The sequence below is a fragment of the Gordionus sp. m RMFG-2023 genome, chromosome 2 (genome assembly GCF_954871325.1).
Source record: "Gordionus sp. m RMFG-2023 chromosome 2, tfGorSpeb1-WG-v2, whole genome shotgun sequence".
Lineage (NCBI taxonomy): Eukaryota > Metazoa > Nematomorpha > Gordioida > Chordodea > Parachordodidae > Gordionus > Gordionus sp. m RMFG-2023.
The window spans coordinates 46997091-47141269 of NC_088776.1; the positions used below are offsets into that span (position 1 = coordinate 46997091).

The 144179-nt window shown below is 25.8% G+C and overlaps 6 protein-coding genes across 7 annotated transcripts; 5 read left to right on the forward strand and 1 right to left on the reverse strand.

Moving 5' to 3' along the window:
* Positions 1-7718: 7718 nt before the first annotated feature.
* On the forward strand, positions 7719-12577 carry LOC135923522 (protein angel homolog 1-like). The gene is made up of 4 exons (XM_065458321.1): positions 7719-7850; positions 7894-8138; positions 8183-8252; positions 11069-12577. The coding sequence occupies exons 1-4, from the start codon at positions 7751-7753 to the stop codon at positions 11977-11979; spliced, it is 1326 nt and encodes a 441-aa protein (XP_065314393.1). The 5' UTR covers positions 7719-7750; the 3' UTR covers positions 11980-12577.
* Positions 12578-15639: 3062 nt separating this feature from the next.
* LOC135924391 (cyclic nucleotide-gated cation channel beta-3-like) lies at positions 15640-37595 on the forward strand. Its single transcript, XM_065459448.1, is given in 16 exon segments — positions 15640-15677; positions 15728-15870; positions 16049-16351; positions 17465-17676; positions 17740-17790; positions 18120-18439; positions 19595-19736; positions 20533-20692; positions 21361-21458; positions 22721-22804; positions 23068-23189; positions 23486-23632; positions 31029-31164; positions 36544-36630; positions 36783-37103; positions 37346-37595. Coding segments are annotated over 16 exon segments (2589 nt in total). The 3' UTR covers positions 37571-37595.
* A 2823-nt stretch (positions 37596-40418) lies between these two features.
* Positions 40419-41120, forward strand: LOC135924392 (uncharacterized). Its single transcript, XM_065459449.1, has one exon. It carries the CDS (start codon positions 40419-40421, stop codon positions 41118-41120), a length of 702 nt encoding a protein of 233 aa, XP_065315521.1.
* Positions 41121-43442: 2322 nt separating this feature from the next.
* LOC135924472 (ITG-like peptide) lies at positions 43443-52253 on the reverse strand. The gene is made up of 4 exons (XM_065459528.1): positions 51995-52253; positions 48963-49083; positions 44175-44369; positions 43443-43895 (listed from the first exon to the last, which is right to left on the reverse strand). The coding sequence occupies exons 1-4, from the start codon at positions 52130-52132 to the stop codon at positions 43648-43650; spliced, it is 702 nt and encodes a 233-aa protein (XP_065315600.1). The 5' UTR covers positions 52133-52253; the 3' UTR covers positions 43443-43647.
* A 26819-nt stretch (positions 52254-79072) lies between these two features.
* Positions 79073-103785, forward strand: LOC135924393 (CDP-diacylglycerol--glycerol-3-phosphate 3-phosphatidyltransferase, mitochondrial-like). The gene is made up of 15 exons (XM_065459450.1): positions 79073-79177; positions 79220-79297; positions 89564-89951; positions 91291-91387; positions 91967-92137; positions 92312-92494; positions 92991-93104; positions 94568-94698; positions 95813-96014; positions 96318-96398; positions 98318-98384; positions 98959-99190; positions 99478-99648; positions 102118-102200; positions 103515-103785. The coding sequence occupies exons 1-15, from the start codon at positions 79073-79075 to the stop codon at positions 103632-103634; spliced, it is 2223 nt and encodes a 740-aa protein (XP_065315522.1). The 3' UTR covers positions 103635-103785.
* A 35873-nt stretch (positions 103786-139658) lies between these two features.
* Positions 139659-143774, forward strand: LOC135924641 (macrophage receptor MARCO-like). 2 transcript variants are annotated; one of them, XM_065459731.1, is made up of 8 exons: positions 139659-139735; positions 140582-140668; positions 141745-141786; positions 142232-142255; positions 142763-142825; positions 142931-142975; positions 143487-143549; positions 143721-143765. In XM_065459731.1, exons 1-8 carry the CDS (start codon positions 139703-139705, stop codon positions 143721-143723), a joined length of 360 nt encoding a protein of 119 aa, XP_065315803.1. In that variant the 5' UTR covers positions 139659-139702; the 3' UTR covers positions 143724-143765. The 2 variants fall into 2 exon arrangements, with proteins under 2 accessions (XP_065315803.1, XP_065315804.1); XM_065459732.1 differs by lacking the exon at positions 141745-141786 and having other exon boundaries at positions 143721-143774.
* The last annotated feature ends 405 nt before the right edge of the window (positions 143775-144179 follow it).

The window sequence follows — 144179 nt, forward strand, 5'->3', positions numbered from 1 at the left end:
TCACCTGCATTGACCAAAATGCACCATCTAACCATAATGTCGATGCCCTCGCCCTCGCAGAATCTTGAAAAACCATAAAGTACAATTCCTTAGACCCTTCTTTCTTATATATACCCATCGCCTGTTCCATTCTCACCACCTTCGGTAGCAAAGCTCAACGATTTTTCAAAGAATTAGGCAAACGGATTCGCGAAAAAACCGATCAGCATAAGGAATCCCTCTTCTTACGCCAAAGACTTGCTACCATTAAAATTAATAAATTAAATCAAGAAGAAAACTGAGAAGTATATATATAATCTTTTAAAAAATTTAACTACTTAGGTTCGAAGTTTTATGTTCATTTTTACCAAATTAAATTTTTTTACTACAACAAAACTCTGGATTGCATTTAATTATTGCTCTCTTCGCCAAGAGGAATCCACAGTATCTATATAAGTGGAAGAGAAGGGGTAGGCACAGTTTGCATTTAATTTTCTTTGAGGGAGGAAGGGGGTAGGAGCGTTTTTTAGGGCAAATTTATTGTGGGGTTATCTATTATAATTTTAAATGAAATAGAGCAAATTTTATTATTTTGGCTAAAATCGTTATAAGGTCGTTTTTAAAAATCGATCGAATCTGGTTTGGGTGCATGACTTTGTCTTGCTGCTTGTATTTTATAAAATCTATTTTTTTACATATAAGAAATAATCAAGGATCAATCTAAAATAAAATCTGTTTATGATGTACTATCTCATGAGGTTTATTATCCAAGGTAAGGTTAATTCAATTCTCAACATCATTTAAAATTTAATTAAAAATATTATATAAGATTGATTCATACACAGGGTTGCCAGGTCAAAATTTTCAAATTGCGGGAGAAATATAAAAATTGCGGGAGAAATATGAAAATTGTGGTAGAAATAAAAAATTTGCTAAAAAGCCCGCAAAATCCAGGCCGGGCTGGGATTTTGAATTGACTCAACTATCCGCCTATTATTTTTTATAATTAGTTTATATTTATACAAATATGGTAACTATTTTTCAAAATAAAATAACATCTTGATTTATTAAAATATTATAATTTATAAAAAATAACCAACGATCCTTTTTAAATATAAAAATGTAAACAAGATAAAATTTTATAAAAAAACAAACGATTTTAATTTTACAATGTAAAAAATATATTTTATGAGAATGTCCCGCAAAACATCCTCAATTAGAAATCTACCTTGTGTGTGTATAAGTTTATAGGGATAAGCGCTTAATTATCACGTAGCACGTTTAAATACATAAGGTAATATTGTACTCATTTCAATGATAATTATTTTATTTATTATTGTTCAATCACATCATAATAATCAGTGCAGGAGAGTGTATCTACATCCATTGCAAAACAAAAATATTCTCCAAAAATAAGAAATAATACATGATATATTCTGGGAAAGGCAGGTAACGAAAAAGTAAAAAATTTATTTTATTTTATTTAATTTATCATTTTAATTTTATAAAAATTACTACTCTGATATTTACAATATTTACATCTATAGATATATATATTATTATTTTAATACCATTTACATATTAACGTTTACGAAAATTAATATAATTTAAAAGGTCATTAAAAAAAGAAAAGATTTTTACAAAAGGTCAAAGTAAAAAATATTCAAATTATATATTAACATTTCCCCCCTTTTTTTTATATCTTCTTTCCTCAGTTTCTTATCTTCACTTCCAGTCATTTGTTTCTCAATTGCTCCATTAGTCATTTGTTCGTATATCTTTAAATTGTTTGTTTGCCCATCTAATTATCGTTTGTTGAATGAAACATTGTTGGTTGAACATCATTGTTGAAACGTCGTTAGTTGAACATTGCTGTTTGTATTGATTATCACATTTCTCTTTCAAAATTTTATATATATATTTTTTTACAAAAATTTTATTTATTTATAACAATCATTTCTATTTATTTATAACAATCATTTTATATGTCGTAGGTCATATTCTCGCTTTTGAACTTGACTTTGAATTTTCGAATTTTGAACTTGAACTTGTTCACTTCTTCCACCTCTAAAAAAATTTTCTCCACTGTAGAATTTGCATTTGATATTTTGTTGTTGTTTAGCCTCAGTCATATCTTTTCATTAATTTTAGCTTGTTATCCTTATCATCTAATCATTCGCTTGAACATCATCTTCACACTAGCTTGTTCATCGCGTTATTTATAATCATTATTATCAATGTTTGTAAATATATATTATGATCAATAAATCTCAAATAAAATAATTTTGGAATAATGATAATGGAATAAATAATTTATCAGAATCATTCATAAAAATCATGGAATATAGAATAATAGAATATTTGGAATTGTTTCATTTTATATTATAATTTTTTATTTATTATTTATTTATTTTTATTTTTTAATTTTACTCCTTTATTTTTCAATTTAAACACTTTTTTATAATTTCTCTTTAACTTGTTCTCTATAACAAAATTTCTCTTTCTTCTTCCATTTTCAACATACGATCTCCATATCGTACTACTAATCTCTCTTTCAACATCACGATATTTAATCACCTTTGTTTTAATTTTCTTTTCCAAAGTTATTTTAAATTTTTTAATAATTATAAAATTTTTTATTTTATTATTTTCTTCAATTTTTATTTCATTATTGTTTTTAATAACTATTATTTCTTCAATTGTTATCATATGATTTATTTCTTCTAATTTATAAGAATTTATTTCTTTTTTAACATTTGGTATTAATGTACATAATTCATTTTTATTCAAGTTTTTATTATTATGATATTTATAATTATAATTTTCATGCTTTTTATTGTAATATGTACCTTCATAATTTTTACTATCTACTTTTCTATTTTCCTCGATTATATTTACAATTTTATTAAGTATGTTCCCAAAAACTTTTATCCAATTCCTTCCCAGAATTGCAATTTTGTCATTTTGGACTACTAAAGCATCTAAGTTTTGAGTTTTGTCTTCATATCTCACTTTTATTTTAATGATTCCTAGCACCTCTATTCTTCTCCCATCATAGCCAGTCAGTTTCGTATCCGATTTATTTAAGACTTTGATTCCTATCTTTCTAGCAATATTAATCGGCAATATCGAAAATCGTGACCCGGTGTTGATCTGCATGTCTGTTGGTAAATCATTAAGATATATCGTAACTGGGATAGGTTCTAAATCGCTAAAACAAAAATCGTTAAAAATTGGGAACATGGCTTATATCTCCTAGAAAATTTTTAAAGTAAATTTGATATTAATATTAATAGATACTAGGGGACTAAACACTTATATTTAAATTGAAAATTTAAAAAAAATCGCTAAAATGGAAGAAATATCATCCAAAATCCCAGTTTTGGGAATCCCAAAATTGGGAATTTGGATGATATTTCTTCCATTTTATAATTTTTTTTTAAATTTTCAATTTAAATACAAGTGTTTAGTTTCCTAGTATCTATTAATATTAATATCAAATTTACTTTAAAAATTTTCTAGGAGATATAAGCGATGTTTCCAATTTTTAGCGATTTTTGTTTTAGCGATATAGAACGGGAACCTCGTAACTTTGTAATCATCATTTGCCTTGTCATCATCATCCATTCTATTTACGTCAAATCTGTTGTTGTATGACTGATTATTGTTCTGATTATTATTGTATCTAGGTATGTATCTCGATTCGTTCTGATGTCTATAATATTTATAATTATTTTCATTATATTTGTAATTATCATTATTATTATATCTATAGTTATCGTAGTTATAATTATTTTTATTGTTAAATCTTGTAAAATTATTATACGGTCCTGCCTATTATACCCCCTATCATTATCATAAACTCTAGGATTATAATTGTTTCTATATCTTGGTTCATAATTATTTGTATGTCTCGAATCCTTATAATTATCGTATCTCGGTTTCCACTGATATCTATGTACGTGCGACTTCATCCCTTTATCGTGCTCATCGTATTTCATCATCCTTAAATTTTTTTTACTAAATAATCTTCTAATTAATCTATGAATTTTGTTTTATCATTATTGTCTTATTTTAAATATGTCATCATTAAAATTTTATTATATTTTTATTCAATTTTATATTTTAATCATCTCTTACGTGTTTTTAGAATAATATTAAAATCATTTTCCATATTCCTCTTTTATCTAGCTTCACCATGTTTCAGTATAATTAGCGTCTTAATTCTCTACCACCATGATAATTTCACGGAAGGCAGGTAAAGAGAAACCAAAAAAATATACTTTTTAATCTTTATTTAATTTATTTTTAATTTTATAAAAATTACTACTCTGATATTTTCAATTTTTACACCTACATATATATATTATTATTTTAATACCATTTACATATTAACGTTTACGAAAATTAATATAATTTAAAAGGTCATTAAAAAAAGAAAAGGTCAAAGTAAAAAATATTCAAATTGATGAAACTACTGTTGCAGCAATTGTAATCACTTATCTTGTAGTACAACATTCACAGAGCTACTTATAATTACAATGTAGGTAGAATCTTTCCCCATAATATTTAACGACTCCAAGATAAATAACTTTACTTGTAGAACAAAAATATGTTTAATTTTTTCTTATTTTAATGTTATTATGCAAATGTTTTCAATTACTTTAAAACTTTATATACTTGTCTTTTTTTTATATAGATATACACATTTTTATTTTGATTGTAATTTTGTGATTTCAACATTCGAAATAAAGTTTTAATATAAATCGCCACAAATATAGTTTTAACATAAATTGTCACAAATACATAATAAAATTTTAAAATTCTATCGATTGCAGGTATTAATGATAACCACCTGATAGGTACATATCGCAACAACTCACACCATTCCAAGTCAAACCACTCCACCAACTCTTTTAATTCATTAACTCTTTTAGTTGATGAATTAAATTCATTAAAACATTTCATCATAATTATTTCGATATCCACAGATAGTACATTCATTGCCTTCTTGCAAGAATTATGTAGTATATGGCATATACAGTCAATTGGTATTAATTAATTATTGTGCTGCCTCAATTCGGTAAATACACTTTGGTTTTTGAGGTTTTTGCCAAAATTTACAAAGGCATTATCAGGGCAGAAAGCTGACATGCAATTCATTGATAACCCTGAATCAGCTATATTACATTATGTGGTTAGCTACATCGTTGGATTTTTCACTATCCGAGGGAAAAAATTTAACATTTATTGAAATGTTCTTATTCTTGTTGAAATAGCTAAAGATCAAGGGAGATGTTTTAATATTTCACTTATTAAATGCATTTGTCAGATTGCATATGGATGCACATCTTTCAAATCGTCTAGAATTGACCTCTAGGATTCAGGTACTGAAACACTTATGATAGCTTTTCTCATTTTTGTTCTACCACAAGTAAGGTATGCACTTATATTGGAGTCGTTTTAAATCATGGGAAAAGATTCGACCCGCATTGTGATGATATAGCTCTGTGAATGTTGAACTACATGATATATACGATTTCCGCAACTGTAGTTGCATCTGTATTATTTATTATTTTTGGAGAATATTTTTGTATTGCAACCGATGTTGATATACTCCCCTGTACTGACTTATATGAATGAAATGATGTTTTTATTGGATAAAAATAAAACAGGATAGAAATAAATTTACAAACTAGACATGTTTTTCGAATAAATATTTAAAATTTATTTTAAAAATATAAAAATAATCAATTACTGTCTCTCAAAATTATTATTTATATATTAAAAACGTTAAAATACTTCTAAAAAAAGAAATTAAAAAATTGCGATAGATTTTTGCGGAAGATTTCCAATTGCGGTAGTTTTGTGGGAGAGAGATGTCTGCGTGTAAACTAAAAAATTGTGGGAGTCTCCCGCTGATGGGGTTAGACATGGCAACCCTGTTCATACATATTAATTTATTGAATTTAAAATGATTGATTTTATTAGTAGAAAAAAAAACTTTAAATTAACCAATATGAAATGCGACCAGCATATGATGAATTTTATTTAATATAAATTTATAAAAACATAACACAATAAGATGATTATGCTAAATTATAAATAAAATTAATATAAAAATCTAAAAACTCTGAATGAAATAAATATTTTGAATCCAATTTTTTTTTTACAGGATTCTCAAACTTATTTTACTTTTCAAATCATATGTTTTAAATGATACAGGGTTCAAAATTTAAATTTTTAAAATATTTCATCCAATTAAAGGCTTGAGAAGGGTTTGGGCTAAAATACATTAAAATGATTTTAAGCAGATTTAAACATTTTATTTGTTAAAGAATCAAATTCTTATTTTATATTTCATTAAGAATATATTTTCGTTTTTTTTTATCTATCATTTATTCAGAAAAATATTTTAGTCTTTCTTTTTTTCTTTTTTCCTTTCAGTATATGCATACTTAATATAAGTTTTCATAAGAAGATATTCAAAACTATTTTTTCTGTAGGAAGTTCCCTATATTCTTAGGAATCCATTCTTTTTAGTTTAAAATAGTTTAAATAAAATGTCAATATAAGTTTTTTTAAATTTTACATTAAGAAGATTTTCATTTTTATTTTACTAGGTAAGAGAGCCTTTATAAAATAAAATATATTAATTTCATATTAACATACTATATCTATGATCAATATAAAAATATATAATTAAAGGAAGGGAAATTTAAAAAAAAAAATTGATTTAAAGAAAAAAGAAAATTTATATTTAGGTATGGTCGGCGGGGCTTAATGTCCCATGTATGAATATGCAGTTGGAACGACAGGTTTCAATTGATATTCTTCGTCGAAGGGAGAAGCCTTCTTTTGGATCACCTGTGATTAAACGTAACCTTTGCCCTATTGTTTTGAATAATTTTAGGGCTTGGGGTCCAAATGATGTGTCTGATACTACCGGAAGGAACAAAACATTATTAAGGTGACAATATTTATTGGTTTTTGTATTCTCCGCTTTCGTGATGGAGTTGGCAAAAAACATTTTGCAAAACGATCCAAGCATGTATAATTTCAAGCTGGGTAAACCTTGGTTCCAAGGAACTAGCGCCATTTCCGGTCTGATCGGAGTTAAGGCTAGTGGGTTCCAGCTTAGAGGGAATATTTGTAAATTTCAGGGTTATATTGATGATTGAATTGATAGCAGAGTGTCTAGAAAGTCTGCCTTTTGAGAAACGATAGTGTAGGGGGTAGTGTCCAAGACTATCAATGTAAGTTTTACATAGGACACATGATGTAGGCGTTACGATTTTGCAGCCTAAGCGAAGACCAATAGCTATTCTGAGTTCTTCGTTGGTAAGTAGCAAACATAGATTAGAGCTAAGTATAGTTTCTAACCAAATTCAAAATTAAAGTTTTTAATATATTTTTTACCTTCAAAAACAGTTCTGTTATACTTGATATTCTAATTATATTTTTTATTATATCAGAAAACGATTTTATATTGAGATTATTTGTGTGTCTATTGTGAATTTCAAAATACTTCAAGAATAAACATTATTAATAATAACCTATCACATCTCACGGTCATGTGTGTGTAAATAGACGAATGGAAATTTAAATCAGGTGTGTAACGGCAATTTCTATGAATTGACTATAATCGACAATATGAATGTTTAAAATTATTTGTAATTGGAAAAGAACATATTGCTCAAATAAATTTCCTAACAATATTAAAAAGACTATTGTTTCCTTATTTTTTTGCTCATTAGAAAAGGATATAAATATGAGTTTATATCCAACTTTCGTGCATTTTAATCGTTATTATAAAAGCATATTAATTCAGCAAGAAAGATTGAAAAGTCAATATGATGATTCAAGCGATGGTATATTAGATATTTATGATATAACTATTGATTAATTTATTAGAATCTCCTTATGTAAAATTTAATAATCCTAGAAAATGGCTCCTTACAGATTATGGGAACTATTTTGAGAACATTAAACCATTTATGTCACATTGTTCAGAAATAACAATGGCATCATATAATGTATTAGCCCAATACCTTATTGATACGAATATGTATTTATACACTGAATGTCAAGATGAATATTTGAAGTGGGAATATAGGCAAAAAAATTTGTTAGCTGAAATTAAAGAACTGAATTGTGACGTAATTAATTTCAAATATCATTCTTTTTTATAAGCATATTATAGATATTTTGTTTTCAAGAAATACAAGCTGACCATTATATTAACTTTTACTATCCAGAGATGACCAAACTTGGTATGACTTCTAAATAAATATATATTTTTTATTTTATATTTCAATATAATTTTTTAATCCTTAATAATAAATTTGCACACTATATTAATAAATAAAAACTTTATTAATATTTATTTTAAATCATAAAAAATATCTAATAATAAATTTGGGCATTAGAATAAGATATATGAACTAGAACATCCTATTTTAATTTGTTTAAGTTGTTTTTCTGGCTGTTTAATAACAAGTCGACCTAGGAAACTAAATATTTAAATAAATCGACTTATTTACATCAAAATGTAATATTACTGATTGACAACTATAAAGTGGAACCACTGAGCAAATCTTGAACATCATATAAAAAGAAGTCACTCCCTAGAACTCATTAAATTTAACAAAATATCACAACAAATAAAATATATAAATCAAGTGTAGGTTTCTATATAAAAGTGTTCAAACCAGATTTTAGAGGTTCAAACAGAACCTATATTTTTATTTTTTAACCGAACCTGAAACTTGGATAGTTATTTATATACGAAACTGAACCAACATTTGTTTTAGTTCGAATTACTGTCGATATATGTTTTTCTTGTTTAAAGTCTCTGGTATAAATGACCCATTTTATCATAAAAATCTGTGTTATTATTAAGATTTTTTATCATAAGGTAAGTACTATTCCACCTAGTTTTGAGCAAATATCTTTGAAGATCAAAAAAATTATTCATAAAAAATAAATTTTGAGCAGAATAAAAATGTTTTTTATAAAAAAAATTTTTGAGCAAATCATTTGGGATTTTAATATTTTCTTTGTGGATTTAAATTACGTTGTTATTGTTTAAAATAAAAATTTTTTAGGTAAAATCTTTTATATTTTTGAAGTAAAATTTTTTAATTTTTGTTCTTAAAATAATATTTTGTATATAATTTTAAGCTATAAATGTAACAATTGTCATAATACCCATTGTATATTTTTTAATATTTGGAATAAATAATAGTAATTATTTATATGTTTTGTCATAATTTTATAAACAATAAAACAATTGTCATAATATACTTTCAGAACCTTTAAGAATAATTTTTGTTAAAAAATAGGCTAGAATAAAGCATATTTCGAGATGGTTTCAATCATTGTAAACATATAAAAGTGACATTTGTCATAACACTCATCTCAGAACTTTTAAAAATAATAGTAAAATAGGCTAGAATAAATATTTTGAGCATGTTTCATACAATTTCAATGAGTGACAATTGTCATAAAATCAAACACGTCTAAATACATCAAAGTTTTAATTTTTACCATTCAAAATATTTTTTAATCTTATGATTATACAATCTTTATAAATATTAGTTGTTTTTTTCGGTTTAATTAATAGAAATGTAAACATCACCACACTTTCAATTCGATTGATTAATAATAATTCCCTTATTTTCTGTTCCTATTGTAATTTAATATAGTCTTTTAAAGAATCAGTCATTCTCCCTTGAAAATTGGCTCAATTTGGGATAAAGAAAAGAAGAGATAATATGATATACTTTTCTAAAATAAATTTTAGCCATAAAAAGATTATATTTTAAATATTAGTATATTTTTGTTACTTTGAATTTGATTAAATATCACCTAAAATAACGATTATTTGAATAATTAACTTGAATTTTAGAAATATTTACTAAGGATCGATAAAATGGAAATAGGAAATTGATAAGCGAATGAATGTGATTTATTGTTCTATGATAGACAATTTTTAAATATATTCCTTTTATTTTTAAAATTATAGATAATAATAGCGATTTAAAATAGTCTTTATAATATTTGGCCTGGCTGCTTTAAAAAATTTTTTTAAGTCCACCCCGGCCTGGGTATATTTAAAAAAAATATGGGCCGGGCCTGTAGGCCTCTGATATCAGTATTAAAATTAGCAAAGCAATGATAATATCGGATCGACTTTTTTGGAAATATTGGTTCGATTCGATTTTTTTAAACGGGAAGTATTGGTGCACTAAAAAAATTAAGGAAAAACAAGATTTAAATAAAATCAGAGAAAGCCAAAGTGACGTAGATCATCAGCTTGGTATCTATATATTTATGTTAAAATATTGATTAAAATGCCAATTTTATTGGAATTCTAAATAAATAATAAACTAAAATATAAATTATATAACAATTATGATAATAACTTTATTTTTGTTTTACCAATTATATATTTTATTTTGTCATTCTTATGGAAACAACGATGTAGGCCATATTTAAAAAAAAATAGCGTAAGTGGAACAGCCATAAATAATATAAATGAATTTACAATTTATTTTAATATATTTATCAGCAACCTCTATGCCCGGAACTCCACCTGTATTTTAAAAATACAAGCTAGGCTTAAAATATTTTTTTAAAATAAATTTAAATTGTATAAAATAGTTGTAAACAACTTATATAATGGATCATTTAACATTTATTTGCTTCTTATATTCTAAAATATATATTAAATCAAGCAAAGATCGAATTCAAAAATAAAAATGACTTTAAAGCTGAGCTGCGGCTCAAAAATTTAGCTCTCCGGGTTTTTTATATTTTTCATCAATTAATATTATACTTAAGATATGAGAAAGTCAAAAAAATTTTTTTATCTCATACCCAGGTATCCAATAGTCAGTAATGTAATGAGAAAAAATTAAATTAATTTATCGTATTAGTATATAAAAATAATTAGTTCCGATAATTATATTACTGATTGAACTCTCGAGATTAGATATATTTTAAATGGGGAACAAATGGGCCCATTTTTTTATGTATCTTGATTCAATTTAAAATTTGATAATTATTTTTCTCCCTAAAAATCAAGGTTACGAAGGCGTTTTTAAAAAACGCACCCGCTCAAAACGCGATGGTTGTGCCACATTTTACAAATCTGATGTACTAGCTCTCGAATCCGCTCGTGGTGTGGAATTTTACCGACCTCGTCAAGGTTGCTCTTTGTTAGATCGTGACAATGTAGCTTTGATTCTAAATCTACGCCTCAAACATAAAAGTCTCAATACTGTTAGCAATACCAATAACGTAGGTGGAAGACGGATCTGTGTGGCCAACGTGCACCTTCTGTTCAATCCTAAACGAGAGGACGTCAGACTCGCTCAGAGCATAGCCTTGACTGCCGAAATCGAAGCGGCCCGCATTAATCATGAAGTTATTGGGAAACCTAAAGTTGACGATAAAGATGAGAATAGTGACATAAAATTATTATCACCCGTTATAGTATGCGGAGATTTCAACTCGGCACCGTTTAGCAGAGTCTACAGACATCTTATTAGTAAAACTTCTGACTTGGATAAAAAACTTAAAAATAATTATATGGGTCCGTGCTTTGAATCAGAAATATACTCTGTGCTGGAAACAAATTCTCTGGCAAAGGCTCTGAATCTTCGTGACCTGACCCACTCCCTAGATCTATCATCTGTTTATAACTATAACTCTAAGGATTCAGATTTAAAGGAACAAGCAGTGGTAACCACCAAAAATTCTAATACGGGACTTAACGTGGATTACGTATTCTACACAGGTGGTGAAGGGGACGATTTATCACTAGACGATAAGAAGGATGGTAAATTTAAGTTGGAATCGCGGCTCAAGTTACTGGCCAGTTATAATTTGCTAACTGAAATGGAGGTTATGACTAAAATGGGAGGCTATTTGCCCAGCCGATATATTTCATCGGATCACATGTGCCTAGCTGCTAAATTTTTAATTCATGACTGATTAGAATCTTTTAAGTTTAACATTTGTGGATTTTATGCATTGTTTCATATTTGTACTTATCTTTTTAATTTTTTTAAAATTCCGTTTTTAAGGATTGAGTTAATAAATTATAATATATTCGTTAAATCTATATATAAATCAAATATTTATCTGTATTATGTTTTATAGATGATTACTCACATTTTTTTATACAGATAATTTATAATGCTGATATTCAATTTTGTTTATATTATCACACAGTCACCACAATACTTTTAGTGTTGTTAAATGGCTCGATTTGACCCTATTTTAAAAAAAGGCGACCTCGATACTTTATTTATTAAAATATTACGCAAGCTTGAAGAATTTGCTTATAGATGACACTAAGGTTTGGACATATATTAGCGGAAACTCAAGGCTTAGTCAATATTTTTCTGGCTAAAATATTGAGTTAGCCGTTTTTAAAATTGGCTCAAATCGAGCCATTTAATAACACTACGCCCATTCATTTATTAAAAAAAAATCAATTCAATCATTGCCATTTTATAAATTTACCTCCTAAATATTATTTTAAATCTCAAGGTAAAATATTTTTGTTGCACTTTATTTTATCCTGGCTCTATAAAGAATAGAGTCGATATAATATGCCAATTGTTATATACATTTTTAAACTTTATTAGCCCCTCAATAAAATATATGTTTGTTTGGTATAGTCCGTTTTTACAGGATAAGCGAATTTATTTTTTTTTTTAAGAATTATACTTTAAAAAAAATTATATTGACATATTTTATTATTACAAATTAGGCTAGAAAGGAAGAGGATGCTTCTTAATTAAGTTATTATCTAACGCGATAGTTGGTAAAGTTATTCGTACTTCTGTAAAGGGAAATTAGATAATAAGGCTAAAAGATAAAATGTCTATATAGAAATAGATAGCACAAAATAGAGTTTACGATCAAGCTACCATTTGTGTATAACACTTTCTTTATAATTATAGATATGCTTTTTATAGCAACATAAATATTTATTATTATGGGATAGGGATATTTGATTTATTTCGTTTTTTTTGAAAAAGGACTGGAATTTAAGAAATATATAATTCGAGAATTATTCAAAGGAAATGGGCAAGCATCTGGTATAGAGTAGGGGGACCGGGTTAAACAGTGTATTTCGCAATTTTTACTATGAAAATATTTTAAAAAAGTAAATAAAAATAAATTATAGATTAATGCATACCTAATCCTTCATCTACAAAATACAATAAAAAGTATAGCTTTCTATAATATTTTAGGAGCTATAATTATGTAAAATGTGACATTTTCGCAAATTTACCCCTTGCCCAGGGTAAATCAGCTAAGCTACAGGGAAAATTGGTTTATAAAATTGAACGCAATAAAAATAAGAATTGACATTTGTTACTTTTAAATTTATAAGAATTAAAATACGGGGAAACATAAATAATTATTAATAGCATATTTAGAGCGTGCCCATTTTAGGCATATCGGACATTTTAATTATTTTTCATCTTTGCCCCTATTTTCCATATTTTTATTCCATATTACATAAACTAATTGTTTATTTTTGCTAAAAATTTCTTTTTGTATGGAGTAGACTTTCAAAAATTCTTTTTTACAACTTTTTAATCAGACTAAACAACCATTTTACCCATAGCAGCTTAATACCAAAATGATATTTATTATATAAATCGATTTTGCTTGATTTCTAATTAAGCTATTAATGTCCAATAACTTATATTTTATAGCCAAGACTAAGAAAATGAGTTTATGATTTTTAGATTAGTAGATTTTGTTAAAAGCAAAAAAACAGGGTAATTTCTAATGGACAAAAAAAAATGGTTTTTGACAAAACTATGAACATTTTTCAGAAGATGAATCATATTCACATTAAATTTATGGTCTTTATATTCAAGGCTTAAACGTTATTCACGTTAACATTGTGGTCTCGTTAATCTCTTTACCTAGGTTTCCAGGTGTACCGACGTATCACCTAAAAGTGTCAATGAATGTTTAAAATTTGTAAATGAGCAAAAAATACTTGTAAATTAGCAAAATGCCCTTTCGCCTAAAAGGACCAAATGTAGTAGCAAATACTTAAATATATAATAAATGAGCAAATGTAATATTAAATTTGAAAATGATCAAAAGTGTTTTCATAAAACTTCGAAAGGATAAAGTTTGGTAGTAAATACTCAAATTTTATAATAAATGAGGAAATGTAATAGTACATTAGTAAATAACCAAAAATACTAGCAAAATGCCTTTTCTCCTAAAAGTGCCCAAAATAAAATTTATAACTTACATATATAGTAAATAAACAAATATTTTATATTGTAAAAAATGCCATATTTTGGCACATTTTTAAGAGAAAAGGCAATGCATACCCCAACCCGGTCCACCTACAAGTTCAGATCGGATGAGAGGTTTTCGGTAGTATTTATATTTGATGATATAATCAGGGAACAGTTATATTTTTATTCGAATTTTCCACATCGATAAGTAAGATATTTTTTATGGTAGGAACCGAATAAACAATCGTATTTGAACAACAATGCTTTTTGCTCAGAATCAAGTTATTCATTTCAGTGGGGAAATTTCGCATCTCATATAATCGTCTCAGCACACTAAAAAAGAAAGTTTTACCTGGAATCTAGGAAAATTTATCTTTTTTTGATAATTTGTGTAACAACCTTTTCATAGCCGATTCGTATGATAACCCCTAAACTAAGAATTACTTTAATTTATTCAATAGACATGTTTTTACAAATCATAAAAGGATATATATCGAATTTCTAATAATAACTCTGGCAAAAAGTAATCTCAAAATTTTTATAAAAAAACGAAATTGACAACAAATAATTTAATCTAAAAGTACCATTTAGGGTCCTTTGAACTAGTTTTTTTTTGTCTGAGCTTGATGATCAGTGTCTACATGCCAGGGCTGGATGGGAGGAGCAATTTGTGTTCATATATCTTTTATAGGGGTAAATTTTATGTTGCCTTCACAAAACGGAAAAAGCAACCACCAAATTAGAACAGATAAATTCAGTTAAAATTAAAAAAAATATAAAATACTCTAGGTAAAATACTCACAAAATTAAAAAATAAGTAATTTCCACTTGTAAAGCACATTTTAATGTATTTTATTTGCAATAAATTGGTAAAAACAATTATCATTTCAAATATTTGCTATGATTTTTGCTGATTTTATTGTGTGTTTTTCTACCTATTTTTCAGAGTTATGAAATACGCCCTTCAACTTTATCTGTAAATTACTTATATACATTTAATCCAATAAACAGCCAAAATAAATAACATTTATGATTCCATAAGATTGGAATTGAAAATTAATATATGATAAGATAATAATAACTAAAATCATGAATATTTCTATGAGCAATGTTTTAGATATTAATTCACACGGATAAAAAATCGATAAATATACCTTTAAAATTTTATAAAAAAAATTCAATACACTATTATTGTTATCGTTTTTTTAGTATTATTATTATTAATAATAATATGACAAATAAATATTTTTCTTCTCAATTTATATCATCATATTCATATCGATGATTCGTTAATTAATTATGTAAGGTAAAATTCGTAATCTTAATGATGTTTAAATTCAGATGAGAAAAGTAAAGCGATACTATCATACAAATGACATCTAGAAGTACATTGGGAATTTCTTCTTTAGGGTAATATAAAATAATGTCGTAAAAAATATAATTTCTAAAACCATTAATAGATTGACCGAGGATACAGAAAAATTTGTTTGGAATAGGATAAAAAGTATTAGAAGTTCATTAACATTGCGCGGAGAAAAAGTCAAAGAAAAATTAGTCGAAGATATTTCAGTTTCCAATAGCAGCACTACCGATAAATCCAGCTGTAATATTATATAAATATTAATTATTTAAAATTTTTAACGATCAATGACTAGGAAGTATGAGATAATTATAATCAATATACTAATAAAATGAAACAAGTTTATAAGATAATCAATAATATAATGAATCATGATCTATTCGTATATATTGAAATAAAAATTGTTTGTGTATTTCATTAGTTTCTGTATCCGAATTAACTGAGACTGAGGCGGAAGGGGCTTCTCACAAGAGGTTACTTTCTCTTTCACCAGAAAATATATCTCGTCATTCCAGTCAAATATCATACGATTCTGGACAAGGATTTTTTGGAAAAACCAATTATCGCACTAAAGATGTCAAATATTTTGATAAACAAGAATTGAGAGATTATTTTCCAGACCTAAAAAAGTCTAGATATGGCTTTTATAATAGAATTATTCGTTCCATACCTTGCCTACATTTTTGTATCCGGCTTATATTTCCTCCTTTTTACAAAGTCGACGGTTAGACAATAATTGTTTTTTAAAAAATTATTTTCATTTTAAAATTATCATGTATAAAAATTAAATTAATCTAAATTATTTTTTTGATTTACAAAATTTATAATTTATCTTGTAATTTTTTAAAAATGTTTTTTTGTAATAAGAATTTTAATTTTTTTTAAAAAATGTGCAATTATCGATAAAGCTAATATAATGATATATTTAATATTTAAGTAGTTGACATTATGTTTTAATCGCTTTTATTCTGATATTTTGTTAGAGTGTCTTAAATACTAATATTTCATAAAGGATAGCTACACAGAAATTTCCTATAGTAAGTTTGTCAAATTAGTGATATCTTCATACTATATCCATTCTGAATTGAATTTCATAGTTAGAATCGATTCGAGGCAGCCAATGCATTGCTTTATTTTTTATTTTATGATTTGTTTATTTTTGGATCTATACATCTTAACACATATGAAGTAATGTTAAAAATCACGCAATTAATTCCTAAGAACTAAAATTGAAATAAAATAATTCACACAAAAATATATTGACAGAATTCTTTTAGTGCACGTTTAATTTTAAACTGATAATTAATAATCTGACTATAAATTTATAATGCCAAGCAATTTTTAAAGTTGAGTTTTTCTTATTATTTTTTCTTTATAAGACATGCTATTTTTTGTCAGGAAATTAGTTACAACTAAAAAAAGCCTTTCACGTCCAGTTGATGTACTATATTAATCCCATCTTAGTTACTATTCGATTCGTTTTTTGAAAAGGCTTAATTTAAAAATGATTGCTATTCATAAAGCAGATTTTTTGATATGGTTATAAGAATAAAGAAAATTTTGAACATGTTTTATTATTAAAAGCGAATAGAAATATTTTATAACCATTTAATTATACATTTTAACTAAATAAAAATGTTTGATTCACTTCAAAATCTGAGTTTTTACAAAAGATCTTCAATTTTAGTAACTTTGATATGTAAGCTCAGCGTAAATGTTTAAGTTTTTTTCCTACAAATACATACATATATATATTTAGTAAAGGTTACTGTGATTTAAATGAGAATTTTTTAATTCTATTAATAGTTTTGTCATCAAAAATAAAAAAACGTAACAGAGCCCAGATTCGTATTATGGATGGTTTTGGTCAATTTATGTTTTCTTTACAATATGTTCACTATTTTCATCAGGACCTCATTCAGAGAGGTTCAAAGTACACAAAAAAGTCTGTATTATTGGTTTGCCGTGGATTATTTTACCGATTTTATATTTTTTACGGATATTTTAGTACACATGAAACTTCGCTATCTATACAATGGACTATTCATAGTAAAATTATTTAATAATTTTATATTTCATTGTTCGAATTATATAAACTGTATTCTTACAAAGATTGATCGAGTAAAAATGCGACAAAATTATATGAAAACTGGCAAATTCAAAGTTGATTATACTTTATGTTGTATCATATACAATAATATTAATAATTCAAATTGTTTAAATACTACCCCGACTAACTCCTAATTAGGGAGAGATCGTCATTTTTGGATCTTATCTGATCTATTATTGAATTTCTGAGTTTTTTTCTTAATTATATATGTTTTTTTTTTAAATTTGAGCTATATATGTTTCATCAGATAAATTCCGAGCTTGGAATTCACGTTTTCATTAATCATAAAAGTTTTAAATTATTAATTATTTAATTTATTTATATATAATATAACTATAGAAATAATTTTTAAAACATGTAACGTTATCTATATTATTTTTAGGCGGATATTATTGCATTATTACCTACTGATTTATTGTATCTTAAATTAGGAATATGGCCTATATTTCGGATTAATAGAATATTTAAGGTAAATAAAATATGTAAAATAATGTTTATAAAAATAAAATTTTAGTATCCTGTGTTGCCTCAATTATTTGATTTGCTAGAAATTATACTTAGATCCTCATATATCTTGAGGATGTTTAGAATAGTGCTCTATTTACTGTTGCTAATAAATGTAAAAGCAAGCTGCTTTTACTTGATGTCCAAGTACGAAGGATTTGGCATAAATGACTGGGTTTACGATAACAAAGGACACGCGTAAAATTTTATCGTATCTTAAAAATTTTATGAAAGATCTTAATAATATAATGCCCTCTCTTAATGTTTATGGATCGAACCGATTGGTTTAACGATTCAGTTATTAGTTTAAAATGTAACATTTTACAAAAATAGGTGTCCATTCCGGTTGTTTTAAGCAAATTTGTATCGGTTCTTTCCGGTTTATAAATCCTTAACAGTTCTTTTCAAATCTTTCCGATTTTTATAAATATTGGATTTTTAAATTAATTGTCATATAATATAAACTATTAAAAATATTTTAAAAACTATAAAAAAAAAGACCAAAACAAAAATTAAAGGAAATAACTTGAATTTTTTTATTTTATTTATAAACATGCATTAGTACGAGTACGCACAAATTGAGCATTGCGTTTATCCCTAATTTTTTAAAAGTAAAAAAACCTAACGCACCCCTCGTTTAAATTGAAACAGGATTTTCAATTTTATAAAAAAATATGGAGTATATATTTTTTTAGAACAAAAATAATGCTAACCTTAATTTATGAAAAAGGTATTGAAAAAGGCAAATAAGTTTGCGTTTTTTAAGTGGTTTCTAACACCAAGCGGTAATGCCGCTGGTTAGGTTCTATCCTTTCAAAATTTTCTTATAAAATTTTGGTATTTACAAAATTATAACTGTTTATTTCGGTTTTGAGGTTTTGTACCTATATAATATCATATTTGGGCGTTGTCATATGCAGAGTTTGGAATTACTAAAAAAAGGTTCTGCTTTCGGTTTCTAATAGAAATGGGTTCTGCTTCCGATTATCAGATTTGAATGGTTATGAGGGAACCAGGCTATTGTTCCAAACTTTGCTAATAAGCAATTTTTAAAATAAATTGAACAATAAACAACTCTAAAAGAACACACTAAATTTTGAACAATTATATAAAAATCGATTGCATTTTTGTTATAACCAGTTTTAACCGTGGTTTCTCAAAATTTAAATATTTGTTAGGGTTCCTATCCCTTTCCTAGAATTTTAAGAGAGGGAATCCTCTGGCTACCCTTCCGTAATTGCAACAGTTCTAGTCTTTAAATTTAAGTGTACCTTCTGCAATTATGAAAATTGGACAATTGGCAAACAATCCATTATTTATATAATTACATTTATATATTTAAAAAAATTTAAGATATTTGAGATGCTTTTATTTTGGATTAAAAACCTCAACGGGTATCGGCAATAACGAAGGGGCTAATAATAATCTAGAGAGGATATATATGACTATCATTTGGTTAATAGGGACCTTTTCCGTAGCTTTATTTATAGCTCAGGTTTTAATTAATTTACATTTGAGAAATTCTAATGTTAAAAATTGAATGACTTGTCTGTATGTAATGTGAATATTCTGCATAAATGATATATATTGTCCTGTGCATCAGCGACCCTACTTGGGGTGCCTTTTTTATAATAAAGCCATCGGCTGTAGGAGGAGATGATTTTACACCACCATGAAAGATGACGATGCGTTGGCGTTACCAAATATTTTTCTAAGTTTAATCTTAATATGATTTACGAATATATGTCTAAAAAAAGTGCTTTTTTTGCAAGCATAAATTAAAAAAAAAACTATCTGTAAGAACACTGCTTTATTAGTAGTCTCAGTTTCTAATATTGAACCTCTAAAATGCTAGAAAACTTTGTTGCCAAGCTAATGCTATAATGTATTCTGTTACGTATTTTGCATAGCAGAATCCATTATAAATGTTTTAATCCTGCTATTTTTCAATCTATGCTAAAATAACAATAAAAAAGGTAGTTATAATATATTTATAAATATATAATACCTATTTTTTGTAAATTATAATACATAATTTTTTAAAATAAATTAGTTATCTTTTTATAGCAATTAATATTTAATTTAAAAAAAATAATAATCCGGAATAATAATGTTTCATGCCGTTCCGGATTCTTAATTTTTGATGTCAATCAAAAATGACATTACAGCGTTGGGCGCGGTGCACAGGTCAAATGAAAAAATAAATATTATCTTATATAAAATGCACGTAAACATATAAAATATTTTCCTAAAAAAGGGTAATAATAAATTTTACCTAAATTATTATACAGGTGAGAGCTATTTTTGAGGATAGTCGAAGAAACATTACAGAATTTAGGAATGCTCTTGATAAAACTATGAATTTTTTGAAAAATTCTAACATACCCCCTTACCTCACTAATAAAGTTAGATTATGGATAATATACACATGGAAATCACAAAAATGCTTGGGTATAAAAGATTTTCATAAATTGGGCATAATATAGCCGAGATAAGATTCGTTTTGTTTTCATGGGTAAATTAAGGAATAGGTCATTTTTATATTGATTTTAATTTGGCAAAATGGGAAATATTTGCAATCTAATAGTTGATCAGTTAAGAATATGATAAAGTTATTTATCAACCTAGATTGGTAGCGGTAAATGGTCATAAGGATATGAAAACAAGAGGAAATAAATATAACCCACCAGATTTGGCTGATAATTAGGAAAGAATCCAATTAAAGTTAGATAAAATGATATTTAAAATGAACTCTAAAAATAGTTTAAATCAATACTGACATTTTTCGATAAACATAGTTTTGGACTTGTTAAGTGAAGAATCCCATCATCTGGAGTTATCCTCGAAATATTTTAGGGTATTTAAAATATTAGAGAAGCCCAATTTTTTAATTTGTTTTTAACAGTTTGATTGAAGAAATGGCTATGAATTAGTCTAATAAGCTCTACTGCTTAATAAGCTTCCAAAAAGATCACAAAATATCATCCTGGATACCTCACCGGACTTAAGATATACTAATGGGCTTTCATTTATTAATTAATTATTATATTTAGGCAAAATCTTTTAAACTTTTTTTTATTGAAATTTGAAAATAACTAATTTATTGAACATATGAACAGATGAAAACGAGTTCTTAGACTTTCTCTCTCTAAAAATGCAAACGGATATAGCTATCAGTGTGCATTACGAAACCTTGTCAAAAGTCCAATTATTTCAAGTTCATTAACTTTTGCACTTACAAAATTATTATATATATTTGCTTTATGTTCATCATTAGTAAGAAAACAAAATTGACTATAATGAAATCCTCATATATAATAACCAAGAATGCTATGGTAATTTTGTGGAAGTGATAAAAATTGATCAAAATAGTACATAGACATACTACAATAATGGTCAGTTTGTGATCATTAAATGTAAAAAACTATATGATTAGGTGCTACTTTCTAATCCTGACACCAATCATTAATAAATAGAGCAAGCATATTGAATGAGGAGATAAATTCGTATAGTGTTGGTCTGAATAGAGTCCGTGGAAAAAATTCGGGCGGGCGAGCAGGGGAGGGGGAATAACATATTATATAATATATAGGCTAGGCTTATGGTTTAAAACTATATTAATATTATATATCCTTCCTATTCTTCCTTTTTTTGCCTAACTGACTCTCATTATTAAAAAAAAAATTAAAAGAGAAGAAAAGTTTTTTAAAAGAGTAAGATTTGGGGAATGTTCGATATTCATATAAAGTTTGCTACCTATTCTGCAATAAATAGAATAAAATAGAGAAACGTCAATAAATTATCTTTAGATCCCGCCCCGGTGCATTTCTTTATGCTGCTTTTAAAACGCTTGCAACATTAAAAGTTACAAGAGAATTTCCAATTTTAAATAAATATTTTGAGTTTGAAATATATTTCCTAATTTTATCTATAAAAGAGTGATCTACAATTGATTCCATGCAAATCTGGGCTGAGACTAGACTTATATATTTTTTTACCACCGAGCTTAAGGACTCAAGAAATTAATTTAAACATCTCTAGTTTGAACTAATTCTAAATTCTACTAATTGAGGTATAATAATAATATTATTTACTTGGGTTTTGCATTAGGTAGGTCTTCCATCTTAGATTCCCTACCAATCCCTAAGAAGACCATTATTTTTTCTCCCTCCTGATTTCTATTCCGGACTCCAACATATAGTTTACTTAACACATTTCTTAATAATCAAATTAGCCTAAAAATTATTAAAAAAAATACAGTAGGGCAGAGCCCTACTGGCCCGATACGTGGTCCGAAAAAATTGTTTTTGCAGGATTGCTTGTTTAAATCCCACAAAAACTACCCTTTTTCGGAGGATATAAGATACTAATTTTAATAAGAAAAGGTATCTTAGGAGAAAGAAAATAAAGCATATGTTATACAAATAAGGACATTGATTAATTATAATATTTATAAATATATTTTTTTTTTAAAAAAAGGATTGCGAGAGAAATCTGCTAAGGGATTTGGTATTGAAACTTAAACCTGTCGTGTATTTACCAGGAGATTATATCTGTAAAAAGGTAAATACCCGTGTTGACATTCAATATGTTAAGCGCATTAGCTCTTACTGTTTGGAAGTGCTTATAAGGTCATTTTCTTGGTAGATGTTGGTACCTATTAAATTTAAATCCTTTCAGTCAAGTTTTGCTTCTCCTAGCGACAGCACTGAATTTGTTTTAATTAAAAATGCAATATTATATTATTAATAAACATATTCTATTATCATATTTTGTCCTAAACTACAAATAAACGAAATTATAATGATTAATTTAATATAAAATAGGGAGAAATAGGTAAGGAAATGTATATAATCAATAGTGGAATAGTAGAAGTCACTATAGGTAAAGACCCTAACTTGATCGTACTGGCTACTCTAAAAGAAGGCTCTGTATTTGGTGAAATTAGGTAATCATTTTATACATCATAAAATTTAATAAAAGGTCACCTGAAGTTGCTAATCTAACCAATGTAATTTAAGATGATAAAAATTAATTTTAAGTTTCTATATAGTCATAAATAAACTGCCAACGAGACAACTACATTATGAATTTCGTTATAATTATTATTTATCAATGTTATGTTAAAAAATTTGTGAGTATATGAAACCAATTTTTCTTAAAGAACCTTTGAGATATAAGATAATTGCAATTGAATATCTTTCTGGTACAAATGATTAAAACATAGATTACTTTATTTTAAAGCTTATTGTCCATAACGGGTGAAAATAGAAGGACTGCTAACGTAAGAAGCAAAGGGTTTTCCAAGCTTTTTGTATTGAGTAAAGAGAATTTAGAAGACACTCTGATGGAATACCCCGATGCCAAAACTTTATTGGAAAAAAAGGCTAGGTAAAAAAGTTAAATTCATCAAGTTGATTTATTATTATGTTTTAAAATTGTTATTGTCGTTCTATTAGATTTAATTTATTCATCCGGCAGAAAATTTTATGATTTTTTTAAAAAATACTTAATAATATTTTATTATTTAAATTCTGACTTGAATAGTATATATTATAAATTAGCAAGGCCCTGCCTGACCCGTAATATTTTAATTAGGCTGAAGAATATTTTATACAAATTATTCATTTTATTGTCATATGCGCGGACTTACGGATGCAATAGGGCACACCCATTGACAAATTTTTATGGGGGCATAGATGAATTATTATATTTCATACAAAAACAAAGAGAAAGAAAACATTAATTATTGAATTATTTCTATATATTTATGCACTTTTTCCTCCCATCTCTTGCTGCGCCCTTATAAAAAATAGATGAATTATTATTATCATTTTTAACTAATATTTCTCCCCTACACCCCCTCCCCCCTCACCAGAAAATGTATACAATATATCATTATAAGGAAGAATTTGAAAGAAAAATTAACAAAAATTAATAACTTTTAAAAATAACGACTATAATTCAAATTTTTTTAAAAACCAAAATTATTTTTATATAAATCTAATATAGCCAAAGGCCTAAATAAGTGAACCTAAATAAAATTTATGGGAAGAAAATTCTTCTAATAGTGCCCCCCCCCCCACCTTAACAAATTCCTGTATACTCCTATGATATTACATAATATAACTAATAAAATTATTATCATAATTTCGCACGAGTTGCAAAAGAGACTTGTGAAACCTTTCTGTTGCATTCTATATAAATATATCTATAAAAACGCTGCTTTTAATATGTTTACTATGTACAATGAATAATTTGGTTTTAGGAATTTATGAAGTATTAGAAAGAAATTCTAAACATTTATTTATCGTAATCAAAGACATATTTAGGGAAGACGGGGATAAAGCGATTTACGGGGTAACAATGACGAATAACTTCTTAACCCTTGAGCATAAAGTCTTAGAATTTGGTGTGAAGATGTATTTTAACTTATAATCATCTTGAAAAACTTTCCCGGATTGACATATTTTTCCAAAAAACATTTTTTTACCCAAAAATTATAAAAATTACTCTCTAGTTTATTTTGCATTTAGTAAAATATATTATGGCTTTAAAATTTTGCATATGAATAAAATTTATCGGAAGTTTATAGCTAAACCAGAAGTTACGCAATAACGATTTACACAATATATATATGTCGTATCGGGATATGGAATCATGTGGGATTCGGAATTCCAACGTGGGAATTCGAGATCTTGAATCCCCACGTTTTATTCAGAGTCCTTTTTTAAAAAAATTTATTTTTAAAATATTTAAAAAATATTCCGAACCCCCCAGGAAAAAAAAATAAAACATTATAATTACTTTTTCTTCCCTTTTTGCGGCTGTCGCCATATAATTAAAAGGCTAAAATAAGGGATTTTAAACGAGAATTTAAAAAAAGTAAATAGTATAAAATTAAGGCATCTAATGAATGAAAAGGGATAAGGTTAAGAAATTTTTGTTTTTGTAAATTTATAAAAAATATTAAATATTTTCACAAAATCCGAATTAAAAAAAATTATTTATTGCAACAATTATTCAATGCAGTATGGCATTTCGTTGAATATTTAAGGTTGTTCTTGAAACACTATCGTCTTTTATTCATGCAACCCATTTTGCGATTGCATAACGATGTTTCCATAGTTTGTGACATTAGGAAGCTCCTAAATATTTTTAGCACTTTAATTAAAAAATTAATATATTTTATGTACTACATGAATTAATTTGAGGACTATATGTGGTTATTATAAAAATAAATTTTTTTAAAATAAATGTTTAAGGGGATTCGGATTCAGATTTTTTTTTTTAAAACAATTAAATTATATTTTTTTTCTTCCTTTTTTTGCCGCCAGGCTGGCACCAGAAAATTTTATTTTTTTATAGATATTTAATATGTATTTCTTTTATGCTCTATTAAATATGTAAAACTTTTATGCGGAAAACTAAGCAGAGTTTGACTAAAGGTTCGCTCGTTCCCGGCAGTGGCCCCTACACTTTCTGAGCGCTGGAAGCAGAATACCTCCCTGAAAATTACCCCCCCCCCCAATCGAAAAAATAATTATTTTTGACACCCATAAATTTCCAAAATAATTTTTATTGCATCAATCTTTTATAAATATAAATTAATGTAAAAAAATAATTATTATTTTAAATGAATAATTTAGACATATTAGGGGAAGAGAAAGCGAAAAAATTTATAATATCATTATTTAATTGTTTAGATAAAAAAATTTTCCATTGATAAAATGGTTAAATTATTAAGAAATGGATCTTTCATGGTACTAAATAAGAAGTCTTGCCAGTATATGAGGTAGTAAGAATTTATCATCTCTTATATTATCCCTTTGCAATTATTAAATAAGCATTTGTATTTTTTTTAGAAATCTCGGATAACAACCTAATTTGCTAAACATCGACCAAAATTTATTAAAATTTAATAAGACCCCTCATTTATTATTTAATTTAATATGTAATGTATTAACGGAATCACGAGGTCGAGTCCGATATCATAAAATAGAAATCACTTGGTTATGGATGAGTTTAACAATAAAAGAATTAAATAAATTTAAAAAGTACCCACATTCAAATTTTTAGAAGCAGTTGCTTCGGACCCCCACCTTTGCAGGGGCCAGTCCCCGGGTAGGGTTCATATTGCATTGAATAATTGTTGCAATAAATTTTTTTTTTAATTCGGATTTTTTTATAAATATATATTCATGTGAAAGTATTTAATATTTTTTATAAATTTACAAAAACAAAAATGTCTTAACCTTATCTTTTCATTCATTATATAACTTAATTTTATACTATTTACTTTTTTTTAAATTCTCTTTAAAAATCCCCTATTTTAGCCTTTTAATTATATGGTGACAGCCGCAAAAAAGGTAAGATAAAGTAATTATATTATTTTTATTTTTTTTTCATGGGGATTCGGAATATTTTTTAAATATTTTTTTTTTAAAAAAAAAAGATATTATCCCCACGTTGGGATTCCGAATCCAAAATGATTCCATATCCCAATACGACATATATATATACCTTGAGAGTTGCTATGGGTGAAAAGGTAAAATGTTCCGTCTGATTTAAGATCCCTTTTCATTCATTATATGACTTAATTTTATACTATTTACTTTTTTCTAAATTCTCTTTTAAAATCCCTTATTTTAGCCTTTTAATTATATGGTGACAGCCGCAAAAAAGGTAAGAAAAAGTAATTATATTGTTTTATTTTTTTTTCATGGGGATTCGGAATATTTTTTAAATATTTTTTTACAAAAAATTAAAAAAAAAGATTCCGAATAAAACGTGGGGATTCAAGATCTCGAATCCCCACGTTGGGATTCCGAATCCCAAATGAATTTATATCCCAATACGACATATATATATATATATATATATACCTTGAGAGTTGCTATCGGTGAAAAGGTAAAATGTTCCGTCTGATTTAAGCTGTAAGAAGATAATTTTTAAATGATAATATCTAGACCTTATAAAAAGATACTTTTGTACAAAGAGGAACATTAATAAATAGTTTGTGTTATTTGGAATAAAATTTTATGAAAAGTCGCAAAAGAGAAGAATAATTGAAATGTACGATGTGCCTAAAATGGGCACATTCAAAATGTGCTATTTTTGATACAAATTTTTAAATTTCGATATTGTTTTGATTAATATATATTAAAACTGGTGAATAACTGTCAAAATTGCAATATTTTGTTCAATTAATAGTTATGTTCAATTTTATTTTAACCACTTTACCCCGATGCCTAGCCGCGTTACCCTGGGTATGGGGTAAAATGACGAAAATGGCACATCACATAGTTAATCACATTTTCTAAAGTATTAAAGGTAGAGATCTACGCTTTTTTTATTTTGTAGATGAAGGATTTGACTTCTTATAAATATATAATTTGTTCTGTTTTGTTAATGTTTCAAAATATTCTGGTACAGGCACGTACGCAGGAATTCGGTCTGTAGGGGGGGGGGGGGGATAATAAATTTTTTTAAGAAATATTATTGTTTTTTAAAAATATCAAGCATAAATTTATTAGGACTAATAACTATTTCTAATACACAATTTAAATTAATGTGAATTATAAAAAAATTATATGTGAAGAATCACTTTAATGACCCAAAATAGAAATTTGAATTTTTTGAGCCTTTACACAATAGTTTCTTAGGAATAATTGCATTTTGTGTGTTATACATTTACAATTAAAATCCAATCTTCGTTGTGATTGAGATAATTTTTCAATTATCTCATCCTTGCTTGTCGTCAAATGCCTATGAATATTCAAAAGATCCAAATCTTTCAATCTACTTTCAGATGTTGTACTTCTTGGTATGTTTTTCAGAGACCTGCAGGCCCGGCCCCCAGGCCGGACATTATTTTAATTTTTTTTAAATATACCCGAGCCGGGCCCGAAATTTTTTTAAAAAAACACCCAATCCGGGCTGTATTTTTTAAAACAGCCTATATTTGAAATCGTTATTATTAGATATAAAAATCAAAAATAAATATAATATATTTTTTAAAAATCCGGGCCAGGCCTAAAAATTTAAAAAAAAAGCCGAGTCGGGCCTAAATATTTTTTTTTAAAAAGCCGGGCCAGGCCTGAAATTTTTTTAAGAAAAACCTAGGCCAGGCCGTAAAAAATCTTTAAAAATAATCCGGGCCGTGCCCTGCAAATGGTACTTCTCCAGGTCTCTGTTATTCTTCTTAAAAAAGAGAATGTTCTCTCATTAGTTTACTAATGGGAAGAGTTTATAAACCCTTTTAATACATTGAATTTAATCTAAAATGTGTTTGAAATAATGCAGAGCATCCATAACATTTTTTGGGAATATTAATCATATTTAATCTTATAAACATAGTTATTCAGCTAAAGGCATCATAAGATACTTTAAGATATATATAATAAAAATCTAACAAATATTTTTTTTCTATCACCATCTGCAAAAGGTTGGGAAGGCTTTTGTGGAAGTTATTTGCAAATTAGTAAGTGCTGCATGATGAATTAAAAATTCATTTATTTGGGTTATAAATGTATCTGATTTAAGATATAATCTTCTACTGATCCTATATTAATGTTTTAACGATGAGCTTGCCTTGCTACAAGTCGAAGGAGACAAATATTAAACACGTATAGCTCTGCTTTTGACTCAAAAATAAAATATGAAATTCTTCATCAACATTAGCCCTAATTTCCTTGAGTTCTGATAAAATGCTCTCCGCTATTCTCATTTTCTTAATCAAGTCAATGTCATGTTTTTGAAAAGTAATACTTAAAATAGTTGTATAATTAAATAATACATTCTAATGAGAAATAAAATTTGGAATAAGCATTGTATCCAATAATTTTCTTGCTTCTGAGGAAATATTTCTTTCAGGCCATTGTGATATTTCAGTAATAGCAAATAATTGGCTCTTCTAACTCCTTAAGCTGTTACTGCTTGATGGCAGAGACTCTATCTCGTTGGACTTGCAATTTCTTTTTCCCTGTTGGACAAGAAGTTTCAGAAATAATTATTATTTGACTAGAAATTTGAAAATGGTAGATAAATATTACGCCACTAAAAATTTGAAAATAATAAGTAAATATTAAGCCGGAAAACTTAAAATCGAATTTAATTGATAAAATAACTTAGTAGATAAATGTGATAATAAATGTAATTAAATATATATTTAATATGACGAATAAATATTAACATATAAATTAATATAAACAATAATATTTTTGAAAAATATATCCAGCATCTGCATTTTATGGCTTGGGGGGGGGGTTTGTCCCCCTGCCCCCCCCCCATCCCCGCTGCGTACGCCAATGTTCTGGTAAGATGCAAAATACCATCGTTTTACCCCGGTCCCCCTATTTAGATATTCTTTAGACATCAAAAAATGCAGAGGTCATTATTATGATGGAGCCTTAACGTTAGTGGAAATTGTTTACAAACTTCATAATGAAAAATCTAGAGTAATTTATGCTTATTGTGCAGGTCATACATTAAATATTGTGGTACAAGATTTATTTATTTGCGATTTTATGGTATTAATGAAAAAGATTCATCATCTTTTGTTTAAGAATTTCCCAAACGCATGGACATATTTCGTTCCATCCAAGAAGAAAATAATATTTTAGCTTTATTAAAATGCTTACAACAATTCCATAAGTGCTTGTTCTGCAGAATATCGTTTCCAGGATTATCAAGACTTAAATCTTATTTTCGTTTTACGATGAAACAGCAACGACTAATAAAGCATATCGCAATTTTAAATTTTATAAAGAAGAAGAAAAAGAAAAAGACTCAATTTAAATGTAATAATGAATATTTTTTTAAATATAAATGAAATAAGTAGAAACACATTTTACCTTAAAAAATATAAGATTTATATATCATACACAATATAAAAATATATTATTAATTTAATCATTTTATTATAATTAAAAAAATTTAAGGAAATAACAAATAAAATTTCCCATACAAAATTAAAATTACAGCTTTTTTTTGCTATTATTTTTACAATTAATTAAAATCTGTTTAGATTTTTTTTTCAAGTTTTGAACAAATCTTTAAAAAAGATTCAGACACCTGTAGCGCAGCTCTATGAGGTAAATACCCATTATTGGATGAATACTGTATTACAAAGTTTCAAATGTATTATCGGCCATATTGATAAATATTTAAAATATTTATAAAAATCGATCGAAAAATCCTTCTAATATATTGGTCGTCATCCTTTTTTGGGATTGCATGCCAATCACAATTATTTCCACATATTGGTGACCATCTCTATAAATATATTATAATAAAAATACCTATTAGAATAATGAGTAAGTACCCTATAAAATGAATACTGCGATATATTATGCATTAATACCTAGGACGATAATTTTGATAATTTAAAAAATCTCTTCCATCCCCATTGCTTACAAATTAAAAAATAAAACTAAAGGCGAAATATTAATCCGCGATTATTTATAGTATTCACCTCATAATAACTATTCATCTCATGACGTTACGCCATTCTAAAATCTTTGGCCTGGCTAATAATTTTTTATGAAAGAAAAATAAGGAATTTGCATTTCAAGGTAAAAAAACTCCGAAAGATTCAAGACTAAAAAATATTTTGCCTAATTTGCCCGGCTTGAACATTTTTGCCCAGGCAAAAAAATTCTCTAACTTATATATTATATAAAACTTATGCTTAAAATATAAAAATAATAAATCAATCTATTCATTTTAAATTTTTTTGAATTAAATTATAGTAGCCATAAAATAAAAGCCCTTTTTTTTAAATTAGAAAAATTCTAAAGTCACAAAAAAAGAAAACTGGTACCAAAAAAAATAAGGAATCCACGGAATTGCCAAATGTTACTGAAGATGATGTCAAAGTTAAAGCATTATCTGAACCCAAAATGATAGATACAGTATTGAAGGTTAGTTCTTCTACCTTTATCAATAATCATTGATGTTTTTTCTTTATTAGATATTAATTATTTAACATTTCCACTATATATATAATGTTAACGTCAATGTGTTTTCGAATTTTGTTGTTTTTCTTTTTTTTCAAAACGTGAGCAAGTTTAAAATTTTTTAAAATCTAATTTTGTCAGAAATATTCTCAAACATAAGAATTTTTAAAAGAACCTGTAGTAATTTTTAATTTATATTAAAAGATTGGGGAATTTTTTTTATTAATTATAAACAATAAAGTTCATTGTAATATTGCCTGATATTCATAAGGTAGATTTTTTTCACATATTAGAATATATTTACGGCAAAATCAGATTTTCAAAATTTTTAAATAAATGATTTGAAATGCTAAATTACACATGGAAAACATATTGACGCTAAATTGTGCAGCCACATCTAAGGGAGAGAGGCATTTACTAATTTTTTTTGGGCTTTGCTCCTAAAGTTCCATTTATCCTGTTTTCGGACTGGTCATGCCTTTGAAAAAAGAAGATTAAATATTTTTGTTTTCTCGTGGTTATATTTTTATTTTGCTTTTGAAATATATATGATTTCAGTTAAAATTGGGGAAACAATGGAAGCACTAGTTCTAAGATCTTTGTCAGTGTTTTTGCTTTATTACTGGTTCTGAATGCTTTAACCAGTATAGTAGCCAGTATAAAAGAAAAAATTATAAAAAAATTTTGATCAACTTATAAATCAAAAGTGACTGAATGTATTTATTCTTAAATTTTATTAATATTTTGTTTAATTGTATCTTAATTTAATCCGTTAAGTAGAAACTATAAAGAAAAAAGTTATTAACAAAATAAGAAAAAATTTGCATCATGCTAAAATGGAAATATGGAGGAACTAAATTTTTGATTAAAGTTAATATTTTGTGTTTGATTAGTACACATTAATTCATCAATTAGTGTTACCAACTAGTGTTGTTAAACGTCTCGTTTCGAGCAGATTTTAAAAAATGGCTATATCAATATTTCATCCAGAAAAATATTATGCCAGCCTAAAGATTTTGTTCGTAGAGGTAACAAAGGTCTAGACATATAGGGGAGACTGGGGTTAGGTAAACTCCGGGGCTTGCCAAACCACTTAATCTCATTTTAAAATTAAATACACCAGAAGGTTAAAATTTTATCCTAATATAGTTTTCATTAGTATACATCTATGGACAAAATATATTTTTAAATAATTCATTACTAAAAATTTTATTTAAGAAATAAAATTTTGATGAAATTTTCAAAAGATTTTTACATGACAGAATTTTAAAAATATATAATCATTTATATGTTATAAATTTTATTGCAAAGTTTAAACATTCTTCTATAATTTGGGTAAGTTTTATGAGTATTTATCAAATCTAGATATTATTTCAATCATGATTTGTCAATTTAGAGCTAGCGGGGTTTGCTAAACCATACACGTCAATTATGGCAGTTAGTAATGAAAAAAATTTCAAAATCTTGAAAAGGCAATTTCATGGTTGTTTATGATTGGTATTTAGGATTTATGCTAAAAAATCTTAATCTCACCTTAAAATTCATATTTTTTTATGTCAAAAATCTTTATTAAGTTAGCCAAAATTAAGTTTCAATTTTTATATATATTTAGCTTCAATTTATAAGTATTATGATATTTTGAACAATAAAACAATAAAATTATTCTATACATATCATTATTAATAAATAAAAATACATTTCAATTTATTATGGCCTAAAAAAACCAATGGTTTAGGAAGCCCCTTGAAGTGGTTTGCCTCACCCCGCTATTGGGGCTTGTTGAACAAAATTTTCACTTTTACAAAAAATAAAATTAAAAAAAAAAAATCATATTCTTAAATTTTTTTATAAGGCATCTTTATAGAGTATAGTTTTAGGTATCCAATCATATATTATTTTTTATATTATCTATAAAACAACAAGAGCTATAGCTAATTTTGTAAAAATTGGTTCGACTAACCCCAGTCTCCCCTACTATCAAAATCTCGAGGTTTAGGCAATATTTTTCTAGCGAAAATATTGAGTTAGCCGTTTTTAAAAATAGACTCAAAACGAGCCGTTTAGCAACACTAGTTACCAACAATTGGGTTATGATCAAAATGAAAACTATGACGTCAGGCTCTTAGCGCTAGAAACACTATTTCTGACATTTATAATTAAAGAAGCATATCTTAGTATTAATATATAATGCCTGGATTCAGTAGTGTTTTCAGTAGTAAAAAGGAAACCAGTTATAAGCAAAATAAAAACTATTATATATAGAATAAATTGATATTTAAAAATTAATTACGTTTAACTACCTTAATTTCTTTTTCCTTGGTTCAAAATATTTTTGAATCTTATGGATCTACGATGTTTATAGATATTTTTTCTTCTTTTTGGTTTATTTAACAGAAATAGAAGTAAAATAAAAATCTTATTATATTTTATGACCAAAATTGAATAAAATTAAATATCTTAAACTGATTAAATGACAATGGCCCTACTCCATATTTCAAGACATTTTAAAATATAGGTAATGAAAACTGGTAAAAATTAATATATTATAAATGTTACAATCTTATTTCACAGACAATATAACATTGTATTATGATAATTCTCATAATCTTTATTTTTAAGCCTTTAAAAAAAATTGACGCAAATTGTCAATCATAATATATAGTGTAATTGATAATTGTCATAAAATCTATATGACATTTTTTAAAATTAAATTTGACAAAAAGTGGTAAAAATATATGTTTTCAACAAGATTTTTAATAATTATTCAAGTAATGTAGAAATATAACAACTCTCCTAGCAAACTTACAAGTTTTTTAATATAATTTTATTAAGATAATAGGTCGTCACTTTAATTAAAATTCCTTCTCAAAAAAATACACTATTTTTTATTAGATCTTATGAATCTATACATTTAGATATGGGAAAAGAGAATTAACTTGTTTATTAGACCAAGAGCTTACATTAAGCTAAATATATGATAGTCATTATAAAAAATTACTTTCTTGGCGTGGAATATTCAGCCCTTTAAAAAAATATTGCTACATTATTTAAAAATTTATATTAATACCTCTTAATGAAATATATAACAATTTCCAATAAAATTATATGAATAATTGCCTATGAAGAAATCATTTGCTTCTTACTATAATGTACTCAGAAAATATTGGGACTTTATAAAGCCATACTTTATATATTTGACAATATATTAAATTTTTTAAAATATTTAATATAATTTATAACATCATTATCATCAAGAAAACTATTGAAACTCTTTTTTAAAAGCAGGGTTCATAGCCCTGAATTTAACAAAATAAATATTTTTTTTTCTAGGATATTAAATAATTTCCTACTACATTGAGATCCGAATTAAAATTTACAATTAATTATGTTAAAAATGAAATAATAAAATACAAAATAAATCAAGAATTTTTTTTTATCTAATAAGTATTTTTCATTTAAATTATTTAATTTAAAATAAATCTAAGTCTTTGTCTTTCCTTATATTAAGTATTTTGTTCAAATTTAATAAATAATATTTTATTAAAAATATTGTTTTAAATCACTAATTTTTTTTATTAAAATCATGGTGATTTAAATTGTGATACAAATCAAATTGATTTCATTTGTCAACCCTAGTCATAATACACTGTTATATTATCAGTCAAATAAGATCTCAATATCTATGAAATATCTTTTTTACCAATTTTAAATATATTTTAAAAACCTTCAAATGAATATGACCATTGTCACTTAACCAGGAAATATTGCCACTGGAATTACATTGCAATATGTTTAAGATATTTAGCTCTACCAATTTTAATTAAGGTAATTTGATAGTCTCCCAAAAATTTTATATAAAAAATCGTAATAATAATGTCAAAATTATAAATATATATATTTTAAAAAAATTATAGAAAAAAACCACGTTTAAAAATAAAGCATAAATATTATATAAAAAAAATTTAATAAAAAAATAAATATAAAAAATTATATAGAAGGAACCACCATTAAAAAAAACCCATAAAATATTATATAGAAATAATTACCATTAAAAAGCGTAAAATATTATATAAAAAAATTTAATAAAAAATTATATAGAAAAAAGCAGCATTAAAAATAATGCATTTAATATTATATAAGAAATAATTTAATAAAAAATATATATGAAACCACTAAAAATAACGCATATATATATTATATATATAATTTAGAAAAATTTAATAAAAAAATATAAATTAAAAAAAATTATATAGAAAAAATCACCATTAAAAATAATGCATAAAAAATTATATGAAAAAAAAATTAATTAAAAAGTATATTAAAAAATAATTATATAGAAAAAATCACCTTAAAATACCACAAAAAATAAAATATATATATAAAAAAAATATACCTTAAAAAAAATTTATATAGAAAAAATTAACATTAAAAATAACAAATAAAATATTATATAGAAAACCTTAAATAAATGCATATGTAATTCAAAAAAAATTAAAAGAAATATTTACATTAAATTATTTTATCGAAAATAAATAAAGGATAATAAATCTAAAAAAAAAAAATGATCAAAAAATCTTGAAAGATTTAATACCATGAGATTTTTACAAAAAAAAATCATGAAGATTTAAAAAAATTTGAGCAAAAATCTGGGCACATTTTTTTTTGAGGAGCATTTCAAACTCTGGTTTTGGTAAAAAAATAAAAAAATTATTAGATACCTTTATTTAATAGCGGTATCATAAAGAATTAGTCAAAAATACTTGTAGTTGTAGCATCTCTGTAAAAGGGGATACAAAAATAAGATGTATTAGTTATGATGAAATTAAAAACGATTACAATGGCTGATTTCTGTCTTAAAGCGCTAGGATTAAGCTATTGTTTAGTAAAGTAATACTATTAATAAGTGCGCTTTTACATAGAAATGGAAAGATTCAGACGTAAATCCCATACGAACTAATCTTTGGGTTTTAATATTTTTTTTATAACTTATAATAAGTTTTTTTAATGTGAAAATATTATTTGAAAAATTAAATGTGTCTATAATTATTCGGAGATCTTTAGAATTTTTTTAAGTAATATTTTTTAAATAGAAAAAAATTGTGAGGTAATTTTATAGAAATAGAATAATATGTAGCAGGCATTATTAATTTTAAAAGAAATAAAAGCAAATTTTCTTTCTAGATAAGAAGAATATAAAAGTATTATAGACACACAAAATTTCAGCTAATCATATTTTCCATCCCTATCCACAAGCCTCTGACACTAGTTTACATAATATAAATAAGTATAATATTTTAATAAAATTAACAATAATTTATTTTAAATTTGGTTTTAAATTAATAGATTATGGACCCCACCTCCAAAACTGTGCAGATGTTAAAGAAAGGGGAGCATTTTACAGTTGAAAATAATCCGGATTTCGAGAATCAAGTATACACAAATAATTAAATAAAAAATGAAAAGAACAAATTGAACTTATTCCAGGCTTCTAATAATTGTTTTAATTTATATAATTTTTTTTTGAATTATCATTTTACTTAATTAATTCTCTATAATAATTTAAATCTTAAAATGACATTTAGGACTTATCGAATGTAATCAGAGGCTCATCTACGCCAAAATTTATGAGGATGTATCGTAAAATCAATAATTTTGATAAGAAAAATACAAATTACGATGATATCAGGAAAGGATATAGTGATAATGCATATCGCAAAATGGGTGACGACAAGGCTAATAAGAATGCATTTAGAGGGCATTTAAGATCCCAATCTCTTTCCCCTTTCACGATTAAACCAAATAATATAAAACCATCCAGATCTTTCCAAGACAAACACCATAAAAAATGGTACAAATATAATTTAAAGAGGAAATATTGGAGTGTTAGTCCTATCTATCCTCAAGTAAGTTTTTTCTTTTGTTTTTTAAATACTTCTATTTGATGAGATCCCTCTACTAACCAAATTATTCTAAGATAAGTATGCAATTTAAGAAATCAAAATAAAATTAAAGGTTTTTCCTTAAATCAAGAAATATTAAGTTTTTAGCATCCTTAAATTAAGACATTTCTAGCTTCATTAAATAAAACACATCCAAATTTATTCCATTAAATAACACAATTGATAATATAAAAATATTACACTAGATTATCATTTCGTGTGATGACAAAGATACATTTTACGAATCAAGTCCCAGCAGCAGAACAATATATAAAAATAAAAAAGCAGGTCGTTATAACAAAGTTGGTGATCATTCATTGTCTGTTTCTTTGCATTCATTGACAAATTTAAACACCGAAAGCGGAAGCTCGAGTTATGTTTCTCTTCCCCAATCTAAGAGTTGTTCCAATCTAAGTTTCCCAAATATATAAAATGTTAAAACACCAACTTACGCATTATAGGCTTACATTTATTTATTCTCAATATTTAGAACAATCCTTTTAAAACAAATATTTATAATAAAATATTATAATATTTTTTGATTATTTATATATATTTTATACTTATAATTATTTATTTAAATTCTTTATCAATCCCTTTAATTTTATAAACCTAATTGATATTAATTTATCCTATAATATAGATGTTTAATATAACGAGTAGAAAGCCCGTTAAGAATGAAAATCAGAATTTTATCCCTTATTTAATGATGGAAGCATCAGAAATTTCCCTATTATTATGAGCAAATTTGTTATTATTTTTATCAGATATAAATCCGAAATTTTTCATTATTTTTATAAAATATGTAAACGAAGTCTATAATTAGTACCCTCAACATGAGCAAATAATTAAAACATTTATAAATATGCTATTTTCAAATATATCGATTTCATAATATCTGAAAAAATTGCCTTTTGTTGTTTTAATTTAACTTAAAAATTTATTCTTGACGGATGATGGTTTGTTAAGTATATACTTTCATCATAAAAAAAACCGAGTATAACATTTCTCAAAAATAAAATATATTCAAAGATTATGATACCTAGAAATTTTTTAAAAATAAGATCTTTTGAGAATGTTCAAACAGGATTTATGAACAAATTTTACCTATAATTCTAAATTATTTTTGTAAGCAGCCTTTTATAAGTAAATCTTTTATAATTTATATGTATTAAAAATCTTCCATGATGAAAAGCAGCGCAAAATATAATATGATTATCTCTGAAAAATATGTAGTTGAAAATATCAAACAGGATTGTGATCCATTTTATCTATAATTCCAAATCATTTTTGTAAAATATATTTTATAAGTTTAAATCTATAATTTAAATTTTTGTATAAAATATTTTATAAGTACAAATTATTTTTGATTTCTATGTATAAAAAATCTATAATAGTAAAAGAAAAATAATAAACCTCTTTGATCCATCGATATAAAAAAAAATTTGTTGTAAAACAGAAAAATCTATAAAAATAGTCACTCAATGGGAACCCGTGAAAACATAGCAGTAGGTAAGAAACTGAGACAAATTCAGATATCTGTTTAGTCATGGTTCTATAAATGTTTCTCAGAAATATGCTCGTGAAAAGTTTTAATTGCAAATTATTTAAAAAATCTAAAAATGAAGAACCACTCACTATATCATACACAGCGATAGGCTAAAAAGTATTTAGGATGTTTTTTATTTTTCTTAAACATTTTTTTAAATTTATTTAATGAAAAACTAAAAAAAGATTTCCTAAATATTAATTTCTACCGTAAAGATATGTAATGAATAAAACTACTTTAAATATTTGGAAATTTGCTTCATCTATTATATTATATTCCTTAATTTTTTATCAATATAACCCTGGTCTCCTCTACTTTCTTTTTTGCCTTATTGAATATCACAATAATAAAATAATTTAAAAAATTAGAAAAGTTTTTTAAAAATATAATAATTTACTTATAAAAATTAAGAGATTCCCCTTTTTGCTCATAGATTTTGTCTATGCTCACAAAAATTGCTAATATAAAAATTTATCTACAAAAATTAACAGATTCACTGTCTAATATAAAATATAAATGAAAAATCAACTAATAAAATTGCTAATATAAAATGCTAAAAGATAAATGTTGGAATCCTTCCAAAAAAGAACTCGCGGAATCATACGACAGTCTACCAAATATAAATCCGGTAACAAGAAAAGAATGGATGTCCAGGGAAACCTTAGAAAAAATCAATCTACTAAGAACGAAGAACGGTTTTAGCAGCGACCTATGGAAAAATATCCAAAGTTTACTCCGTAATGATAGACGGATTTTTATCGCGAAAAAAGCTTTTGATGTTGATAAAGATATGAAAGAAAACAGGATCTACGATGCATACAAAAAATTAAAATATTTTTGTAAACCTGGTAGTTTTAGAAAGCTGCCCTCGATTGTTTTAAATAATGAGAAAGTAATCATTGACCAAAACGAACAAATCGCCTTGTGGCTTGATTACTATATAACGGTTTTCGACTCGCGGAAAGCAACAACACCAACTCTCTTAAACGCTAATATCGTTTCACCCCAGTCTGTTAATGAAATAATAAGTGTAATAAAAAAATTGCGTAGTAACAAAGCTCCGGGGCTTGATAACATTACAGCCGAGTACTTAAAGATTGCAGCTAGGACGACCTCTTCCTTCCTTCTAGTCCTTTTCTATAAAATCTAGGAGAGTGGTAACACCCCGGCAGAATGGAACATGTCCTTCTTATGTAGCTTCCCTAAAACCGAAAATCCACGAAAATTACTGATTATCGCGCTGTCGTACTTACATCCTGTGTATCCAAAATATTTATGATGCTAGTAAAAAACAAAATTATACAATCGACGCCCCTTCTTTTTCCTAAATACATTTGCGCTTATAGACCTAACAAAAATATTTTGGAACCAATATTATCCTTAAAAATAATAATGCAGAAATGCTATAAATACAAGATATACTCTTTCTACACATTCATTGACTTTAGCAGAGCTTTCGACAACGTCAACCATGAAGCTCTTTGGGAGACGCTAGCAGAATGTGGTATCGAACCTCAAATAATCCTCATCTTAAAAGATCACTACACTAATTTACTTGCTTGCTTTAAAATAAACGATAAAATCTCTCCCTTCTTTAGGATAAAAAAAGGTGTAAAACAAAGTTGCACCCTCTCACCCTTCCTTTTCAATATAATTATCTATAAAATTATAAAAGATGCACTCTAGTTGATATAGGGTCAAATGAGAAGATATTTTTTCTAAATAGAATTATGTCCTACGCGGATGATATTGTGGTAATATCAAAGAGTATTGAAGAAACCAAAAGTCTACTCTATCTAATAGAGACCGTAAGCCATAGAGTAGGACTTGGGATAAACTTCAACAAAACTGTTATCCTCCCCTCCCCAAATGCGCCATCGATCCAAAATCTTACAGTGGGAAAGAACGTAGTAAAAATCGTGGAGAAAATAAAGTACTTGAGAGTAATTTTAGATAATAAAGGAAGTTGCAAAGAAGAGATGCGGATGAGAATACAAAAAGCTAGAGGAGCGATTCATAAATATATGAAAATATGGAAAGCTAGAGAAATCTCGGTATTTACTAGATTGAGGATATTTAATTCGATGATAGTTCCTATCGTATTATATGGAGGCGATATTTGGGAGGCTAATAAAACAGAAATAAGGCGTCTACAATCATTTATTAATAATTGTCTACGTACAATAAACGGCATTTTTTATCCCAGAGTTATATCAAACTCTGATCTTTGGAAAAAGTCAATTCACACGCCAATAAATTTCACTCTAAAAAAACGCCGGATCCAGTTCTTAGCCCACATAATAAGTAACTCCGATAACAATTTAGCTCACGATTCCACAGCATGGCTATACACATATAAAGGAAAACAATATAGAGAATACAAATCCTTATGGTATTATAAAACAATAAGATATAATGGATCTAAATGTTAATATGAAACAATTAAACTAAACAACAGCAAAAGATCCATTAAAAAGCTGTTTCGCATCAAAAAAAGTTACCTCAAATGAAAATGTATCTCAAAATTCCTTGTTCATTATCATTATCTAATGTTTTCTATCTCAATATTTATTCAACTCATCATTATCAAATCTTTTTTATCTCAACAATTATTCAATATCCTCTTGGAAGTATTCTTTTGAATTTCTTTACTAAAACCTGTACTAATATGGAAAAATTTTAAATTAAAAATGTTCCTCCGCCCACCCTAAAGTAATTAAATTTTTACTGTAGTTCTTGGGTATAGGCTTTTTTTTGCCCCACTCCCTTTTAAATAAGCCTATAGAGGTTTAAGTAACATTTTTCGAAAAGCGTAGCTCTGTTGAATTTCAACACTAGAGGGCGCGCTATATATCACGTATCACTTAAAAATTTAATTATAAAAATTTACAAATTCATTTTTTGCTAACAGACTTGGTAGATTTACTTATACAAAATTAAAATATAAAATCGGCTAATAAAATTGCTAATATAAACTGCTAAAAAATTTAACTAAGAAAATTAACAGATTCACTTTTTGCTCATAGATTTTGTATATAAAATGTTAAATAAAAATCAACTAATAGAATTGCTGGAAGAAAATTAAACCAAAATATAATAAAAGGTTTTTATGCCTAATTACAGTATGCAAAAGCGCAACTGCAAAGCATTTCTGAGATGGAGGATCTTGGGTTTGAATCTGGTAGTTGGGAAAAAATAACAATATGTAATATAGCATAGCATCCTTAAATTTAGAAATATTCTATATTGAAAATTTTGGGCATAGGGAAATCAGATATTTCTCACTCAATAAATATCAGAGACCCACAGAGTTCAAAATAAAATTTTTGCCCGAATCGGATTTGAAAAAAATTATTTCCAAGCCCAGACTAGGATTACTTTAAATGAAATTTTTTGTTCCCGGTGAAGGATTGTGAAATCATTATCCATTATAACACGACTAAGTGTTTTTTTTTTCTATTGTAGAATCACTACCATAGTGATTATTAAGAAATGTGATTATTAGAATAATTTTATAATTTTTATATATTTTTACAATGTTCTTTCTATTTCATGTTAGGTTTTAATGATATTCTTAGTAATATATAATAAATTGTTAAATTCCTTTATCTTATTCCTAAAATTTTTAATATTTTTTTAAAAATATTATCCTTTTATTTTATATAAAATATAAGTTTAAATGAAATAACCCATAATATTTAAAATATTATTTTGGTTTTAAAATTTAAAAAAAATATTATTTCATAAATTTAATCGCTTCAAATATATTGACTGCCATTTCAAATTTAAAAAATTTAGTCATTGCTTCAAATATATTTTTTAATTTTATTGTACCAATATCTTAAAACACCAATAAAAATTTGAAGTTTGTAGATATCTGTAATTTAGAAATCTATAATTATGAATTTAAATTTAGTGATTATTATAATCACTACGGTTATTTAGAAAATGATTTACAATCCTACATCAGATTTGTACTTCGCTTTTCAGCCTAGCCAAGCCCGAAATTTTAAAAATTTTATTATTTTGAATATACGGGAAATAGAAAATATGAGTAGTAAATGAATATCAAATTCTCCATTATATGATTTCCCACTGAATTAAATGAGTGGGTCGATTTGGTCCAGGCCTCCTGATCTCTAATAAATGTAAAAAATTTTTAAAATTATATTGAATCGAATCTATAAATTTTACTTAAATTATGTGATAATTAAATTATGAGATATCTAAATTATGTGATAATTAATTTATGAGATATCTAAATTGTGTGATAATTAAATTATAATATTTAACACCCAATTGTTACATAATGTTATTTATTAATAAAATGGTTTGTCTAAAAAGAGACTTATTATATATTTTCTAACAAGCTTTGTATACATAATTTAAAAAAAATAATATCCTTGAACAAAACTTAAATAAGATAAGAAGATAGAAAAAAAATTTTTTTTTTATTACAAAAGACTTTTACATAATTAACAGTTTTCATAGCTCTTGCGAAAATTTAAAATCAACTAGGAAATATGGTAAATGTTTACTTGCTTTGCTAGTCGTAAAAATTATATATTAATATATAACATCAAACTTTTATGCAATATCATCTAATCTAAATAAAACTATTTTAAAAGCAGATTTTCACATTTCCAAGGTCAGAGTGAAGCACTTATTTTATACAAATCTGACTTGAAAATATATTAAGTGGTTTTTTAAAATTTTTGACCCAATAATGAAATTTATTATAATATTTTATTATATAAATGATGAGCACAATGAATTATATCATATAAATATCAATATGTTCCAATAATTAACAATTATTGGAATATTGCAAATCACGGGATATACGTTAAATATTAATATTTTGTAAATTTCTTAAAAGAATCAATAATAATAATTGCACATAAAAAAATATTAATTTCCTTTTTTGACAATCGTCTATTCATGGTCATGATTATAAATTCATCTAAAATAAGGTCTTAATCTCATAGGGAAAAATCGACTCATTGCATTAGCCTTCCTTTCGCCTTTAACCCCATAGGACCCAACTTCACTTATAACTCCATCCGTTTCGTTATCTTCGCCCTCCACGCATTTGACAGATTCCTTATACATGCATTTCAGGGAATGTGGTTGCCGATGAATCCTAACCCTAGAGCAACATAAACCTTGTTCTTGATTGCAATCTTGACTAGTTTGACAATTATCGTCTAAATATTTTAAAAAATATATATAAAATAGTTGATTTAAATTATAAAAGTTTATGCTAGCTAGACTAGAAATAGCAATAAAAGTATGAAATATCAAATACTCTTAAATCAGATGGTCACTGAGAATAGCTAAAGTTATCCGAATAACCAACATTTAATTTTTAATTCTTACATTTCTTTGTGTTTATTATGATTTTATATTAAATTACTATTTTTCTGTTTTATTATTCATCGAATAATTATTGTGATATATTTTAAAAGTTAACTTATGATTATTACTAAATTGTTTTTTCATGATATTTGAGCTTCTAAACGGGTCAATTTGATTGTTTATCACAATTTCAGGCTTTTGACAAAACCTTAAAGTTGGAAAGATGGTTTTCATTTCAATGCACTCATAAGGATAACAATCCGTATCACGTATACATGCAATACCTTCCTTATCCTTTTTTTCTTGAACACAGAGTCCCAATCCTATTTTTTTGGATAAAATATAAATACATCTAATAATTATTTTATTTTTTTTCCTTTAAATATGCGCCAACCAAAACTTATTTTCTATTATTCGATCCAGCTATCCTGACCACTCTTATAACTTTTGGTCCTCAAGCCAAAGACCTAATAAAAATTGGCGGAAGAATTTCGGACAAAACAGAGAATCACAAAAAAGATTTTATCTTCATCAAAGACATTCAATCCATGTCATAAAATCAAATTTCTATTTCCTTATTTACTCATTCCCTTTTTGTTTTTTGTTTCAATTATATTTTACATCTTATTTTATCGTTATTTTTATTTAAAGCTAACAATAATTTAGTATATTGTATGATTATATTTTTTTTTATTATCGCCATAATATATTGAGTGGGTTTTTAAAAGAAATATTAATCACATTTTCAGGTGTTCATTTTAAGAATCATCCCTGTTGATTATTAATTCCTTAACCTGTGTAGGTGTCTTTTTTAGATTATTTTTTTATTTATTTCTAATATTATAAATTAGGGATTGATTGTATCAATAATAAAATTTTTAAAATTTAAGTAGAGCTTTTATCTTATCAACGAGTATCTAAAAAGATTCGTTTGTTACAAGCCATATCTAAATTTCTTATCCTAGTGATGAGAATATTACAAAATCTTGCTAAATATTTTTTTTAAATTATTTATTTTTAACGTTAGTCTTAGGAATCTGATTTCGAGCTTAGTCAAAATATATAATTTCTATTCATGTTTCAAATCAATTGCTAGTCTTTTTTCGGGAAAAATATTTAAAGACTGTTAAATTAATATAGTATTCTTCAACCCTTTTCTTAGTGGAATGATTGGATATATTGAGTAAATATAACTATATAAATATTTTATTTTTAAACATAACTAAAGTGGTGTTTGATTAGGAAACCCCTTAGGCAATAAATTTATCTTAAACACTTGCACCTTTTAAATGAAAATATTTTAATTTTTTTGGAATATTTAAAGAGTAAAATTATAACTTACATTCTCACCTTGCTTAATGAAAAATTGGGTATAAAATACTTTATTTGTTTACAGTTTTCTTGCTATACATAAAAAAAAATGGTAATCAGGAAAAATGGATTTAATATTTCTTTTTTTTTTACTAATCATTTTTAATTAAAAAATATATATTAACAATAACATGTAAACTATTTATAAAATAATAACATTAAAACTATATTAAAATAGAGTAACATATAAAAAGCATAAAATAAGGAAGGCCGTCATTTAGTTGAGTTCGGGAACTAGATAGTTGCCATAGAACACAGCTATTTGTGTTAATTTTATAATATTAAAAGAGGATCCACGATTTTTCCAAAGATTTGAGAAAAGTTTTTACCTAACATTTTTAAAAAATTAGCTTAGGGGACTTAAGCCAATTGGTAATAACTAGAAATGAAATTCTGATAGGTAGTTGTACATTTTTTGTAAAAAATTAATTTGTTTAAAAAAATAAAATCAATAAACTTGTTTAATTTTAAATTTGATAAAGAGGGTAGGATTAATAAAAAGGTTAGAAATATAGGTTGATGTGAAAAAAGATAGAAAGAAAATAGGTTAAAATTTAAAAACTATAAAGTTAATAGGGTTTAAATTAAAAAGTAAGAGAAATAATAGGGTTAAAATAAATAAGCTAGAGAGATAATAGGGTTAAAATTAAAAATCTGGAGACATAATAGGGTTAAAATTAAAAAGCTAGAAATATAATAGGGTCAAAATTAAAAAGTTTTGGTTATAAATTAGGATTTAAATCAAAAAATTAGGGTAGGAAGATGTAAGCTAGGCTAATTTATATTAAAAAATGGTTTAATTACCCTTATTTAGTAAATTGAAATTTGCTAAGGATTAAACTTTTTTACAGTAAAAATATTATTTCTGATTTTAATAACATAAAATTTTGATAAGGATTTTAACACTTTCTTTTTATAAAAAAAATTACAATTTTTTGATAAATAATTAATAATATACTATTCAAAAAAAAATTATAATCGAATCAAGTATATTGAAAATTATACAAAAGCCTTATTATAAAATTATTCAATTTAAACAGAATTTTAAAGGATGTAACAAAAATATAATTTTATACAAATCAGTTGATGATATTTTTAATAATCTATATAAATAAATAATTCATAGTTTCAATATTCAATTTAAACAGAATTTTAAAGGATGTAACAAAAATATAATTTTATACAAATCAGTTGATGATATTTTTAATAATCTATATAAATAAATAATTCATAGTTTCAATTATATGAATTTATTTTAAATATAATTTTTTTTTCCATAATTTTTTCATTCTAAAAATGCATGAGATTGGATGTATCATAAATTTATTTTGCTCCCATTTCCTCCCTTTGCTCTAGCAACTTTTTCTTTAATTAGCTAGACTATATTATATTTTATAAGGACAAAGGAGCAAATTTCAAAGAAGGAAACAGTAAAAATCAAAAACTAATTTATCGAGATTATTGACCCCTTTGTGTTATTGGTATGATAACCAGTAATGACTATCTAGTTGAATATAAAGGGATATATCTAGTAAAAAGGGTTGTTACTTTGGTAATCAAATATTAACATTAAGCAATTAATTTACAATTACCTTCTATAATCAAAATTATGGAATAATTAACTTTTTAGATAGGTTTTTAATTGTATACTAGAACCTATTTATTAAATCATAAATTAAGAGTTTGCTGCATAGATGTAAAAATATCATTTATTCTTTTTAGTAAATATTCGATATTTAAAATTTTTAAATATAATGCCCCTTAAAATCCTAATCAAGCATTTTGGTGAATCAATTTCATTCATGAGATTAAACTCAGTCATATTTCCGGTTTCAGTAAATTGTTGCAACATATCAAAAAAATAAAACACTATGATAACAATATGGTGTTCTTCTTTGCTAAAAATTTTCTAAAAGTTTCTAGAAAAATGTAATCTTACTTATCAATATTTCGTTTTTGAAACATTTGAAATAATCATATTATGCCATTACTAATTAGATTGTGAATTTGTGAGTCTTTATAGTTTATCATATAATATTATTCAATCCGACTTCGACCACTTCTAATTCAAAGGCCCGAATCAGACAAGAGTTATTTTATGAATTAATATATTAAAACTTTTATATTAACAATATTTTCTCCCTATTCAACTGTGAAATAAATTATATTAACCTAAGGCTTTAAAATATCAAAAGTTATTATATTTTTATTAATCATAAAAATTAAAATAAAAAAATTTAACAACCAATTTTTTAAAAAATTCTGCACAACTTAACAATAAAACTTTGGAAGCGAGGCAGATAAAATTTCTATGAGATTAAATGCAATACTAGTCTCTTAATTTACAGTATAGTTATTTTAATGCCTTTAAATGGTATAAAAGTTAAGAATTGATTAATTTAATTTAAAAAAAATATATGGTCTATAAAATATATGGTCTATAAATTTAACGGAATAAAAAATCTAAAAATTATATATTTTTATTGTCTCAGTTATTTACATTATTAAATTGTGTGTTACATCCTAAATTTCAGCAGTAAACTGAAATTTACTCTATTATATGTATATAATTTTCATTCATAATACCTAATAGAATTTCGATTAAAGCTCTTATAATATTTAGTTCAAACATTAAGATGAAATTGATAATCCATTAAAGGATTACCCGGCAAATTCTATTAGGTTTATATTTATTTTGCCCCTCCCCCCACATAATAGTATTTCTACACAAAATAGGTCGGTTGTTACCTAAACTATACTATTTATAACCATTATTTGTTATATAAGAATAATTCGATGTATTTATTTTCACCCTATTATGATAAAATTGTTGGGTAATTTAATTTACAAATAATACAAGAAGTTTGATAACCTTGAAATAAAATGAAAATGTTCCTTTTTAAATATCTAAATTTAATTTTCAAAGCTGCTTATAAAGTTTTAAACAATATAATCACAAAATTTTGATTTTCAAGATAATTGGCGGGAAAAAATTACAAACATATTTATTTTAATTGTCTAAAATAAACACATTTATAAAAATGATCTAACACTTTTTATCTATGATATTATAATATAAAATTTTACTGTAAATAGTTACATATAGCTACATTCCCAAAGATGTAAATAGTTACAGACTAAAGACCTTTTTCAAAATGTAAATAGTTATACATAGCTACATTCCCAAAGATGTAAATAGTTACAGATTAAAGACACTTTTTTCAAAATATAAATATTTTTATTTTCAGTTCCTAAAAAGATTAACTAATTATATTGACAACACTTATATTAAGTATATAGAACAACAATTTTAGCTTTAAATGCCCTATTTCTTTGGTATTTTATATAATATCTCGATTTTTTAAAAGTACTACCCAGAATAGAAAACACATTTTAATGATAATATATCTAAACAATGTGCGAAAAAAACAGAAAAATGATAAAGTATGGCAATTCCCCTTTCCTCATCTTTGCAATCCTCCCTAATAAAAATGATTAGTATAAAAAAATTTTTAACAAGCATTTACTAAATGAATATTTAAAACCTTCCGTAAAAGCATTTCGTATCACTGAACTCATGCAGGTAAATCCTCTGCAGCAATCTTCCGATATTTTACACCTTTTACTGCATTCATCCTTGTAATCTAAGTCACCTAAAAAGCCTTTCTATAATTAAAATAATTTTTTTTAAAAGGGATATAGTATAATAATATGTTAATTTATAAACAATAATAGAAGTTCTAGCATCATTGATCATGCGGCACCTGATTAAGCCTTGATAGGTACTTTATAAGTATTTTAATTGTTTTTATATATAGAGATGCTATTAAAAAAATTTATTTATAAGGTCAAAATTTTTATATATTTAAAGTGTTTAAAACCCCTGGATATTAGATAGAATAAGTAAAAATAACAAATTTCCATTTTGGAGAGCTATTTTTTAAAAAAGAAACTTTCTCATGATCTTAAATGTTATAATTCAATGGCAAATGGTGATCAAATGTCGAGATAAGTTATGCCAAACTTCGATAATATTCCCAAATATATAGTTTTTTTCGATTTAATATTATAAATTTAAATAGTATATCGCGATAGTATTATTAAGCAACCCGATTTGATTCGATTTTTAAAAACGACGATTAAGATTTTAGCCAAGATAATATAATGTAAGCCTGGAGATTTTGGATCATAGATGGCAAAAAGGTTTGGACCTCTATTTACTTTACATATATTGAGGCCTACTTAATATTATTTTAGCTATAATAATTAGATAGTTTTTAAAAATCGACCTAAATAGAAGGTTTAACATATTTGGCATTTGAAAATAGGAATTTTAAAAATTGTTTAAAATATTCAGTTAATTATTATAACTATCAGATTTAAAATTTTAATTTATAGAAAATAATTTTTAAATATTCCTTTATTTAAAAAAATTATTGAATAAATTTATTCCTTAGGTTTTTCAAGTTTCTTACTTTATAGTAATGTTGTTAAAAACCTCAATTTAGCTAATTTAAAATTTTCTAAGCCTATTTACCAAAAGATGGGATAAAGGTTTGGCCCTTTATTTCTTTGGCAAAAACCATGATTTAGCATTTTTAAAAAAATCGGCTATAGAGAGGTTTTTATTTTTAACAATACTATTTTTTAGGCCCCAAACTTTTATTAAAGTTTTATTAGTTTTCCACTCATCTTTATTTTTATGATGATCTACCTTAAGAGGCATAGTTTTAATTTGTTTAGCTATTCTTTAAAGATAATTTATATTCTACAGCCTTGATTGATTTTTTCTATTAATGATTCGGGCATTTTTTAAATGTTTTAATTCACCCAAGAATGGTTAAGATATCATTCTTTGTTAATAATTAGGTTATTTTTTAAGTTTAATTTTGATAAATTTCTTCTTTGATTTAGTGTTTCTTGATATATTATAACCGTTATCAGCTATATTCTTAATCACTAGATTTATAATCTCTCCCAGGGCATCCTAAAGACGAAGGAGTCAGAAAGTCATTCCCCCCCCCCCCAGAAAAATTAAAAATAGAGTTTTTATATGTTAAAATATTATAACTAGGCGAAATTAATATTGGTTGTCCATCAAACAACCAATTTTCTCTAATGTGCTTATTACCAAGATAAAATTTTTGGATCTAGTAAACGTATAAGTTGTAACCTTCAAAAAAATATAATTGATTTTATTAAGGAAAGGAACAAGATCTTCTGAATAATATTTTGAGAAAACATTGTAAATCTTATGATAGCATTTCCAGCAAATTATTCACACATGGAAAACAACTGCTCATAGATAGAAACAAAAATTAAATTTTTATACCTAGCATTAAAGGGGCGAAATAAGTCGAATCCTGTAAATCTAATTTATGCTAAAAATTTATCATCCTATGATAATCTTATTAACTATGGATTAATAATATTTAATAGCCCGACCACGTATTAAAAATGGAACCTTATATCTTTAATAAAACAGAAGCCTAATTGTTTAATTTTTATTATACTATTTTCAGGAAGATACCAACACATCAAATGTAGAAAATTTTACACAAGTCTAGCGGATTGCTATTAGCATATAATATAAAAGTATCCTTTTAACCTATAATTGCTTTTGAGTATTATTATTTTTTAATTTTAACCTTAATTTTTCCCATTTTCGCGGTTTTGGTTATTTGAGATAGAATTTTAATTAGGTAGGGTATAGTTATACTAATAATATGGTAGTCAATTAGTAAGGTTTAATTCAGTTTAAAATTTTATAACGCTGTTTTGCAAATAATTTTTTTCCATTTCAATATAAATTGTTATTTCATTTATTTTCCTCATGGGGTTAATAAAATAGTCGTTATACATTTATATTACTCTCAAAGGTTTCATAATACTGTCTACTACTAAACTATCTAGACATGAGCTATTTTAAATCATATATCATTTTTCGTTCATGTAAGGTATAATGACATAGGCACTATAATTACAAATATAATGTATCTAGTCTAACTTTTCTTTTAACATTGTTGTCTTATCCCAAAAAAATGATTTAAAAAGCATATTGTCCTAATCTATTTAGTTTGTATATAATTTAGCTTACTAGTTTGTAAACAAGCTAAGCCTCTAACCATTTATCAATTAGCTAGCAATTTTTTGGTTAATTAGTTTGTAAACTAACTATATTCATAAACATATTAAGTAAATTTGGCTAAAAGAAGATCAACGCTGACCTTATTCATTCATATAGTATATTTATTCAAAGTAAGTTTCAGTGAACTCGGTTAAATATTATATTTTGGCACAGCGGTAAATAATGATGATTGTTGTTATTCAACATGCCGTATATATGTCGTCCATTTTTTGTATTAAATTTTGAACAAGTAGTCACTTTATTAACTGGTTGGCCGATTTCAAAAGTCTTAATTTTTGAATAGAACTCTTTTAGATGTATACTTTAAAAAAATATATACTTCCTAAAACTTATTTTATATGGATCTATTGCATACACCAAATCTTTCATTATGATATTTTAATATAACGTTGATAATGATAGTCAAAATCTTATGATAAAATTAATTACGTCATAATTGAATGGATATTTGTTGGATATTCCAGATGAACTCTCCCTAAATTTTCCATAGAAATGTGCCTGGACATATCCTGGATAAGAACAAAACATTAGAATTAAAATCATAGGGTTTATGAAAAATATTTCCATTTTAAAGATATTTTAAAATATTCTATATATTTTTATAAAAAAAATCAACGTTATTGAAAGGATTAAATCTAAAAAATCATTAAATAAAATTATAATTTTTTATTCCCGAATATTCCATAATTTTTATTAAATTTTTTTTGGATAAAATTTGGAACTATTATTTATTAATATAATTTTCTCTCCTTATTTATTAATGATTATTAAAAATATTATAATTATATTTAACTATTCCTATTGCATCGATTTAATAGATAAAATTTTGTTTCTATCCTGCTTGATATCGTTATAATTTTACTAATAATAATAAATAATAAATCTCATAATTTTATGGCTTTTTTTATGCTAGAACCTTTTCGGTATAATAATAATGTATAGTTTGTAGTTATTATAAGTTATAACAAAGTTTTTGGATTCGAAACAAAAACAGTTTTTATCATTTTTATTCAATCTTTTTATATTATAGCTATAATTTAATTATTTTTTACGAAGCAATGAAGTAACATGATTATAAACACTACAATATTGTAAATTATTTCGTTGATTATTGGATTGATATGATTAAGTTGTTATTTGGTGGCATACAAAATGATATTAGTTTTAGCGTTCTTTATTCTAAAATAATTTGGTTCTAAATAGAAGAAGTGATATACATTATTTGGGAAAAATAATTTACCATTAGTTACTTCAAAAAAATTTTTATATTTAGAAGTAATTTCCTCAAATAATTGTAAAGTTCTCCTTCCCTTATCAGTTTTATTAGCTCGTTTGAACTAATTTTATTAAATTGCTTTTGCTTTATTAATAAATTACTAGAGTCTGATGAATATAAAATATATAAGAATTGTTTTTCAATTTGAGGGTCTAAGGCAGGTTTCGCCAACTCAATTTTCCAATTATGGGGTTTTAATTTTTAATATATCATTTTTCCTTTGGTTTAATTTTTAATATATCATTTTTCCTTTGGTTTAATTATCATTTTATTTATAATTTTTAATTGAAAATAAATTTTCAATTTTTTTTAATAATAGTTTTTATTTTGTTCATTTTTTTTCTATTTTATGAATATCTTTATAAAAATAATAATTCTATATTTCTAACTTGCCTTCATATTTTTTTTAAACCGATTATTGGCAGAATCAATGGAACCTTAAAATTAGAGGCGTTATGTTGGCAGAATGAAGTTTTAGGCACAAATTTAATATTTTGAAAATAATAGTTTAAGTTTTAGAGATCGTAGTATCAAGTTTTTAAGGCTTGTCGGTGGCAAAACTGTTTTATTTTTAAAACTCAAAAACGGTTGATTTAGCTTATATTCGGGTTAAAGCATAAATAAACACAATTTATGTTGTGATCTATGGCATATGTTTGTGAAACTACACCTTTACCCCTTTCATTTTTCCAATTGTTCCTTATTTTGCTTATAACACAAAAATGGGGGTCCTGGTGGTATAAATTTGTAAGTCGTATAGACATTAATTAAGTACTAAATTTTAGTATGGGTCCTAGCTACCGTTTCATTTCAACATTGAATACTGATCTTATTTACCCAGTCAATAACCTGTAGATTAATAAATATTCCAATTTACATTCAGATTTATATTCCCACATCTCATTTCTAATTCATTAGGATACATTGATCCCAAATTTGAATGTTTTTTAAATTAATAAGTCAAAAATTAAAAGTCCCGTCACATGATCCTAAGCCAACCTTCCTTTATGCTTAAAACAAAAAAGCCAATTGAAAAAATTTTGGTAATTATAAATATTTTCGAAAATATATTTCATTCTAGTTAAATCTATTCAAAATTATCTTATAAACATTCCTCAACAATCTCAAAGTCTAATTTTGATATGGATATATTTATTTTACCCCTATAATTTATATAAAAATCTTAAAATTTTAATATTTTCTTATAAAAATTAATTTTATGTTTGAAAAAAAGAAGTAAAAACTAATCATATTATTTTTTGTATTTTTTTTAATTGACATCCATTAATTTAATTTTTTTTAGAATAAATTTGGTATAATGTTAAAAAATGCAAAAAAAGCTATTTAATTCGGGTATTTCCTATAAAAAAATAATTTTACTACTATATAGCTTAAATTTTTTCGCTTATTATTTTAACTCGTAAAAATTGAAATAAGAGTAGTTTTTGATATATTTTAAATTACATGAAAGAAACTTTAATTTTGATTTGATAATCATAATATATATTTAATCACTGAGTGGTAGGGAAAAAAATTTATTAATTAAATGGGGTAGAGCTCATCCCCATTGTAAAATTGTTTTATCTCGTTCAATTTTCTAACGCTTTGATATTTTAGACAGTTACTAAGTTATCCTTAAATTAGTTATAAATATAAAATTTTGAAGATATTATAAATAAAAAAAATTATGAGAAAAAAAAATTGTCTATAATATTATCTTTTATATTTTTATTGTGAGAATCAATTTAATATATGCAATAACCCAAGAGAATTTTATTTAAAAATTCATGAAACATAATTTAACATAAAATAGTAAGCTACTGAAAAGAAAAAAAAACAGGTAAAATATTGAGGTTTAAATCTTCCAACTTTTTTAACTCACATGACACCATATCCTATTCTTATGAGCTAGATGTCTTTTTGTTGAAAATTGATTTTCGTGGCCATATATCCATATTAACTGGTCATATTATCTTATTCAAGAAAATTTCATTATAAATATGAAATATAACAATATAAAATATATTATAGAGAGCTAAAGTTGTTAAATATTTAAACTCCTAATTATACTCTAATTTAATTACTATTTACATCTCAGTTAATCAGACCCATTATCAATGATAATATTTTATAAATTAAACAAGCTTATATCAATATTTTTAACCAGAATCATCTATTTAATGATAATATTTATTGGCCAATTAATACCTGACCAGACATTATACTCAATTTATTACATGCCTTTATAAAATACATTAAAACTTGTAAAGTTCTAATTTTTTGTGCGAATAATGTTAAGAGCCTCTAATATTTATATCAGAGACCTGCAGAGGTACCATTTGAACGGCCTGGCCCGGTTTTAAATTTTTAAGGCCCGGCCCGCATATTTTTTTAAAAAATTTTTAACGGCCCGGCCCGGATTTAAAAATTTAAGGCCCGGCCCGATATTTTAAAAAAAATTTCAGACCCGGCTCGGAATTTTTAAAAATTATATTCGACCTGGTATATACAAAAATTCACCTATGAGGTATTTTACCATATTTTTCAGCGAGTATTATCGCTTATTATTTAAAAAATACATGTAAAAAGCTAATATTTTGAGAATATTATATTGAATTTATAAAAATTATAAAACTGTTATTTATAAAAATGGATATTTTGAGCATATACTATATTTTATATTGCATTTATAAAAATAAAACTAATATTCATAAAAATGGTAATAATATTTTGAGCATATATATACTATATTTTATATTGCATTTAAAAAAAATAAAACTAATATTTAATTTATAAAAATGGAAAATATTTTGAGAATATAATATATTGTATTTAATTTACTATTTAATTTATAAAATAAAAATAAATCGCTATTTAAAAAAAAGCATGTATAATAAATAGTATTTTGAAAATATAATCTAATTGCACAATATTAATATAATTTATTTTATAATATAAATTTTTAACAAAAGAAGATAATTGTATTATATAATATTGTAAAAAAAATAATGAAAAATGTTGGATTAAAAACTTTCATGACTCAAGGTAAATATAATAAATGCAATAAATATTGGACAATTTGCTAAGTAAAAAACCAGCATGATTGACGAAACCCTATACTCAAGAAAGATATTAAAAATTCACAAATTATCATGAAGAAAGAGAAGCATATCTACCTTTTCAGGTTGAAGATTACTTCTTCTTTCTTCAAGAATTCTCCCAGTAGGGGAAAAATTACGCTCACAGCTTGCACTTGAAGCAGGAATTGCCAATACCCTTGTTTTGGTAAAATATGTTGTAAAAATTTAGATATGAATTATAAAAAAATTTATTAATACTTTGAATTTGCAGGAAATTAATAATCAGATCGATCTGTGCGTGTTAGGTAGTGTTAACCATCACCCAATATTATATTAATCATAACTATAATAAAATATAATCTTATAACCATTAACTCATAATGTAAAAATTTTTATAAAAAATATTAAGGCCCGGCCCGGGCTTAACAATCTTAGGCCTGGCCTGGATATGTATAAAAAAAGAAAAAACTTAAAATACGGCCGGGCTGGGTTTAGGGCCGGGCCTGCAGGTCTCTGATTTCTATAAAATAAAAATATGAATGCCATATTTTTTCAAAATAAATAATATTTTTTGAAATATTCACTTAATTATACCTCTATATCCATAACTATTTTATTTATTTATATTAACTTTTAATGTTGGGAATGTATTGAAATTTAACTTATGAATTTCATTTATATTAGAGCATTACAAAGGAAAAATAATAAATCCCTTTGGGAAAGTGCATTAATTTTTATAAATTAAAATAAATTATCTCTTGCATAATTTAAGAAAAATATAAATATAAATTTTTTAATCGCTTTTCATCTCTTCTTAGAACTTTCTAATTGAGATTTAATGATCCTAATTTAAAATTTTATGAGAATCCCAAATGGTTTTTTAAAAAATTTTTATCTCAAAAGAAACATTATTTAAAAAACCAAATTTTCTAATTAATTTTTCTATCAAATGTATTAATTAGCCGAAATTTATAGAGATAAAAAAAAGAAAATTTACTAATTAGAAACTATCATCTTATTTTCAACACCTTTACCCAAATTTCAATGCTATTTTATTGTCTGAGATATCTGCCCTATAGTTGTTGTTTAGTAAAGATAGAAACTTATCTGTCATTTAAGAAAACTATCAAAAATTATTTTTTAAAGCAAAGGTATAGAGAGTTGGAATTAGAATTAAATAAATCCTAGATTAGATTATATTACAGTTCCCTTCTTATTTGTAATTTAATAGTATATAAATATTTAAACTGTTGTTAAATTATTAACTAAAGAAAAGTCAATGTTTAACAAATTTATCGTAAAACTATATATAAAATAATTTTTAAATAATAAATATTTCTCAAAAAATTTTTTTTGATTACAAATAAAATTATAAAATTAGGGAATTATAGAATTGGAAATTTAAAGATTTATATTTTAACTATGACCTCACTGCTTAAATTAAATTTTTAATTATTGTATTCATATAATAATTTAAAATAACAGGCCCGGCCTGATTTTTCAAGTCTCTAATAGAAATTTATATCCAATTTTTTTACAATTTTTGACTTGTAGAATGATTAATAATTAAATTCACACAAACATGTTAAATACTATAAAACTGATCAATGTTTATCCCATGCGCCCTAATGAAGAACCCAAAATTTTGTCGCAAAGAAAAATCAAAATACTTACCACCTCTCCCCGGTCTCCTTTGAAATTTACAGACAACAGTCTATTAATCCCTATTCTCAAATAAAATAAGATAAATTTTTTATCTTATTTTTTTTTCAAGAAAAAAAAAATTATTTAAAAAAGAATTAAATGAAGGTCATAATAAATTAAAACTTTATGTTCTTTTCTATACCAATTAAAATTAATTGAAAATAATAGTAACAGGTAAAAAATAAAATAGCAATGACTAAGCTAAGTACTTAATTAGCAAATATTATCAACGGGTATATAGTTAAATTTATAATTCAGATAAGATTAGTAGGAGCAGCTCTGTCTGAAAGGAGGGAGGGGGGGGGGTGAATAATTCCTTATTTTAGATAATTTTTTAGATATTGGTTCTAAAATAAATAAGTAAGCAGTTTTTAAAAGTGAATAATTGAAAGATAAAGTTTAAAATCAAGGGTTCCTTAAAATTATTAAAATAATATACAAAATATAAGTCGACAACCTGTAAAAATTAACAAAGTACTTAAGTTGCTAAAAAACACTATGCAATTTATCTAAACACAATTATCTTTCCCTTAAAAAAAAGATTATCAAAATTCTAAATCAGGCCTCATTTTTATGTCATACATCATACACATTATTTAAGAATTAATTAATGTGTCAAGAATATCTCAAGCAATATATATATTAAATTATAAATTCAAAAAAATTACAAGATAATAATGATAATATAAGTAATAGAATATCGCATAGAACATTTTCTATATTATTTGAATTTAATGTGTCTATCACAAAAAAATACCAATATTTTTATTATTTTTATCATTAATTTATTCACTGAAAATTTTATATTAAACAGGTGTATTTAAAAAATTTATATAAATAGATAGATTTTTACCGATCAGGTAAAATTTTATTTAATTACAAATAGAAAAGGGTTTCCTTTGATTTCAATAATCCGCCTAATTACCTTTTGCCGGCTTGTTTTATTGGACAAGGGAAATACTGTAAAAATAATTTTATGTTTACTAATAAACAAGAATGAAAAATATTGGCATAACGTAAGTGTAGATTAAGATAAAATAGTTCTTTATAAATATAAGGATTTGAAAATCATTTACTTTCTTTTCAGTCAAGAGGTATAGCTCGATTGAAAAGAAAAGTCAATTCGAGATATTTATAGTTAAACACGTGTAATATAATGAAATAATTATATTTATAAAATGGTAGAACATAGTGCATAAAGGACACTGTTACATTTGAATGATAATGTACGAAAGGGGAGAGAAGGGGGGGGGGCGCAAAATAAGTGTGAAGTAAAAAAAAGTCCTTATTCACAAACAATCCCGTTTATTTATTGGTTTTTTGATCGATTATGTGTGAAAATATTCTACCCCAATCATAACATCTTGAAAAATCGGAATCGTTATGTGAGCTTTTTTATCGACAAACTCAGTGCTTAGAATTGTGGCAACCCCCTAGCTACACGCAGATATAAATGAGGTAGAAAATATTAATACAAAATAACAACCTTTGTTCGAAAAAATGAAAGTAATTAAATTTGTTTATGACTTTCGATTTTATATATATGGGTAGTTAATTTATGCGATAAGAAAATGGGGAAAGTGTAGGGGGGGGGGCTGGGGTAAAATGTTTGGTATTTTATATTTTTATTAAAAATTTAAAGCAAGAATAAAATATTAACGCGTTAATAAAAAATATTTATTATTATATATTTATTCATCGCTTCAAAAATATTGGCGGCCATTAAAATTGTAAAATATTTATTATTATATTTATTCATCGCTTTAAATATATTGGCTGCCATTAAAATTGTAAAATATTTAATATATATTTTTTCGTCGCTTCAAAAATATTGGTGGCCATTTTCGATTTTTAAAAAATTTATTTAAAATATATTTAATAGTTTAAAATATATTTAAATGATTATAAAGATGATTTTCTATTCTTTTATATAATTTTTTCAGGGAATTTATTTATTTTACAATTCTTAATATTTTATATAATTTTTATTTGTTTACTCATTATTTGTAATAATTTTCTTCTTATGGTTAAAATTATGTTTATTCAACTCCATCCTGCAGAAAGTTTTAAAAGGAACAAATTTAACTGTTTAAATCAATCCCTTATAAAATAAAAAAAAAGTATAAATCTCTAACTAAAATATTTGAGTACTTTACCCCTTACCCAGGATAAAATGGATAAGCGCTAGGGTAGAGTGTTTAAAATAAACTTTAACCAAATTTTATTATTTTTTTATTGAACAAAATATTAGAAATTTTGACATCTATTTATTACTTTTAATTATAAATAATTAATACAATAAGGAAATAGCAAGAAATCAGCAATTTTGAGTATGCCCATTTTAGGCACATAATACATTTCAATCATTAATCACCTTTGCAAATTTTTAATTTATTTTTTATTATATCATAACTATTAATTAATGTTCCTTTTTGCTCAAAAATTTTTTTTTGTGTGGTGTAATGAAGATTGTGATAACCATGTGTACAAAATTTTTAATTATGAGGGAAAATTTATTTTGCTAAAGGCAAAAATTACTAGAAGGTAATTTTTATAATTCAAGTGTTAAAAAGGTTTTTTGGCACCTAGAATTTTGACGAAAAATGAACATATGTAAAAAATTATTTATTAAAATACAACTTTAAACCAAATTTAAGATGTCTATGTTCATGGGCTAATGTGTTATTAACGTTAACATTGTTATTCCGTCAATCGCTTTATCCAGTCTCCCCTAATTTAATTGATAACTAGAATAAAAGAGGAGGGAAAATGACTAATGTTGTTTACAGTTTATACTATAATTTTTAAACTACATTTCTGTCCTTTATATTTAATTTCGGTTTATTATAATAATTCATGCTTTAAATGAATAAATTAATTAAGTAAAATTGCGAGGTTTAAAAATTAATGAATTCATCAATGCGTAGCTGAGGGTAAAGCAAAGCGTGCCCATACGCTGTAGAAATTTTTTGGCCAAATATTTTTCATATTTTGGCGCTCCTAAATTTCATATGTTATGTTTACATTTCCTATTATAAGAATATTTTTTAAAATTAGAAACAAAATATAATATAAACCTCTAATCTGTAAATTCCATTTGTAAATACTTTAAAAGGAATTTAATTAGTCTTTCTTCAAATTCAATTATTAGAAAGCGATAAAAAAGAGCTTTTAGATATGCTCAAAATAAAACCAAGTAAATAATTGATTTTATGAATGCTGTTATTAACTTATAATATAGAAGAAAAAGTAAATTGGGTAAAATATATTAAAGATGTTGCCCACCTCTGTAAATGTCTAAAATTAAGACAAATTATAAGGTATTCTTATCTAGCGAGCAAAAGAATGGATTTCAGAAATATTGAAATACTTAGCTACATAAAATAAATCAATGGATTTGGGATGACCTTATAAAAACATTAATGGATATTACAAAAATGAGAATTCTTTAACTAAATATAATAGAAAGTGTTGAACAAAAGTTATTACCTGAAAAGAGCATAATTAACATAATCATCTAAGTATGCGTGGAAAATTGTCTTTAAAGTATATGATTTAAGTAACACAAGTAAGAATAAAACAATTTTTTTAGAAATCTCAAATTTTTACAGGGAGGGCATGAGTGTTGTTTAAATAAATGCGAGGGCACCTATATATGAGGTTGCGAAGGGCAGGAAGACAATAAATATTTTCCAAGGGTTATAGCAGGGTCTAAAAATATGTACATTGTAATGTTACACAATCAAATTTACTTGTAGTGCTATTAAGCAAGCTTTGAAATCCTCCAATCTCTATTCAATGGATTGTGGTCATACTACATTCATAAAAGTTAAAATTGATATTCTTTAGGGATTAAAAATTTAAAATCCTTAAGCACCACTCGTTGGAGTTTATCAACACTTATTTATAAATTTATATTATCGGGTTTAATTATTTTTTTTTATAATTTTAATTTGAAGTTTAAATGTTTTTCAAGGTAAGTAAATACCTTTCAAAAGCCTTTATTAGATTAGTCATTAGCTTTGATAAACTGGAAGACTTGTCTGAGGTTAATACATATGTTAAACATACCAAATAATTATATACAATGACATAAAAGTATTCTGTATGATATCTAACAAATTTTTCAATTAATTACAAAAACGCCCAAAATAATAAGCCTTTTAATACTAAATTATTCAAGGGCACACATATACTTTTGTCCAAGAGAGGACATATATAATTTTTTAAATAAGGGATAGCAAAAAATATTTGTTTATTGAGGGAAAATATTTATTGTGATGTGCATAGTATATCATATAAGTTAAACGCTTTCGCGGATATATTATTTTTGCTTTGTATTTGCATAAAATTAGATATTATAATTGTTTTTTAATATTATTTATAATATCTTCATTATGTTTCTAATGATAATTTTGCCATATTAATTTTACAAAGTCCTAATAACTAAAAATATGCATTAAAAAATGAGCTTCACAGATGAAAGGGAATAATAAAATATGTATATATTATCAATAATTTATGGTGAATAATAATGGGTGTGGATATTGATTATACGAGAAATTGCTTATGTTTTCTTAAATATTTTAAAGGTTGAACCTAAATTTATAATGAAGAAATTTCCTCATAATTTAACCATTAAATACATTTCATAGGCTAACATTTCCAGTCCTATTACCATTTTTTAAATTTTTTACAATTTTAATATTTTACTCATTCAATTTATTCTACCTTACCATTTTCATAACACCAATTTCTCACTTTTATTTTATCACATTAATTTATTTGATCAAATAATTATACACTACTTATACTACTTCAACCATTTTTTAAGTGCTACTTTTGATGGGAATCAATTTTTTTTCAAAATAGACTAAATATAATTACTAAAAAATAAATAGGCGTAAATTTGAAATGATTAAAATTGATTAATAACGCTATAACAATTTTATAAGTAAAAAACTCGTTCAATTTAGCCTCATAATTTCACCTTTCTGCCAATTCCATTCACAAATCTGTGGTGTGTTATTCTATATGTTCTATTAATCCAAATATTTGAGCATGTTATAATCCATGTGTATTGGAGAAAAAAATGAGAAAAGAACAATTTTGAATTTTTAGTTAAAATAAATTGTCTATCAAAGATTTTTACATATTTTATTTTATCATTGTGATAATCTTACGTTAATTTGTTTAACTTTGGAGATATACGTTATTCTATTATTGAATTATATTCTCCCTTTCGAAAAAGTAAACGAAACTCAAAAATGTACCATTGAATTAGCTATAATATATACTAAACCTAAATATAAATCCCTATTTATTTATTCATTTTTTTACTCTTATTTATATTTGATGTGTATAGTAAATTGAATGATGAATCAAACTTGAAAAAAAATTTAAAAACTAGAGTTTTCGTGATATTATAGAAATTTTTTTAATTAAATTATTTTAGATTGTCGCTAAAAATTATTGAAAAGTTATTTTATTATTTATTGTTAAATTATATAAAAAAATTAAGAAAACCTGCAGACTTGAACTAAAAATTGATAAACACAGGCCGGATTAAGCTCAAATATAGATGCACGAAACTGACTGTTTTTTATATTAACCCACTAAAATAGTAATATATTAAACTCTAATTAGAAATCGAATAATGCATTTAATTTATATTTTTTTTTAGCTTTTTGAAATTGAAATCATTTCCAAAATACGACCAAACTTATTTTAAACGACCAAAAGTAAAACAAAACCTGGCTGGATCAAAAATTATATCATTTTATAGGTTCTGGTCAAAAAATTAAAAGCTTAAAAATATGTGGATTGAGAATAATCAATTTTCAAAAATTTAGGTTATCAAACCTGTCCTCTCTACCTTTACAGGTTGCAAAAAAATTGAGATAAATGTATTTATCTTTATTATTTCATAACTTTAAAATATAATTTATTATGAATTATGGAAAATAATAAAAAGTATAATTATTTTGAGTAAAAATTTAGGATCTAAAAAGCTGTTCATTTATTTTTACTTAAACGTGGTTGAAAAAAAAAACAAATTTATCATAAAGCAAAAAAGCGTGTCCCTCTCCGAAGATGCCAAAACCCTTTCCGAAAATGCCACTAAATTTGAATTTGTTGACAATTTTTCGATTCAAAAATTTTGTCGTAATGTTTGGGAAAGTTTGTTTTTAAAATAAAATAATATGTTTATAATAAATTAAAATATAATGAATCAATGAAATATTAAAAATTTATACGGTATTATTGATTCAATATATACTGTTGTATTAAAATTAAATTTGAAATCTCTCAATTTAAGGCATTCACTGGGCGCGATTTTTAAATTTAAAAAAATCTGATAACAATGTATTGTTTTACATAATTGTCTTTAAATCATCTTTTTGTAATTTTTAAATTATAAAAAAAAATATATTGTGAAGAAAAAATGAATATAAACGTATATATTAGGAATAATATAAAAGTTCAAATTGCCTGAAATTCACAGTATAGATTCTCAATATCTATGGAACACATTTCCGGCAAGTCAGAGTTTTCAATTAAATATTTTAAAATCCATACATTTATAATCCCCCATATCCTAATTACGACATGAAATGTTTATGTTAAATTTAAACTTATAGGTAGTGTTGTTAAACGGTTTGATTTGAGCAGATTTTTAAAAACGGCTAACTTAACATTATAGCCAGGAAAATATTGCCTAAGCATTGAGATTTCGCCAATAGATGTTCAATCCTATGTGCCATCTATGAGCAAAATCTTTAGGCTTGCATAATATTTTTCTGGATAAAATATTGAGTGGGCCGTTTTTATAAATCGGCTCAAATTGAGCCGTTTAACAACACTAATTATAGGTTTGAAGTGTAGTAGAGATTTGAGTAAAAAAAAACTTTTTTATATTATTTAAAAAAAAAAATTAATTTTTTTGAATTATATTTTCTACAATAATATTTTGCATATCCAATTAAACATAATATATAACTATATAAAACTTCTCTAAATTGAGCAGTAATTAGATAATAATTTTATTTATGTTTGTTTAAATAAACAATAATACGGGTTAATTACATTTCTAATAAGGTTTTATTTTAGGAGCACGTAAATTTTTAGAGCTACCCAGTTTTTCATAATAAGGTTTTAAATTAAGGTAAATCACATAAAAACCAGTTTAATAAGTAAATTTTTTTTTTCTAAATTCATTTAAAAATATTTATTGCTAATTTATTCTTTTGGGAATAAAATATTATAAACAAATTGAATATAAATTAATTTTTCTATTTATCAAATATTTGTATATAATAAAAGAAAAAGAAAAGTAAAAGTTCATTTCACTTTTTGATTAATCATTTATAGAAAATTTTTTTTAAGCAACTTTGAAATTAGAATTGATAAACTTTTAATTAAAACTATACTGCTAGATAAACTGGCGAGTGACGACCAAATCAATTAATCAGAGCTACATATTATTTCAAATTTATCTTATATATTATATATTATATAATTTCAAATTTTCAATTTTTTTTGTCATTATAAATAGATATAAGTTTTAAAATTGGCTAGTCGCGTTGACATAATAAAAAATATTTTATAATTTCAATTAAAAAGAAACGTTGCCTTTTTTAGGAGGTTATTTAGTCTAGAAAAGAGGCACACGGAACTTCTTAACTCCTCAAAATCATAGTTAGAATGTCATGAACCAATTTATATTTAAGGTGCAGCTCCATTTCAGTTCAAGGTTATTATTTGCATACCAATTAATCTGATCTTCTAGTTTTTACATAAACAAATCGCTTGGTTATTCAATCTTTTTATAACTCAGAAACACTTTAAATATTATAATTTATACATATCCAATAAAGTGATGAATTATAGAAATTTAATAATAGCTAACAAGCCATAAAAAAAACTAAACTCAAAAATTCCTCCCCACTTATAATATATTATTTTAGGTATGTGAATTGATTGATTACCAATAAATACCTAAAAATAATTAATTAGTTTGAATCTACTTCCAAATGAATTTAATTTTTTGTTGTTGGGAAGATTCTGGGGAAAAGAAAACATTAATAGAAATAAATATTACTCTTTACCCTTAATTGATAACTTTAATAAATATTTCTTGCTGGGTTCAAGGTTTGTTGGCATCCTTTTTATTTAAAAAACTGGTATATTTATATGAACAAAGAATTTCGCCATAATTCACGTGATCTCCATGGGGGTTGTAGACTAACGTTTAAAGTAGTGTATAGCATTATTTAACTTTTAATTAATTCTAGTTAAAAAATAAAAATTTTTAAATCCCTAAAGCTTCATCATATAAAATGTTGACGAAAATGAGAGCAACACATAACAATTAGCAACTTACTTCATAAGGTTTAAATTTTATGTAAATAAGATATAACTATTTTTTAAATATAATCTAATTCTACAACGTATCTGAGTTTTTGTGAGATCAGCCTTGTTGTGTCAAAATATTTTTCCAAACATGGAGTCAAACTAGAATCAAAATAATTTGCTATGGTTGTTTGTAACATGTGACTATCAGCCAATAATCATTATATATCTAATATGTGTAACTCTTATTTTTGGAAATTTTATAATTTATTAAACTTTATAAAATATGCAATATTTTAATTTTTTTAAATAAAAATTCATGCATTCCGTTTTTAAAATATTTTAAACCAGCTCTCCCTCCGTTCACTCATTGCTTATAAAATATTTTCCACCCCTTCCGCCCATCCATTGTTTAACATTGTATTCCGCTTATTTATCTCGCATGCAAGCGGGAATGTGCGAATTAAAAATTCTACCCGTTTTAGACATTAAAAGTATGTGCTGCTATTCGCTTAAAAATGGTAAATATAAATTTACTTTTAACAAATATTTAAGATTTTCAATCTATCTGTAGATATTATTGATAATATTTTATAAAATAAATTTGACTCTTTAATAAACATAAATATTAAAAAAGTAAAAAAAAATATTATGAATAATTCATTACTCTAGATCTAAATATTAAAATACATATTTTTTAAAAATGATAATTCATGTTACACTATTATATCTAAATATATGTGTATCATAATTTGTTTTGCATGAATTAACAATTTCCAAACATTGAAATAAAATTGTTTTATAATTCTTGAGATATTAGCATCATAGGAATGAATAGTCATATCTTATAAAAAAAATGACAATAGATTCCACTCAGAATATCAAATTTTTTTTTGAGATTTCTCAGCGAAAACGAAATCGCTTATCATTTTCTTGGCTATTTTAAATGTATCTTTTTATTTGTATTGAGGTAAAAAATGTTTACTATTTTTTAAATTTATTTGCATTATTATTTTATAAACTCGTTTAGGCCTTCCGGTTTCTAGTTCAATAAATGTATCATGTATCAGAAGGTAACAAAAATATTTTATGAATGTGTTAATGATTGCTCAAGATCCGCAGGTTGCATGTAAAAGGAGAGTCCGCTATTTAAAACTTTTCAAACAAGATATCTCGGTATGGGTATCAAATAAAAGCAATGAAAGATCTATTGATGGCCTTGTAGACGGATCTAGGTTGTGAGGGAAGGGGTACAATTTTATAATTTTTTAACAACTTATTGTAAAACGTACTTTTCAAAATCAATATCGATTATGGCCAAATAAGGTATTTAGATATACATTTTCAATAAAATATTTATTTAATAAAAATTATATTCTGTGTGATAAACGCCCCAATATTAGATAATCTTTTAAATTTCAAATAAAGTGAATCATATAAACATTTCTCAAATGAAAATGATTCAACTCCATCTATAACAAAATCAATGATTAAATCGTCTTAACAAGTTTGAGGAAGTTGAGGGAATTTATAGATTAAATTACTGGCAACGAAGATCATGATTATGCATTTTCTTTATTTGATTTAACCTCCTGGTTTTATATTTTTATCAAAATACTCTTGGGATTTCTCTTAAATTTATTTATTTTTAATACATATTTTTAAAACGTATAAACAAATAATAATTTTTTTTAAAGTGTATATTTGTAATTGGATTTATAATTCATATACATTTTTTTGATTTCAATCCAGGATATTTCGTTCGATTGAAATTTACTAACAAAGAATCATTCTGTTAGTACTTGCAATAGAAGTTTTATTTCATTTTTATAAGGTACATTTAATTACCTTAAAGATCTTAATTTAATTTTGCTATTTTTAAGGCAAGAGAAAATTCTTCATGCCATCAAAAGTGAAACTGTCATAAAAGGTTCCTAATGTTCCAACAATTGTTATTTTAAGGGGTTCTTTGACGGGAAAAGTAACATTTCTTTTATGCAGTAATCACTATCAAGATATCTTATCAAAAGAGTTCAATAATTCGGCACTTGGTTTCTGCAAGGGGATTCTATTTTTCAACAAGACAATGCACCATGTCATATATATCAACATCAAAATTGACCAAATAATTTTTATTAGACAATAGTTAAGTTTTAATGATGGCCTGTTTCAGACCTCAATTTAAAGCAAATAGAAAATGTCTGAATTTTTAAAGAAGAAACATTGATCTAACAAAATTTTTTCATAAAAAAAGAATGTAGTACCCTGATTTGAACCATTTAAGAGAATTAAGGTCATTGTTACAGTTAAATATAATGTAACCAAGTATTAGAGAATATTTCGAATATTAATAAGGGGGAAGGGCGCTAATTTCGATTTAAGTAGACTGTTTTTTTAATGTATCACTCACTACATGTCTCCTATGATTTTTGATCAATATTAATAATATACTAACACTTTTTTGTAGTATATTATACCATATAAATAATTAAAATATTTTAAAAAGAGATACACTTTAATTTCAAAAATTATTTGTGAAATTATTTTTTTAATCTGGCATTATACTTATAATTTTGGGTTTTGCATCTTCAGAGTCGTGATGACCTAAATTGCTTTTCATTATTATATTATATTACACCCACATTTGTTACAATAAAACAGCTTATTTATTCTCTATCTCCTATCTCCTCTTTGCCATCAATCTGGTTACACAGAAAATTATGAATCATACTTCTTTAAACAACATAAATAAAAGAGACCAATGATATCGCTATATTTTTTAAAAAAAATGGAAGAGCTCAATTAATTGTAAATAAAAAGAAAATTCCTACATGTCAAATAAAAAAGAAAGTTATAAGATTTTTAAAATTGATAAATTTTGAAAGGTCATACCATATTTTTGATTCTTTAGATGCGGTCAAGTGGGGAATGGTTCTCAACGCCTGCTCCTCTTAACGACGTCTTTAATATAGTTTTTTTTTAAAATAAGCATGAATTGAATACCTTACCATGGAATTTATTTGCATATCTTATAAAAAAAATATATAAATTTTAGGAGGAATATTAAAATCTTATACAAATCTATCTAATTCTACTTTTCAAAAATTTGTCACAATCACAAATGTAATCATTATAAATTAATTTATGAAATATTTTTGCATAATTTATATGATTTTCTTATTCTTTATTAAATAAAATTCTATAAAAACATTTTTATTACAAAATTTGAATTAAATTTATATATTTATTATTATTATGCTTCATTCATGACTCTTATTATATCAAATTTCATGTTAAATAACTCATAATTTGATTAATTTTATTCCTTTTTAAAAAAATAATACTTTAGAGAAAACTTTAAAAAAACTCAAAAATTGTATATTTGAAGCGAAGTTTTATTTTGAATTGTTTAAATTATGATTTTTTTCATTAAATGATGCATAATATTATCATTCGAACAATACAATTATATTCCCAAGATATTACATAAATTAATATCTATTTAAATCATTATAATATAGCCATTTTTATTTCATAAACAGTACGTTTATATATTTTATCTTTAAACAATATGAGCTCTTTATAATTCCAAAGATTGATTTTAAATTAAATACGTTTTAATTTTTATTAGACTCTATACAAATTGTCATATAACCCTATTTATTTGTATGGGAAGGGTTAAAAATTTGTACAATCTTGTGACTACGTTTGAATACAGTGCCTTAACGGTAGGTATAGTTAATTCCATTAGGCTGACTTCACAAATGCTAGACACAGTCACCAAAATCCCCACATCTTCAGTTTTTTAAAGATAGCTCACCTTTGTTTTTTATAACTCGAACTACAGTGCTTAGCAAATTTTCTTTGGAAATTGCCTATAGAGATTACGCAAATTAAGCATTATTATAACTAGCAGATTTCCCTTCAAGATTTATGGATGAAATAAAAATTTCCTCCTTTATAATATGAGGCATTAATAAGAAATTTACTTATATTTTGATGAGAGGGGATTCAGAAATTATCCGTCAATATGATAAAGTATATTAGCAAAGTATATATTTCGTATATTCATCTGTGCAGAAATTATTTGAAAGGTCTTTGTAAATCACACTATTTTTAAGATATAAATTTCATAATGTCTAAAAAAAAATTGTTTACATCCAAATAAATAAATAATACTATTTACTAAATTTTCTTTCAAACATTTGTATTTGAAACATATTATCTAAGGTAAGGGTTTTGTAGAGCAAGTGTTATTTTAAGCCTACACATCAAAACTCGTCAGGCGCGTACGCAGCGGGGGGGGGGGGGGAAGGGGGACAAATCCCCTCTCCCCAAAGCCAAAAAATGCAGATGCCGGATTATATTTTTCAAAAATATTATTGTTAATATTAATTAATATTTGTTAATATATATTCCTATCTGATATATATTTAATTACATTTATTTATCACATTAATCTACTAAGTTATTTTATCAATTAATTTTGATTTCAAGTTTTCCTTGGCATAATTACCAGTGGCGTATTATTTATCTAAATTTCTAGTCAAATAATAATTATCTCTGAAACTCCTTATCCAACAGGGAGAAAGAAATTGCAAGCTTGCCCAACGAGATCGTGTCTCCGCCATCAAGCAGTAACAGCTTTTATGGAGTTAGAAGAGCCGATTATTAATGCTATTATTGAAATATCACAATGGCTTGAAAGAATTTCTTCAGAAGCAAGAAAATTATTGGATTCAATACTTATTCCAAATTTTTTTCTCATTGAATGTATTATTTAATTATACAACTATTTTATGTAATACTTTTCAAAAACATGACATTGACTTGATTAAGAAGATGATAATAGCGGAGAGCATTTTATTAAAACTCAAAGAAATTAGAGCTAATGTTGATGAAGAATTTCATATTTTATTGTTATTGTTGAGTCAAAAGCAGAGCTATACGTGTATAATATTTGCCCCCATCGACTTGCAGCAAGCAAGCTTATCGTCAAAACATTAATATAGGATCAGTAGAAGAGTATTATAAAACAAATGGCTCCTCTCTTAGATATATTTATAACCCAAATAAATGAATGGTTTTTAATTAATCATGCAGCACTTACAAATCCGCAGATATTACTTCCACAAAAGCCTTTCCAACCTTTTTCAAATGGTGATGGAAAAAAAATATATTTGTTAGATTTTTATCACGAAGATGTTAAAATATATTATGATGCCTTATTAGCTGAATAACTATGATTAAAAGATTAACTATGGTTGATACAGTCCCAAAAAATGCTATGGATGCTTCACATTATTTCAAACACATTTTAGATTATATTCCCAATGTATTAAAATAGTTATATATATTAGCAACTCTTCCCAAAACATTCACCTAAAAAATTAATATATAAAAAATCATTTAAAAAATTTATTTTTAAAACAATTATCAATCAAAAATATCAAAAATAATAATATAACAAATTAAAAAAAATTATTCAAATATTTAAAAATCTTTTAATAAAAATATATTCAAAAATATTTACGATCAAAAGATGTACCAGAAAAAAGTACGTAAAAAATTAATATATAAAAATATTTATAAAAATCTCAAAAAAATATATAAAAAACATTGACAATCTTAAAAATATTACTTAAAAATATATATAATAAAATCTTTAAATTATAAAAATAATAAATTTATAAATAATAAATTCCTCTCAAATAAATATTAAATTAATATCAATTAATTAATAAATTAATCTCTCAAATTAATAATAAATTTATTAATTTATAAAATAAAATACATTGCCTAAATAACTAATTCACCCTGCCTACCGCCATAACACATTGCCTAAAAAAATCAGGCAATTAACACATTGACGCTAACATATATATTATTTTGTGTTTCTATTTTCCTATCCTCTAATATTAAACTTGATTATTAAAATTCTCCATGTATAACATGGAAAATCTTATTGCAAGATAATTGAATCTTGATAAATCAAAGCTGTTTTATGGGTTAGAAAAAACTTAAAATCCAAGATATTTTTAAACTCAGTAAAAAAACCTTTAAACTGTTTGCAATTTAATATATACTTCTATATCATTCATGGTCAAATATTTTTAAGGGCTAAAAATGTAAATACCTCATGTATGACCTATTCTTAGAATAGGTATATTAGAAAGGATTACCCTTATTTTTACATATTATAGTTGGGCTTAATTTATTTTGGGAGACTTATAGGAAATGCTATGTCTCTACACCTAGGATAGTTGCAAAAGGTGATAGACAGTGATGTATTGTTTGAAAATTTAGCTAAGGGGGAGGGGGGTGACTACAATTTTTTTTATATATTATCAAATATAATCTATATAAAATCGATTTTATTTATTACGAATATGAATTTTTTTTATATTATATTTTAAAAATAATGTTACAAATTTAATACTACTGATAATCTATACAAATTAAAAAATATATAATTAATTGAAAAATATTCTATAAATCTTTCGTTTTTTCATTTTCTTTGGGCTTTATTTTTCTTAAAAAAGATTTTATTCGCCCCACGATGATTCCTTTTAGATATTTTGATACATGGATGTGGAATTCATTCCGATATCGAAGATCCATTAATATTTAAGAACATATAAGTATTCACACAAGAAATTATTAAAATTTTTTATCAGAATTATCTTCATCGATATATTGTTGAAACCCATCATATTCATTTAATTTGAATCTTTGGCAGATTCTTTTTATTTACTTTTCGCCAAATCAGACATCTAGGTACTTAGGACAATTTTTTTTTAAACAAATATATATTGGAAAGAATTTTACTCGTTTTCAAAGCTATCCATTAGATGGCACTACGTGATGCTTTTTTTAGAGAAATTAAAAATTGCTCCATTTTTACTAGATTGGAATTTTTTAAAGTAGGAATTTTTGAATCAAGCGATTGTATACCTACAAGTGAGGTCTACATGAGAGAGTGAGTAGGAGCGAATTGCCTCCAATTTATTTGAAGAGGTAAGGGAGTAGGCATCTAAAGGGGGGATAGGAAGTAGAGTAAAAATAAAGATAAAAATAAACGATAAATTTTTTAAAAATTACTAATAAATATTTATTTGTAATTCATTCACAGATAACATTTTTGTTGAAGTAATACACGCTCGTGGCTAATGTTTATAATACAGCTAGTAACAACTAGTTGATTATCACAAACTAATGTTTGTTTGTTATTCCTGGTCTAAATAATTGTGAGGCCTGAAATAGTTTAACTATAATTGTTTTGAGCAGGGATTCGAACCGAACCCCAACCCAGAGAAGAAAACCCGGGGTTTTAAGGAAAAAAGTTAGGAAATTTTCAAAACTATGAACCGAACCAGGGAATTTTATTTGAACCCGTGTTCAACAGGGTTGAGTGTATTGTTTAAATTAATATAAGATATTTGTATAATTGTAAATACAAATATTAATAATTTGACATATTATAATATTTTCATCAAATTTACAATTAAGTGAAGTGTTAATAAATTTTAAACAATTTAATTCATTTACGCCATTTATTTTTGTTAATACATTATTTATCATCAATATATATTTTAAGCAACCATGAAACTTTGTAATAAATACAATTTTTAGTTAATTTAACAACTATATATTTAAATTGAATAAGGAATATAAAACATAAATTTTAAAAATTTATCTCGTATGTATGTAGAAATATATGAATTTAATTTTTTCCACGTAGATACAAGAATAGAATTATTCGAAATTCAAACAATAATTTTTATAAATAAACTACCTTTGATTAAATTACATATATATGATGCAATAAAGAAATTTATATTCTTTAATCTTTGTTAATTTTTTTATAATGTCTAGTGGCCAATTAAGAAAACATAAATATTAAAAATCAGGCCAGGCCTGAAAATTTAAGTTTATTAAAATGTTTTGTTTTAATTCACAAGATATTTGATTTATCTTTTTTGCTACTATAAAATTTTGTGATAAGAGATCAAAGACTTGAGGGTTAATAATTATTATTATATTCTCTAGCTTTCTTAGTAAATCCTCTTCCCTTGGATTATCCTGTGCCTATTTAAAAAAAGGTATATCCATAAATAGCTTGATTTTTTTAGATTAAATTATCAGATCTCTAGATTCAGAGCTTTCATTACCTACTACATAATAAAATAATCTTTTTAAAAATTTATGAATTCTAAAATTACAAATGTAAATGTATCAACAGGTCATGCTGATATAAAAGTTTATTAATAGTTTGTTAGCATAATATTTATTTGAACTTTTTTATTATATATGCATCTCAATTGTTATAATATAATGTAAAATTTGATTAAAATATTTTGTGATAAGAGTTTGGCTAGACTCTGGAGTAAATAATTCTTTTTCTACTATATTCTCTAGTTTTCTTAGTGAAAGTATATATATTTTATAATTATATGATCAGGTATCTATAGATTCCCTTAGACATTCTCAGAGCTTTCATAGCCTTCTATAAATAAGATTAATTAAAATTTTTGGTAATTAAACCTTCATTATAATTTTATTTGATTACAAATGCTCTGATCATACAAATTCCATGAGAGCTAGCATCATCATCGTCTTACGCATATTCAACAAATATGGGATTAAATTAATCTTCTTCGTTATTATTTAGTGCTATTTCATCTTCCTATTCCCAATCAAATACCATAAACTTATCAAAATATTTAATGATTAATACTTGTCACCTCACCCCGCACATTTTATAAGATAGAGGCTATCATAAAGTGTAAATCTTTTATAAAAAAAGGTGGTGTCATTTTCTTCCATCAATGTAATCACCTTTCTCATGATGCCCTTTCTATACACTCAACGTTTAATTGCATATCGCCTAAGCGCAAACACTTTTAAATGCGGAAAAACCCTGCAATTTTATGGCATAATGTTAAATTATATTTATAATTGCGAATCAGTTAAAAATATCGGATAAATGCAAAATATTTTAGGTCCCATTTATATGACAATAACTTTAATTTAATCGTAGAAGTGAAAAAATAAAATAATTTTATCGAAAACAATTATTCGTGATATTTTTTAATACAAAAATGGTAAATTTATTATAATTATAATCATGCTAAAATTATTTTTAGAATAAAACATCATTCCAAATGTTAACTCTCAAGCAAAAGGGGGAAATCATTGAATTATTTAAGTACTACTCAATGATATATATATCATTGGTACTACTTCAAAAACACAATTAGCGTTAAGTTATAAATGTCATGTTTCTATAATTTACAGGAAGCTAATAAAGCAAGTATATGCTAACAATTTCTAACAAATAAACCCCCTACAAATAAAAGATTTAGGATAAGTTGTTACCCAAAAACAGAAGCAGTTTTATTGGCTTGATTTACCCAAATGCAAAGTAAAAATTACAGCTAAATGGGACAGTGATGTTAAAAAACTATGTTTTTTAGCCAAACATTCAATGAAGGTAATTATAAGTTTGATGTATAAAATTATGAGCATTCTTATTAGTAGCTGGTTGTAGAGATTTAGGAAAAGTCAGAATATAAATTTTCATAATATTTACAATGAAAAGGGGAGTGCAGATTTTATTAATACAAATGAATATAGCAAAAAAACACTCCCATCTCTCATTAAAGATTATCAAAGGAATAATATTTACAATTGTGATGAAACAGAACATACGATCGAGCATTATCAAAGAGCACAATAAGTCTAATCACTGGGCTTAAAACCAGAAAGAAAAAGGTATCAGTTCTATTTATCACAAATGGGGATGGATCTGATAAAAAGTTTTATGTTGTTGTAGGGAATTAAAAATCGTAGGTGCTTTAAAAATAAAAAGTTACCAGTAAAATACTATTCCCATAAAAGCAGCTGGATGACAACCTCAGCTTTTGAAGATGTCCTAAGAGAAAGGGATTTCTCATATGTCACAAAACAAAATTAACATTTAATAATATTAAATTTATTTTATTACCAGCAAATATAACATCCCTAATTTAACTTTTGGACATCTAAATCTAACCCTAATCCTAACCCTAATCTTAACCTTAACCCGAACCTTAACACTTAACTCTACCCTAACTTTAACCCTAAATTTAACCATAACAACCTAACCCTAATTCTACCCTAATCCATAACCCTAAACCTCACTCTAACCCTACCCTAACCTTTACCTTAACCCTAACCATAACACTAACCATAGGCGTAGCCAGGGGGAGACAAGGGAAAATTCCCCTCCCCCTTCAGAAATTTATCACTTTTTGTGAATATCATTTTAAGCTAATAAAAAATATCCCACTTAGTCCTCCCCCCACTCCCTGACCCTCAAAAATGTGTGCATATATCTTAAACAATAATTTGGAAGAAAGAATGTAAAAGTTGATATTTTTTTATAAAACTATTCATTATAATTTATACTTTTTGGAAAAAAGCATTTATATATATCAGAGACCTGCAGAGGTACCATTTGTACGGCCCGGCCCGGATTAAAAATTTTTTTACGGCCCGTCCCGGGTTTAAAAATTTTAGGATGGCCAATTTTTTAGGCCCGGCTCGAAGTTTTTTAAAATTATATTCGACCTGATATACACAAAAAATTGATTATTGCGTATTTTATAATATTTTTCGGCGAGTATTATCATTTAATAAGCAAGTATATTAGCTAATGTTGTTAAACGGCTCGTTTTGAGCCGATTTTTAAAAACGGCTAACTCAATATTTTCGCAAATATTGACTAAGCCTCGAAATTTCGATACTATATGTCTAGATCTTTACTCCTTCTATGAGCAGAATTTTCAGGCTTGCATAATATTTTTCTGGATAAAAAACTGAGTTAGCTGTTTTTAAAAATCGGCTCAAAACGAGCCGTTTAACAACACTAACATATTTTTTTTAAAATTCTAAACAGTAGTATATTACAAATTGATACTATAAAAAATTTGTGTAAATATATTTTGAGAATATACTATGTATTTATAAAAAAATAAAAATGATAATTCAATTAATAAAAAATATAACATATTTATATATTATTTAATCCTTTGCGTATTTATTCCATGGCAGGAAAACTATAATTTTATTATGTAATAGATACTATGAGTGTTAGCTAGTGTTAACTTTCACCAAACATTATATTAATCATAACTATGTATAATCATTATAACCATATCTAATTGACGAATATTATAATTCATGTTGTATAAATTTTTTAAAAAGGCCCGGCCCGGATATTTTTTAAAAAAAAATTTTCAGGCCCGGCCTGGGTTTTTTTAAAAAAAAAGCCGGGCCTGCAGGTCTCTGATATATATAAAAGTCAAAAATGTTTTTAAGAAAAGAATATAAACGAAAGATAGTCATCCATATAATTACTAAATAATATAATATATCAAAATCAAATATAATTTTTTATAAAGTGAGTAATTTTAATTTATTTATCTTAATAAAAGTAACATATAATTATAAAAATATTGATAAAATTAAATCATAAATTAAATAAAAAAAATTAAAGCACAATACAAACAGTGGAATATTATATGTCGTAGATTTACAGTATATCTAATTTTATCAATTATCATATGACAATCAAGAAATTTTTACCAATATAGCGAATTATATATTTTACAGAAAACTATAAAATATTGATAAGGACATCAGAAAATATTTTTGAAGACATTGTGGGATAAATAATATAAAAATTAATTTTAAATATGAATTATTTTTGAAAATAAATAGATGGCTTTAAATAATTGAATGCAAATTGTTGTAATATTTATTATCAAGAGCTTTGATTAGAAAAATTTGTTAAAATATTAACTGTAATATATTCTCTAACTGTCAAATATGTCTGTAAAAGTATAATTTTACCTAGTATTATTTAACTAATTTTATATAATAGAGGAATATCAACTATATGTCTACTAACTTTTTAAATAAATTACTTATACTTGTTTGGAATAAATTATTACCATGCTTTTATATTAATGTATATACAAGTAATTTATTATATTTTATATAAACTAATAAAAATATATTTCATATTTGTTCCAGGCTTATATTTTAATTAAAATTAACCTCCTATCTTATAAAATTATTTTATGACTATATATAAACTAAAGTAACACGGCCGAAGGCCGGGTAAAAGCGGGCCGAATGCCCTTCCAAAATGTGGTAAGGGGGCGAAGCCCCCAGTAATTTTTTAATCCTCCCATTAGGAAAATCCTGGCTACGCCTATGACCGTTACCATAACCTTAACCCAAACACTAACCCTAACCTCAACCCTAACCCCAAACTAGACCATAACTATACTAACTCTAGCCCTAAGCCCTTATCCTAAGCCCTAACCCTAATTCTAACCATCCTAACCCCAACTCAAACCCTAACTCTAACACTAAGCCTAACACTTACCCTATTCCATGCTCTAACCGTAACCTATACCCTAACCTAACATTCATCCCAACCCTAACCTAACCTTAACCAGAACCCTAACCCTAATCCTAACCTTAGACCTAACCCTAATTCTAACTCTAACCTTAACCCTAACCTAACCCAAACCATAACCCTAATCCTATCCCTAACTAATAATTTAAAAAAATGATAGATGGTGTCCATAAGACAAATGACCCTCCCCTCCACCCATTGGTCATATACATTCTGATGGCTGTGCCGATATTTTATTTGTTGATATTTTTTTCACTTATTTATTTAATAAATAAAGGAAAGTTCCAATACCTTAAAAACTATTTTATTAATAACTTTAATCACACAACTTTGTTTAGAAATATGGAAAACGGTTAGATTTTCTCATTTTAAATTGAGATTTTAGTCAAAATAAAATTGCGCAAACCTCGAGATTTCATTAATAGATGCCCAAACTTTTTTCCCATCCAACAAAATCTCAAGGCTTGCATAATATGTTCATCTAAAATATTGGATTAGCCATTTTTTAATAATGAGCCGTTTAATAACAGAGCATTTAGAGTAAGATAGGGATGTGGTAATTATTTTTTAAATTTCACTCCAATAGGTTAGGTGTAATTTTTAAAATTTTCATACCTCCTAAAAAAATGGAAAATTTTGACTGGCTAAAATTTTATACTAAATGTTTTCCATGTGATGGCAACAATATTGATATTCTAGAAAGTCCTCAATTATTCTATGAAACATTAAAAGTTATTTAATTATAAATAATTAATATGTTGTATATACATTAGGAAAAGATTAAAAGTTCAAATAAACGTATTGTTTGGTCATCTCTTTATTTGGGTACTGGAAAAATGGAAAAAGAATTAGTAACTATTTATTATTTTAACTCAATAAACAAAAATACTCATTACTGAAAAAGCTATAATATAAGATTTATTATAAATAAATTCATATAAGATTTGTAATTTACTTGGGTTATAATATATCTTGACTTTGCAAGCCATTTTAAGATTGGGATTTTATCTTTTTTAGAGAATTAGTTATAGAATTTTTTATATAATATCTGCTACTCAACCTTTCTATTAGAAAATAAGTTCTACTTGTACTAAATTCTTAGTTTTAATTAAAATGTTAATCAAAGAGGAGGTAAATCTACATTGGCTGATAAATTTACAGTCTTTTAAATATAGTTTTAAGTAAATAAAATTGATACCCTTACATTCCTTTAAAGGAATAAGATATGTATTTATAGACAACATTATTTTAAAATAAGTAAAATTAGCTCCCTCCCCCATAAAATGACGGCTACTTGGTAATTTATCATAAAGATTGGTCTAAATCTGTCCATTAAAATTTATAAAAAACAACATTTGACAGAGCTCAGCCTGTAATTTTTTTAGCCTTACCTAAAAGAATAATTTAGATAAGTTCCCTGCTATGTTAAATTTTTTCCCCCTGCCTGGTTTGTCATTTTTTAATTAAGGGAAAATAATAAATTTACATCATTTAAGGTTTAACAAATTTAGGGTAGCCCAGCTTGGAAAAATAATTTTCAACAACTATATTTAAAGTGTCAAACATTTTGATATAGGCTTTGTTCAGGTGCAAGGAAGAGAAAATTATATAGATTCAGTTTAATTAAATTTTATAAATGTTCAGGTTCAAAACTTTTAATGAAGATTTATAAAATTTCAGTAATTATTATTTTTTATACAGAGTACCAATATACAGCTCTATAAATTATTTTAATCTTATTTTATGATAAATATAAAAAATTAAAACACAATTTAAAGTTACCCAATAATTTTATTGTCAATTTTTATCTGCATATAAAATCATGTATATAATTAAAAAATCTTATATATATTTGTCCAATCTTGTCTTTGCTGATAAAATATATTTCATTACTGAATTATTTTTCAACCAAAACCTTTGCAGATGGGACATACATTAGTTTTGCTATTAAATAGAGTTCGGATTGCTCTAATTTTCTTCTTTCCCAATATGCAAGAATATACTTTTTATAAATCTATAATGATATCTAGTAAAAGTAATAGCTTTTATTTTGTATTATGGGATATATTTGACATTTGCTATTTTTTTCATTTGGCTTGTTCCATGTAAATTGAACAAAAAAACACGATTCTCTGTTTACCTCTTTCATTTTTGATAAAAATCCATATATAAACTAAGATTCTTGTAATCAATACTTGGGCAAAATTTTAACCTTCTAGCTTTTATATTTTTGAAAATATGCACTCAAAGCATGAAAAATACCTTTTCTGCAAATGTCCTTTATTTATTAATTGATTAAAAATTACATCCTGATAACGAAAATTGGGTAAAATCGATTTTTATGAAACTTACTATTACCATTCTATATGGATATAGAAAAATTTAGAGTAATACCACTTCCTTTATCAAAATCGATAAAACCAGTAAAAAATGTAAAAATTATTTTTTTATATAGATGGCGTTTAATTTATATGAGCATGTATTTTTACGATTATTTCTATATAATAACTTTTTTACGACATTCCTATTCAACAGGAGAACTATATTTATACTATGGTATACTATATTTTATTATGAATTAACTTATATTTTTATATATCATACTAACATTTATGTTTCCATATAATATAAATATGGGTGTAAATCCGTTTCATAATATAACACATGTTACATTGCCATGCATCTTCCTAAAAAATCTAATATGATTTAGAACACATATATCTAAATAATCATATAATAATTACTTCGGTTGCATGCAAGGTTTCCTGCCAGAAACGTGTGTTTGAATATCTCCTGTCGGCCTTGATTGTGAAACTGTGGTTTAAATTTACGACATAGGTAGGTAAAGAGTGTTTATATTCCTGGAAATTTAAAAGGCTTTTCCATTCTTTTCCATGAGCAAAGTCAACCATCAATCTGAATTATATATGCATGTCACATAGCTTGATCTATTTTCAAATGTAACACCAAATTTTCTAATATAGTGTCTATCACACTCGAATACATTTTTGACATAAAACGTTTCAATGAGGAATCACTGCATGTATTGTTCCTGTGGTCTTTCCTTCAAAATCGATGTTTAAGAATAATTTCCTCTGCATTATACTTTATATCATGAATTCAAACTGCCGTTTATATTATGTTTTATATATTTGTACAGCTCCATTGGTGATGAATATTTGATCAATATACAGCCTCTGTAAACTGGCTCTTGCACTAGCCTTTTCACTGTGCCTCCAACAGCGTCGCATGCACTTTTTTCATGTGCAGTGGCTGAAAAGTGTTATTCTGTTGGAATGCCAAAATCTTTCATGTGATGACATATATTTGAAGTTTTTTTATTTTTGTATTTAGCCGCTGACCTGTCAGAAAAATAAAAATAATTCAGGGTATCGCGTCAAATTTATTTTTAATGATGAAAAAAGTGCAATGCTATATATCATAACAAACGATAGTGTAATATCTTTGTTATAAATAACAAACGGATGAATTATTGCCTATAATTGGCCTGATAATAATTTTGCACTGAACTGAATAACAAAGCTATAATTCTCTTCAAAATCATGTATATTTAAAAATTCGCCGTCTCTTAAACTTGATTTAATAAAATTTTTATAGGCGGACTGCTGACTAGATAGAAAGGAATAATGCCAATATTTTTGTTTTTGCCAATTTTTAATAACAGCGATTGCAAATCTTTTCTTCTTATTAAATTCTCTTTTTTTTAACCATTTATGGTTAGGAATATTGAGTGGATTACAGCATTTAGTCTTGAATAGGAAAGACTAGAGAAATTATAAAATAGAAATAATCCTAAAAATACATTATTAAGAATATTAGACTTATAAAAATATATTTTTTATTTTTTACTGGTTTTTTTATCGGTTTTATTTGTGAAGTCATATCGGTTCCACTCTAATTTTTTTATACTCATTTAAAATGTTAACTAAAGTTTCATAAAAATGGATATTACCCATTTTCGTTATTAGGATTTGAAATTTTATTCTGGGGAATAAGAGGTTTAGAAATTTTAAAAATAACTTCTTATTTTTTTTACTTATATTTCTAAAGATAAAAAGTATACTCTTTATTTTAATGCTAATTGCGATTTTTATTCATAAATTATTGAATATAGACACTCGCAAAAAGGCATTTTTTTATGCTTTGACCTTAAATATCTTCAAAAGTTTAGAAGCTAGGAGGCCAAAATTTTGCCCAAGTATAAAATTACAAGAATCTTAGTTTATATATAAATTTTAATCAAAATTGAAAGAGGTCGGCCAAACCGTAATTCGTATATATTAAATGAATGACCATTTGCAATAAGGATTAACGATTGTCCTTAGTGGGGTAATTATTTGAACAACTAATTGAAGGAAGTGAATTATATATCACATACATCAATTACGTTTTTTTAAGATATATATTCCTTGAATTTATTATAGAAATTAACAATTTGTTAAACGTTGTATTAAGTTTCTTTATTTCAATTGCACATTTTGAGAGAAAAATAGAACTCACCGTATATATTTTTTAAAACAATTGTTGCTATACTTCTTATTTTTATAATTGTAAATTATTAGCAATAAAATATATATTAGAGACCTGCAGAGGTATCATTTGTACGGCCCGGCCCGGATTTTTCCAAAAATTATTTTCGGCCCAGCCCGGGTAGTTTTTTAAAAAAATATTCAGGCCCGGACCAGATTTTTTTAAAATATATTTTATTTATTTTTGATTTTTATAGCTAATCATGGCGATTTCAAATATTTGGTTTTTAAAAATATACGGCCCTGTCCGGATATTTTTTTAAAAAAATTTTTAGGCACGGCCCGGGTATATTTAAAACCAGGGTTAGGGCCGGGCCTGCAGGTCTCTGATATATATAACAGATTACATTATATTAATAGTTTTAAAAAACAAATTACATAATTCATAATATTTTTAAAAGATTTAAATTTTTGCCATATGAACAAAATCTCCAAGCCTACATAATATTAATTTGGCTAAAATCTTGATCGGGCCATTTTTAAAAATACACAAATCGGGCTTTATAACAACACTTCTAGAGATAAATATGCTAAAGAAATAAGATGACAATTAAAAAAATAGTTTATTTCATTTATTTAAATTACATTGCATAATATTTATAAACTTTTATTTTGAGGAAGTTGTACTCAGAATGTTATTATTTAAAATAATTTTGGCTCTATTTTGTTAAATATTTCTCTAACAGAAATTGAAAATATTAGCAGAATAAATTATCCATTTTATGAATCCATAACTAATTAGTTGATATAATTTTAAATTAATTTTAAAATCACCTCCGCTTGGGTTCACAGTAGTTGGGTTTTGGACAAGACCTGAAATTTTTTAATTTTATATGTAATTGATTTCATTTATTCAAATTTTTTTTAAGTTTAAAAAAAAATGTCTTAATTGATTAAAATTATAATGGCATTGATTTAGATGTTCACCAGATATGTTTGTTGAGATTTAATTCATTATCTTTAAAATCCAAAAGTCTTGCCTATTCTCATTTTAAAATAAATGTGATCTTATTATGGATCAATTATTTAATTATATAATCTATATTGCAGAGTTGTTAAAGTAGCGGGCTATCTTTTTTGGTAGCGATAGCTAATAGCGCGCTACTTTTTTTCCAATTATTTATTTTTTTTAAAGTATCTAATTAGCGCGTTTTAAAAAATAATAGTGAATGTAACTATAAACATGAAAATTTATATATAATATCATAATTAATTATTATTTTTATAATTTATTATTTTTTTAAAATTTATATTTTCAATTTGTATTATAAACCTAAATCTGGTATAAATTATTTAAAATGTCATAGCAAATAAATATCAAAAATTGGAAGTTACCCTGGAAGTAAATGTTCTTGATAACAATAATACAAATTTTTCATTTCAAAAATTTGAAAAATATTTTCAAATTAATTTAAAAACAAAAGGTGGCTAAATTTATTTGTTCAAATGTAAAAAAATATATCCTTAAATAAATCTAGTAGCTATAACCTCAAAAACACCTAATTCTAATAGTATTTTTATTTGGTAAGAATGTTCATGCCAACAGTTTTAAAGAGATAGAAAAACATCTTAATAATTTTTAGGGGAGACTAAAAAATCAAACTAAATTGATTGTTAATATTGCTAATACCAATATTTCTCTGATTTTATAATTAATATAGTTTAGAAAATTTCATTAGTTGATAATCCATCATTTATCATGCTGATTAAAACTATCCCCTGGTTAATTTTTTGTCGTCAGACACTTATGATTTTTATAACAGACAAAGATGCCCTAGTTAGAACCATGAAAACGGCTTCCACTGATAATTTTTTGAAATAAAGGATGCTAATATAATAGAAAATCCCCTTGACGCGTTTTTTAAATCTAAAAATACAAATGAGTATTTTTGATAATTTTTTTTATATTAAAAAAATATATAAAATTAAATACTGCCTTGCCCTAGTGCTAGTGTTGAGAGATTATTTAGTAATACAAAACTTATACTTTCTGTTCGTTGCTCTGGGGATGATAGTATAGAAATGATTTTATTATCAAAATGCAACAAAATTAAAAAATGAGTTTAATACATAAATTATAGACTTTTTACATAAATTTTTTTATAATTCAAAACTAACTATATTTAAATTTTTATAAATATTGATTTAAAATAAATTTATTTCTAAATTTTTTTTATAAAAAGTAGCCAAACCTACTTTTAAAAAATAGTAACTAATAGCGCGCTACTTTTTTTTTGATGGGTATCGATAGCGGTAGCGCGTTATTTTTAAATGTAGAGTTAACTCTGCTATATTGAAACATTTTATAAAAAATAATTTAATTCACCTTATCGACCCTTTTTTTTAATTCATACGTATGACATTTTTAATATTTATTTTAGTACTCTCGGTAGGATCATTAATTATTTACGTGTTCCATATTTTATTATATTTCTTAAAAAAATCGGTAAAATCTTTTTCAATTCATGCCATAATTGATAATTGAACCATAATACCAAAAACAATTTACCCAAAACCGGAACTCGATCAGTTACTTGAGTAATCGTGCGCTCAGCTATGTAAATTTTTTATGCGCACCTAAAGATTTATTTTTAACACCCACATTACAAGCTCTAGTAACGCTTACCAGGTCTAAAACCTTAGACACTGATCATATATAACCAACTTAAAAAGAACTCTAATTTTTTTATACTATTATAATACTGGTTCATGCAAACTCCTGCACTTTTGTTTTATTTTATTAGCTTCAAAAGTATTAAATAGGATTTAGAAACTTATCAATTATTGACTCGTTATTTGATAATTTTTATGCCCTTAAAATCTGATTTTTTTATATAGTAAATTTGGATTACAAAAAATATTTTATTAAATTTTTTTTTAGTTTCATGTAAATTCAATGAAAATAATAATTTAACAAGCTTTTGTTTAGATTTAACCAAATTATTTGTCTCATATTTTTAAAAAAATTCCTACTCAGGCCTTTTCTCGATCTATATTATAGCCGATTGAAGTTACAACATTTTAAATGATGACCAAAACTGATATATTATTATACATTAAATATTATTTAAAAAATAGCTTTAGGTCAGTTTCATTTTACCCGAAAGAGAATTTCACGTCTAATATATTCCTTTCAATAAAAAAATTGTAATGAAATGTTTGATATTACTCAGTCAAAACACAGATATGGGTTAGAGATACATCAACCATCGATATTATGATATCGGTCAAGGGCAAATCCGAAAAAAAATGACATTTGATTAATGAAATATAATGGTCGAAATATTTATAGTTGTATATGAAATTAAGTAATCGATAGAGAATGGGAAGTTTGATAACTCTTGTTTTTCATTTACGAGGTGTTATAATTTTCAGGCACTGAAATAAACAGATGGTTATAAGCAGTATCAATTAAATGATGTAATTTATAGACAGGTGCTCTATTAAATTAATATTTGTTCTCCATGTATTTTCTTTAATTAATGCCATGCTAACATGATTCCGTTCGAATAAAAAAAAATTTTCAATAAGCATCCCTATAATCGTTACAATTTCTCGATTTCTTTAGAATAATATATTTATGTTGCTTATCATTTATAGTATCCCTACTATTCAACAGATTGTTATTATCTTTACTGGATCATTAGATGGAATATCCTATTCCAATTATATGACATATTCCTTGGTAAATTATTACAAAGCGTTATCGTATATGAAGTGGATAATGCTGGAATCATTGGAATATCAGCATATTATTATTAGAGGATGATGATGTTGGAATTCTGGAAATTTTAACATTAGCATTAAAAATCGTTCTCCAATCTATGTTATCAGTGTATTCTTAAACATTCCCATCCTAAAATACTGTCAATGTTATCTCTAACAACCTAAAAATATTTAGGGATATTGTTAATAACCACATTTACGGATATTTTGCCGCAAACTGGGATTAAAGCCTTATCTGTTTGTCTAATCATCACAGGGCAACTTTGTTAAGGTTTGGAATGGCCAATGTGATTTAAAATTGGAAAGACTAACTATAGATATTTCAGCTCCAGTGTCAATAAGCATATCAAGATTTGCGCCATCTATATTAATATCTAAACGTGGACAAGGATTATTGGCAATTAGTTGAGTGAGCGTATTAATTTTATATTGCAGAATCCAGAGGTGGATTATATAACATATTCGGATACATAATTGATGATCTTCCGAGCAATGATTATTGGGATAATGATAATGTTAATATGGACGATTATATCCTCTAAAAGTGTAGGCTCTGGAAAATTATTATTGGAAAGAAAGGTATGAAATTTGATAGGGGGCGCCATCGAAGGATAAGTTGCGGAATTAAGTCATAAGACAATCTACGTCTTTGTATTATGATTTACCACAATTAAAGCAAAATTTCTCTATCTGGCAGCATATATCTTGAATATTATTATTATTGTTCGCATGTGATGTTTGCATAGGGAGTACTTATATCTGTATCTTACTATCAGCAATATTTCCTTTCTTGACGTGGCATCATATATTTGTTCAGATAATAAGCATGCGGATATTCCAGTGATTCGGCCATTATCAACTTTATACTATACAGTAAGGCTAAGGATAATAACAATTTGTTGAATAGTAGGGATATTATAAATAATATGAAACATAAACCGATTATTCTAGAGAAATCGATAAATAGTAATGAGTTATAAAATAAAATTTCCAAGTTATAAAAATTATCTATAATGACATCACTAAAAAAAGCACCCAAAATCCTCTTATTACATATAATATAAGTATTTTTAACTTTTAAAATATTTATATAGTCAGTTATCATTGATATCATCAACTTTAAAAAAATTTAACCTTAATAATATATACTAGCGAGCTTTATATACCTGATAAAAATAAAATTCCAGGCCCTATTCAAAATATCTACTTGTTCATAATCACATTATGAACGTAATTCATTTATAACTAATTAAATAAATGAATATTTCCTCTATAATCATTCATCAACATACCAATAGTGTTTTTAAACGGCTCGTTTTGAGCCGATTTTAAAAACGGCTAACTCGATACTTCATCCAGAAAAATATTACCCAAGCCTGATGATTTTGCTTATAGAAGGAACAAAGGTCTAGACATATATTATCGAAAGCTTGAGGCTTAATATTTTTCCGGCTAAAATATTGAGTTAGCCACCAACCTTTAAAAATTAATCACCTCTCTTATATTAAAAATTTTTTTAATTCGTAAATAAAAGTTTTTTTTTTGATAAAATATAATATAATGTTAATCATTTGTTTAAATGTTATATATTATATTATAAACAAATTAATCCTATAATAATTTGAAATTATATTCGATTCTCCTATAAATATATGACAGTGCACCTATTTTATAACTTATAAATTTTTTTTAAAACTTTTTATCGATTTTTTTGGTTTCCGTTTTAAGTTCTAGTTATTTTTATTAAAAATCATCCATTTTCAAATTAAAATTCTATTTCAGAGATAAATAAGAAAGATAGAAGGAAGGCAGGAAAGAAAGAAAGAAAAACAAAGGTTTATAGAAATTCAAATAAGCAAATATTATATTTGGTATCAATAATATTTATCACATAAGGATGCTCCTACCATTTTTCTCAATACTTTTTTTATTAAAAGTATAATTATAATATATTTAATTATAATATCTTCCATAAAAATTATAATTAAAATATTTGGAGAGATCACTAATTTTTATCATTTAGGCATGCGAAAAGTCATTTTACGCTAAAAATGCAAAATTGTGGAAAAGGGGTTTTCAAATTAAATTTAGACATGTTGGAGCATGCTTTTAGCTAACAACTTTCCAGAGTATGATACATGAAAAATAGGATTTTAAATTTGAGTAACATATTGCTTTATAATTATTTCTATATTTTTTTTGCGGAGATTCAGAGTTTTTTCTTTCTATTTATTAACTCATAATTTTGAGTTTTCTAAAAAAAATTTATCTCAACCAAATAGATATTTCGTTTTATACAATTGACATGCAAATCTTTTATAAAGTTTGCAAAGATTAATACTTTAGTCTTTTGCCAACCTGACCATTTTGATAAATGACGTATTTTTTTCAAAAAAAATTATAATATAATTATAAATATATAATTTAATCTCTCTTTACATCCATTAGAGGTCTTGGACCGATCCTGGTAACGTCTGAGTTTTTTTATTTGAGCAGAGCCTGACAAAAAAAGTATCGGGATTTATTTCTGAATTCTGTCTGATATTTGATATAAATGATAATCTATAATGTAATGTTTTTATTTAAACTCGCCAATATATTAGTTGTTTATTTTGTTGATCACCATATATTTTAGGTTAGGCCTTATATTTAAAAACCGGCGGGCAACCTTAATAATTGGAGAGGGCCGGGTACAAATTTGGCCGCCAGGCCGGGCAAAAATTAAATTTCAACGTCTGAAAATCTTGCCATTTGTAGACTTTAGCATTTATTTTATAGTTTGACATATAAATTTTAGAATTTTACACATATATTATACAAAAAATTATTTATTATATTTAGGTCGAAGCCCTTTTAGATAGATGTCAATGGCACAAGCTCAATAAATCTTCTTTCAACCTCCTTATATTGATCGATTATCTGCGCGGTTCCAGACCTGTTAAAAACATCCACAGGGAAACCCAAAATGACTATAACAATTTATTTGTAACAGGTACAGGGAGAAACGACTTTTTCAATTTACAAAATTCCAAGGACGTCCAAAAAATATCCCCGAAATACATATTCGGCGATGATGAGAGAAAAAAATCGCGGTATTCCTCCGTTGTTATAACGTTCCCTTCCCTCATGTCAAACCTTACAATCACGAGCCGAGATATGTTATTACCTCTCATAAAACGATACCCCGAGATTGCCAGTGTTTACCTGTACCAATCTCCCAAATTTACTTGTAATTCGATAAAAATTTTTGTTAAAAAAATACGAATCTAGTATAGCGTGTTTATTATAAATTTGCTTTAAATAATAAGATAGATAGTAGGGCATCCTATTATTTTGACTTAGAAGATTTACTCACATCTTGTGATTTTTTCTGATTTTTTTAAATATTATTAGTTTATATAATTTGTTAATTTCACTTCTAAATTTCATATTCACTCTTTTAATCTTAAATCCGGGTTTCAAATCGTTATACTGTCTTATATAAATTTAATTTTTGTGTTTTCTGCTCTTTTCTCAAAATCCATATTATAATAATAATAAATATAACCTTTTTTATTTTTTGTTATGAAAAACAATTAAAAATATTGGTGAAAAACCTTCCTTTTAGTTTTTATTATTCATTATTATAGCAAAGACCTATTTGTTCAAATGCTCATTTTTGTTTTCCCATATCTTTTTGTGCCAAAAAAAATATATTAATATATCAAATTTTAATTATTTATAAAAATTACATATAAAAATAAGATGTATCACAAACTAACCTCCACCCATCAAACCCCCCCCCCCCTTCTATTTTTCCCAATTTAATCAATAAATTTAAATATAATTTCTATCAATTTCAGCTATTATTATATTTATAATAATATAATTCTAGTTTGTTTTGTTTTTATAATAAAATTTTTATTATTAAGTTTAAGGGCTTTGGGGGGTTTTTTAAATATTATTCTTACAAATCATTTTTGATTACTAGCAACTTTTTAGTAAGAATTTATTATTTTAAATTTTAATCGCAGAACTCCTTAGTCATTATTATTAAAAGTAAACATTTATAAAATTATTTTATAAATTTTAATTAATTAGGGTTTTTTTAAGAAATATAATATTAAACGATGATAACTTTTAATTTTATTTTGTTATACTTATTATTTTTTTTGTAAAAATTAAATAGGCCTATTCAAAAACGAATACGAAGCGAATATTGAATTATTCGTATATTTTATTAAACGAATCTAATAATTTATCATTCATAATTTTTATCATAGACCTTCAGAGGTACCATTTGCACAGCCCGGCCCAGATATTATTTTAAAAAGGTTGTAAGCCCGGCTTGAGTATTTAAAAAAATTTTTTTAGGCCCGACTGGGTATATTTAAAAAAATTAAAATAGTCTTATTTTTATCGATCAAATATAATTAGTGATTTTTATTATTTATATGAACATAAATAGTAAATTATAATTTTTTTAAAAGAATCGAATAAATTTTTTTAAAATAGACCTGTTAAATTATAAGTGGGGGATAAATATATATTGGACAAATATAATTTTTTTTGTTGTATTTTTTTTAAAGTTTTCAAAAAAATATTTCTATCTGGTTCCTTCCGCGAAATAGCCGGTTTAAACCACGTCAAGGCCTACATTTTCGATGACGATATTTTAATATCTGGGTAATAGAAAAAAAATATATTGTTATAATTTTATTTATTCTGTTGATTTGAGTTTCTATTTATACGTACGACACAAAATTCATTATAAAAGGGGAGATTCCGTAGAATATTTTTTTACAGTGTTATTTTAAATTAAAGGCTAGCTTCCTCCATAGCAACATCATTCTAGAGATTGTGTGATCAGATTATATTTAGTTCTCTAATGTTGAATTTAAGATTTTGACAAAAATAATATTAGACAACCCATAGATTTTGTTAGTCTGCCATCTATGAACAAAATCCTCAGGCTTGCGTAATATGGCTAAAATATTAGGTTAGTCCTTTTTAAAAATCAATTCACTTTATTTACTAACATTTAAATAAATATAATGGCAATAAAAGCAAATGCAGTGAAACCTGATTTGGGCTCCGTTGGGTACTAAAAATTTTCCCAACAGACAGTTGCCCAATTTATAATGTAATTCTAATACGTAATGGTTAAAATGAATTTGAATGGGACCTAATATTTATCTAGAGCTTAAATTGGACAAGCTTTGTTAATATATTTATTTGTGATTTTCACTCCAAAAAAAATAATAGCGCAAATCTGAGCGAATCTTATTTTACTGACCGGCAAGATCGTTACATCCTCATCCGCAATTGTAAAGACATATGCGATCACCTGGAAATTTTTATCAGATTGCTCTGCAAATTTTCTTCCCACAGACTCCTACCTGATGACACGACCTGCAACATGATTAAACTTTCAAGGTACTCATTTATTTATATGTTAATATACGATGTAAGATATTCTGATTTGCTCTTGACTTTCGTTAATAATAATGGGCAGGAAATAGTTTTGGATTGAGATTATTGCTCGTTTTGGACACGTTGTGACCTGTATAAAAATATTTATAAAACAATTCTATGAATTTATAACTTTAGACAACTATCTAGACGTGGCCGAAGATCGCGCGCGCATAAAGGGGCAACAGGAAGCGATTTGGATAAAGGCGATGAAGGGATAGATGAAAAGGTGTGGGATAATGATGATGATAATAATCTTAAAAACGCGAAAATCGACGAGCTTAGCGAGGAAAGCCTTTATTTTCGTAAACATTTTTACGGGTATAATAAACTTTATTTTATTTTTATGTTTTCTCATTTTTGATTGCATGAGTTTAGCCTCTGCAAACCTTTGGAACAGAATTTTTTATCTCAAATATCATATTATCTCCGGACCAGATATGTCTCAAATTAATGGGAGCTAGATTTTAGACTTTAAATGTGATATTAACTTTTTGATTTCAAAATAATGAATGTATACTTAGAACTAGTTTTTACTCTCCCTTCACATCCTTATTTTATAAAATTACTTTCACAGTGAGTCTTTACGGTAATTTTTGTTTGTAGTTAATATTTTAAGATATAAAAAATAGGTCTTTATATATCGCTTCACTCATGTTATAACATAACTTACTTACTTTAACATAATTTCTATGGTATCCACCTATGCATTACTTGTATGATTTCAGATTGTAAATCTTTAAATTCTTACAAATTTTCTCGACTAGACCCTCTTACCCTGTTCTGCTTATAAAAATGAATAAATAACATGTTTAAGGAAAAACGGAGAATTAGGGTTCAAAATTAAACAACATTTCGGCGGTTATCAATTCGAAAAATGGCTACGAAACGAAATATCAAATATGCGTAACGAAAAACTTGCATCAAAAGTGTAAAAAAATATAATTTGTTTTATATTTTTATAAATGTATAAAAAAATATGTTTTTATAAAGTAGATTTTTATACATGTTTTATTAATAGGTAAAAGTTGTAGGGAAGAGATTTTTCTAATCTATCTAGACAGTATATTTTTTAATATTTACGCATATTGTATTGTTAAAAATAATATTTAAAATTTATTTTCTATTTTTATTCATTTTTATGCAATATTTATCTCATATGGTTTGGTGGGTTTGGTATATTAATTTAAAAATTCTAAATATTAAAAGAAACGCTAAAATAGATAATTATTTGTCTATAAACCATATGTGTTTGTTTTGCTATATTTTTATATTATTGTTTAAAAATAATTATTAAAAAGCTATGGAAAGGGAGGGGGTGGTGGGAGGACAAACATTTTGGTAGTAAAATATTTTTTAAAAAATTCATTTAAATTTATTCCGTTTTTTTATTTTTAGCTGTAATCTAAAATAAATTACCAAAATAAATGTATCTATAAATTGTTATCTGGTGTTATATATAATTATTACAATTTGAATCTAATTTAACAACCTATATTTAGGGCAAATTTATAAAAATAGAAGTATATTATTATTTCATATACAAATCCAGGGATTCAAACCGAACCTACCATAATTATTTATCAATAAACAAACCCCCGATCAGTTTAATATCAGTATTTATTTTTAGATATTATTGTATATTTATATTTGACGGTGCCAGATGACTCAAGTTAGCATATAGAAGTTTTCTTAGTCAGAAATTTTATTCTTCCTCCTTAATGGTATAATTTGACGGAAGTGAATCTTGATTTTAATTTTAATATTTTTTAGACAATAGTGATAAAATTTTTAATTTTTTTACTTTACATAATTATAATATGCTTACGTGCGAAAAGGCTTAAACCGGGTTATAAAGTTTCAAATAACCGATATTATTGTTTTTTACAAACCGAACCTGAACCCGGAACCATTATTTTTATCTAAACCTGAACCGAACTATATACAAAACCAAAATATATTTCTTCTCTGATTTATACAACCTTATTTCGTTAAGTAATATTTTAAAACCTGGAAAGTAACTAATTATAAAACTTTCTCCCACTATTTATTTTTTTGGGAAATATATTAACTCTTATAGACTAGGTGGATACTGTGAGTGAAAATAAACGATAAATATTGAATGCGTGTTAAAATTATACAATTCAATGATATTTTGTTTTTCCCCACCTCCTCTTTACCACCTACTTTAAAAAAAGTTAATTTATTAAAAAACTGTTTATAAACAAAACAAGTATGCAAGAAAGGACCTCTGTATAATGCATATGAGCTCCTAAAGGAGCAATTAAAATTTAATCAATTGGATTTCATGGCATATAAAATTCATTTTTACAACCATAAGTTTTTAAAAAAAATTAATTTATTATCTGAAATTTTGACTTATGTTAAATATAGGAAACGCGAATCAAGCAAAAATTCTAATACAATGGAAGATCCTTTAATTGATAAACCGGTAAAATATGCTCCGATTACGATTACAAAAAAATTTGTTAATGGCCAACTAAAAGTCGCCTCCACATGTTTAGGTCAGGATTTTTTTTAAAAAATGTCATAACAAAATAAATGGTCAATTATGAATAGTAGTTACCCAAAAATGTGATTTACTTATCTGAAAGGGTTATATGAGGAGTGTATATTTTTCAAGATTGTAAAAATAACATTTGTTTTTCATTCCACTTAGAATATTGTAATTGTAACTATGTGACCGATTCGTTGTTTTTTGAGATCTTCTTACTGTTGTTACTATAAAACCAACCATATCTAAAATGCAGAGGCCCACAGAGTTCGAATTATTTGACCTGGCCCAAATCTAATTCCCCCTCCCACAAATTTTTAAGCCCAACCTAGTGTGGATTTAAAAAATAGATTTTTTTAGCCTGGCCTAGATTATTTATAACTCTGACTCAGACTATTAAATTTTTGACCATTTTTACGGCAGTGGCTGAAAATTAATTTAAAATTTCATTATTTTAAATATTTTTTGCTGTTTTGTAAATTCATTTGAAGGAAAATTGAAATTATATGCAGTAAATGAATGAAATGAAATATTTTTAGACCTGGCCCATGTTCGTATTTCATATTTTTAAGCTCTCCTTGTTTTTTTTTAAATTATACTATTTCAAAAACTTGTTAGTGGTAGGTCTCTGAAAATAACTGAAGAATGGTTAATAAATTTGTTTTTTTGAAATATTTTAATTATAGTCACATGAGAATTAATTTTTACTCTTTCGCCTATTTAACTAGTATAAATTTGATACAATTTATCTTAATGCAAACCTTGTGAGGAGTTAATAACAAGAGGCTTGGATAAATGGTTTTACCATTTTCTTATAGGTATATGTTAAAATTGCTTTAATGTTATTGAACTTTTAAGTATTTTACTGATATCCGTTGTATTTTTCTATATATGGGAAAATAGCTATTGACATTTTGAAACCGGTTCTATTTCTTATTTGCCTAGTAGTTCTTTTACAATTTCGAGAAGGAGAAAAAAAAGTGAAGGTCACGGTCTGGTCCTCATAATCCATAGGAGAGGACTCAACTTATATCTTAAACGTTCTGAATTGAAACTAAAATTGAGGATAAGACTCAATCGGTTACCTTCATTACTCATTATTATAAACGCAACATTTTTTTAAGACAACCACTCGAAGTCCAACAATGACGGGAAGAAATACGATACCTACATATACCCCCTCATACAAGCCCAACCTCATGGGGTCGATTGTGACCACGCCTGCATGATAAATTTTTTCCAAACAATCGATTCCGGGAGCAGGCTTTGGTTGGCCACCGGTTACTTTAACCTCGTTCCCGTTTATTCTGACATTCTTTTAGATAGGTTATTGAGTAAACTATTAAAAAAAATTACCATTCTTATTAAAATATTATAGAAATGCGATCGATACATAGAACATTTTGTTAGATTTTTTTTAAGGAGAGTTTTGGCAGATAAAAGTAGATCTATAAGGTTCAAGATAAATAGATGGTCATTAATCATCGTGAAGAGATGTAACTTTTGGAGGTTTCATTGTACTTTAAATTTTCGTTCGTATTTATGTAACATCATATTAATATATATATGTTAAATTGTTTCTATTTATAAAATCCTTTATTTAAAAAAAAATTATTTCCTCGTAAATAGATATAAAGATAAAGATAAAAGCCGAGAAGATCCGCATTTTAAAAGTTTTAAAAGACATATCAAACGGGACAAAGATGACATGTAAATTTTTTTGATTTAAGAAAAAATATGATTTACCTGTATTATCGCATAATTATAGGGTTCTAACTAGAGAACTTGAACTAGAACTTTAAAAAGAGATTTTAATTGCTCTTATATATGACACGGTTTCGAAATTTCGTTTCTAATAATTTATAACCTTATAATAAAGAAGCGACGATATTTTATTTATTCGTTAAAATTGCTATTTATTATAATCTAATTTCTTGGTAATGATGAATAAAAACCAAATTTCTATTGTTTGATGCAAAATTTTGGCAATAGATACTTGATAACTCAAGGATGCAGGGCTATCCATTGGTCTATCAATCAACCATGAAAAATCAGAATTCATTCCAATTAATTCATCTGAAAACAATTTTCATAATTTCAAACAGATTACTCTGGAGGAATTATCTCACTTAGGTGCTCCCGTTGGTGGACACAGTCATATCATCCTTCCTACATTCTACACTCGAAACCCTTAATGAGTTGGCTGACCTATTTTCCCTTCTCCCCTCTCATAAAGCCTTTTTTCTCCTGAAAAATTTCTTCAATATCCCAAAAATTCTTTATGCGCTCTGCTCTACCCCTATTTTTAAATTTCCCACTTCCTTAGGCATTTATGAAAATGGGATTAAAGTCCTAATTGAAAGTACCCTTAATCTAAAATTCCATGAATTAGCGTGGACACAAGCCACCCTTCCTACCAAGATGGGAGGACTAGGCATCAGATCCCCTTCCGATCTTGCCTTAACTGCCTTTATATCGAGCTGTCTTTTAACCAAAAATTTAGTCAATCCTAATTCCTTAAATTCTGACCCTTCCTTTGATAGTGCCATCATTGAATGGAAATCTCGATTCATTGCCGACCACCCAATTCCAGAAACGAACAAGCAGAAGGACTGGGATAAGCCCATTATTGCAAGCTGCGTCGAATCTCTCCTTTCCAGTATGCAATCATTGGACCGTCCCTTATTCTCCTCTCTGCTTAATGGTTCTGGACATTAGTTTCTCGAAGTCATTCCTTCCGCGAACTTACAATTACAATTGACCCAAAATGAGCTAACTCATGCTATAGGCATCCGTTTAAATTGCTTAGTAACCCAACCCCACATCTGTGCCGGCTGCAGTTCTGCTGTTTTGAGTAATGGAAGGCATAGTCTACATTGTCGTTCATGTAAAGGCCGCATCGTTAGACATAACATTTGCAATTCTATAATTCTTAGAGCTCTGAGATCCGCTCAAATTCCTTCTATTCTCGAACCCCCTGGTCTTTTCAGATCTGATGGGAAACGCCCTGACGGGATCTCAAATTCCCTGGAAGCGAGGTCAATTCTTGGTCTGGGATTACTCTTGTATTGATCCATTAGCTCCTTCCAATCAATCCCTAACATTCTGGAGAACAGGGAGCTTCTAAAAATTGCAAAATATTCAGAGATATCCCAAGATCACTTATTCATTCCCATCATTTCCACTATCTTGACTACCTATGGGAATCGTGCTCTTTCTTTCTTCAAGGAACTTGGATCGCTAATCCGCAAACTAACAGATGAACCTCGTGAAGGCTTCTTATTAAGACAAAGACTCGCAATAGCAATTCACAGGGCCAATTACATCAGCTTCATTGGCAGCCTCATCTCACATGATGATTAGAATATATTTTATATTATTTTAATCGCGTAATGAATAATTTATTTATATATAAATTAATAGAGCATTTGGTATTTTTTTTCCGTTTTATTTATAATTTTTAGAAATTTGAATATTATAAATAAATAAAATCAAAATTATATAACTTCTAAAAAAAAACTAACTCTTATTCAAATTTATTTTTTGAATAATGTAAGATATAAACGATGCAATGGATTAGACAATAGATAATATAAAATAATTTATAAACCTTTATGTTTAATTCTTAGAATACCCTTCTATCGTAAAGATAATAGGGCTCTCTATGCAACCAATATTCTCCTAGCTTCTCCTCAAGTTTTTTTTATGCCATTAACTTTATTTTAAATATTTATATTTTATTACTGTAAAGTGTTAAGCTACTAAAATAAAAGTCATTAAAGTATGTCCTTTCGACTTGTAACAGCAGGCTATATAGCTTCGACTAAAGAGCCTAAAAAGTAAGAGAAAAAAAATATGAAAAATAACAATGCCACCAAGCACTTAAAACACACCAAAATATGGTGCTCATGTTTAAAAGAGCTGTCTTGTCTAAGTATCAAAAAGAAATCGAACCAGACGACCTTATGCCTAAGAATTAGCTTTCTTATGAGCCTTGAGGGAGTTAAACGATCATGCAAATGTATTTCTGATATTATATTAATTAAGTTGGGTTGATTAGATCTTTTAGAACCTAAAATTATAACATATGGGCATCCAAGTATTTGACCAACACACGATTCTTTGAATTGGCAAATTCGAACAAAATAAGAAATACAGCACAAATCCAATAAAAAGCGACCACCTTTATTTTTTGAAATTTAAAAAAAACATGAAAGACTTTTGAGCTTTAGGACATTATTTAATTTAATATAATTTTATTTTAAATTAGGCCAACGGGTTTCACGGGGGCAAGGGTTTAAAGAAATACGTTCCTCTGATATACAGTTACGCGGCTCACCTATTCTACAATAAAATACACGAACCACCTAACAAGGATAGACTTTTCGAAAGGGGTTTTGGCGATAGCAAATACTCTTGCATTCAAATTTGGAACAAAATTTTTAAAAAAAATTATAGCTCATCTACTAGCACGAATTCCGACAATCGCCTATCCTTAAAATGTTAGAACTTTGATTTTAAATATTTTCGCTCTGTGCATAATCAATCAATCTCTTTCGGATTTTTTTAAAAAATATTTTAACATTATTATTTTATTTACCATGAGACCCCTCTTTTGTATATAAAAATTATATTCTAAAAAATCTCATTTATTATTTTTGGTGTTTTTTTTTCATAATAATTCTAAACGATTTCTTGTTTATTTAATATCATTTCCTTTTTCGTCTAGGATTATTTAATAGCTATATTATAGCAAAATGACAAAAAGAAATTATATTATTTAAAAAAGCTCCTCTAATTTCACGGATTAGAAACGATGATGATGATTCGCATAATTCTAAGCAAATAACTCTTTGGGAGTACGAAAGAATAGGCTCGACCTACCACGCCAAAGGTCTATGGTTATACTCGGCTTTGGAAAGGTACCCAGCTTTCACTATCTTCGGCTCATCAAATTTCGGTTTAAAATTAAATAAAATCATTCACACGTTAAATGTCGTTGGAGCTTGGTAGATGAGAGTAGATGTATTAAAAAAAGGTTTTATTATAGATGGATTTTCAATATAAACAGTTTTAATGATAATAAAACGATAGTATGTGATATATTTTCTTTCAAAAATGGATAATTTGTACAATTTTAAATACAAAAACAATCACCTTAATATTGACAAATGATATAATAATATTAATTTGAAATTAAATAATATAATAAAATAATCCTACACACTTTAGGTAAAATATAAGAATATGATTCATATTTTTAACAATTACACTTGGATTTGGGTCTTTTTTAAATATAAATCTATTAATATAATTTGTAATAATAATTTACTATATAAGATTAAAATTATATATTACATTATAACAATTTAAGAATTCAAATGTTACTAATGAATGTTGTGAATTATTTAATAGAGATATAAACAAACAAAGAAAAGGGGGGAGGGGGTTTTTAAAATATGATCTCTAAAATATTTATAATTTCCCTATAATGGCTTGAATTATAATTTCTAATAATGGTTTAAACTATTTTACTTTTATACATACAATTAATCAATGCTGTAGGTTATATAATAAAAACGAAGAAATTTTTTTCTCAAATTTGATCTCTATAAATGTAATTTATGATATGATTTTCTATATATATAGAATTAAATTACATTACGTTAAATAATATAAATATTACCTATATTCTTATTTCTTACCAAACTATGGAAAATATATTTTATCAAATACAATTATACACATAATATATTACAACTACATTTTCAGACATTCCCCTCCCCCCATTGTGCTAGGCTCCTACCGATCCCGCCAGTACATCATACGACTATAAACCTCTTTGCTTTACAATCTTACCTGGTATTATCCAGTGGCGTTACTAGCCTTTATAATCTCAGGGGCCTTGAGCCCCTGTGCACTCCTGATTAATTAATAATCAAGACCAGATAAAGAAAAATCATTGGTTAAAAAAACAATATCATGATAATAAAGCAAAAACTCAAGAATTCGAGATTGATTAATTGGTTTGGGTAAGAAAGCCAATCGATAAGGGACGTTTTTCAGCGTGTAATTTTTTGATGTTATGTGCTGAGTATTTCTATAAGTCATCACTATCTCCCAATTCTCTATCATTTTTACTGTAATGAGTCCTAGCATTTTGCGATGTAATATTCCATGAATAAGGCGAAGCTTCAGCAATTTCCGGACGATTTTGTTGACAATTTTTTTACCCATGGCTCTACATCGTGACCCATATTAGGCCACCAGGTATAAATCTCGCCAATCCTTTACATGCATGTGACACCTGGATGGTCGAGATTAATTTCTTAAAAAATCCCACTATATAAAGTGGATGATATTTTGAATTTTTTTTCGATATTCTTATTATTTTAAAATTAAGAAATCACTCTGATACTAAATTGCGCTATAATTTATTTATCATTTCATAAATTTTTGATATGTTAAGTTACGCCATTCGTGATTAATAAGTCCAATTTTTTTTAGATTCAATTTATGATGAATATTTATAAGAAAAAATTTCCCTTCTTTATTTTTGGTTTATATTTTATTCTTATTAAATAACCTACACCGTAATATCTTAAGTTATTGAATAACCTATATCTTAAATAATTGAGTTGTATATATAAATAATATATAATTTTAATCCTACATATTGGAAATTATTAGATTATATTTATGGAGATCTTATGTGAAAAAGTTATTTCTTTATATTACATAACCTTTTTTATAAATTTATTTGATTAAAATTTTTAAATTGATAAATTAAAAAAAATAAATAAAAATAATGAATTATTTAAAATTTTATAAATTGAATCGAATCTATAACTTTTTTAATTTTTTTTTTATTATATTAGAAACTTTCATAAAGCCTTTATATTAGAGACCTGCAGAAGATTTGCATGGCTCTGCCTGGATTTTTTTTGAAAAAATTTTCACATCCGGCTCGGATTTTATATTCTCAGGTCCAGCCTGGAAATTTTTTTAAAAAAATATTTTCTACGCCCGGATTTTTTTAAAATATATTACATTTAATTTTTATAGCTAATAATGGTGATTTAAAATAAAAATATACCCCCCAGCCCGAGTATTTTTTAAAAAAAATTTAGACCGGTTTTTTAAAAGAAATATTTGAGCCCGGCCCGGGTAAAAAAATAAAATCTGCAGATCTCTGCTTTATATTATCACCTCTCGTTTATCAAGCTTAGTCTATATAAAAACGACTTATATATAGGAGCAAAATGATGTTGCAGAGTTATTTAAACGAAATTAAAAAGCGTTTTGCTCAAATAAGAAGAGATAGAAAAATTTAACATTAATGTCACATGTTGACAGCAACATAATATATTTTATAAATTTTTAATACTTTTCAATTTGAGAGAAATACTTTTTTTTATCACATATACAGGATATCGATCAGTGCATCGCGACGTCGAGTTGCAAATTGCTGTATTTACCACAAACACTAAATTAAAACGAAAATTGCACAAGGTCATTATTGTTTTTAAAGCTTAGTGCAACCTGTCTAATTTTATTACCTATGCGAATGGCTGTAATTTAACAAGCTGATTACCTTTAATAATATAAGGATATTAATTAAATTAGAGAGCGATTTAGAGATCTGATTTTATGTTTGGTCTAATCACAAGCTGTTATTGTGCCAATGTAATGAAATAAAGATATAATACTCCCTGCACACATCTTTCCTATCCAATCAGACCGAGCTCGTATTGGTTAAATTGAGACAGACATTCTCTCACACTCGATGAGGGTCATACATTTATTTTAATTTGGGCTAGACTCAAACCTCAATAAATTATTTTGTTTTCTAATATTTTTATAAATATTCTTTTAAGAATAACACTTTTATTATTATCCTTTAGCGTTCATAATTTCTCCGCTTTCCTTAAAATATCGTATACTTTTTCCGCAGTTAAATTTTTTATCGGATCAAATTCGGACCAATTTTTAAAATAAAGGATTGGACTTGATATCTTGAAAAAAAATACTCAAATTGGTCGAACAAATATTTTTTCTGAGTGGGTCGGGCCTGAAAAAGATAGACAAGATTCAGGGCTCTAAGTACCTATTGTTAACATTTTTCTCATTAGTTAACCAAAAAATGTGTCCAGTTTATTAGCTCCGGGCAAGGGTCCATGAATATGCACGTGTTTAATGGCATAGAACCAGTAAAATGTTATCGTACATCTTATTTGATGGCGGCTAAAGTTCCTGACGTGAAAAAGTAACTTATTTTTATCCATATATGATCCATTCTCCATTTCTATATAATTAATTAAAACCGTATTTTTCCCCTATCAGATAGTTTAAGCTTTCACGATATTTAGATAGCGATCTCTATAAATCATACACTTGGGCATTTAAATATGTCCCAATTTTAAGGAAAACCTGGTGTATAACACCACAATCTAGGGCCTGTGGTAAGTTAAATCCTTGCCTCAAAGTTTAGGCCTGTCTGCAAGAGGTAAATTTGCAAAGATCATTTTGGTATGCTATTACTATTTCTTCAGGAGGAGTTAAATCCTTATTTAAAAAAATTTAATTCACTTATATAAAAATAACATTTTCGCGTCGTGAACTTTATCTGTCGGCTAAATTTTTTTGATATAATCAAATACTTGATATATGCTATTATTCTCGCAAATTTCCACAGTTACCTACTTTCAGGGTATCAATCAAGTGGCAAACCTCTTTTGACTAATGAGAAGTCTTTGTGCATTGGCATTAAACCATGCTTTAATTTTATTTAATTATCTTAAGAATATATGTACAATTTATATATAGGAATTAGACAATATCATTGAATACACCTCCGAGGTAAACGAACAAACATTTTTAGTCGAAGAACGCAAAATTCCATTTTGGCTCAAAATTTTATATAGAATCATGAGATCATATTTTTAGTCTTTATTAAATATGAAAAAAATATTTATATGGGTGCCGCACCCGTTTTTCTTTAACTGAAAAAGTCTTCTTTATAAAATTATTTTTTGATTGGTTTTATAGGATCCGTTTTAATCTCTCCGATATATATAGTTCAATTACCCATTTACGCAATATTTTAAAAATTTAAGGAAAAATATAAATAAAAACGCAAAAATTTAATATATCATAACATAATTTATTGTACAACTTGTTCAGGCCTTTTATGACAATTAAACTATATATTTAACAAACCAGTATTTTTTACACTATTGCAATAAATTTTGGTTAAAAATATCCTGTTTTTATTATTATATAAATAATATATTTATTAGAAGAATTAGACTCAAATTTTATATTAAGTTTTATCGAAATTATATACAAAATTCATATTTTTTAAAAGGAGGTTCATTAAAATTTTGACGAAATTGGTATTATAGATAGGATAAATATGAGCATAATTTTACATAATATATATTTTTGAATTATTTCCCATTGAAAAAATTCACTCATTAATTAGTCATTTTTAAGCCTTTTTATATGAATTTATTTATACCTGCAAGAATAATCAAATTCATATGCAAAAAAAAAATTGTGCATTTAAGAGAAGAAGAAAATTTTATAATATAGATTATTTTTTGAGATCCTATTAAATATAAAGATTTAGTAGCTCATATCTGCAAGTTCTCTGGCGATTCTCGTGAAAGATTCCTCCTAAGACTTTTCGTTTTATGCTTTATATTTCTTCTTTATTTTTTTTATAATTTTAGATTTCTTTTTTTTATATAAACAAATTCCTTTTTTACGATAATAATAAATAAATTAGATTAATATACTACGTTCAATTTATATTATATTTACCAATTTTCTTTTCATTTTTTAATATATTTACCTAAATAAAGAGTAAATAATATTCTTAAAGATTAAGATAATCCAGGATTATATTTTTTAATATTTCTTATCGTTTTTCCTATTTTTTTATTCTATGCTTCTCTATTTTGTTAGGTGTGTAATATATAGGTTCTATTCTCTTCCCTTGAAGAAACCGTTGCATTCTTGACTCGCTAACGATTTTACAAATATAATCACATAAAAGTTAACTTTGCATGATTATAGCTTCTTTATATACTATAAGAAGCAAAAATTTTGTAGAAAATATGGAAATAAAATGGGAATCAATTCTAAATATTGTAACTTTATTAAGGTTTTAACGTTCAAAGGAAGCTTTAGTAGGCTCTAAATCTATCTTAAAAATATCATAGAATCGAAGTAACTAATTTATGTATGTAATAGAGGTCAGTCGTGAATTTTTTTACAAGTTGCCTGACCTGTTAAATTTTTTGCCCAGCCTTTCCCGATATTTCTTTTTTTTAATTTCTCTGCCTGGCCCGGTGCTTTTTAATTTTTTTAAAAATTTTCCCGACTCTCGGGCCATGCTTTAGACGGACCGAGTTTTGCAGATCTCTAGTATATATAACCTATATAGATAGCATTTTTGAATGCGCACTAATGTGAATTTATGATTACTCGTATCTTTCTTACCAAACTATAATATATTTTACAGAAATGAGTACATAATCCTAAGTATAAAATATATTGCACTTAATTTATAACATTACTATTGCACATATATAAAAAATTAAAACTAGTCCTTAAAGTATATACAATAGATAACGATCCATTCGTAGATGATCTTTTCTTCGTCAACAAATTAGAAGTTGAAATATTAACTTGTTCGGATTAAAGTTTTCATATTGTTTTATCAATTTATTTCACATATAATTGTAATGTATTAAATACTCCATGTAGTAAATTGTTATGTTCATTATATAATGGTGAAATTAAAATACCACTTTATTTGACATTACTTAAATACATCATCGTCTTTAGGGTGTGTCTAAATTTAAAAAACAAATTACTTAAAAGTTTTACGAATTGCACAACTTTCGTGAGTTTTGAAAGGTTCAAAATATGTGCCAAATCATCCAATAAATTTTGAAATTGTTGATTTAATTGCAATAAACCTTATCTTATTTTGTTCGTAATTAAGATCGAATTTCTTCCCACTTGGCTGCTATATACCTATATTTTAACTCGCTTTGCACCATTGATATATATGTGGTCTAATATTTTCCATCAGTTTGTATTTATTCGCCATTTTTATTGCAATAATTACACAAATAAGAAAATTTTAATGATAGAAAGATTAAAGTTTTACGAATAAAATTTTTGAGAATCACATAATTTGCGCGAAATAGAAAAAATCATTTAGGTCAACATTTCAATTTTCCATTAAAATTGGCTTATATTTTTTTCCGATTCGCGCGCGATTCAATTTTTTGATATTTATGACATGGCCTTGTATAACAATCTTCAAGTGTTTTCATAAAATAAAAATATGTGTGTGATTAGTCATTTTAAGTTGCGCAAAAATGAATATTTTTGAAATAAGTGATAATAATAAAAAAAAATATAGGTTGTATCGCGGTAAAATATAAAAACAGAACTAAAAAATTAAATCACATACTAAACGTATTTTTATTTTTTTATATCTTAAGCATCTGCTTTCCCCCGGCTATGCTATTTTTTTCTAATAAACTAACCTCAAACCAAAACTAACTAAATTACCAAAACACCATGTATTATTCTTAAATTGTTTTTAACATACCAAATTAATTCCGTTCTTTCCCAATTTACTCCTCGAACTTAGTGGTATGTGAAAATAAAATTAAGGAATATCTCTAGAAAATTCTCAACCTAGCCTTCTGTCCGTTATTTTGGGTCCAAGCATATCTTCTATCAAAATACGGATGCATTGGTTCCATCCTCATTGCATCTATCAATTGTTGCCTTTATTTATTAAAAGACATACTAATTTTCACTTTTCTATCTTTAACCCTGGAAATCTGTAATTTAAATCGATTGTCACCCACTGCATTCTTAAAAAAGAGTTAGGATTTTCCTATAATTAAGCATTCTATAAAATATATACTTTCAAACCGACATCCTGAAAAACTGTTTAACTTTAAATTTTCTATCTTGATAATGAGACGAATGGATAGGCAACCCTCAGTCAAAATCTTCACCTCTCCAGAATAGATGAAAATTTATGTTGGACTATGTACTATTTGCAGTATTATTTTGTCTTTTTGTTCTCTATTATGACCACCTTTACATCGCCAATTTTTAAAAAGCTGTCACCCTAGACACTTTGATGTAAACAAATACCAAGTTCTCTAGAACTGTAAGTTTAGTCGTATTGAACGGGAGAATGTACTCCTTAAATAAGGTTATTTTTGTCTGTAATAACCCCCCCCCTCCATTTGACAACTTTGGGCATTAGATTTATCCTTATAAGGGAAAAAATTATCAGCTATATTTGGCCATCCAAATGATTATTTTTGTTTGAGATACAAAGAAATAAAAATAAAATATGTTGATCTAATCTACTCCCTATCCAAGCTTCTCTTCTATATAGTAAATATTTTTTAAACTACAATATTTAATATGATAATAATAGAAATATATTTCAATTATTTTAACTCTAATAAGTAAAATTTTACGAATACGAATGATAATAAGAAATTTATCATAATATAAACTAACCATAGCCTGCATTTATTCTTAATCTTTGTCTAGTTTAGGACAAATCAAGCAGATAATTTCGGGCTCAAAATCAATCCATTTAAGAGTAATCAAATCAATATTGCCTTTTTATAAAATTATTAATGTTTTTTTAAAAATTCACACTAATAAAAATTTCAAGTTTTCAGAAATATCATTTTAAGCTAATATATTATCTTCTCCTCACCCCCCTTCCTAAAAATGTATACAATATGCATTATAAAGTTTTTTAAAAAATTTATTCTCAATTATATATAAAAACGCGAAAAATTCTAAGATTAAACCAAATAGGCCTTGACAGATCTCTAACATTTAGTATAGAAATGTCCAATTTAAGTATCAGCTGGATTCTAATAATTTTAAGATTATCAAAATTACAATAAACAATTACCACTATAATTAAGTGCTAATAATGATAATGACAATAATAATTATAACCATGAAAATGAAGAAGTTCGATTTAACTTTCTGAGAATGACGTTGATCAATATTAAAAATTTTATAATAATTGATATTAATAACAATCATATAATATAATGTTTTTAAATTTTTAATTTATATCTTTTTTATCTCATATATTTTTTTTATTTTTATGCACCTCACTTTCTTTGTAATATTAGTGTAAAAACTGCATGAGTTGTTGGGAACCGAACAGATGTGGCTGCCTTAAATCTCCCATTAAGTCCTTCAAGAGTTGCTTGAGTGACAAAAGACAAAAATTTTTGCGAAGAAGTATTTAAATTATTTATTAATATTTCTACTGTTTATATATCGTTCATATTCAGTTAAATATTAAATATATATATCATTATAAATTCTAACTCGAAAAATTATATATCTTTACATTTTCACAGTATATAAGGCGATTAATGGGTCCGACTCATCTGGTTCAGAATCTTCTGATCTGGCAACTCTAGAAAAATTAATGGAATTCAAAGAAAGGGAAATGACAGTATTATAATATGTTTCTTAGTTTATATATATGAATTATGGATTTTAGTAAATTAATAATTTGGATCATTTATTGCGGGCACTTTGTAAATTTTACTACGTTTTTAAAATTTGCTAAAAACCGGTCTGTGAAACATTGCCTTTATTACCAAACCCTTAATATATTTTGATTAATAAAGGAAACGGTTATAGTGTTGTAAACTGTATTTCAGAATTCTAGTGTACTGTTTATATTTTTAAAATATACTGATACAAAACTGTTTTCAATAATTTTATATATTGGCTTTATGTTAGGAATTATATCATGAGTTAGAGCTAGCTAGCAAGGACATCTATAGACTAAACACTGCCAATTTTGCTTTAATTAAAGAAAACAAGGATGTCAAGGATCGTTTATCCACGCTGGAAACTAAGTTTTACAATTTAGAATCAGGTTCTAAATTTGTGTTTTTATTATAGAATGATAAATATAAAATATATTTTACGTTGCAATTATTATTTAATAATTAATTGATCTCTTTGAAAATATTTGAAAAATAAATTTTAAATTTTGATCACAAGAAGATTCTGATATAAAAACAAAATTATATTTTTATTTTTCCATATAATTATGACATGAGTTTTAATCATCATCTTAGTTCACTTTTTTACACTGCTTAAGAAACCTATAATGTCAAGCGTTAAAAATAATTTTATCTCCATCTTTTTAATTTGAAAGGTTTTAAAAGCATAAAGGCTGTATCCTGATTCGATAGCTAGGACACCCTATTTTAGCTTGTTTTAGTATTTGGTGGCATTGTTATTTTTCATATTCTTTTCCCGTTTTTTGTTTTGTTTTTGTTTTTTTGTTCTCTTAATTTTTAGGCTGCTTAGCCAGAGCTATATATCGGCTAAACAGCTGGCTGTTTACTAATAAGTCGAACCAGGACACATCCTTAAAGAACTGAACTAGAATGACCTTTTTACTAAAATATAGCGTATATAATAGCAAATAATAAAAAAAAATATTTTATCTCCAAATAAATCTAAAAAAAATTTTTAAAGCCAAAGTTGAGTTGGAAAAGGATGCCTCAAACTTAAAGGATAGGATCCACTGGATGAAGGCTGAATATGAAGTATATATGATACAGCTCAAAAAACGGAACGAGACAATCCAACGTTTATTCGGAGAGATATGCAAGTTGAAAGACTTGTTAAAAGATAGGGATGACGAATGGAAACTAAGACACAAGCAGCAAGAAGTAACTAATTTAACAATAAAAGATTTATTAGCATGGATTATGTATTTTTTTAAATATATTACTACTTTCTAAAAAAAGAATTTTTTTTTAAACCCGAGTTGGGTCACAGAATAAAAAATTTTATAAACCTGCCTAGTCAAAAATATATAAGCTTAACTCGAGTCAGTTTACGAATTCGAAGAATTTTCATATTAGATTACGGGAGTGGTATTCAAGGATAATTTATTTCTTGACCGACAAAATATTATATTACCTAATCAGAGACGCAATGACACCACATTTTTGCCAATCGATACCACCAACACTTGGCACCGATACTTTAATGCAAAACAAAAAATTCTTTAAAACATACATATTAATTTAACCAAATTTTATTTAAATTCCTAAAAATTTTTTAAAAAAATAATATTTACAAAATGACATTATTATTTTTTACCACTGTCTAAAATTATTCTTAAAAGTATGTATGAACTGTGCCATTGTGAGTTGATTAGATTTCTCAAATTTTGAAAAATTGATTTATTAAATTATTAAAACATGTTTTTATTTTAAAAAAAATTAATTTGAGGAATTAAAAAAAAATAAATGACGAAAATTCTTCTCCGTCATCTTTTGAAATGATTGTTTTTCAAGTTTATCCAGTAAGCCAGTTATCTCTCTGATTCCCCTTCACCACTTTTTACTGTCCTATGAGTCGTCATTTGTAACATCAATTATTCTCATTTCACCCATTATCACTTTCGTCTATATAAGTCCATAAAATATAGGGACAATTTTTTAAAAAAAATATTTTATTAGATTAAATTAAATAAAAAGGTGTCTAAAAAACGAATAATTTTTATGAAAAATTATATAAATATTTATATTTTGTAATGTATATTTTTTTTAAATGTAAAATTAAGTCAAATTGAGTTATTCAACCATCGTTTGATAATTTAATATCGACCCATGTTGGTATTGGCAGAAGGTACTTTCCGATACAATGAGTATCCGTCCAATACCAATACTTGTTATCGATTATCTCATACTATATTTTATCACAACGTTTATTAATATATTAAATTTGATTTTTGTTTAATAGGATTTGCTGGATAAGGTAAAAAGAAAATATCAGAGTGTTTACCACAAAAATCTGGAAATAATATTAAAGTCCTTGGAAAGTCTGAATATAACCAATATAGGTAAATATATTTATGTAGACTATTTATTATTATATTTCAATGTAGAAATGATGAAAATGTGTATGCAAGGGGAGAAAGGAAGCAACATTTTAAATTCCATTCAAGCTAAATTGCTAGATGAGATCAATGTAGTTAACGAAGGTTTATATAATTTATGGCGAGTATTTTTTTTACAAGTGGCTAGTGTTCTCAACCTGCTAGAATTTTAAAACGGCTTATTCTTTCGCCATAAAACATTACGCAAAGCCTGGAGATTTTGCTCATAAAGAAAGGTTTGGACATCTATAGACGAAATCTCGAGGCTTACATAATATTTTTTTAAAATAAAATTTTGGACTAGCCGTTTTTAAATAATAAAGCCATTTATCTATATAGAATTACTCCCATGTCATTATCAAATGTAATCGTACATTCTTATTTTTTTTGTATGTTTTTTAAACGCATGTTATCTAATATATTATAAAGTTAACGCAATTTCATTATATAGTGTACCCAAATATTTTGTGAAATAATTTTCGATTATAGTGAATTTTGAATGACCATCTTTGTTACTGATTAATCCATTTTTTTCTCTAATAGCATATAAATATAAGATTCTAAATAGTTGTCTAAGATATTATTTTAAACTAAAAAAAATAGAAATAAGTATATCTTTAAAACCTATTTCAAATGTATCATCATTACATAAGGTTAATATAGAGATATAAACAACCCAAGAAATGATATAATTATATTTCTGAATAGAATGCTCTTTTCAAAAAAGAACCAAAATTTAGGCAAGTTTAGACACAGCTTTGATGTTTCTTTTAGTAAGGGTATCAGGTTCAAATAAATGGGATCTATTATTAATCAATCTTCTATTCATTATTTATTAATTATTTTAAGATGCTAAATGGTAAGAAATAGAATAATGTTTTTAGTTACAAGTGTTTAACCCGATTATCAATATAAATTAAGTTTGCTATTTGTAAATGCCATTAATATATATTTGCTAAGTCTAATGTCATTGTTTTGCTATAAAAAGTTGAAAAATTGTAATAATATAATAATGTCATGATTAGGATTTTCAATAATATTAAATTTTAAACTTTAAATTGTGCTGGACAGTTTCCTATTTTTATACACGATTTAATCTAATTAGCTGGAATCTATTTCATACTTCGTAACGTTATCATATTTATGTCAAAAAATATTTATAAACATTATTATCAATCATTAAAATAAAATAAAAATTTTGGCAAAATGTATATTTTAAAAAATGTCTGCAAAAAGGATGCAGAGTTTCTTATATGTAAGGTGACATATGCTCTACTCTAGAAACCACTATCATTTACAAAGTAAATTACTGCTGACGAACAAATAATAATGGAGGATTCTTTGCCAATATATTTTTATATGATTTATGACATTAAAAAATTTATTAATACTTATAAGAATAATTTTCCTATAAAATACCTATTTTATTAATCTGAAGAAATAATGAAGATAAAGCAAAAGATAAGTAAAGGTTTGTCTTACATAGATGATAAATGTAGCCGAGGGGTGAAAAAAACAGAATCGATGCATAGTTTGCCAGAAGAAGCTATTAGAAAATATAGGTAAATTTAAAAAATGTATGTAAATAAAGAAATTTAAATTGATTAAATGCATATTTAGATTTATCCATAGATACAATACTCTAAACGTTAAAAACATATACTAACTTTTATTCAAAATATAATTTCAAAAAAATTTAACCCCTATTTCCCTTATCGAAATTCTAAGTATAACAGCTCCAGATTCGCCGCATTTGCCCATCAAAGTCGAGGAATCACCAGTAAAAAATGATTCATTGTCCACAAAACTTGCTACCCCAAAACATGCTGCATCCTTCCAAAAATTTGCTACACTCTCCCCAAAACTTGCTGCGCCCTCCTCAAAACTTGCTTCACACACCCTAAAACTTGCTGCACCCTCCCATAAACTTGCTGCACCTTCCCATAAACCTGCACTCTCCCCAGAACTTGCTTCACCCTCCCCAAAACTTGCTGCACCCTCCCATAAACTTGCTGCACTCTCCGACGATATGTTGCTGCTTAATAAGAAATCTAAAATCCTAGACTCCAAAAATAAAGAAAACAAGTTTAAAAAAAAGATTGAAATGTCCACGATCGGAAAGTTGAATTAATTCTTTTTTCTTAATATGTAAATTTTGTAAATGTACAATTATCGTATAAGGTAAGAGGACTAATAAAAATGGAACGCTTTACGAAATTTCAAAAATCTTGTCTTATTGTAAATTTAATTCAAAATTAAAAGCAAAATTGTGAATCTAGTGAAGGTAAACAACTTTGTCCTTTCGGCCTTAGACCGGTTGAAGACCTGTATTTTTCGAGGACCGCAGTTGTGCCGGTCTTTTAATTATTTTCAGTCCGGGTCTTGGGTCAAACCGAGTTTTTATTATAATTTACATATAATTTTTTAGAAAATTTTTCTGTTTATTTTATTTTATATCACTTTTCTAGAGGAGTTACTTTAAGTTTTATGATTCTTTTTATTTTTTCAGTTCAGTTTGATTTTGCAATATACTATGAAAACGAAAAGTTTGTCAAAAGCATTTTACTTTAAACTAAAGATTTGTATTATTTATTATATTTTTCATATTTGAGTTGATATTGTTAACATAAAATACTTTTATATTATAAAATGATAAAAAAAAGTATTAATTAGGAAAAAACAGAAATATTATTATAGGATCACGGTGTGGACCGATATTTTATTATTTGAGGACATAGTCCGGTCTGGGTATATCGGCCCGGTCCTGATACCGTGGACCTAATTTCTCATGTTTGTGAAGCTGATAACTTGGTTTATTTTTTTATCGGGGTTACTTTCAGATTATTTTTTTTGTATATCTAATTGACTTTAATAGTTTAGATGTATTGGATCATTTCCATTATTGTATAATTAAATCTATTTGTACTTCATGGAACTGACCGATTAAACTGAATCTTACTTGGTGGGATTAGAAACATTCACTCAAACATCGTTAGGCCGAACTTATGTTTAAAGATTATTTGGGTCTGGGACGTACCTTATCCTAGATACATATTAAAAACCATTCCTACGGGGAGTGAAAACGTCTTTTGGCGGCTAAAGGAGATTTAAAAGTTTCCCAGTAGTCTGGGTCTAGAATAGGATTACCGTCTCTTCGACGGAGTGTAAAACCACCTAAAGTGATTGATGTCAAGAAGGGCACCCGATTGTAAAACCCTTCCTCTAAAATTTCTAATGTATACAACAATGCATGGGCGGGGTACGGCTCAAATAAGCTATGGGCATCCTCATCCGCCTATCACAAAAATAAGGATGCGAAATGGAACCACTATTCGTGAAAATGAATCATATGACGGCCCTACTATTAAACTCTTGGAAAATGCAACAAAAATATTTGAGAGGGTGTTAGAGAAGCGGATATATGAATAAACGAAATTAATGAAATGCAGTTTAGAATTACATTGGGGAAAGGCACGACAGGTGCAATTTTTGTGGTGAGAGAATACAGGAGAATTTTCTTGCAAAGGAAAAGAAGTTATATTATGCGTTTACGATTTGGAGAAGACATTTGACAGAGTGCTGCGCGAGGTTACTAGATGGGCCTTGAGAAAATCAGGTGTGAAAGAAAGGTTGATTATGGCAGGGATGGCAATGTATGTGGAAGCACAAACTGCGGTACGGACGGATGATGGAGATAGTGACATCAGGGATCCATGCTGAGTCCTTTATTATTTATCTTAGTAATTAATGTGGTGGCTAAGGACTTCCCTAGGAGTTATTATATGAATGGCCATCTATTAATGGCAAACAGTGAGAAAGAATCGAGAGATAAAATTTATGTAAATTGGCTAAGGCAGCAAAGGGCCTGAAAATGAATGGAGTAAAGACAAAGTGATTATTGGAGGGGGGAGGATAATCAGAAGATAGAGGAATCCGGCATCTCGCCTTGTGATCATTTCAATGTATCAGATGCCAGAAATGGTAAGATGCAGTGGGAAAAAGGAAGTCTGATGTTAACAAGTTTTAAAGAACATGCATAAAAGGGGTACATAATACTGAAAACGTAGAAAATGGTAGTTTGGATATTGGCAATGGGTTAACCATGGGATAAGTGGAAAGTTTACATTAGCTATGTGAGGAGTTGTTTAGTTTATGGCGGTGAAACATGGGCAATGAAAGCGACACATGAAGCCAAATTGGAAAGAACAAAGAACAGAGATAAGGATGATTAGATAGATGTGTGGGGTATCTTTGACAAAAACTAGCAAGGAATTGGTTGCAAGAATGGGTACAGAAGTGATTGAAGTGGTAATGCGAAGAAATAGACTATGATGGTTTGGGCATGTGGAACGTAAGACAATAATGACAGGGAAAAGAGGTAGGCGGATCAAAACTAGAGGGAGACTCAAGATGACGTGAATAAAGGTGTAGCGGTGGATATGAAAACGAATCTTACAAATATTGATGCTCAGGATCAGAAAAATATGGGAAACAAGGCGAACCTGTGTAAACCTGAAAAACACCATTCTATTTAGGGTTTTCTATATTTAATTATTTTTTTAAAATTTATGTGCTCGTAATTATATCATTTTTTTAAATAACATCCGACTCTTGATATCAGACTCAAAAAAATTAATTTTTTAAAATAAATTTTGGATTTTTGTGTCGATATAGATAAAAAAACACATTAATATCCATAAATAGGCCTATTAAAACCCCAACTTTAAAAAGGGTAACTAAATTAAACTCATCCACTGTCATGGTCTATTTAAAGAATTATGTTTTTAAAAATTATTTGTATCTAACTATTTAAATTGTAAAAAATACAAGATACTTTTAATTTTTTATTGTTTTTTTTAAATATATTCAATTTAAAAAGTTATATAGATATTTTAATCCGAGTTTTCCTTTTATTCCATATTCAGTTCAAATATTGCATTTTTAACTGGGGAGATAGAAATATAACTTAAAAGTTTGTGTTTTCTTCGTTATTGAATCATAATTTAATAAAAATGGATAAATATTATATAAATTATGTTTATTAGTTACCCTATTCAGTCATTTATTAATAATAAATTAATTATATTTTAATCTAGTAATTTATCTTCTTATTTACTAATCCCTATAAAAATGACGAACCAAGTATTATTATCGCACGAGAAGAAGATAACCGAAAAGTTATATAGATATGCAATTCAAAAAGGTATATCCTATTTTTGGAGTTTATCCCGTCTCCGATAAAGTGTCATTGGAGCTACCCGTTCTTGAAAAAAAATACGAAACAGTTGTTAGACTTTCTTCAATCATTTCTATGGAATTGTTGTATAAAAAAGGGAAAATCTTAAAATCTGCAAAAATACTGGATATAGAATGAATATTTGAGTATTAAAAAGAAAAAAACATTTGATTTTATAACAAATATTTTCCAAATTGTTTTGACATAATATTGTAATGTAAACTCGTCAAATAGTGAAGTGAAACTAAGATAATTCATTAAAATATATTATTTTAACGGCTAATTTTGGTTTTGTTTAGTGCTAAACCTAAAACGGATGTATTATTTTCCTTTTTTAAAAAATGTGATCTTAACATTCGATGAAGTAGATTCTAATCTAATTTAAAATAAACTTTGAGGTGATAAACGAGTTTATATATAGATACCAAGGTAAAACAAACGTATCCTCTTATTTATCCTCTTGAGATGGAAACGGAGAACATCTGAATGTGATAGGAGTGTGGAAACCATGAGAGGATTGAATGAACCTGGCATAATAGGAAATGTTTTTATATAAAATCAGTTGGTTTAAGATAATAAAACTAATTTACAATCCATCTAGTCAAATGATTGGGGTTATAAGATAAATTTGTAAGGTGTGTACAACAATTTGGGCCCCTCCTTTAATAAAAACCAAATTGATAGGTATTTTAAATATTAATTTTTTTAGTTGTCATGATCTTAGCGATTTTACTTCTAAATTGACGAATATTTTAAGGATATGGTTAGGATTTTTCTAATTTTAAAGGTTTAGTTTCATTTACGATAAATTTTATGATACAGTTAATTTCTTTAAATTTTTAATTTTATAGGAGTTTTGAAGTTGTAATCTTGATAAGTTTGCAAATTTGGCAAATTGAGATAATGTTTATTAGTGGCGTAAATACCTTGGGAGGGCATGAGGAGCCCCCTGTTTAAAATATCTACTCCATAAACAAGAAAATACGGATGTGTCAAAAGGCACCTTATTTTACATTATTAAACATATATATTCAACTATTTTTATATATTTATTGCTTTTTTTAAATTAATAATATTTTATTTACTATATATATAAAATTCCATACATAAATAAATAAAAAGTGTCTTCTTTAAATTTTCTACTGATCTACTATATTTTAATTCGAGTAATATAAAAATAGTCATTTGCTTTAAGACCATTTTTAATAAAAATGTCTGCCTTTCCCACTCCTCGCTGTTGTGTTGGATCTAGTTATGCGACTTTGAAGTTAAGTTAGGGTTTACGTATTCTTGACTTAGTAAGAATTAATTTTATAGGGAATATTTTAATGTGGAATGTAAATTTTATGTTTTAACCTTTTAGAAAGCAATTAAATCAGTAGAATATTGTAATTAATCTAAGAAGGGAAACACAAAAAAATAAATTGCAAATAGAATTCAACTTTTTAAGCTGTTTATAAAAAAATTTAAGGGGATAAAACTCAAAAGGCGGGAAACATCATAGCCGAGGTCCATTTTGTACAAAATCAAAACACCCCAACGCGAGTAGATGCTATGAATGGAGGGGGGGGGGTTATAAACGAAGTCAATGGGAGGGGGCGGGAGTGAAGATGATACAACGTCCGAAACTGATTTATTGTTTCATTGCCATAAATTATATGTTTTGTTTATGGAATAAAATTTAATGGAGATAACATTAATAGAGCAAATCTAGCCTAACTAAAACTTGATTAATGTGCTGTCTTACCATAAAACCTCTTTAGAAATTTTACTGTTTATCCACCCTAACTAATGAGCTAAGAAGCCCTTCCAAATATATCAATTGCCTTAAGAATTTTCTATTCAATTCCTATCCGTGGCTTGTGATCAGACCAGATTTTTGAAACTTAAATTAATCAAGACCTATTAGAGATAATCCTACATGCTGCAGGATCCGGGATCAGCTAGTTGGCCTATTTATAATTTCCATTGAATCTTCTATATATTTCATAGATGCAACATCATACTTTGCAGGCAAAATTTCATTGAGTGTATAATTTGTTTTGTCATTTTGTAATTGTATTCATATTTATAAAATAACCATTTAAATTAAATGCCATTTATAATAATCAGTAACCAGTATATTTTTTTCATTGGTTGGATGATGCGCAAGAGGTAAAAATACCTTTATGTTTTTTTTAAAACTTTGAATCGTTAATTATAAATACACAATATACATATATATTTTAGATATAGCTTATAATATCTCAACTTCTATGCCTTGATTGAAAATTATTTGCCATGTCCGTATAGCGCCCATTTATATTTGTAAATATCTTGTAAATTCATAGCTTCAAATACACTAGAAGCCACTTTTAAATTTAAAAAAACATAAAAAAATCCCTTGTACTGTTTCTTACTTATAATTTAATCACAATTTGAATAGATAATCTTATATATATATGTACGTTTTATTTGTTTAAACAAAATAGTGGAAACATGTCGATATAAGCTTAAGAAGTATGAATTTTTTTTTGGGCCGACATAATTATTTATGCGCCGGGCCTCCAAATGGATAAACACAGCCCTGGTAATTAGCCCAAGTTATTGTTTAGTTTTTATAATGTGATAAAAACAAGAAATAGATAGATAATGTTTTCAAGATCATTATCAAAGTAATCTACGTTTATGTAATCGATAATACAGTTGTATAATAAATACATATGAAATGAAAAGTTCATATTCATATTAACAAACATTTGTCCATATTTATAAATTATGAAAATTGATTGCATTATCCATCAATTGATATTATAATGAAATTTATAATTAAACATCAACAGTTTTTTATTATAATACATAATATACAGTATACATACTTATTGATTTAGATTAATCAAAAAAAAATTAACGATGTTAATTTTAAAAACTATTTATATTTTTAGGAAAAGATTAAATATAAAAGAAGGTTTGCTAAATTAGAATTTATATTTAAACTATGTGATTCATAGCTTTAATTAATGGCATGCATCGGCAATAAATAATATATTGTAAGAAGTCTTAAATTTAAATGAATTATAGGAGATGATTAAAGAACGATTAAATTGTTAATTTAATATTTTTTTTAAAAAAATGATAAGTTGTTATAAGCATTTAAAATTATAAATTTGCAATAAACTTTCATAAAATTAATTATGTCATGATTAAATCAATTATATCAGAGGCTTGCAGCCACGGAAAAAGCCCGATTTGGGTCTATTTTAAAAAACGATTATATCAAGATTTTAGACAAAATAATATGCGAGCCTCGAGATTTGCCAAATAGGTATCCAAATCTTTCTGCCATCTATGAGCAAGATATTTTGGTTATAATCTAAATCATGCCATTTTAAAAAATCAACCCGAAACGGGCTTTTTAATAATACTAACTCTGAACGATCTGAGTATGACATGTTTTTTTTTTGAAAATCCATGTTTACAAAAAATACAAACTCGAGCAGAATTTTTTTTAAAAAAATTAAAATTATGTCAATAACTTGAAAAATCAGTGTTATAAAATATTCGATTTAGCCCATTCAAAAAAAAGGTTAATTAAAATTTTGGCCAAAATAATATTACCTTAGCCTCGAGATTTCTTTAATAAATGTCAACCTTTGTGTCATTTATGTTTTTTGGCTAAAATCTTGAGCTAACCTTCCAAAAAATCAGCTTAATCGAGCCTTTTAACAACAATAGAAAAATAAGATAATGGATTATTGAATGCTACAACAAATTTCCTCGTTAAAACAATTTTCAAATACAGCTAAAATTATTTTTTTATAAATCCGAATGACCAATATTTTTTGTGGGGAGGGGGGGAGGAGTTGAGGAGGGCTTGAAAATGGGGAAAAAATCAGATTGAAAAGGTCCTAAAAATTTGTCATCTACAGGTCTCTAATTACTATAATGAAGTGTCATTATTGTTGGAAATTCGGCTAAAATACTGAAAAAAAGATTAATTAAATAAGATAATTTGTGTTTAGAATTTTTTATTTATTTTGTTACTCAAAGTTGCGTGTTGGAATAGTATTATTTTTTTTTTACATTTATTGTTATATAATTATAAATTTTATGTCAATTTTAAAATCATTAAAAGGTTAATTTTTATTGATGTATTATAATAAATGAGTCCTCCAGATCAAAGTGAAGAAATAATGAAAAAAATTGTATTATTTGCAAATTACAATTCAATTAATTTATCCATATAAAAATATACTCTTGAGGGCACGTAAGTTAAAATCAAAAAAGCTAGCGATCCTATGTTTTTACGCGGTTAAAAAACAATAAATAGGTTTTACATGATTTTTTTTTTTGTTAAATGGTACAATTTGAGCCGATTTTTTAAAACGACCATCTTGCTATTTTAGCTAGAAGAATATTGCCAAACCTCGAGATTTGGCTGATATATGTTCAAACTTCTGTGTCATTTGTGAACAAATCTTCAGGTTTGCATAATATTTTTCTGAATAAAAATTTAGATAGCTCTTTTTAAAAATCGGCTCAAATCGGGCCGTTTAACAACACTACATGATTTATAGGATTATATTTTTAAACAAATATAATTGTATAGATAAAAATGAGCCAATATCCAATCCATATGTAAAATAAATAATAAAATTTATCCAAGCTTATTTGACAAACTAATTTATTTACAAATATACCTAAAAAAATTTATAATTGGTTTGGAGTTTTTTGATTCATGTCATTTTAATTTATATATTTTTTAACTTCTTTTAAAAAATTTATATAATATTTTTAGAAAATGTATAAATTATAAAAAATAAAATAATAATAATAAAATAATTTACAAAATTTAATTTAAAAAAAAAATTAAATTATACATTAAATTTCCCGATTAATTGTTATTATAGGATATTATTAAAATAGTTTTTAAAAAAGTTATTACATAAAATGATTTATATTATACCAATCTTTCAACACCTATAAAAATAAATTAAATTAAAAAAAAATTTATTTCCATTTTTGTAGAAACATTAAACATTATATAACATAAAATAAATTTTTTTTTATAACCTCATAATGCATAATAATTTAAATAATGATAAAATTATAACAAATTTTCAAGATATTCGAGAACCCATTTATTCGGAAGGACATTCTCTAGACGTAAAGAAAAATTATATTAAAAAAGGTGAAAAAAAGACTAACAATCTTCTAATCAGCAATAAGAATAATGAATTTCAAAAATGTCACAAATCAAACATACTTTACAAACTAATAAGCAAAAGTGCTAAAGACACGGGAAATAATAATTTTAACAAAATTTTCACTTTATATAGGCGAAAAAAATTCGATAATAAATACTATGAACACGATCACCAGAAAAGTTGTTACTTATTATCCAGAATTAAGGGAGATGGAAGGACAGAGGAGACTTATCAAACCATTCGCACTGCATCTTCGGCAAATAATGTAGCCCTCTTCGAAAAAAGTAAATTCGCTTCCCACTTTGCTTGCCTCATTATCTTGTTAATAGCCCTGACTATAACGATTTTTATTATTTCTTACACCATTACTGTAAGAAACGAAACTCTTCAACGATTCAGAACGATGGAGATAAAAATCCATAATTTAGAATACTTCAGAGATTCGATCGTCGAAAATTATGTGTACAAAATAGCGTTGGTTAATTCATTATCCACTAGTTCTAAAAAAACTATTATTAAAAATAAAAATAAATTTAAATATTTCGATAGTGATTTGTACTCGACTGGAAATGACAGAGCAAAAATGAGCTTGAAAAGTGTCTTGTTGCCCGAAAAATTTAAGGATAAAAGTGCATCTATTCCATTGAATGAATCTCTTTTTGATTTATTTTTATTTTCTGAACTTAAATTGGGTAGATTATTAAAACGTTTGCACTCGCGAGAAAATTTGAAGAACGATATTGATAACCTCCTTATAGAAAAGGTAATTTAAAAAAAATTATGATATAGATTATATATATATTTTTCCCTCTTAATAATAAAAAAATCCGTTATTTTTCAAGGACCTCTTTCCTGTCTTTAGGGTTCAGTCCGAGACGACTGGACCAATCCTACCCTTGCAAACTTTCTCCCGTCTCTATTAAAATCTAATAGAATATAAAAAGAATATGATAATTTTTATGACTCTCTTTAAAATATTTTTGTAATTCTATTTATTAGCAGTTTATAAAAATCTTTCTTTAAAAATTGTAATTTAAAAAAAAGAAGATGTAATATAGCCCGGCGCATTAATTTTATAATGTATCATATAAAGTTTCCATTTTTTTAAACATTATTTAATGTGAAAATATTTAAAATATCGTGACATTTAAATAATTATTTTCTTCAGATCAAAGCCTAATGACCTCTTTTTGTTCAGTAAATACTTTATAAGAAGAATAAGAAATCATTTTTAAAACCTTTTCATTTAAAATTTTTAGACTGGAAATAAAAATGAGATTTAAATTAGAATTGATTTGTGAATATTAACTAACACGGATATAGGCAAGTTTTTTTTCTAAAAAAAAATTGTATTAAATTTTTATTTTGGTTATCATAGAAATCAAACATTTTTTTGTGCACAATTAATATTTATGCAAATGTATTAATTGGGCCAATTATTTAAATGAAAAAAATATTGAAGTATTGCGTGCGAATACTATGGAAGGCGGTGTATTGATATTCGGTAAATGTATATCATTGAAATTCATGGAGATTCTGAGTAATTTTAAATGATTTTACTTAGGGAGTTTTATAAATTTGAAAAATATGTTTTTACCGTACATTTATCCCTGCATACATAGAGTACCTACAATCAGAGTTGGGCAATATCATGATAGTTGTATTTAAAATAATATATATGTTAGCGGTAATGTGTTTTTTCCTGCAATGTGTTATTTTTTCAACTTTAAATCATTTTTTGAGCGCGTTTTATTAGATTTAAAAATCTGATTTTACCGGAAGTATATTCCTTCATGTTTGGAATACCTACCCTCTGAATTTCAAATAATTTTATCATGTAGGTATTCTAAACATGCTGGAATACATTTCCGGTAAAATAAGATTTTTAAATTTAAACGTGCTCAAAAAATCATTTAAAGTTGTAAAAATAACACATTACCGCTGACATATACAGATATTAATTTTTTTAAAATTATATTCAGTATTTATTTGAATAAATTAGTATTTTAAAAATAAAAATAATCTTTTATTTATTATTATAAATGTAAAACTCACAATTAAAAATTTTCTTTGAAGAAGGTTTCATGTATCTGTAAAAGTCTCTATATTCTCTATATGTCATTTAACCACAGTAGATGGAAAATTCACAACGCTATGCATCTCTGCTCAACTAAAAATAATAGATGGAGCGATTGATTCCATCCTCCTCCAATTTTATACTCCATGATGATTGCGATTTAATAATTATAAAACATGACAGATGGTCATAAAATAATGACAAATTTTTCGGCACGATAATATTGCATAATTGTTAGATTTGATTTTTCATTTCTAAGTTATAAAAATTGTTAGTGGTATGATGTATTTACTATACAATCATTATTAGTTAATGTATTTGGTGCTTGATACTTTTTTTGAAATTTTTTGTATTTAGTATTTATATTTAATTTTTTTTTAAAATGTATTTCTTAAAATACTTTTTTAAAAAAAATTTGCTCAGCCCTGCCCACACTGGGAATTTCGACACTTGCTTTGAATTTTTTAATTTTAACTAACCTTTGTATTATTTGCATATTAATTTAAAATAAGAAATTCATGGTAAAATTTTTAGAAATTCACAGTGGCCATGGCTACTCTATGCATGCCGAAATACCAATCCTGTCACATCAGATTTTCATTTTTAAAAATTGCCCTCATTAAATGATTTTAAATGTAAAGATTCCGAATCTATATCCTGTTGCAACATATTTCATAATATACATTATTTTTGTTTAGGCAAGTAATGACTTCGCTAGTTCTTTATCATTTTAAGCTATATTTACGAACTTTTTTATTTAGTCACGTTCAAAAAAACATTTTGCTTAAAATAGATATTCATGCTGAAATTGAGCCCATTTTTTCCTTCCCTATCTACATCTCTGGTTAAGTTTCAAACTTTGCATTCATTTTTCATCGTGTTCAAGGTTGTTAATGATGACATATAGGGGCCTGGCCCCCTAACTTTTTTACCCCTTCCCTCGTGAAATATTGCAGATTTTGTATGATCATTTTTATAATTGAGAAATGAATTTTAATAAGATATATAAATATTACAAAAGTTTACCTTAATATCACATAAATTATAATTAATATTACATAAATTATAATCAATATTACATAAATTATAATCAATATTACATAAATTATGACTAATACTTAAAAAATTATCATTAATATTACATAAATCCTGCTTAATATTATATATTAAGATCAATATTACCTAATTTACTCATTTACCAATTATTTATATTTGTTATGATATATTGCATATTTTTTATTTATCACCCAAAATCTGCTTATTCGCCATAAATAATAGTAATTTCGGTTCGAATCAGATTGATATATATCATTTCGGATCGAAATACGCAAAAAACATTTGGCTCCCTCTCCCCCAGTGCTTCCTTAGAAAAAATTAATCACGACCCTAGTCATATTTTTTGCTAATCCTATGTAACATTAACATAAAGTAAACATAAAAATTCAAATTAATATTCTCTGATAAAATCAACCTATATAATTTTATTAAATAATATCTCCATCAGAATCATATTTTGCCACGTGAGTCAAACGAGAGATTATATTTTTCATTAAATATTTCAGTGAAGATTTTCTATTCTATCATATCCTTATTTTTAACAAAATATAGATTCAGCCAAAAAATTACGAATTGATAGACATCAAAACCAAGAATAATGATATTATTATGTCAGCGAAAATTCGCTCCAAACGATTTATTGATAATCTTTCTGACCATGCAATATTAAAGTTTGAACATAATTTGAGAAAATTAGGAGATGTCAATGAGTTACCACCTTGCCGATGTATCAGAAGTAAATTATTATTAAATTTTTACGATGTTAAAATTTTCATAGGACATAAGCCTCACCCAATATGAGGTTCTTTTATTACTTAGGGTGAAAAAATCAAAATATTCAAATAAAATTTTTTTTGAATTTAATTGGTTTGCATTGCATTTTCTTATGCAAAAATTTAAAAAAAAAATTGTTCTTCTGATTAGTGTTGTTAAACTATCTAGAAATTTTACGCAAACCTTAAGACTTTACTCATAGATGGTTCTATTAGCGAAATCTCGAGGCTTATACAATATTTTTCCGACTAAATTATTGAGTTGGCCGTTTTTAAAAAATTAAATCAAATCTAGTTTAACAACACTATTTCTGAGTAACTGCCACTAATGAAATAGTTATTTATTATAGATAACTTTTTTATAATGTCACCGTGGAAGTTTTTACTGTAAATACCTGTAATACTTCAAAGATGGTGATTACCTTTCTAAAGAAAAAGTCTTCCTTTAAAAAATGAGAAAAATGGTTAAATATTATTGTAATATATATTTCGTTATTTTATAATCAATTTATAAAATTTTCAGTTAATTATATATTATTATGTGCCCCCTTTTTTTTATTAAAAAATAATAGCATAATATAATTTGAAATATGAAACCTTTGATTGATAATTTTTACATGATAACTCTCACGTTCCTTTGAAAGGTCTAAATAAAAAGCCTTTATAAAAGAATCTTCCTAAATATTTTAAATATATAGTGTGGAGTAAAATAGAAAAAAAATAAGTAAATTATACAATATTATACCTTACATATATATTTTATAAGAAAAAATTAAAACCTATATTTTGTCATCGATGGTTTATAAAATTCACTCAAGTCCTATAATAAAATTTTGAATCATAATGATCGCACAAAAAATAAAATATTTTATGATTATATTGAAAATAAATAAACTTTGCAAATGTTCCCGTTTTTAAGATTTTTCAATAATTTACTACGTTTTGATTTTAACTTTATTTTTAGCCCATTGAAAAATGTCGTGGTTTATTGCATTTTACAATTGCCGTGTTTAATTTTTTTTTAAAATAATATATAATCAATTTAACGCAATTAATAAATAATATTAAAAACAAAAATAATAGTATAACACTTAGGGAAAAGTTAAACTTGAAAAAGTTAACTTCTCAATTATTTATTAATTATGATTATTCATAAAACTCTTATTTTATTTTAACACCCTCATCCGATAATAATAATAATTTTTATAAAAAAAATCACTTAAATTTTTACAAGTGACTCTATTGTGAATTTATGACAAATTATGTCATATCATAATATAAACATATCTTTTGTAATGTATATTGTATCATTGTAATTCGTAACTAAAAAAAAATCAATTACAGTCATTACATTTTAATTATTAAAATTTTTAGATATACCTTATGATAACCTTTTCCATAATTGATGTATTTATGTAAATATAATTTTTTGTTTTAAATTGACCAAAATATCGCTTTGGAACAGGTACAATAATCATTCAAGGTGAGAATTATATAAAAATATTCATAGTGTAACATCTGTTAATCGTTTTTTTCTTTACAAATAAGTTTATACACGAAATAATTTGTTTTTACTGGGAAACAATTTTCAATTTTTTTTATGTAATTAATATGATTTAGTATTTATTATATTTTAATAAAATATCCAACAGTTTATCTATGATTTTATTTATATATATATATATTCAAATTTAACAAGGTGTTAGTGTGATAAAGGGAGGAGGACATTGTATATAATAATATTTAATGATAATAATCAATCAGTTCCTTTTTCATAAATTTTTAAATTTTGTTTGAAATTTTATAATATTAATTTATTGATTTTGATGTGACAGATAGTGGCTAAACTTTTAGTATAATGGGGAAGAAAAGGGGGGGGGGGTTTAACTGAAAGAATGAATATATGTCATCACTAAGCAGTAGTGTCGTTAGAAGGGGGGGGGGGGGTAGCATATAAGCTCAAGCCCCCTAAAAACTTTGGAGAACTATACTGAAAAATAAAAATAATTTTATTAAGCACAAGAAAATATTGCTCTTGTTAATTTTTAAAATGTGAGTCCCCTGTTGATGAAAAGGTTAGAGACACCACTCACTAAGCAAATACAGACAGATCCTAGTTAGGTTTATATCTTAGTATACGATTGCAAAATAGAATATGGAATTAAAAAGTTAGACAGAGTAAGTTTGATTTAATGTTATCCATTCTTGCAAAAGGAGGATAGAAATTGATTGGCTATAGAATTGTTGTTCCTTATCAGTTTTTTAATTTATTTTATAGTATAATAATATATTTTAAGGTACATTTTGAAATTATAAAAATTAATTCATCAAATATTGCATTCAGTGACATTTCTAGCTTCTTTTTATTAGACATTTAAATCAATTTTCTTGGTTTGAGGTGTATTATACTAAAAAAAAGTTTAGCTCAAATATAAATAATTAGCTCCTTCTTATCAGCCTCACTGATTAGTTCTGATCCTCACTGATTAGTTCTGATGAAAATATAGGCCCTTAATAATAACAAAATATTTTTTTTATACTAATTGTCCTAAGCCTTCTTTTAAGAGATGTAGTGACAAAAGAAATTTCCTAATATTTTCGAAAAATTTACAACCCTGGATTCCTATATTTTATATACATTTTAATATGCAATAATAATAACAACAATGATAGTATCTGGCAATAACTCATCAGATGGTTTATAAATACTATTTTAATATAGGAAATTTCAATATTTATTTAGTCATCTGCATCGGGCCTAATTTTTCAAGCCCGGCCCGGCCCGAAATTTTTTTAAAAAAGTTTTTCCGGCCCGGCCCGAACCCGAAATTTTTTTAAAATAAATTTACCGACCCGGCCCAGCCCGAATTTATTTAAATATAGAAATTAATTTTTATAATCACTCAAAATAAAAGACATATGTTATATGTCGTTTAGATTCAATAAATAAAATAAAATATTTTTATTTTACTAAAAAAATCAATATAAAATTGATAAATTTAGATATATTTAAAAAAATTTCCAAGGTCCGACCCGACCCGGCCCGAATTTTTTTAAAAAATATTAGACCCGGCCCAGCCCGAACCCAATTATTTAAAATATTAGGACCGAACCCGGCCCGAAACCCGTTCGGGTCGGGCCGGGCCTAACTTTGCAGATCTCTAATTTTTTTGTTGAAAAATTCTTTGATTAAATCATTTTTAAAAGTTACTTAATTAAAATTTGCATGGTAAATTTAATTTAAATTTTCTTTGTAATAGATGCCTAGAGGTCAGTTAAACTGCTCGACTCAATTCTTAAAAAAAGTGCCATTAATAAAAATGGTATGTTAAAAATTGACATTCCCGAATCCTACCAAAAAAAATTCTTATTAAATCTGGAAATAAAAATATTAACCTCTCAGGAATAAGTTATTTATATTTATAAATTAAATCCTATACAGGAATATATTGCTAAGGAAGAGCTTCCATTAATAAACCAACCTTAATGATAAGGCCTTAGTTAATATGTAGGTTATATAATATGGTGTTGTAATATTCTTCTTAGTTGATATATAAATAATTATCTCTTATATTTTTTTAATTTTCCCGAGGTTTTCCCTATTTTTCTGGAGAAATTTCCCTTTATTTTCCCTGGAAATTTCTATTTCTACTCCTTTTATTCTCAACTGCTTTATATTATTTTATTATACACGAACACTAATTTTAATTTCTATTAATAAAATTTATCATTTTTAAATAGCCCATATAACGTTCGAGTATAAAATTATAATGTTTATGATTGATCATGAACATAAGGGTAAATTCGATTTTCAGTTCAAATTCAAATAACGAAAGCAATTTGTATATTATGTAGAGTGTATATATTATATCATTTAAAATTTCAATATCTGTAAAAGATCGAACAAAAATATTTCTTATAACATATCTTACCATTCCTTTATATTTTATGACTTTGTGTTTTATAAATAAATTCACTCGTAAAAAACGTGTTAATTTGTAATATTCGACCTAATAATATCATTGATTTTAATTAACAACTCAACTATCTTTTTCTAATGCAACAAATATACATAATATACTCAATTACTTTACTTTGTAATTTGTATATATATATTATATTATTATTATTATGTTTTTTTTATAACAATATTTTTTGTAATTTAGGTGCCCTATATATTTTTGACCCCAAAATTTATTATAATATTTTCGGTAGTTTTATTTTATACACTAGTTTTCAATTTTTCTAATAATTTGTCTCATATGATATAAATTAAACGCTAAATAAACTACATTTTAACATTTTTACGGGACCCAAAATTTATCTGTGATTTAAAATGAAAACGCCAAAAGGGGAAAAATGATTGTAAATAACAAGATTTTAGGTGAGACGACAACAAAAAGAATCTCCAAATTTCTAAAAGACTTGCATAAAATAATTCATATTATAAATTATTTTCTACTCATTTTCGAGCAAATTTTAATTGTTCATACAAAAGCATAGAATCGCTTAGATTAGAATTATTATCAATTTAAACTAATAATTATTTCACTGTTTATCTTAGGCATAGTTTTCTTAATAGAAATTATAAAACCCTTGCTGAGGAATTGTAAATATAATGTTAGACAATGCTACATTTTGTAAAGTCAATTTTATATCCCCAATTAATTTATATTTTATCTATCATTGTAATGAATGATAAAATGATGGACAATTTTTATTTCTCTAATGATTTTTAATATGATTTTAACATTTAATCTACTTTTGATCTTTTTTGAACATCTCTCCTTTATGCTAATTAAAAAAAAAGAAGTGTATTAATTGATATTACCGCTAGATGTTTAAAAAACTTTTTGAAATTTGTCGCTAATTAAAAAGAAAATAAACAAAGGTATTATATAAAACACTCTCTAACTATGTAACATAATATATATTATAATTATTTATTAATTAATTGTCTTACCTCATGATTAATCTCTTTAACTATTTTATAATTTTTCTTTTTATATTTTCAAATTAGTGTTAAAAATTATCATCCTTATAAAATTAATCTTCTTACCGAAATTTGAATTCATCCACAAAAGTTATTATATAATGTCAGATTAAGATCATCATTATAAGATTATTAGTTTTATTTTAATTTGACTTAAAAAGTTAAATCGAATATTATACATACTTAATTTAATATAGTTAGACAATGTATTATGTTGAAATTTTTTTTTTGATTGAGTCCAATTTATTGAAGTAAAAACTTAAATATGTTTGAATTGAATGGAAGTGTGATTATATGCAATATATCGGGGTTTTTTTTTCTAACAAGACGCCAAAATACATAGTTCTGGACCGTGGAAATTAATTCACTATATATAAAATTTACCGCATCGAGGTTAACTATATCGGGATTTTTTTCCACTCCTTAAAACTAATGTTGTTAAACGGCTCGTTTTGAGCCGATTTTTAAAAACGCCTAACTCAATATTTCACCTAGAAAAATATTACGCAAGCCTTTTGCTCATAGAAGGAACAAAGGTCTAGACATATATTTTCGAAATCTCGAGGCCTATACAATATTTTTCTGGCTAAAATATTGAGTTAGCCATTTTAAAAAATGGGATCAAAACGAGTCGTTTAACAACACTGCTTAAAACATATTATTTTTCATTATTTTAATAATATGGAATTTCGTCGATTAGGATATTTTTTTTATTTTTGGGATATTTCGAATACTTTAATTTTCTTTATCTTTGTTAATCAATTTCAATTCTAATAAAATTAAAAAACAAACTTTTTTCTCAAATTTATGAATTTCCATATTATATATAGAAAAAAATGAATAAGTATCATTAAAATAATTTTCAATACTTAAATATCATAAATTTTATCAAGGAGGAAAGAATAAGAATCGAAAAGGTAAAAGAAGAAGAGGATTGGATGGTATTCCCGGGCCACCAGGACCATCGGGGTTGCCCGGATCTCCAGGATTACCTGGCACACCTGGAAAAATGGTAATTACTAACTTAAAAAAATTAATAAATAAACATTTAAAACATGTAAGAATTATCATGTTCATTAATCAAGATAATAATATCATCTTAACATTGATTATTTTATTATTCGGGGTAGAAAAGCTCGAATGTACAAAAACCCTTGTTAACAGGGGGGGGGGGGATTTTCTATTCCTTAATGAGGTAGAGAGTAAAAAAAATGATAGTTAAGTGGAAATTGTTAAATCACCTATCTTTAAGACATATCCAAAACGAATTAGCCAAGTTATTCAAAGATTCATGTCAATTTTTATATTTATGCTAGATGTTTAAGTCTTTTTTTTCGCTCTTACCATGAAATATCGTATTTTTAATTGAATTTCGGTTGAAAAATATTTAGAAAAAATTTTTTTCAGGGATTAGGCATATTAGGTCTGATGCACACGGTTCTAGGATTATAATAACTTATATTTCTGATATTTAGGGTTCAAATGGCGAGAAAGGAGAACAAGGAGTTGAAGTCAGAATTTTTTTTTATATATTATATTTTGATATATATATATAGTCAACAAAATTATAATTATAATTTGATCAGTGCTGAGTATACGATTTAGTTTCTCTCTATCAACCACACTCTATGTATATTCTTTCTGGTTCTTCAATTTTGTAATTCGATATTAATTGATATAATTATGTTCAAATTACTACTTAGAATAAAGGGAGGGGAAAAAATATAATATTGATTAACTTTAATACCTTCATTATTTATTCAGGACGAAACTACGGTAAAAAATCAAAATTAGCCAAAAAAAAAGGAAATTTAAATGGATATATAAAAAAAGAAATTAATAGATATAAAAAAATGAAAACTAAAATACACAAGAAACTATTAGCGGCACCGAGAATAGTTTTGCGACATGGGACCGCTGTCCCCGCTTGCTTTCCTGTTCTCACGATCTATTTTACCCTTTTTTAATTCTCACTCTACACATCGGGATTTAGGAATCAAAACTATTCTTCGACCCGGGTTTTTATCAAATTGGGGTAAAACAGAAATCGTTTATAGTGCGTTTTTTAGTTTTGAAAAAAACCTGATTTTGGAAGAATTGTATTTCAGCATGTAAAAAGTACATGTCCTGTGAATTTCGGACAATTTCGTCATCAATTTTTGTGCATTTTTTAAAAATTTATATTGAATACAAATAAATGTAAATGAAAGTGGAGTTCACTATATAATTGTTTGAAATTCACAGGGTGCACTTTATACATAATGAAATACGATCCGGTAGTTAGATCTTTCAAAATTAACAAAAAAATAGGGCGTTATTAAGTTTTCAAATTTGATAAAAACTCAGATACTTCAATAATCTAAAGAACGGTTGTGGCATTATATATATTCTGTAATAAAAATCATATGTATTTTTTTTTGTTACTTTTACATAACGTTATCTTTAAAATTATATTTATATCGCAAAATTTAAGGTTTTCAAATAATTAAATGCAATATTAATTGATCTGGGCTGATTTTTTTTTCAAAATTTATTCCATAATAATAAATGATTGCCTAAATTTAATTGACTCCCGTCATTTGTATTTAAAAAAAATTATCATAATTTCATTAATAATTTTTTAAAGTATAAATTATACAAAAAACACATAGTAAACGAATTTTTAGTTTTATACATTTAATATATTTTTTTAAAGGCATTTTAAATAAACCTATAAATTATGCACATTCGTACTGGTATTTATGCATTAATTTTTTTTATTACTAAATTAAAGATTAAAAGATGGTTTTATTTTAACTTAACCCCAAAAAACAGGTGTATACTCTTTTTAGCATCAATAAAACGCCCCCTTTCACTCAAAATAAAAAATATTGCGATATGGCTAATTTCATTAAAAAAAATAGAAGAGATAATTGGAATAAGAAGAGGTATTAATAAAAATGCAATTTGTATGAAAGTTAAATAAACGTTGTATTATTTTTAATAAGAATCTCTAATTAAGATTCTAATAAAGAAGTATATATAGTCTGAGCAAATTATTCTGAAATTATTTAATGTGAAAGGTTAATGTAATACTCTTTCACTGTTCTTTACCATGTATCTCAATTACTCTTTCACTGTTCTCTACAATGTATCTGAATTTTTTTTTAAAATTTATAAAATAGGGTCCGCCAGGAAAGAATGGATTACCGGGATTGCAAGTTAATTTTTTTTTCAAAATATTCTTAATCGATGATATTACCATTTTTTTTGTGGTGTTTAAATCATCTCAAAATTTACGAATTTTATAATATTATAGTGTACCTAGTTAAACCCGAAATATAAAAATAAAATCATATTTGGAAATAGAATAAGAAGTAGAAATTTTTTCTAGGTTATAAACGTATGATAGGATTATAAAATATAAATTAATTATTATCATTTTATAAAAAAAACTTAAGGCATTCAATCAAAGTATTTTTTTATAGTTGCTAAATCAGTTATTTATTTTTATACAGTAAAGCTATCCGTAATATTCCTATAGCGGGAAAACACTATTAGAGTTTTTCCGTCATAAATTTTATTGGAGGTTTTTAGGTCCATCTACTGTAGTCCTTTGGCTATATTATATTTTTATAAAAATAATTTATGGTTTTCATTTATTTTTTTATAAAAAGTTTTTTTTTTCTAATTTGAATTGTAGTTATTTCAAAAGTTATTAACTTTAACTCTGCTTTCAAGATCTTCTTTATAGTGATAATATATAGTTGGGGGAGAAGATGTGGATGTATGTAGGGGGAAATTTTTATTAGCTTAAAATGCTTAGATTTAATCAGGTTATATTTCATCTAAAATATATAAAATTAATTATAATATAACACACATATTTAATATAGTTTTATTTACCAAATATAATATAAACAAAACATATACAATAAATTTTATATCAAAAGCCTAAATTCTAAAAAAACATGAGTATATTTACTATAACCAGATTCTATCCTAATGAAAAATGGATATTCAGGAATTTGGAAAGATAAGTTTCAGGATAAATTTCCTTTCGGATAGAGAATCCCACATTGGAATCACCAGTTTCGGAAGATTTTCCCTTCGATTCTTGATAAGAACATGAAAGGTTTCAAAGTTGATGGTATTTTGGCTTTCTTTAAAATTTTAAATTGCATGTTGCTGATATATTTGTGTGATTTATATCGTTAAATTTAGGGTTAGTTTTCACTCCAGTCGTCAGTTTACAATTTTGGTTTAAATTCTATTAAAAATGGCATGCAACTAGAACGGCTAAATTAATATTGATACGTCCCTCGTCATTGTGGGCGCTTGAGAATCTCGGAACCGGGAAGGGACTATCGTAGCTGCTTCATTTTTTGGCATTAGCTCAAGTATTATATACAGAAGGCCTGAGATGGGGAGTGACAGTTGACGGACGAATATGGTAAGGGCACATGCACAACCTGAATCATGAGCCTTAGTCGAACTGATCACTTTTATCATAACTGCAATTCAATATAAGAGACCCGATAATTAAGCATTTAGCGACTTAGACTGAACACGCTCTTGCCTTAAAATATAAACCCGGGGCTCAGGCGTACTTTTTCCATCACTATCTTATTTATCTACCAATCTTTTACATATTTTATATAAATACCTATTTCCCTGTGATGGATTATAATGTAAATTGACTTGACTATTATCTAAATATTTTTGCACCATATCTTGAACATAATATAATTCATCTAATAGCAACTGTTCATTAATTTAATTTATAATATAAGTTAAAATATATGATTATAATATGCACTAAAAGACTTTAAATATTTTTTTTCTTTAATGACAATATTTTAATAAATAAATTACATCTTTATAGGGTTTAAAAGGCGAAAGTGGCTACAATGGAGAAAATTTGGTAAATTATAATTTTGTTTTTGAATACCAAAAATTTTATGATTTTACCTTTTTTTTAAATATTTTAACAAAAGATTTTTCTATTACAATTACAAAAAATATATATATGTATATTAAAACATTTTGCTCAAATTAGTGTTGTTAAACGGCTCAATTTGACCCGATTTTTAAAAACGGCTAACTCAATATTTTATCCAAAAAAAAATTACACTTTAAAATTTAGGTCATAGATGGCACAAAGGTTTGTATATCTATTAGCGGCGATATCTCGAAGTTTAGGCAATATTTTTTTAGCTAAAATATTGAGTTAATCATTTTTAAAAAATGAGCTCAAATGGAGCCGTTTAACAACACTAGCTCAAAAGTTAAATATCTTAAGCGCAAACTAAATTTGAGTTCTTTAGGCACTCTTTTACTCCTCTCCAGCTACTACTAAGGCTGATTATTAATTGACCAAATTATGAATATCTAATGATAATAATATCGGAGTTGTTAATTCTAGATTGCCCATCTTAATTTTGGAAATTTTGCCGATCTTTTTCAAAAATGAGGATCGGGATATGATTTTTTTCCTATTGCCCGATACTTTCTTACTTTTAAAAATGTATCTCGCAAACATAAGGTTCAGATAAATTGTATTTATATCACAAATTGAATTGAAAATTAATTTAAAAAATCTATACTTCCAGTAATTTAGCATCCAATTTTAATTTTTTACTATATTTTAATTTTGTGCTTATTTTTTTATAATAATTTTTATTACATCCTTTTAGTTTTTATGATATAATTTCTATTACTAGTCAATTACACATAAAATCTAACAATATTTATTATAATGTTAGCATTTTTATTCTTAAGAACATCATACTGTATTTAGGCTCCCATAGATGCCAAATGGAATCATTATTTTTTTATAAACACTTTGTAAAATAAAATTTAGACTGAAATTTTCCATCTAAGGAGTAGCTAATCCTCTTTTTTGAAAGGATCGGGATTGCCATACATTAAATGTTCGTTTAACCTACCTTGGATAATATATAACCATTTATATATATGTTTATTTTTAATGCTTAGGGTAAAGGGGGTTATTGGGATAATTCACTCAGGCCATTGTTGTCACATCAAGTTTGCTTTAAGCTTATGCGCTTATATTTTTACATTTCATTTTATCAGCTTTTCCAACTTTTTACTTCTTCTCTCTCTTCTCTTCTCTTCTCTTCTCTTCTCTTCTCTTCTCTTCTCTTCTCTTCTCTTCTCTTCTCTTCTCTTCTCTTCTCTTCTCTTCTCTCTCTCTTCTTCTTTTCTAATTTAGAAAGAAAACTAAAACACCACTAAAATTATTTTTTTTACTTATAACGCTAAAGCAACTCCTAAAACGCTCATTGCCTATTAACACAATTGACAATTCTGAAATATTTTTTATTAAAGTTAGCCCATTTATTTTATCATATATTATAAACGTTTACTTATATTATATTATTATGGAACTTTTTTATTCCTTTTTTTTATAATTCATTATTTATGAAAGAATGAAACTCCCAGTAGAGGTAAATTTCCATCATATGATGAGTATATTAAGATGATCAATTTTAAGGTAATTATATCCTATTTTTTTATTATTTTTTTATCAGTAGTTAACTGTTATTTTTACATTGAGAATACGATTTGTATATTTTTAATGTTTTACCAAAAATGCCATAAGGTTTTAAGGCATATTTTATGTTGAATATTTTAATTAACTATATAAACCATAAGCTCTTGTTGAATCCTATTGAGAATTCTGAGTTTTAGTTGATCATATTATGAACGATATTATTTATTTTAAGTTAAGTTTAATTACTAAAGATTCTATAAGTTCATATAAGTTGTTCATTTTTGAGATTTCAAAATTAACTATCTAACCAATAACTAATGTATTTATAATTAAGTTATTATATTATGAATACCTTTTTTGTAATAATTATTTGTGTAAAAAAAATTAATCATTGTTTTACATCAAATATATTTGTATAGGGGGAGCGTGGTGAGTCTGGATTACCTGGACCACCAGGCCTTCCAGGACCGACAGGACTTCCCGGATTTGATGGAAGAATTGGTATTCCAGTAAGAAATTTAGTATTATTTATTTAAGGCTTTAATATTGATTTTTTTGAAAGGATCTTAGAATCGAGATAAAAATAGAATAAAGGACGATTATATAGTGTGAATTAAAATATTATTATTTATTAACGATATTAGAAACATTTGTTGTTTCTCTCTATATTCATGTTAAAAAGTAAGTTTTATTTCTTTGATAAATCATCCACATTTAAAAATTGATTTAGGAAAATTTTTTATCTTTAAAAGTCCTTATATCCACTTTATACATTTTATATAAAAAAATGCCCTCAAAATATAAAATTTTAAATATGTTTCTTTAATAAAATATAAATATATATACTTATTATATTTGACTTAAAATTGGTTGAAATGTAGTTAGATTAGAACCCGTGACTAAATTTTGATGAAAATAATAATATCAATTAGTATTAAAATATTTGATTTTAAAAAAAATGATATTTCGGTGAATAAGAAATAAAGGTTTGGATGATGAGGATAAGGTTACTAATGAGTTACTATACTATTTGAGAATGAAAAACAAAATAAAATTAAGAAATACATAATGTTAATAAATATATTTTCCAAAATATAGTTATAAAATAATATTTTATATTAGGGTTTACCAGGAATGAAGGGAAACCCCGGGATAAACGTAAAGCAAATTCATTGTATTTTTATTTTTATAAACTTAAAATTTATATATAAATTTTTATAAAACTAATTACGTTATATTTAAAAGGGAATTAAAGGAGATTCTGGCGCAAAAGGAGAAAACTGTGCCCTACCTAAAAATGCGGTTTGTTATATTTTTTTTATAAAATATAGTTTAGCTGTTTTCGGTTATATTATAATATATTTTATTTGCCTAAGTAAGATCGGCTAATTCTTTTTATTTTTAAGGGGATTACGGGACGGGCTATTAAATTTTTAACCCAGATAAGGTATTTTGTATTTTATTACTATATTTATATTTGAACTATTTTAAATAATTAATATTCTTTTTTAACATGATATAGTTTTCTACTCATTTATAATTTTTTTATTAATCTTTATTTATAAAGTTTAATGAAGCGAAAGCTACATTTAATTCATCCTCGGGCCATTTTAAGATTATTACTGGCCCCCCGGGACCGCCTGGAATCAATGGAACTCCAGGATTAAAAGGGGGAAAGGTTTATTAAAAAAGAAATTATTGCTAATAATTATTCTTAGACAAATCTTCAAAAAATCGATAAATTTCACTGCCGTTTTTCTTTCTTTAACTTTGTATCATAAAGTTTAATTAATTTTATAGAAATATGATTAGATCTTAATTATTTATTTAGATAAGGAAGCAAAGTATACATATAAAGTGTATTCTTTATAATTATTAAATTTCATTTCATTCATTACTCAATTTTTAAAAAAATTTCGTTGATTTTTTTCATTTTTTCAATAAAGGGAGAACAAGGGCCTAGAGGTGATAAGGGCGATATGGGACATCCAGGGATCTCTGGCGAAAGAGGACTTAGAGGAAGAAGAGTTTTGTTTTTTGTTCAAATCTATATTTAAATTATGTATTTTAAAAATAATATACTTATTATATAGGAGTAAATTTCGTGAAGGAATATTGGTATGATATTTTAAACAATAAATTAAAGGTTATAACTAATCCCATAACTTATTTTCATTATATGAAAAATGTTGATTAGAAACATTTAAATATCATAGGGCTATTACAATCAATTACTATAAAAAACTACGTTATTTATTTAAAAACTAATAATATATTAAAATTTAATTCAACAATCATATACTCGAATTCAAACTAATAATCAAAAATTTCTATTATTCAAATTCAAAAATATATTGCAATTGATATTTCTTATCTTACCCGAAATCTCAGAAGATTCGGAATATCTCATAATTAGGGATTTTTAAATTTAAAAAAATATCATTTTATTCGAAATATTTTCATGTCGAGCACCTTCTCTATCAATTTCAGACAATTTTTCCGTTAACTTTTTATCAATTTTTTATATAAATGAAAAATATGCAAAATTTCTATGCGAAATATCTGAATTTCATAAGAGAGGGGTTAGAAAGATCGGGGTCAGAGGACTAGTAATATTATCTTAGGACCTAAGTTAAACTAATAATATACAATAATAACTTCATAATTCAGCTATAAAATATATTGGAGCTAATCATATATAGAGGCGATAAATTCGCCTTACCACCGGGGTGAAATAGTTCTAGATGGGCTAGTTTCTTCGGACCACTTTTGATATTATGCAATAGTAATATAGTCAATAAAGAATCTCTTATAAAAATCTTTAATATATTTTTATTTCTTTATTTTGGCAAATATGAAAATACAATACAAAGTTCGAATATATTTTAAATTTGTTAGCCATTTGTCCATCCCTGCGGATATTCCAGAAAAACTTACTATATTTTATATATAATATATCTTTTTCTAACTATATTTTTATCTTTCAAAGTCATATTATTCTACAAAATATATTTATATGAATTAAAACTAAGTATTATAATAATATAGTAACAAACATATTTTTAAGTGCGCAACCGTTTAATAAATTAATTGATAAAAAATAATTAATACAATAATATGAATTTAAAATTAAATAAATAATATTTCATTTTTAATGAATATAGGGAAAAGGTTTGCCTGGACCAACCGGAGATATAGGGATGCCTGGATTTCCAGGAGAAAAGGGAGAAATGGTATTTCTTTATATATATATATTATTACTATTATAACCTATCTAAAATTTAGTTTCGGGGGAAGCAAAATTTAAAATACCAATTTTTAATTAAAAATTTAGGGAAAGGAAGGGTGCTTCTCTCTCTCCACCTAAATAGGCCTATGGGCAGTAAATTTGATAACTATAATAAATAATTAAGTTCATTTCTCAACTATTGTATACGTGTGTTATCGGCTTAAATTGACTAATTTGACTCAATCTTCAGTCGCATGCCGAAAAAAAATATCAGAAAAGTCTTGTTACGCAAGAGAATCTTTTCCCCCTTTTTCTAAGATTGATGCATCTTTTAAGAGAAAACCTTGAAGCTCTGCTCGTTTTTAAAATTGGCTAAAATAATCCGATTACCCAACTATATTTATTTAAAAGTTTTTTTCTTCAATTAAATTAGAATATGAATATATATAGTTGGTAAGTTAATCAAGGAAAAGAACTAATCCTGAGTAACCACGTATGACTCTGAATCGCTCCATTTTAAATATTACTGAGAGCAATTTTTAAATAATAAAAATCTGATTTGACCAAAAGTAAATTACTGCATGATTTTAGAAAATTTTGCCTATATTAATTTTTATATTATAGTTATTTCATATAAATTAAAAAACTACAAAATAAATATATGGAAAAAATGTCTGAAAATAATATGGTAAGTGTATTCTGATAAAACTGGAATTTATTTCCGGTAAAATCGATTCTACAAAATTAAAACCCACTAATAATTTGTTATATTTATAATTTTAAAAATAAATATATTATTTTTAATATATTACAATGCAAATCTAAATATTCTCATATACAATGTATCTAGGGAGAAAATGGCGAAAGAGGAATAATAGGATTACCCGGCTTGCCTGGAGTAATGGGCCTGCCTGGAAACCCTGGGGGAATGATCTCAGTAATTATTTACTCATTATTATATTTTTATATTTATTATTTTTTTAAGAACTAAGTTCAGTATTAAGCTTTCCTCTATCGCTGAAAGAGGGATAACCGGTAGTGTTGTTAAATGACTCGATTTGGTTTAGAAACGACTTAATCAATATTATAGCCAGAAAAATATTGCCTAAGTCTCGAGATTTTGCTAATAGGTGTCCAATGCCATAGACCAACATCTTCAGGCTTGAGTAATATTGTTCTAGATAAAATATTGAGTTAGCAGTAGTGTTGTTATTATATAAGCTCGAAGATTTTGCTGATAGACTGCAAAAAGGTTTGGTCCCCTATTTGAAAAATCTCGAGGCTTACATAATATTATTTTAGCTAAAATCTTGATCGGGCTCTTTTTAAAAATCGACTCAAATCGGGCCTCGAGCCATTTAGCAACACTAGTGGACGCAGTAATTTTATCAAATACTTAGGGGTGGGGCAGTGGATATTTTGATTTTATGTTAATTTTTTATATCATGTGAGATTATACCATTAGATAAATGGATTAAACATTTTAAAGAAAGGCATTCAATCCTTATTCTTTATGAAAGTTATTATTTTTAAAAATTTGTGCATAACAAAAAATGCTGTCAATCGTACTGTAGTTAATGTTATATTTTCATAAACGATTTTTAATGGGTTTGGTACCAATTGCAATGCAGATGCATTTTTGGAGTGAGTACGGTGGTTCAAGCGAGTCATCTACCTGCATAATTTAGACTAGAGGGTACTCTCATAGGAATCTCAGCAACTATGGGAGTCATGAGAACATTGCCTTCTAAAACTACACTGGCTATCATTTCAAAAAAATAATTTTGTCGCCTCTTACAATTAAACTATCTGTATCAACTAACAAGTTTTTTTCTATTGTAATCACCAAACTAATCTAACCAAAAAAGAGTTGCATTTGTTAGATTACCTTATAATTAATGAGGATTTTTTGTTGTATAATATGAGCGAGCAATATAATACCCTACTCACAATAATCATATTGTAACTATTTATAAAAAAAAATATATATATATTTTAAAAAATCTAAAAAAGAGATCTGCATTTTCTCAAATCAATGGAACTCCAATGTTAGGGGTAATTATTTATATTTATTTGATGTATGAATCATTTTAAAAATTATTACCATCTATTTTCTCAATTCCCAAATTTTTTTAATTTATCAAAGGCATAGCGGCAATCTTTGGGTAATTCATAAAAATATTGATATTAAACACTAAAATTTTAAAATAAAAATTAAAAGATGTCTTCTGTTTTAATCTTATATTTTTAAATCAATGACTAAAATGTATAGGGAATTGAACTTTATGAGGAAAAGAAGTGTTCGTTAATAAATAAGAAATAAAATTATTTTTCAGAAAAGTTTCGAAACGTTTTCGAAAGCGGAACACTTTATTTCTTAAAAGCGGAACAGGAACCGAAATTTCTCCTTGTTCTAGATTTTATATATTATTGAATAAATTTCTAATTTTATTGTATATTTTATTAAGCACTATATTACATATTTTATTTATTTTTAAAGCTTCCTGGACCACCGGGACCTCGAGTATGATCTATTCACTCTTTAATTGTGGATTTTACTTATCTTATGATTTACAATTAAATTATTTTATATAAAATAAATATAAAACAGTTATCTAATTATAATCCTGCTTCAGGAAAGTTAGTTTTACTTTTAATCATAAAAAGACGTAGAGACCGAATATTTTGTGAACATTATCTATTATGTATACCAGAGACCTGTAGTCCAGGCGAGAACGGACCAAAAAATGGTAGGCCTTACCGAGCCGATAATTTAAATTATATCAATAATTAAACAGTTGGAAATGTTGAAAAGTCATATAATGGAGGAAAATAGAGAAATTTTAAAAATTCCGGGGCCTTAAAATGATCAAAAATATTAATCCCTAGCTGGGTTTGAAAAATTTTCCAAATCCGTGGCCGAGGTAATATTTTGATTGCTGCAGGTACCTGTTATATAAATAATAGATACTCTATATATTAATAAATAGTGCAATAAAAAAAATGTTACAACTCTTAAAATAAATTATAGGGCCCTCTGGGCTTACCGGGAAGGCCTGGTCTTAAGGGTGAAAATGGAATCCAAGGAATTCAAGTTATTTCTATTAATAGTTTTATTTTTTTTAAATTTTTACCTTTTCTTTAACATTGCAAATTTTGCATTTTAAACTTGATATTATCTTATCTCATAATAATTTAGGGTAACAAAGGAAACTCTGGGTCGCGAGGAGTCATGGGATTACCAGTAATTATTTAATATTTATTGATTATAATTGAAACTTTTGAAGTTTTTTTCTACAAGTTATTCAAAATAATTTTAAAAAATAAGTTAACCGCCATTCCGATATAAAGGAAAATGCATTTTACATGGAATTGTCGTTGGTGAAGATCAATGTCACGTTTCTAATCCCATTGATACTTTTTTTAAAAAAACTAGGTTCATTAATTGATTACTTTTTTAAATTTCTCAAACTAAACCACTCTGTTTATATTTCGATAGATTATGATGTGGTCTCCTCTTTTCCATTGGAATTATTCCATTTTTTATACATCAGACTGAACGTGAACAATAATATCTTCACTAGTTCTCATTAAAAAAAATAAAATAACAGTTTTGTGATAAAATGTTCAGAACTTTTATCTTTGGATATTTTAAGACATTTTGTCGTGATCACATAAAAGTATTAATTGTAAAAAGATTTTAAAATTTAAATAATTTATTAGTTCAAATCTTGATTAATAAAAATATTTTTTAGGGTGTGTCAGGTCATAGAGGAGATATGGGATTTCCAGGCTTAACAGGCCCACCCGGAATTAAAGTTAGTAATAATATTTAGAATATCTAACAATTTCTTTATTTTCAAATCGTAGGTTTATGCTAATAATATATTGTAATAATTATATATTATAAAATTTATGATGTAATAATAGTCATAATATTTTCTTTTTTAAATTTTATATTAAAAAAATTATCTCCTGGACCTAAATAGTAAGTTTTATGTATATTGTATTCCCTATTTTTAAAGAAATATCATTAATTTAGGTATGAACGATTCTATATAACATACATTAAATATAAACAATATATATAATTATAAAATATAAATAATATCTATAATTATCTATATAATTATAAAATATTTTATCATATTTATGATAACGGTTGCGTACTTTATACTGTAATTACTAAAGTTTACTAAATCATTTATTTAAAGTCAGTATATTATATATTTTTTGTGTTAGGGTGATCCCGGTTCACAAGGAATCAAGGTATATTAAATTTATTCAAATTGTATTAGTAAGTTATAGCTTATATATAGTACAAAAGGCGTAACTAGCCTTTACAATCTCAGGAGGCTCAACTAACATTTTTTATGGGAGTGGGGGGGGGACGCTTTTTTAAATTGAAATTTGCAAACTCTGAACTTGTATTCAAAATTTTATATTTT

What these genes read in the sequence shown, in the direction of transcription:
- LOC135923522 (XM_065458321.1), top strand. Translation starts at nt 7,751, where the DNA reads ATGAGTTTATATCCAACTTTCGTGCATTTTAATCGTTATTATAAAAGC. An exon ending in ATATGATGATTCAAGCGATG is followed by an intron (nt 7,851 to 7,893) that starts GTATATTAGATA and finishes TTAATTTATTAG; the next exon opens with AATCTCCTTATGTAAAATTT. An exon ending in TTAAAGAACTGAATTGTGAC is followed by an intron (nt 8,139 to 8,182) that starts GTAATTAATTTC and finishes AGCATATTATAG; the next exon opens with ATATTTTGTTTTCAAGAAAT.
- LOC135924392 (XM_065459449.1), top strand. Translation starts at nt 40,419, where the DNA reads ATGTCCTACGCGGATGATATTGTGGTAATATCAAAGAGTATTGAAGAA.
- LOC135924472 (XM_065459528.1), bottom strand. Translation starts at nt 52,132, where the DNA reads ATGGAAATATTTTTCATAAACCCTATGATTTTAATTCTAATGTTTTGT. An exon ending in AATATCCATTCAATTATGAC is followed by an intron (nt 49,084 to 51,994) that starts GTAATTAATTTT and finishes TTTTAATTATAG; the next exon opens with AAAGGCTTTTTAGGTGACTT. An exon ending in ACGAAATGCTTTTACGGAAG is followed by an intron (nt 44,370 to 48,962) that starts GTTTTAAATATT and finishes CCAAAAAAATAG; the next exon opens with GATTGGGACTCTGTGTTCAA.
- LOC135924393 (XM_065459450.1), top strand. Translation starts at nt 79,073, where the DNA reads ATGGAAAATTTTGACTGGCTAAAATTTTATACTAAATGTTTTCCATGT. An exon ending in GACGATATTTTAATATCTGG is followed by an intron (nt 91,388 to 91,966) that starts GTAATAGAAAAA and finishes AAAAAATAATAG; the next exon opens with CGCAAATCTGAGCGAATCTT. An exon ending in AACATGATTAAACTTTCAAG is followed by an intron (nt 92,138 to 92,311) that starts GTACTCATTTAT and finishes TTATAACTTTAG; the next exon opens with ACAACTATCTAGACGTGGCC.
- LOC135924641 (XM_065459731.1), top strand. Translation starts at nt 139,703, where the DNA reads ATGCCTGGATTTCCAGGAGAAAAGGGAGAAATG. An exon ending in ACCCTGGGGGAATGATCTCA is followed by an intron (nt 140,669 to 141,744) that starts GTAATTATTTAC and finishes AATCTAAAAAAG; the next exon opens with AGATCTGCATTTTCTCAAAT. An exon ending in CTGGACCACCGGGACCTCGA is followed by an intron (nt 142,256 to 142,762) that starts GTATGATCTATT and finishes AATAAATTATAG; the next exon opens with GGCCCTCTGGGCTTACCGGG.